The sequence below is a fragment of the Rhododendron vialii genome, chromosome 8a (assembly GCF_030253575.1).
Source record: "Rhododendron vialii isolate Sample 1 chromosome 8a, ASM3025357v1".
NCBI classification, from domain to species: Eukaryota; Viridiplantae; Streptophyta; class Magnoliopsida; order Ericales; family Ericaceae; genus Rhododendron; species Rhododendron vialii.
Window position 1 is genome coordinate 34,365,479 of NC_080564.1, and position 131,896 is coordinate 34,497,374.

Genomic DNA, 131,896 nt, shown 5'->3' on the forward strand with positions numbered 1-131,896 from the left:
ATCAAAAAAAAAAAACTATTTTCATCCAGTAGGAATACCACCATTGCTTCCTAGCTTGAGATTTACTGTAGTTCATTGCGGTTTTAGCTCTACAAATTTGGGGGTTCGGTGCTTAATCGTTGGATTTTCAAATTATAGTGATCCCTTCTCTCTCCTTGTTTTAGGGCGTTTATCTTGTACTCTGCATACGCTTTCAGCTAGATTTCAACTTTGCAATGAAATTAAATTCCGCTCTCAATAAAATTTTTAAGTGAATAGGAGGAAAAATTACTATAATTACACGTATTACATGTATATTCGTACTATTTGGGTAATCTTAGGAGTCAAAAACAGTAAGGCCTGTTCTAGAACACTTTCTTAAAAAATAAGTACTTATTTCATATTTTCAAATTCAAAATTAATGCAAATGAAAATTAATTTTTCAATTTTTTTTGCACTGTATTAAAGATCTCAATGAGATCTATTAAGCAAGATCTATACTGATAGGAAAATTATTTGCGTAAGCACATAATTTTTGAGCTTGAAATTACCTTCTTAAAAAATAAGTACTTAGGTGGTGTTCCAACTAAACAAATAGAAGGTTTTGGAAAAAAGAAGGTAATTTCAAGCCCAAAAATCATCTGTTTACGCAAATAATTTTTCTACTAATATAGATCTTGTTTGATAGATTTCATTGAGATCTTTTATAGAGTGCAAGAAAAATCAAAAAATTATTTTTTATTTTCATTATATTTGAGTTTAAAAATTAAAGAAAATGAAGTTTAAAAAAATGAAGGTTACCTGGAACGGACCCGGGGACCCTGCCGAGCGGCACCCCTGCCGAGCGGGTGCCGAGCGGCCAATCCGGCCGTTCATCTCGGAATCAACGGCCCGAATCGAAACATCTTTTTCCTTTTCTTTTTCTTTTTTTTTAAATCCGTTCGGTACCTTTACATCCGGGCCATCCAAAACACTTTTGGACGGCCGAGATGCGCTCGGCACCGCTGCCAAGCACCTCTGCTTGGCAGCATCTCCCAATCCTACCTGGAACACCCCCTTCTTCTCCTCTCTGGAACGGAGCCTAAATTTTCCCCAATCAAAATTCCTGATGGAGAAAGAAAGTGAGTTGAGAACAGTCAGAGTTGACCATATGGGTCCATATCAAATTGGCATGAAGTAACCTTGATTTCCATAGAAAACTTTCCCCTCCTCTAAACTTTTCTTTCTGCTAGGTTATCCCAAAAGCCACGGCTGCCCTCCCCTTCCCCACCTCCCCAATGGGTTTTACACTCATTTTTTGTGGCAGGAGGGGAGGGATTTCTCTCTCCGTGGGGTTTTTCTCTTCCATTCTTTTAATTTGAAGCTTTTTTGGGTGTTTTTATGCACAGATTCTTCCTACCTCTTCTGTTCTGGTTATTCAAAGCTTGTTCTTTCCACTTTTTTCCTTGATCCGAAGTTCCTGCTATGCGTGTGGTGGTGGATGGGTTCGATAGCGGCCATGCTGGTGAGGCTACGGCGGTCTTTGGTCGGGGCAGAGGCAGACGTTTTTGGGTTCTCTGGTTCCGTTTGGAGCTCAATCTGGCGTTAACAGGGTGCAAGGCACGTTGATCCAGAGTCGGTTCGGTTCCTTTGGTGTTTCTCATATTTCGGCGCTGGGGGGCAAAGCGTCTGCTGACAGCATCGATGTTGCTCGGCGTTTCTGTGGAGTGGTTCTTTTCTTTGGTGTCCTCAGATTTCTCTCCGTTTGTGGGGCTTCTCTCACCCCTGAGTAGGTGGTTCTTTTAGTTTATGCTGTGCTCCGCCAGTTTAGAGTTGAGAGTTTAGTTAGAGTTGGGTATAGTCTTTAGATGGAGTCTCCTCCTTTTGATTTATTGATCCTTGTATAGGGATTGAGTTTTCTCTCGATGTTTTGTTCTCTTGATTTATAATATTACTTGTTATCATTGGGGGGGTGGGGGAAAAAAACCTTGATTTCCATCACTATGTACCGTTGTATTTCATTGCATAACAAAAAAAAAAATTTGACAATGTCAATGTGTAGTCTTTAATTTATTAATATGTATTTTTTTAACACAATACTTAACAAGACAGTGTTACATCGAATAATGAACTAGTTCCTCTTTACATCGAATAATGAAATAGTTTCTCTTTACGTGGTGCCTTAACGTATCCGATACTGGCATTTCAAACAAGTTGTTTTAGAAGATGGTGATTCCACACGTTGTGGGAGACTGTCACTATTGCCCTTTTGATACTTCTATATGAGTAAGAAAAGTTTATATTCGTTGGATAACGCAATTAAATTAATTCTATTGGTCGAATGACGCGACACTTTCTGATTCGTCGGATGACACAATTTTTTCCTAAACTAATAGGCAATCCACAATAGTAGACTGAAATTTCTATTTTTAGTAAGGTCTTATGAGAATTTTCTAATTGTTTAGGGGTCAAACTCCACATAATAATCCATGAAAAAAAAAAACCCTCCACATAATGTTGGAGTTTTAATTCGCGTGAGTAGCGTTGCTTGACCCCGCTTGGCGCTTGCCATACTCACCCTTCGCCCTTCCAAAATTGTCTTTTATCTTTAAGCTCTAAAAAGTCGAGGTTTAGGAGCTTTATTTTGGGTATTACAAAAAATGTTAGGGTAAAAGTTTTTTTTTTTTTTTTTCGATTCATCTCCTAAACGAACAACAAACGCGAAAAAAAATTGAATAAGAGAAAAACGAAAAAAAGCCCAAAAAAATCCTTAGCGGAACTCAACCTAAGCTTAAAATATGTTAGATCTCATTTAATTTATCAAAGATTTGCGATTATTGACAATGTGAGAGTTGTATCATCATCGCAAAATATACATTTAAAAAAACAGAAAAGCTATGAGTACCGACCATGGGGGAGGAAAAACATATATACGAAAAATGAAAGATCGGATCAAGCACCCTACACACCTCGGATGCCGTTGATTCCCGCGTAGGCCCCATCGGTTTTTTTTTTATAGAATTTTTGGACTGCTCGGATCGGCCATCCGGTGGCCAGAGACGGCCCGCCGGCGGCCAGCGGTACGTTTTCCCTCCCCCATGGTCGGTACATATAGCAACTCTCTATTAACACCGTGTACAGAGGAGCTAGTTTATTCATTTTGGGTTTCAAAATTCAATTATTTTAGGACCACTCCTAAACACATACTCAAATATACACCCACATACACAAGTACGTGGGCCTCACACACACTGCACACTCTAGTATGTGTGGGGCCCACACACTTGTGTATGTGGGTGTGTATATGGGTGTGTGTTTTGGGTGTGGAGGTAGAATTACTCTTCAAAATTTCTGCGTACGGATCTCAATAAAGTTTTTTATCTATCTCTCACCACTCATTAGTCATTACTCTAAAAAATCTTCCGAAAAATCCAAACCGAATAGAGTATTAATCTTTGCGCATAAAATGGCGCGGACACTCATCCTTGACTTTCCCATTGAAAACGTTAATGAGGTTAGATAATCTTGCTCATTCCCCAACAAATCCTATATTAGATTATACTTAGTAATAATTTGGGGGTCAATGGTGGGGTAACACCCGCAGTCCTTGCCGACAATTAAGGAGGCAAGAAAACTCATTTGTACGTGTGATGTTGGGGTTTCAATGAACATATTTGTTTTGAACATATCTAGACGGAAAAAAATCTCTCTCCCTTTTAGGTGTCCCTCAGTTATGCTTCTGGATAATTAATATTATGTTTCCGAGTGATTAATGTTATGCCATTTTTGAAAAAATATTATGGCATAATATAATAATAATAACGATGATGATAAATGTTATGCCATTTTGAAAAAGATTATGCTTTCGACTAGTTAATGTTATGTCTTTGAATGATTATGTTATAGGGAAATACCGTTTCCCCCGACAAAGAAGGAGACACTATAGCGTCATCCCTGACGCCATCTAAATTCAACTTCCATTGTTCTTGTTTTCCTTTTTCCATCTGTTTTACGTTCTGTTGAAAGATGACTTGGAAGTAGTATTTGTTTTAGGAGTATTTCATTCTTGTTTGTTTTTAGGATATTTTAATTCTCACACCCTGTCACTTTCCCTCTCCCTCTTTCAACACGTCCCCTCCCCAGGTAAATATCCAACTCTTTCTCAATTTGTGAAAATTTAAGGGGGGAAAAGAGCAAAATTCCAAAAAATTAGGATTGAGAGTTGAGACCCACCACATTTGCCCATAGTATATATTTATAGATAGTTGTTTATTCGTTTTGTTTAGAAATTTATAGCTAAGTCCAAAATGCTGTTGAGGTGGATACAAAGTTTCTACACAGTATCACAGTGGTCATCCTGCATATTAGAAATCACATTATTCACGTTCTATGATGATATATATATATTGCACGATGCTACACCCATTAAAAAGTTTCAAGTGATGGATTCTAAATGTGAGGAAATGTTAAAGAATATATAATCTCACATTATTTAAATACGAAATGAATGATCACTTAAACTTAATGAGATATTAATACATCTCCCTCTAATAGCATGCATAATTTTATAAGGTTTGATGAATTCCGGCAACAATAGACTTCAACTCTTTTAGCTCATGTTTGAAAACACGAGTTTGAGTCGTACTGATTGCATATGTTATATTCACCCTTTCACCTATTTTCCGACCTACCGTAGAATATTGAAATCTAACCCATGATCCTTTTTTCTTTTTCTTTTTTTGTCATCATATATAGAAGAAGCTATTAGCCTAACCCCAACCTAAACCATCAACAAAATTAAAAAAGAAAAAGAAAAAAAGGAATTGAACTCCACAGCCTGACCTCATTGCACTTTAAGTACAACTACACAATCGCTGGGCCATTTGCTCCAGTTATCTAATCTACCACCGGTGCTAAAATCTAATTGAATCGCTTGTAGGAGTAATTTCTTGTCTACATATATTGTGTTAGTTGTTTTTAGCTTGGTTTTACCTAAGAGAGTGTTGATTTTAACTTGATTTACTTTGCGAGGTTGAGCATACTGTTCTCAAAGAAAGTATATTATTCTGTCCGAGCTTGTGACTTGCGCGCCATTTTTTTTCAAAAAAAATTGTGGACAACAAGGTTATGTTTGAATTGTTGGAATCTTGAGGAGGATTGAAAATACAATTCTTAAGAATCAAATTCCTTGTAAGTCAATACGTGAAATAATTTTATTTCACTGTTTGGATTAGTTCTCTAATCTTATGCATAAAATTTATATTTTGGAACTTTATTGCAGTCAATAATTTTTTCAAGGATTGAACTATTAATCTAAGATTAAAGGGCAGGATTAAATTCTCAGTTACCCTGAGAATGTGTTTTTTAATTGAATTTGTCATCAGGAGTCACATTCTCACTAATCATTAGATTTATGTCATCCAAACCGAACCTATAGAGGTCGCTCTTAGAGCGTCATTGTAATCAACTTCTTTTTTTAATTAAGAATGCTAGAGACCCAACACTCCACCTCTCGAAGATCATTATGGGCTAAATACCACTCCAATTCAAAGCTGGGCCTTGGCCCATTACTCCCATTCTAAGCCCACTCAATGTTCTTCTCAACTAACCGAAGGAAGAAAAAACAAGAAAAGTAGAATCCTACCAAAATCAAGAAACTAGAAAACCCGTCCAGGGTAGGCGTTTAGCCAACGAGATAACCGAATCCGAAATTCTAGGCGTCTGAATCTCTCCCAAAATTCCCAAATGGCAGAGACTAATCCTGAGCCCTCGAATCATTCTTCAGGTACTAAATTTCTTCTCATATGTATTCATTGGGTTCTTCTTTCTTCTTGTTATGAGAAAGATGTTCAAAGCTAATGATTCTTTGGTCTTTCTCGACTTGATGGGCTTTTGGGGTCGAATTGTATGCATAGTTGGAAGCCGCATGTTTTAATTCCGAGGATTGAAACTGAATCTTTAGTTTTGAGCAAAACTGACGAGCATTTTAGGGTTTTTTTTTTCTCCTGCTAAGCACGATCTCCCTCAAGTATTTGTATTCTAATTTCTAAATTGATGTCCAAGATTCTATCTTGCTGGTATCTGAAAAATAATCTGAATTGTGGGTTTTGTGGTTTCACGTCTTAATTATCCTCCCCTCTTTTCAATTCATGGTTTTTGCACCACTTCGGATGGCAATTAGTTAGGGCTGATAAACAAACCGAACAATTGATTGTTCAAGCATGGTTTGTTTATGAGACGAACCGATCCCAAACGAGTTTTAATTGAGCTGGTCACAAAGCGATTTCGAGGAGCTTGGATTTTTTAAACTTCAGCCAAGCAGTAGTTTGTTCGATATTGGTTTAAAAGCTGAACGAGCATAAAAAGATGTCCAAACTTGGTTTGGTTATGTAACAAAACGATCTCAAATGAGCCTTTTAACGAGCTAACACGAGCTCAAACTCGAGTGGTTTGGTTCATTTATCAACCTTAAAATTAGTACACTCTAAAGTCTAAACTAAACTATAAAACCCTCTGTACTACTAAATGGAGTACCTGATTATGCAAATAATGATGGAAGAAAGTAGATTCAATGTTTACCCATTTTTCAGATGTTTTGTTGATTAAAAAGATTTTAATGTGTTTATCTTCCTTTTGTTTGAAGAGAAAGATGTAAAGGCACCAAATTTACTTGAAGGAGCAAAGGAAGAGATTGAAGCAGTGACACATTCTGAGAAATCACCTCCGCATCACAAGGAGACTCATGGGAGGAGTGATGACATTGATGAGGACACTCCGGTAGAAAAAGTGAAAGGTCCAAATGTGTTTGAACGAGTGAAGGAAGAGGTTGAGGCTGTGTTTCAGGCAATCCTCCCGAAGAAATAATTCAATTGTAAGCTGCATCGTGTCATTGAAATGTGGTTGTTGTTAAGGGTGTGCTAATGACGTAGTCTTGAAATGGGTAGTTGTTTGAAACGAGGTTGTTGTATCTTGACATGGGATTGTTTGAAATGAGCTTGTGCGTTGTTGTGTACCTATTTCCCGTCTCTTTTTTCAGCAATACGATGATAACGTAGTCTTGAGGAGCCTACGCTTGCTATTTCCATTCGTGCATCTGCTGCTTGTCATTGTCTTTGTAATTGCTCCATTCCAGAGAACCGCTATCTAGCCAAGGTAACTCAAGTTAGGAATAGTACTATGCGGACCTTTGACAGTTGTTAGTCGCATATATAGTGCAAATGAGCAATACAATTAGTGGAGGCAGGAAATGGAGTTGGATATAGGAATGCTTGATCAATCAATTCTACGCTTCAGATATGGCAGTCATTTTCATCAATTTTATTGTAACGGGGGTTTCTTCAGTTTGATCGAACTTTAAGGTTGGAAGTGGAACCAGCAGTTTTATTGTCCATGCCAGATGCTAATATCAGTGCGACGGTGTGTGTATCCTTCTTTACGGATTGAAGGAGTAGTACTTGCTTTGAGAGCAGTAAGTTAAGGGAGGCAATCAACGCTTCTTTTTGTCTTACTTGGTCCCTTTCTTCTTTTTTTCTTGTTTCTCATATTCAACTGAGGACATGAGGCTAGCGCAGGGGGTGGTGCTCACCGCCCAAACGCCTGGGCAACATGCGGTGGTGCCCTAATCTCTCTTCCTCGGGTTGCTGTTGTATTTGCTATTGTTGTAAATTGCAAACTGGGTAACGACCTATAGCTTCGAGTGTGTAAATCAGGATACAAAATAAACATAAGGTAACGGGATCTAAACATTACTCCTCCATTATGCAGACTTGTTGGGCCCGGAGTGCTCCCATAGATTTAGTTACACAATATCACTCCCTGCGACCGCTCTAAAAACAGACTTGTAGGTGCGATGTTGAATGCCATAAAAGAATTAAATGAAGCCTTCGCTAATACCATTTGATTTTAGGAGAGATAGTGAAAAAACGGTCTGGTAACATAGATCAAGAAATTGACTTTAAGGAGCCCATTTTGTGGACGACCTATAATGTTGATCTCCGCTGTCTTCGTTTTCTTATCTCTTGAAGAATGTGTAAAAGCTGAGAGATTGCCCCCTGAGCGTAATCATATTTATCCTTGAGGTTGGCATTTTCCCGTCTTTTTTTTTTTCATAACTGCCTGAAAATTATCATCCTAATCAATCTTTTCCTTTGCAGTATCCTGAATGGTCTTTCAGTCTTGAAAATGAATCTCCAGTCTTTTTAACATCGTTCCACCAGAATCCTGAATGACCATAAGTCCATGACTAGGGGGTAATCAATTGTGAAACAAACCTATCTAGACTAGAATGGATGTGAGAAACCAAGCTTGTCAAGTTGGTTGTCTCATTTCTCTTCCCAGTGGTGACCTGAGTTCGAGTCTTACGAAAAGCAGGTTTGAGGTTTAGGACTATGAATAGCTTTTAAACCCTCCGTTGATTAATATATTAACATCCCACTAACTTTCGCTAGTGACAAAAAAAGAGAGAGACTAGAATGGATGTCTCATATTCATTACTCCACTATCCTTTTTTTTTTTGGGTCAAGCGGAATATCTCCACTATTCCTTAAGGCATGGACAAAGTGGTGTTTTGACCAAAGAAACCGAGAAAATAAACCTGTCTATAGCAAAAATGTCAAAGAGATGTATCCACAGAGAGGAAAGCAATCCACCCTCTCTTCCCCCTCCCTTCCCAAGACCCGCTACCCAGCCTGTTGAAAAATGGGAGCAGACTGAGTTTGTGGTACACAGTGAATGATCAAATCAATCAGTAATCTGAATAGTACTAAAAACCAGCTCACTGAAAGACATATGAGGTGCTAAATCTTACCCTTGTTTCTGTCTTATTGGATTGTGACATTGCTGCTTTGACTAATCTTGTTTTACTTGTTAGTTTTAACATCCCTTAACCCAGAAAATTTCCTGATTTTAGCATAAAGTTATTCAGCACACATACCAAATTGACTACTAAACTGTACCAGTTTCCCCCGCTGCCTAGATTTACCAGCTAAGGGAAGGAGAGAGAGAGTGAGGCATTGATTAGTGCAATCAGGTTCAGGTTTCCTTTTACCAAGGTTTGCTTTCCTGGGTTTGGCTTCCTAAGTCCCAGGTTGACAACATAAATGTGTATATTACTTCATAATTAGCTCATCACTTCCCTCGGTTTTTTCCCCCCCTATCCATTAAAAAGGTTAACCATTGATCCATTTCCACTTAACACAATCCATGCAAAAGCTCAAGGAGGGACCTCAGGTCCCATATTTAAACCAACTTCTAAATAGTTTGTCACATCTCACAACATATAATTTAATGAGATGGGAGATGCCGCCAAGCCTCTCCTAATAAAGCGGTGCATAGTGGCTGAATTTCGACAATCGACGGCTCAGATCTTAATCGAGCAATAAACCACCCTGTAGAGCAGTCATCCTGGCAATCGACGGCTTGAATTTTAACCGAGCCATGGGTGGTTCAGATTTATATGCGCTCGGATTCGATCTGAGCCGTTTGCACCAAGATGAACGACTGAATTGGCCACTCTGCACCCGCTCGGCATCATCCCCGGGTCCTAATTTAATATGCTTTCAAAACACATCTATATTGCAAAATTGTTGATGTGGCAGGATTCGAACATTCAATAAAAAGAGTTCTAATTACAGAGAAATCCAACCCTTTTCTTTTTGAAAGGAACTTTGCTTTATCTGATTAACTAACTCATTGATGTTGTTCCAGTACTGAGATTGTTTCAGACATTGATTCTTTGTATTGATGAAGACAAAAGTGGGCTCCTGCATCTGGATTACTTTTCTTCCTCTAAATGGTTAATAAAACCATCAGCAAAATAAAAAGCAACTCTGCAGTCTAGAAACCTTCTGTACTCCAGTGATCCATATGGATTTGTACTGGCGGTTCAGACCCAAAAGGGGGCAGTTATTCTTGGTCCAAGGACCACCTATCTACTAGTGTAGAGAGAGAGAGAGAGAGAGAGGGAGAGAGTAAATGAGGACAGGAAGAGGAACAGGGGGGGTGCAGATAAATGATAAGGTTTTCAAGTGAGTTGTCAAAATGTGAAAGCAGGGAAAACTTGTTTGTACCAACTTACAAGAAAGTAGAATCACTTGTCTGTGAAGCAAGATGAATCTACCAATGCAGGATAGAGAAGGTAAGAGAGGATCCCAAGAAATTTCTGAGATTGTAGCCACCTTTTTTTTTTGGGGAAATGGGAGTTAGTATTTTGTGTTTTTGTAGGCTTTTCCCCCCCTTCTTATACCCCTGAAATCATTCGTGGCTTCCTGAAGTCTGAGAAATCTCTCTCTCTCTCTCTCTCTCTCTCTCTCTCTCTCATAATAACTATCATAATCAACATCATTTGAGCTTGAGAGATATGAGAGGAAGAGTAAGATTCTGTTGTTTACTAATGATTTTGCATATAGTGAGTTGGGCTGGGGTTACAAGTAGGCCACTTGCACCTATTGATGGTCATGGTGTTCCTCAACCAGGTTAGCAACTTTTTCTTTTCCAATACTTAACAGTAAAACAGTCCATTTTCCAACCACATTTCGCACGTACCGGTGGTTCGGAGCATTTTCGGCTATTGGTACAAATGAGAATCTCGGGGGCATGAACATTCTTACATTGTTTCAATAGTCGAAAATACGCCAGAACACCACCGATACAAACAATTTTCAGCACAAAAGATTTGAACTCCTTTTATACAACAACTGAACACCACCAGGCCACTAACTTGAACTGCTTGATCAGACAAAGAACAGAGCCCAGAGTCTGTGCAAGTTAGCTTGACAAAGGGAGGAGTCGGAGGAATGAAAGAACAAGAAGAAGAAGGAGGAGAAAAATTCTTTAAAGGGCTGAACAAAATAGGGTCAAGTCCACCAAGCTGTGAGGACAAGTGCTATGGGTGCATGCCCTGCAAAGCCATCCAAGTACCCACCACTACTAGCCCTATTGGTGTCCAGTACACAAATTATGAGCCAGAGGGTTGGAAATGCAAATGTGGCCCTTCTTTCTACACTCCATGAATTGATGCTGTCAACTCCTTTGCTCGAGACGTCCGCAAACAGAACAAAGCCTCTCTCGTCTCTCCCAAAATGGTCGAATCGATCTAATGTATTATACAGTTGCTATGAGTTTTTATTTTCTTTTTATTTTGGACCGGAATATGTGTAGCAAAAGAAAATGTTATTGGAATGTGTTTGGTCCTCACCATTTTGGTTTCTTGTAGTGCATTTCTTAGGGGGTGTTTCTGAAAAAAAAAAAAAAAAACTTCATACCACTGACTGATTCGGCTAAAACAGAAAAGTAAAGAAAATTACTATAAGAGAATAGAAATTAATGCTAAATAAATTCTAAGGAGATTTTCAAAGGGTTTTTTGTCCCTTAAGCAAAAGAAAAGCGGTGCTAAATATACTGACACAAGCATCACAATACTCGACTTCAAGTTCGAGTTAACCTGACCCGACACTCATAAAGTTTTTAAATCAAGTTTGAAAAAATTAATACTCGACTCATTTTATGATGTACAAAATATTCAAGTTGCTCTAGGTCGGCTCATGCTCAACTCGATCGAAACTCATCTAGATTGGCTAAGAGGGTGTTTCCGCTAACAAAAATCACAAAAAACTTAATGCATTTTTTCGTTTCGTTTCTACTAGCAAAAAACTTTAGCATTTTCACTAACAAAAAATTTGTCAACAAAAATTATTTTTGCTACACTAACTCTATTCACAAACCATTAATAACTTATTCACTATCAAAAATAATTTGACATTTTTTAACCAACTTATTCACTACCGAAAACACTTAACAACTTCTCAACCATAAATAAAAATCTACGGACTATAATTTTTCAGCATCGAAAACACCCCTAAGTTTAATTAGCACAACATTTATGCTAGTGGCACTATAAAATGTTGGGGTATTGTTTTACTCTACGTAAACTTTTCCGTATTTGCAATTCTCAGTAAAGTGGAAAAGGACCCAACTCAAACTTTCCATTTAAGCGCACAGTGGATCTCGATCTGCAATTGCCGTGAGAAAAGATTTCGTCGATGGCGAACTTCTACCGTGTAAGCGGCCTCTCTCTCTCTCTCTCTCTCTCTGTGCAATATCTGCAATATCAATTCCAGAAGCAGAAAATCACTTTAATTTCCGACCAAGTGTATTTCTGATCTCCAAATCTCATATCAAACACTTTGCATATGCATTTCCAAATCTCATTTAATTTTCGCATACCTCTTTGCATTCAACGTAGATCTGATTTGTTCTTACTTATGACTATTAGATAGATCTTATCTTAATTGTAAAAAGAACTTGCAAAAGATGAATCTGTGACAGGGATTGAATACCTGTGAATTCATGTACACATTTTACTTTGTATGTCTTTGTATTTTGATGGTCCTGTACATACCCATGTGAAGAATATGATTGTCTAACAAGTGTTATGTGCATACAGAGAATACACCAAATTGTGGATAACCAACTGCTAGCTCTGGTTAGGAAAAGTCTAGTTTTTTTTCATAATTGTATGCGCCAGCTTGTGCGCATCTTACCTAATCCAGGGGATTGGTACCACCCACTTGCAGGGGTCCCAATTAAAACCATAGCAAAACCTTGTATGGGCTGGCCCCAATGGAGTGGATAGCATCTGAGATATTTCAAACTTGAGACTTAAGGAGAGAGTAAACCCCTAAGGTCCTAGGTCTTTGACCATTAGGCCAAGGGGTTGGGGTTGTTACTTGTTAGTAACACTAGAACAAGCCAGGCTAGGAAGGTTGTTACTTTAGTAGTCCTTATACCAATTCACTCTGTTATATAATGAACTTAGGAAAGCATTAAACTCAAAACTAATTGGCCATGGGTGGAAAGCATTCAGAACTAGTTTTGGAGGTTATAATTACCCGATGTAGGACTAGCTTTAACACTCCCTACAAGTGCGACCCCTAATTTGCACGTGGAGAGGTAGACAAGGGATCCATAATTTAGGGATCACTACTTAATAGAATCTACTTATGGCAAAAATAAAAGGACAATCAATCAAGAGTCTTGTCCAAAGCCTCCGTAAGTCTAACTCTGATACCGTATATAAGTTTCATAGTGGGTTGGGGACTTAGGTTTGTGAATTTCAATCTAGCATGAAATAGAATTGCTACATTCCTCAACCACTAAACATGGTTGGGTAGTAATTGTATTAACAGTTATTGATTCGTACAGGAGACATGCCCTACTATAAAAAACATACTCCTCCTGGATTCTGAAGGGAAACGCGTTGCAGTCAAGTATTACTCTGACGATTGGCCGACTACTGGTTTAAAGTTGGGTTTTGAAAAATCGTTATTTTCTAAAACTCAAAAGACAAATGCTCGGACAGAAGGTATGCTTAAACAGAAATATTTATCTGCATGTATAGTTTTGTTACTGGTTGTGTGAAAGAAAGGATTCTGTCAGACAGAGGAGGACCGACGTGTAGTCGTGTACATTTGGTTCTTTCATCTGAGTTGAGGTTTTGGGAACTTCATGTACTTGAATTGATTTCTTTCAAAAAAAAAAAATCAAGGCGATCTATTTAGTACTTAGAAGTCAGACGTATGACACGAGTTTTCCTGTCTTAATTTATCAATGGTGTAGACATGGGTCTTGAGTAAAGAATTAGTCTCCAAGCTTTGGAAGAAAAGTAGGTTTTTCCCAGTTATGTGTAGCTTAATGCAATCTGTAGCATGTATTTTTGCAATATGTTCTCTAATTTAAAAGGTTGTACCCAGCAGGTAGAAGTAGGCAGCCTTACCTAGAACTTTTTGTGATTTCTGCAGGTTTTGTGTTACATAAGTTTCTATCACAATTTCGTGTTCCTGCCAAAACGTAGGAAAACTTAGAGAAAATCTGATGCCAATTTGAACCTTTTTGTGTAGCAAATGAAATGATTCCCTATTCCTTAAGTGTAGCCAACCGGTTGTACATGTTTTTCTTATTCACCTAAAGTGGGAATTTGAGTGGACGTCCTTTTCTTATTTATTGGAAATGTACTGCACGTTTTTGCATTCATGTCTGGTGATACGACTGTATGGTATACAGCGGAGATAACAATGTTTGATAACTATATTGTGGTCTATAAGTTTATCCAAGACCTGCACTTCTTTGTGACTGCTGGCGATGAAGAAAACGAGCTAATATTGGCGACAGTTCTTCAAGGCTTCGTTGATGCGGTTTCCCTTCTCCTCAGGTTTTGTTGGGCATATCTTAACCAGAGTTCCTTAATGTACATTTGATGATATTCCAATTTAATGCTTGTTATTGTCTTATCTAATATGTTCTTCACACAGGAGTAACGTTGAGAAAGCAGAGGCACTAGAGAACTTAGATCTCATTCTTTTAGGCCTTGATGAGATTGTTGATGGAGGGTATGCATTCTGCTTCTTGTTCATATGTTTGAGCCTTTAGCTCTTCCCCTCAATTTTCACTACATTGGCTTGTCAAATACTGATCACTAGGTTTTAGTGTAATTAGGTAGTATTGTTTGACAAATAAGCTGCTGCCGAAGTGATTGGTTGGTCTAAGATATGTGATTGTTCTGAATGGCCCTCTGTACCAATTCGTTTTACACATAATAAATTGTCAGTGAATGTCAAGCTTCAACATTAGATTTCAACAATGCCTCCTTGATGATGTTCATAGCTAGCAAAGGTTATTTGCCTCGGTCTAGTTTCCGTGGCAGGCTTAGGGAAAATGCTTTGTGGTTTTCTATTTACAAATGTGTTATTTCTCCTTTCTTTTCTGCTCTTGCTAAATGGATAATTTTCACCAAACTTCTGCATCCTTTGCATAGAACAGTTGTTTCTTTTCTCTTTCTCCACAGAGTAGTTATGGATGGTTCTGCCATGTGCATGCAAAATTCCCTCCGTTTTCTGAGGGCTTTTTACCTTTTACCAAATTATGTCACTGTTCCTTGTGCTTGACTTGATTCATTCAGTTCCTCAACCATGCATTGGCCTGTTGTTTTCTTGCGTGTTCCCACCTCCCTATCAGTTTTTCACTCTCTTTTTTTTCTCAGAAAACAAATAGTTACAAGTTTGTTTATTTATTTTGGTGTGGGAAATGGAAGTGCAGGTATGGTACCCTGTTACCTCCGCCAGGGAATTTTGCCCCATCACACCACACCATTATTTGTAGAGGACCCCACCGCACCTACGTCGGGGCCAAAGCTAAGGTCCCACCATGCGTGGGTGGTGTTAGGAGTATGTTTAGCCCCAATGAGGGGCTATGGGGACTTGAACCTGGGCCTAGTCCAACCAAGTCCAAGTTCCTAACCACTAAACCAACCTCTCATTGGTAGTTACAAGTTTATAACTCTTTCAAAATCTGTCTTGATTGCCATTGGTGGTTTTTTTGCTAGTCAATCAGTTATGGGTAGCTTTAGAATTACTTTTGGGGAGTACTTTGATGTTCTCTCCTGACTCCTCCATGTTTTTAAGAAACTTGTTGCTATCGCTAAACTTCCCCCAACCTACATGTAGGCCGTCGCATTTTAGAAATAGAAGTATCCCTTCGAAGTTCCAGCCTTATAATATTTATCTACAGTGAAGTCAATGCTGGCTATGACATTAGGTAGCCCTGGTTTTTTTTAGGTGCACTTTTTTAGCAGTTGAAGTTTGTGGAGGCCATTTTAGCAGTTGAAGTTTGTTGAAGCCAAAATGCCCCCAACCATGCATGATGCTTGGGTCAATTTTCAATAACTGAGATGTGATTAGAACACGAAACAGTGGTACTTAGCATCACAATAGACAAGTCGCATGCGCTTCCTTAATAGGTGGGTCATGTCTTGGAGGATTCTTTCTTAGTATGCTGCCTTTTAACTTGTTCTGCACTGAATACTCTTTGAACTTTGTCCAATGGGTTACTATAGTTGAGGAAAAATCCATGTTTTATTTCATTTTCCGCAGGATGATCCTCGAAACGGATGGCAATGTTATTGCCGGAAAAGTGGCAACCCACAGCGTGGATGACGGTGCACCCTTGTCTGAGCAGGTAACCTGTGCTTTCCTCCTTTATCTTTATTAGGTAAATAATCAACAAAATGTAGGGCGGACAAATTTACCTTAAATTGTTATCACCTAATTAGATTGAGTTCCAAATCCACGATGATAGCATTTCCGGAAGTTGGATGCAACAATTAGTAGAATAATTGCATTTCTGTTGGACAGTAAATTGCATGATCATGTACTCCATATTTGGAGATGCGGTATTAATAATCTCATCACTCGGTGGAATCGTGTGGTATATGACCGTATGTTCCCTGTTAGAACAATCGTAACCCTAACTTGTGTGTTCAACATCTGCAGACTATAAGTCAAGCTTTGGCTACCGCACGTGACCACTTGGCAAGATCTCTTCTGAGATGAAGCATCTTGAGGATAACTAGAGAAAACAAATTGGCTTTCATTCTTTGAGTAAATTCACAAATAAGACAGCAGCTTGTAAGTTGTTTCATTGATACTCTGACGGTGAAACATCACAGCAGTCAGCTGCTTATTGTTAGCATCTTTACATTCCCAAGTCGATAAGTAATTCGGCGAGTCGGATAAATTGCTTTCTGGGTGAACGAATAATCTCACCTTTATGCTCTTACAAGGTGCACTTATATTTTGTGGTTGATTTCCCAGTTGAGCTATATAAACCTCTCTTTTTTACTGCAACATTTCATAATGCTTTTCTCTCATTCACGCGACCCTGAATTATGAGAAATTATTCATTGGACTTGGGCATTGCCACGTATTGCCTTAACACGTTTATAACCACACATTTACGTGAAGCCTAAGTACTTGGCTCTGGACTCTGGTCGGACACCAATGCCCAAGAGGACTTGCTAATTTTGCCTGAATTATCCCCACCAATTATGGAAACTTTGTCCCTGCCAATGAATAAACTTGGTTGAATTTCCGTTTGACCCAAAAAAAAAAGAAAAAGAATAAACTTGGTCAATTTTGTTGATATGTCCACTTCGGTTATCCATATCAGCTTTGGCTGTTAGATTTCATTGCAATCACATTAGCATTAGATTTTTGTTAGCATGCATCAATCTTATTTGTTGAAGGTGGCTGTAGAGGAATCGAAGGAGGGCTTGTTGTGGCGTGGGGGTTACGGGAAGCTGCATCGTCTCAAGTTCAAACAAGTACGTAATTCACATCGTTCAATTCGTAGACCTCAACTCGTAGAGCATTCTTGCAAAAGATCAATGTGATCGGACATGAATAATCTAATTTTGAGGGCAATTAGCCTGATGGGCCTCGGGTACAACACAGGCCCCTGTTTTCCGCTCTTAGAGCTCGATACGACATTAACTCTAAAATGTAGAATTAAATAAGGGCTATGCTAATCAAAGCTCCTGAGGCACAAGTTTGAGTCTATTAATTATTGAGGTTAGAACTTAGCAAATGAGTTAGTTCATATGCAATTAGTTAGTTATTACCCCCACTGACTTCCATTAACTACCACAATAGGAATAATTTAAATACCAACTACACTTTCCCCTTACGAAATTGAATGCTCCACATTTTCATTTCAAATAAAATGCCAACAACATCACATATTGCTGTAACAACATCACATATTGCAGTAACAATAAACGTAGACCTTTTTTCAGAAAATAAACCTAACCCTTCTCCTAAGTTGGGAGGAAAAAAGAAGAGAAGAGAAGGACTGGTCTTGACGTGTAACTCATATACCACCCCTATTCTCTACATCTTATATATATCAGATTTTGGAAGAAAAGTGTTGATTTTGGCAGAAAATTTTTAAAATTAATTTTTTGCAAGGGATCCTAAATTAATTTTGAAAAGTTAATTTTTTTCCCCAGCTCTAATACCATTCAATCTGTTGCCATTGGAAAGGGATCCTTGTTCAAACTAAGAAACCCTTGTTTAATTTTTAGGTCCAGCTGTGTAACTAATTCATGTGAAGAATTGTCGGATATCGGTAGGCATTTGAACAAATTACAATGGTGTACTGTCAAAATTCTTGTTGTTCAATTTTTTTCACAACTTTAATTTGACAGAGTAGTTATCGGCATTCAATCAACCTAATTTTCTCTTTGCATGAATGATTTACACATTGAAGTCTACAAAATTAACGGTTTAAATTATCAACATGGGACCCATGGTGGGTCTTGCTTTGCATTAGAGAGAGGGAATTCTCGTTCGAAGTATATATTGACCACTGTATAGGATTAAAAAGCAAAGTTTTATGGTTACATAATATCATGCATGTATATCAATCGAATGAAAAGGATGAATATGTGGAGAAGAGAGATGATGATATTTACCAAAAAGAAGAAGAAGAGAGATGATGATTTAGGCTGTTTTGATTCCTTACTAGGTGCAAATTTGGCGCCCTTTTAATTCTTCGTATAAGTGAAAGCACATCTACCGGCGGCAGGTAGAGACAACACTACCGCAACCCTCTTTGTTCTTTGCAATCGTATTCACAGCTATTACCACATCCATATGGGTCAATAATACGAATGCATTTGAAAAAACATTTCACTCCACATGATATTGCATGAACCTCCCCCACAACTAGGCATAGTATCATCAATGCCATCCAAATTCCAACAACAGTTGTTTTACCATTTCCTGACATCTCTCTGTGTGTGAAGATTATTGGTGTTTGAGATAATTTTTTTGCATAGATTGATATCCTTATTTATAGGCTCTATGCCCTTGTCTAAGCAAATAAGTATTAATTATTGACAATTTTGGAACATTACATGAATGGATTAATTGAGCTAAGAACTTAGCAACCACCCTTCTAACTTCAAAGGTTAATTAATACTATTGGTAAACGATGGGCTCTCAATTACTGCTATTAATTGTACTAGTACCAAATATTTATTGTGTCAAATCTGCCCTTGTTCTTTGCTAGTATTTGTTTGGTTTTAAAAATTTTAAAGTCAAGGCTCGTGTCTGCTTTACACGAGATATATATAATGAATAAATTTATCATGCCAAATTTCTAAAACTTGGTACTTTTTGTTTTGGTTTTTTTTGTTCGCATTGTTCGAATTTTTATTACATTCATGTCTTATTTTTTGGATTAACATTCGTCTTAATAAGAGGAGTCTAATGAGTAAAAAATTATTATAAAAACAAAATAATTGCAATAAAGACTAACAAACAGGTGGTTTATTTAGCTATACTATTGTCTTACATCAACTTTTATCCAAATTTCTATATGTTATTTATTTTTCTCGTTGAGACAAATGAATTCCACAAATTACAACGAAAAGCTAAATAATTTTTTTTTGAAAATAAAAAATATCAAAAAAAATACCAGTTAAAAATTTGGGGAGAATGACTAAGAACAAGTCTATACTATAGGACGCCAATTGCGTGAAACGATAGCTTGTCTAAAGAACATAAATTTGTGTAGAGGGATACTATTGGAAAATATCAAATCATCAATCATTGATGCATTTAATGTTGTTGACCTCCCCGAAACTAATGGTTTTTGTTGGTTACAAAATAATTAATGGGGGCTATAGTAAATATAAATTTACTGCATTTATTATGGTTATACTAATGTCCAGGGGCACTTACTAGCATGACCGTTTTTCAAATGTATTCGTACTGTCGACCCATATGGATGCAATGAAAGCTGTTACTATTATTGCAAAGAACAAAGATGGTGGCGGTAGTGTTGTCTCTACGAAAGCTATTTCAAACGCATTCGTTTTTCAAATACAGCAGATACAACACTACTACCAGTAAATATGCTTTCACTTATACAAAAGAATTAAACAAGGATCCCTTTCAAATGAGCAACAGATTGAATAATATTAATATTGGGGGAAAAAATTAACTTTTCAAAATTAATTTAGGATCCCTTTCAAAAAATTAATTTTCAAAATTTTCAAAAAATTAATTTTCAAAATTTTCTTCCAAAACCAACACTTTTCTTCCTAAATTTTTCTTCCAAAACTAACACTTTTGTTCCAAATTTTGATATATAAGATGCATGGAATAGGGGTGGTATATGAGTTATACGTCAAGACCAGTTCTATCTCTTCTCTTCTTTTTTCCTCCCAACTTAGGCGAAGGGTTAGGTTTATTTTTTGAAAAAAGGTCTAGGTTTATTGTTACTGCAATATGTGATGTTGTTGGCATTTTATTTGAAATGAAAATGTGGAGCATTCAGTTTCATAAAGGAAAAACAAAAAAACTTTAAGTGATGGTGTAGTTTGGTATTTAAATTATTCCTAGTGTGGTAGTTAACGGAAGTCAGTGGGGCTAATTTGCATGGGAACTAACTCATTTGCTAAATTCTAAACTCAATTAATACACTCATACTTGTGTCCAAGGGGCATCGATTAGCATTTGCCTTAGTTAAAAAACTCTTCTCTCACACAATAATATATCTGATCATTCGAAGGATTCGACATCATTGCTTTGATAGTTGGACTATTGCAAATTATCGTCAAAGGTTTGGGAACAAAAATTATTGGGCACAACAGGCTCTCAGATACCAATGGAGCACAATCTTAAGCATTCGTAATGGAATAAGCAAAGGTTAATAATCAAAACTTGTCACACTATATTTTGATTATTTATTTAGAGATTGCTAAAGTTAGTAATGTCAAATTCTATATTAGTTTTTTTTTTTTGCCCATAATCAAAATAAGTTGGTAAAAATTCAAATCTAATGGTCAATTTTTTTTTTGTCAATCTAATGGTCTACATTGAATGACATTTTACTGGTAAAATAAGTGACAGTTGAGAGTGTTTGTTAAAATCCATAAAGTGATCAATATTGTTAAATGCACAACGACTTGCCAAAGTGGAGAGTGAGTTTCACTTTTCCATGATGGTTGTACTTGATTGAGAAGATGTGAGGTCCAATAAATTTGATTATTGGCAAAAAGTTGCTAGTTTTGATTATTCAATGACCAAAATTTGATGAGTTGCTAAGAGGTTGCTAAAGTTATTCTAATGTGAGCTCTTTTTTGAGCAAATGTTGCTAACCTTAGCAATCTTTTGATTTTGATTATTCCACTACGGATGCTCTTAGAGCACCACATAACGTTACTTTAGGAGCATTGAATAACTTATTCTCTCCTTTCTCTCTTGCATAACAATGGAAAGGAAAATTCTAAAATCTGCTCAATGGACTAACAATATTAAATGTGTGAATTTGTATTAAAAGGTATAAAAAGTACACATGAATACGTGTTTTTCTTGTCTACTTGTGTGCAATGGGCTGACAATAGAAAGACCGGTAGTATTCTTACTCCAATTCAGTGGCAAGATCGTAGGCTCCCCGACCGAAACTCGGGAGTCACTATCCAGATTTTAGAAATGGATGATCCGAGAAACCGAGAGTTTGTTTAGAAAAAGGCTTTTGATCTAGCGAGAAATGGCAAGACTATGAGTTCGGGAGCCACGTTACGAATGAGAAAGGTTCTGTTGAAAAAACACCCCATTCTCTCAGTAAAAACCAGTCTCCACTAAACATTTTAAATTAGGGATTTAATATCGTTTGAAAAACTTAACTTTTGAAAAAAAGTATGGGGAAAGGGACATAGGATTTTATACAGCATCTTGGCGTGTCAGGTGTGCTCACTGTTCAGTATGAAATGGACGTTCAATGCATAAGAATGAAATAACAGTATAACAGCAAACTGCTAATGTTACATGAAACACCGCACGGTTTACTGAAAAAACCGTGCGATATATCTGCTTACACATTTCAGAACAGTTCATATTTATATGATAAAACGAACCTGGGGTCAGTAAAAATGGTTTATTTATTCTGAGTATCTGAAAAGTTGTTCATGGGACTCATTGATTCATTTTACCATGTAAAATCATGTTAAAAATCATTTAAAATGGTTAAAAGACGCAATGGAGTCCGCAAATGACTTTTAAACACGACAGTCGATCCTGGAATGTACTTGCATAATCTTCAGATAACAATAGTTGATGTTGATATAAGAAAAACACCGAATAAACTGAACAAAATGACGAAAACAGAAAGAATATATATATGCTAAGCAAAACACCGCACGATAGATCTCATTACGCCATGCGGTGTATTAGAACACCGCACAGTGTAATCCTTCCAGTGCAGTCACTGATTTTTGTTACTTTTTGCTTTTGAAAAACGTCTTTAGGTCGACACATAGTACAAAGAGACTGAGAGTGACTGCAGAGAGCCCCCCTCAAGGCCAAGACCGAGCTTGCCCAATGAACTTTCTTTATAGTACCTTTTTAAAGCTTGAATATGGATGAGGGTGAGTTGAGCTGATCGGTGGACCAAAAATCAGTAAGGTTACTGAGTTTTGGAAGGGATTTTCAGAGGACTTTTGATAGAAGAGTGGGGTTTTAGCTATAGAGAATGCTCTTGAGAAGAAAGAGGATTTTTCTGTGAACTCAAAAGCTTTTTCCAGAGTTCAAAGGGTTGCTTTACAACAGAATATGGGGCTGTATATATAGGCAAGTGAGTCAAAAATCATTATTGCAAGGTCTAGAGGTGGCTCTAGGCAGATTATCATTATGGGTATTCTCTAGCCAAGCCGTTTTTCAGTTATTGCACCTATAAGTGTGGCCGACAACTTTATGCACTTGTCAACTTTTCCCGAAACATTGTGCGGCATAATACAAAATACCGTGTGGTGTTATAAACAAATTACACCGTGCGGTATAATGGTAATGTCGTGCTATGTTAGGGTCCAGTCAGGAGGATTTTTGGATTTTTGGGTTTCGAGGTTCCACATTTCAAGCTTTTCGAGGTATTTATTCCTTTATTACATTGAGGAATTTAAAGATTATTTGGAGGTTCAAATTGGGATGTCTACAAAGATAAATTCTCAAATCTCGTTTTCCATTTGCCAGGCCATTACCCTCTTGCTCTTCATTGATTGAAGTGTTAAAAGAACTCGAGGAATAAAGTATAAAGATAAGCGTAATTATACGCAATAAAAAGTGGATTACTATTATCTGTTGGAGTACTATTATTGTAGGAGATTGAAAGAAAATCAAGTGGTACTAAAAAAAATGTGTTTAATTTAGTTGCTGGCTAGCCCCAATGTGGAGTGGAGCGGGAGGTCTTGAAGTGGGCTCCACATCAATCCAATGAATTATACCCCTTTTTTTATAACACAGAATCACAAATGTTCGGACCGATTTACGCGCACATTAATTAATGGCTCAATTCCGCCACCCGTTTGTCAAGAGCCTAATTAAGTTGAAGTAAAGCTCTCTGATCTTAAAGAAATTGATACTTTGGCACTCACAAAGTTTCGAATCCAAAATTTGAAAAACGAGCAACCCCTAAGTTTCATGTATTAATCTCTTAACCACCCCTCGGGGTTAATGAATCGCATCCCTTTGTCTGATTAATGAGAAAAACCTTTTAACGGAGGGAGCCATGAATAACTATTTATGGAGGTGAATCGCGCGCATTCAAAATGTATTAGGCGGTCTGGATTTTAAACAATTTTTCCGGTGAAGAGTTAAAACTCTTCCTCGAATTGTTTTTATTAAAATTCGGACCATCCTATGCCGAAACGGATGGCTGAGATCGTTTAGCTCATCAAATAGCTTGTTCATGGCTCCTCTGTGAATAAGCCAATCTCCTAACTAATACCCCAAATAAGGAAGACAACCCGTGTAATTGTACATATGTGTTTTAAGTGTCAACACGGTAACAAAGGGCTTCACAAAAAATTGGGATCACATTCTCTCACTATAATCGGAATAGTTGATTGGAAAATGATTTTGACACTTCATTTTTTTATGATGACACTCTAAAACTTGTCTTTTAGTATAAAAATTAAGTAGTACACACCAAAGCACTCTAAAAGACAAATTTTGAAGTGTCATCATAAAAAATTGGAGTGCCAAAATTGTTTTCCTAGTTATTCATGGCTCCCTCCAAGTGTTTATTTTATTGGGAGAAGTGCTAGCCGTACCGACCAATTTCAAACCGAAATCGTACCGACGGCCGCTCCGGGCTGTCTCCGGCCACCGGACGGCCGATCCGAGCCGTTCAAAAATTCTATAAAAAAAAACCGAGGGGCCCTACGCGAGAATAAACGGCATCCGATATGTGTAGGGTGGTTAGATCGAGTACCCTAGTTTTCGCGTATACATATATACACGAGTATACACGAAAAATAGGGTACTCGATCTAACCACTCTACATACATCGGATGCCGTTTATTCCCGCGTAAGGCCACTCGGTTTTTTTTTTTAGAATTTTTGAACGGCTCGGATCGGCCGTCCGGTGGCCGGAGACAGCCCGAAGCGGCCGTCGGTACGGTTTCGGTTTGAAATTGGTCGGTACGGCTAGGATTTCTGGTTTATTTTATTGATATGCGGTAAACTAATTTTCTGTAAATATATTTTTCCCAAGTTATACGAAATAAACGATTTGAAGTAAGAATTATTTATTTATTTATTTTGGAAAAGTGATGCTACGAATACCAAAGTATGTATCGCAAAATTTTACTTTCATATTCACAATAAATACGAGTTCCACATGAACAAGATGAGGATCGTAACTATAAGCCTGGGCGGAGGCACTAAGGCCCCACGCACTTTGATTTTCCACCAGAACGTTCGATAGTTTGCAATCAAATTTTGCTTTTTTAACTCCACAAAAAATCTTCAAATTGCCCCAACTTGTTTTAAATGCATAAAAATTCCAATCGTTCTCTTCTTTTCGAAAGTTGATGGTGCTAGAAATGAGATTATCATGCATTATTTTACAATTATAACAAGTATTTTGGGGCCAATTATGAGGCAAAATGAATTATTTGTGCATATCGATCTTATACGTAACCTCTTAATTTAGTTAATTTTGGACTTATGCGTAGAAAAAATATAGTTGCGTATTAATCTAATTTTTTACCCTACTAACTAAAATTCATGGCTCTGGCCCCTAAGTATCTAGTATAATTTTCTCAGTATACTTTTTGAGTATCCAATGAAAGGTACGAGGAATATAAAAGTTGCAAAATTATTTGGTGCTTTTAGAGTACCAGCACGAGATGCTACGAGCTCCACCACTATCATACATTGATGTGAAATCCGAAATCACCTCATTTTAATTTAGGAAATTGATTTCACACTCACCAAGTTAAATTACTAATCAGGAAGTACGGTTAGTAATTTGAGAAGTGAAAAATATGAAAATGGACACTCCACAAATAATCTCTCTTATAAAGTGTAAAGGACTGGAGTAAGGAGGGAGCTTGTCCCCACAAAAATAGCAAAAGTGTTACATAGACAACAATTCAAACACTACATCAAAGATAATCTCTCACATACATGTGATGCCCACACATACAAGTGTGTGTGGGTTTCACATACATATGAGAAGTTGTATTTGAATTGTTGTTTTCCTAGCATTTTTTGCAAAAATAGTCCACCCAACCGTCCAGGACGGATAGTAGTAACCATGAAGTGAAGTGGGTTAGTTTTAAAAAAAAATAAAAAATCAGAAGGTAAATTTGACTGACACCTCCTCGGGTTTGTTTTAATAACGGATATTCCCCTCATGTACAAGAAAAAAACAATAAATTTCATGTGATTTCTATGTGCATTTCATCGACAACCCCAATCCCAATCAACAACAATTTGTCCAAACATATGATGAAATAAGCCAAAAGTGACATATATTAACAAATCCACCCTTTTCTAAAAAAATGGTAATAAAAAATTATTATTTTTCATTTAGTATTTTGAATCAAAATGACTTTTTTATTCATTGGAGGAGCTGTTTTGATCAAAAGGATAAAACTTGTGAATAACAATTGTTTTTTTTTACTTCTCGGAAAAACTATTTTGTCAGAAATTACAAATTTATTACATTTGGATAAAAAAATTTTGAAGAATTTAGAGTTTTTTTATTGTTTATTCTAATTATTAAAAAGGGTGAAGTCGTCAATATAAGACACTTTTGACTGATTCTATCACATATTTGGTCGAACAATTAGTTATTGGTTGTCGGTGAAATGAACATAAAATTCAAAAGAATTTTTATAGTTATTTCTCATACGTAAGAATTTAGAGTTTTTTTCTGTGGAAATGCATTTTTACTTCACATTTTTTATAACTGTGAGTCGCAAAAAATGAGGCTGCAAGATTTTGATTGAACGTTGAATATTTGGAAACCCCACAAAACTAATGCCGCACCATATAGCTGGAATCAGTAAAATTTGGCCTAGAAATTTTATAACATGTCCACTAAAAGCCCTAGATGATAGCCTCCCCTGTGATGAATTTTTTTTCTTCTTAATTGAAGATGACCATGTGATGAAAACAAAACTAGACTACCGGTTCTCCGCTCAGCTAGCTATTTCTGGCCATGTCATTTTCCTTGCATGATAGTACTATTGTTCTTTTCTTAAAAAAGAGAAAATTTGCAATAAATTCAAAGATTCACCAAAGAGAAAAAAATACAGGGAGAGAGAGAGAGAGAAAGGGCCCCCGTAAATTCCTATCCTTGGTTTTGAATGGAGAGAGGGCTTTCTTCTTGGCCTTGACCCACCTCTCTCTTCCCTCCCACTTCCCTCTCTCTCATTGAGATCTTTGCAACTTCTCTCTCTGATCCCATTGTTTTCTTGATGGGTTTGTCTTGTGTTTTTTCCATTTAGAAATAGATTTATGAGGCTCGTGTTTCCAGGTAACCTCCTTTTCTCTCTCCTCATTTTTGTTTATTGTCGTCAATTATAGACCGCGGCCAGATTCGATTTTTTCTTTTTCTTTTTGGTTTTATTAATTGTGATGCTGCACATTGTTAGAAATTCTTTTTATAATGGGTTCAGTTGGGAATGTTGTGGTGGAGTTTTCTTTCTTTTATTTATATCTCTTTCTCTTATATTTTCTATATGATTTTGGGTAATTTGATTATAGCTTTTGGTGCATATTCTTTAAATAGCAATTCTTTACCGTGGGTTTAGCTGGGAAACATCTGGTGATCTTTTTCTGTTCTTTTGTTGATGACATTGTTTTTCTCCAATTTATTTTTCTATTGTTTATCATTCGGAATAGGGTCATTGTTTCTTAGTTGCCATTTTGTCTTTGTTAATCTTGTTCCCAAAATCTAGGAAACAAGAATAGGGTTGAAATCCTGAATTTGAATTTAGGAATGGTGATTTGTAGGTTTTCCTTAGTTACCCATATTATTGATCATCTTCTAGTGTTCTTGTTGGCAATCTATAAATGCAGATGTGATTATTTTATTAAGTCTTACTGACATATGAATGTCAGAATGTCATGTACTGTACTGGCAGAAAATTTTATTTGTATCTATTTATGGGTTTGATGTTATGTCAGGTCAGGCGTTCTTGCAAAATTGTGAATTCTTTTGTGATCAAATATTCTTCTGGGCTTACTGAATTCTTGGAGGAGGATACATTGCACAAAAAGCTCCTTCAGCTACAAGGGTGCATGAAGGCAAGAGTTTTGGGGTTTTTGTTATTATTTCCTGAGAGGTGGTTATGTGGTAATACAATTATAACGAGCTGACAAATGACACGAGGAAGGATAAGGGCAAGGCTCCGCCGGAGCAATTTGTACACATTTGCATGCATTCGTCCACGAGACGGTGAAAGAGATGAGCCGCATCAATTCCAAGGCCCCGGATTCTCACGAATTGTATTATGCAATGAACCATATCGCCATGTACAGAAACCTCTTAAATATTGCTCTAACTACATTTCAACCACGAAGTACAATGTCATCACGTTCTTACCCAAGGCTATTTTTGAGCAATTCCGTCGTGTTGCCAACTTATATTTCCTACTAGCTGCATGTCTGTCGATCACAAGGGTTGCTCCGTTCTCAGCTGTGAGTATGATTGCTCCTCTAGCCTTCGTGATTGGTCTTAGTATGGCAAAGGAGGCTATGGAAGATTGGCGAAGGTTTATTCAGGATATGAAAGTAAATATGCGAAAAGCTAGGGTGCATAAAGGGGATGGAGTATTTGGTCCTAAGCCATGGATGAAACTTCGAGTTGGAGATGTGGTGAAAGTGGAGAAGGACAAATTTTTCCCTGCGGATTTACTACTTGTGTCGTCTAGTTATGAGGACGGAATTTGCTATGTGGAAACTATGAACTTAGATGGAGAGACAAACTTGAAAGTCAAGAGAGCTTTGGAGGTAACTTTGCCATTGGACAACGACATGACTTTCAAAGATTTTACGGGAAAAATTTCATGCGAAGACCCAAATCCCAACCTTTACACTTTTGTGGGTAATCTCGAGTATGATCGTCAGGTTTATCCGTTAGATCCTAGCCAGATTCTCCTCAGAGATTCAAAGCTTAGGAATACGGCTTATGTTTATGGAGTAGTGATATTCACTGGTCATGATAGCAAAGTCATGCAAAATGGAACACGATCTCCTTCGAAAAGGAGTAGGGTTGAAAAACAGATGGACAAAATCATTTACATTCTTTTTAGCCTCCTTGTATTGATCTCCTTGATCAGCTCACTTGGATTTGGTGTGAAGACAAAGTTCCAAATGCCACAATGGTGGTATATGCAACCAGATGAAACAGTAGATCTCTATAATCCTAGAATACCTCTCTGGTCAGCCTTTTTGCATTTGATTACTGCCCTTATTCTGTATGGGTATTTGATACCCATCTCTCTCTATGTTTCTATCGAAGTGGTTAAGGTCCTCCAAGCAATGTTCATTAATAAGGACATCCATATGTATGACGAAGAAAGCGGAACTCCTGCTCAAGCAAGGACATCAAATCTAAATGAGGAGTTGGGTCAGGTTGACACGATTCTTTCTGATAAAACTGGCACTTTGACATGCAACCAAATGGATTTCCTCAAGTGTTCCATTGCTGGTAAGGCTTATGGGACTCGTTCTAGTGAAGTTGAACTTGCTGTTGTAAGGGAGATGGCTTTAAATGTTGACGGTCAAGTCTCAGAATCAACCCCTAAAAGTGGTGTGCATGTGTCAGAAATTGAGTTAGAGACTGTTGTTACTTGTAAAGACGAGAAGTATCATAAACCTCCAATAAAGGGATTTAGCTTTGAGGACAGCCGCCTCATGCATGGAAATTGGTCGAAAGAACCAAATGCAGATGTCATCTTGTTGTTTTTCCGTATACTTGCTATTTGTCACACTGCAATTCCAGAAGCAAATGAAGAGACTGGTGGATTTACTTATGAAGCAGAATCCCCGGATGAAGGTGCTTTTCTTGTTGCAGCAAGAGAATTTGGGTTTGAGTTCTGTAAAAGAACTCAATCCAGCGTATTTGTTCGTGAAAGATATCATTCTTCTAAAGAGCCAATTGAAAGGTTAGATGATCAAATGAATAATTTGCTTTTATGGATCGGATATTCTTGATTAGCCGGGCTTTTTTCTTTTCGCATCTAATGTGTCATCTGGAGAATTTTCAGGGGGTACAAAATTCTCAATTTGTTGGACTTTACTAGCAAAAGAAAGAGAATGTCTGTTATTGCTCAGGACGATGATGGTCAGCTTTTTCTCTTTTGTAAAGGTGCAGACAGGTTGGCTCATGAAATCCTTTCCTTAACTTTCAATTTTTTCCTCAACATCCGTTATTGGAGGAAGTTAAAGCTGTATGATGATGTCATTTGGATAAAATTTGAGCTTTTCTTATCGCTTTTGACGTTTTAAGGCCATCCTTTTGCTTAACTGACTTTAAGCTATGTTGACATGGTAATTTGATGCATTGTTCCACTATGCTTGGGTTATGTAGCATCATCTTTGATCGGTTATCAAAGAATGGAAGAATGTACGAGGAAGCTACTACAAAACACCTAAAGGACTATGGGGAAGGTGGTTTGCGCACATTAGCTCTTGCTTACCGAAAACTTGAAGGGGCAGAGTATTCTGTTTGGAACAATGAGTTTATCAAAGCGAAGACTTCCATTGGTGGTGATCGGGAGGCAATGCTTGAAAGGGTATCTGAACTGATGGAAAAAGATTTAATCCTTGTCGGTGCAACTGCTGTTGAAGACAAACTACAAAAAGGGGTACTTATATGTCATTGCTAGAAAGGAATAATATTTTTTTGCATTCTTATGTTCCTCTCCAAACTTAACACTGCATTTTCAATAGGTGCCTCAATGTATTGATAAGCTGGCTCAAGCAGGTCTCAAAATCTGGGTTCTGACAGGAGATAAGTTGGAAACAGCAATCAACATAGGGTCAGTATTCTAGTAACCAAACTATTAAGAGATAGAGAACTCTGCATAATCCATCATAACTTGCAACTAAATTAAAACTATTGTTTGCATTATGCAGATTTTCCTGTAGTCTGCTTCGACAGGGCATGAAGCAGATTTGCATAACAAGCCTGAATACAAACACATCAGCACAAGATTCCAGAAAGGTATATTTAATTAAGGGATATGGATAATATTCAGAATTTTATACACTTTCATTTTAGAATTTGTTGCTCTTTGCAACCCATCAGGCCGTGAAAGATAACATAGAGATGCAAATTACAAACGCCTCTCAAATGATCAAGCTTGAAAAGGATCCTTATGCTGCATTTGCATTAATTATCGATGGGAAGACCCTTTCATATGCTTTAGACGATGATCTGAAGCATCAATTCTTAAACTTAGCGGTTGATTGTGCATCTGTCATATGCTGCCGTGTCTCTCCTAAGCAGAAAGCTCTGGTACTATTTTTTTCTCTTATCAACAAATTTGCTTGTCCACTGGACTTTCTATTTCCTACTAGTTGACTTCCATCTCTTCGTTATATGTTCTTAGTGCTTGCCTGTTTTAATTTGTTTGGTCCCATTACCAGGTGACAAGATTGGTAAAACAAGGAACCGGCAAAATCACCTTAGCAATTGGGGATGGTGCAAATGATGTTGGAATGATTCAAGAAGCAGATATTGGTGTTGGCATCAGTGGCGTCGAAGGAATGCAGGTCCGTAGCATCTCATAGACTCTTCTTGGATAATGTATCTGTGAAATGGCTGGTAAAATGAGTCCTGCATTGTTTTAATGTTGTTGGTGCTTTTGTAACGGTTTTGTTTTATGAAGGCAAGAGATAGTATGTCATTTAGTCCCACTTGGAATAGATTTTATCTGGGACTAGTCCTGTGGCTTGGTCTAAGGCGTGGGCATCAAGAAGTATTTTTGTTTTGTGCCTTAGAAATGTCATCTATTTTATATGAGAAAATGGTGTGAAAAGAGAAAGGTAAGAAATGTATTAGCTTTGTACGTTGCTTATCATGTCTAAAGATTCCAAACTCAACCTGGACTTTTCCGGAGGACTTTTCAATGGGGTACCTCTAAATCACTCATAGCGAAAATAGCTCCACCTACAACTACCATGGGAACATTTGTTGTTTTCAATCAAGTAGTTCTTTTTTCCATTATTCAACTTCTTTGTTATGGTCTGGCACTGTCATTTATTCTCTACTACGTAAAAAAATTAGTAGTTGTTTAGTCCTGTAAACCACTAATTTTGCCATTTGCTGAGATCAATGGTTATAAATCTTGATCATATCTTAACCATACTGCCACATGAAACTGTTAGCGGACATTACCACATATTTTTTCAATGGACCACTTTAGTCTTCCATTAGCTTTCCACGATATCAAACTTCTTTGTTTTTTCAGATAGTATGAATAATGAATTGGACCATTAACCATATTTGGGTGATTACTTTTTGTGCTTTGTTTTCCTCTTTATAGTCAGCCTTACAAAATTATCAGCTCGTTTGCAGGCAGTGATGGCTAGTGACTTTGCTATTGCTCAGTTTCGATTTCTGGAAAGACTTCTGGTTGTCCATGGACATTGGTGTTACAAGAGAATTGCTCAGATGGTAATAATTCAAGAGAATGATATTGGTGTGACAAGAATGATTCTTTTTCTTCCCAATTCAATTCTGACATTGGATAGGAAATAAGAAAAACAAATCGACTTTATAATGGGATCATATGACTTCTTGGTTAATTTTTTGTAAGCACTGAAACTCGTAGAGAAGCAAAACCAATACAAAAGACTTTTGTTAATTGAACGGAGAAATTACATTGTTAAATGTTTGGGGACTATTGTCTCCATTTTTTTCTATTCAATGGCTCGGTAGGGAAAAACCTAATGCTATTCTGTTTTTGTTTTTATGTAATGCTATTCTATTAATGTTTCCTAAAAAGTTTTACAACATAACCACTCCAATAAAGTTCCTTGTTTCTGCTCTTGCATGTTCAACATGCATTGCATAGTTAGGTGCCTTGATGCTACTATTTTTTCTGCATCTAATACAAACTTTAATCCTTTGCATTCAGATCTGTTATTTCTTTTACAAGAACATAGCCTTCGGCCTCACACTGTTCTACTTCGAGGCATTCGCCAGCTTTTCTGGGCAATCAGTTTATGACGATTGGTACATGTTGCTATTCAATGTTATTCTCACCTCACTACCTGTCATTTCACTTGGCGTGTTTGAACAAGATGTTTCGTCTGAAATCTGCTTACAGGTAGTTCAACAAGAACACCCTCATTTTAAACATTTGTTGTCTTGTTTTCAAATATTATCCCACGAACACATTCCCTCTACATTTTTGTAGTTCCCAGCCCTTTATCAACAAGGCCCAAAAAACTTGTTCTTCAACTGGTACCGAATATTTGGGTGGATGGGGAATGGACTCTATTCTTCCGTCATGATATTCTTCCTCAACTTAATCATCTTCTATGACCAACCCTTCCAATCCGAAGGCCAAACTACTGACATGTCAGCCGTAGGGACCACCATGTTTACGTGCATCATTTGGGCAGTCAATTGCCAGATTGCACTTACCATGAGTCACTTCACTTGGATCCAACACCTCTTAATATGGGGCAGCATCGCCACATGGTACCTATTCCTCTTAGGCTATGGAATGATGCCACCGGTCTATTCTGGGAAGGCCTTCCAACTCCTTCTTGAAGCCCTCGCTCCTGCTCCTTTGTACTGGTGTGCCACTCTTTTAGTAACCATTGCTTGCAACCTCCCATATTTGGCTCATATATCATTCCAAAGGTGTTTCCATCCAATGGATCATCACATCATCCAAGAAATAAAGTACCTCAAGAAAGATGTTGAGGATCAACATATGTGGACTAGAGAGCGGTCTAAAGCAAGACAGGAGACAAAGATTGGGTTTACTGCGAGGGTAGATGCAAAGATCAGGCAATTGAAAGGGAAACTAACAAAGAAGCATTCATCACTACCTCCACAAGTCATAATGCCTCCATCGTAACATTTTCTGGGATTTTTTTTTCTTTTTGGCCCTGTTCTCGTTTATAAATTCAGGTTTTCTGGCCGTTTCTAGATTTATTTGCTGTCCTTTTTTGAGCTTAATTTGTTTTCATATGGGTTGTGTTATTCATTTTAGTGGGGTGTGTTGAGGTCTCATTCATTATACAAGAGGTGTAATGCTATTGTATGTAATTAATTTTATTTACCAAAAAAAAAAAAATACTCCTATATAGCATGATCTCATTATAGCTTGTGGAAATTGTTCATTTTGATTAACCTACTTTATTTCCTTGTACAATATGTTTTCCGGAATTCTGCAACCCTTGCAAAGCTTCTTATGTTTATATGCCCATGAAATTTGATTGACACACTTGCTACATCTCCTTCTTGTATGAGTTGAACAGCTTAACTTACAGTGTAAAAAAAATAAAAATAACATGGTACTTACGTATGTGTTCATGACCACGCCACATGCCGATTCGTCCATTGAGAAAAACAACCCTTCGATTAGAACAAGATCAAAAACAAATATCGGAGTTGATTAGATTGTTTCATGATCATAAAATTCCTTCACGCGCACAAGTTTTCAGCATAACGTTGTTTCAACCAATCTTTTTTTTTTTTTAATGTTGTTTCAACTAATCTAAGTAAGAGTAAATCAAAATAGGAGAGGATAACAAAAGGTTAAATTAGACAAAGGATTCCTCACTTTAAGTGCCTAACTTGTTTCGGTTGATGTATGGGCTGTTTTGTGAGAAAAAGTTCTATCCAGATGAGCCGGAGAACCTCTAGTGTCCGGATCACCAATGGAGTAAAGCCACGTCACCCACTAATAATTGTTGCAGCTTTGACCGGGAAAACAAATCCTTCCCTCCTGATTTGTAAGAGTCTAAGAGATTTGGTGGGTCCCCACAATTAAATACAGTTTCTCCACCCGGCAAACCCAACTACGCCTTTTGAGGTTTTTTTTGGAGTTTCAGTACACGGTCTTTTTATTGTCAGCTCAGTGGGTTGACAATAAGCACACAAGAGAATAAGAAAAACACATATTTTTATATATTTTTTTACACTTTTTAATATATATTCACACTTCTTATTGTCAGCCCAGTGGGCTGATTTTAGATTTTTCCTTCAATAAAAGCTTGTTTCGCTAAGTAAAAAGTAAATTTTGTCTTTATTTAATTTTTTTTGTGTTTATTAATTTTACGTTAAATTTTTGTGAATTATTAATTCATTTCTACGAGAGAATCGAAAAATCCAATTTTTTTTTACTTTTATCCAAAATATTTGAAAAATATCCACTTTTAAGCTAGGCGACAACTCACAATTGCCTTTGATTGCCTTGGAAAAACACGTGCTTTTTGGTTGCCTTAAAAAAACACGTGCACAGCTATGTGGTTAAAAGCAAAAAAAGGATCACATAACTATGGTTGGTTTGGTAGGTTTTGATTAAAAAGTTAGGACTGATTTTTTTTTTAATTCAATTTTTTTTTAAGTTTTGCGTCAAATTTTTGTAACTTATTAATTCATCTCAATGAGAGAAATCGAAAAAGTAAAAAAATAATTGATCGAAATTCATTTTTTTAAAGATAAAAATAAGTAAAAAATATAGCTTTTTGACTTATATTTTTGTATTTTTTAAAAAATTATGAGTTTCGATCAAACTTTTTTGACTTATTGATTTGTTTCGACTAAAAAAAATTAAATGATGACCAAAAAAAAGTCATCCTTACATTTTAATAATCCCACCATCCCAGAGGTATATTGTTCTGACAAAATTGATATGGGTACACCACTTGTACACCTCCTTGTGTGAGATTCACTTTGAGGGCTCACACAAATATTGTGAGCCTTGCAATTTGTTTAGAACATTTTTTGAAGGATTCCTATAAAAAAATCAGTTCAGTCAGATATCGACAGGTGCTTGATCCATACAATTTTTTTTTTGGTCTATATGAGTAGAAACCGTAAGGATCAAATACTTACTGATATCCGGCTGAAATGATTTTTCATGGGAACCCGCCAAAAATTTTTTTGAACAAATTAAACAATTTAGATCATTTGTATGGGATCTTGAAATAATCTCACACAAAGGTGGTGTACAAGTGTTGTACGCTAAAATATTGTACCCATAGAAAGGTTGTTATTCTGAAGAACCCTGCTACACACAAATAATCTGTGCACAAATTTCGTTCTGGAGCCCATCACGGGTCCTACACAAATAATCCGAGCCGTTCATTAAATGTGAAACACTTTTTCAAGGGTCTCTACCAAAATCAGCTCAATCCGATACATATAGATGTTCAATCCAATCGTCTAACTTTTCATTATCCTAAAATTTGAATGAAAAGTTAGATGATTAAATCGAACATCTATGATATCGGATTGAGTTTATTTTTTGTGTAGACCCTTAAAAAAATATTTTACATTTAATGAACGGCTCGAATCATTTGCATAAAACTCGTGGTGGACCCATAACAAAATCTATGCACTAATAGTCTGTGTGAACAAACTTTCGGTATTTTGAAGCATTGAATAACCAATCATAGTTAAAGTAACCACATTAGTTTTCTTTTTTCTCTGTTAACCACAGTAGTAATAGCTGTGCATGTGTCTTTCCAAGGCAACTAAAGGCCATTGCTGAGCTGTCGCCTATTGATTGGTGAGTCGGAAACGATGAGTTTTCCATGTGAGCCGGTCATAATTTATTCTCATCTCTCTATAATATATTTGGGATGATTTTATTTGTCAAAAAAAAATGTCATTCAAAATTTGTTTACTTTGTCACTCAATATTTAGTTGTACATATTTTGTCTTTCATTGTTAGATTTAAATCTATCAAGTCCAATCAATCACGTGCTTTCTAATTTTAAAGAAAAATATATATTCAACTTGTTGTGCCCTGTCAAATTTGATTAAAATAATCAAATTTGCTATTTCTTCATCCAACTCAGTACAAAAGTCTCTAGTATGTCTTCTACGGTGACACTTTTTAATAATACGGAGAATTTTGTAGGCCTCCAATAATCTATGATCCTCAAATTTAGAGAGTTATTGAAGTCTTGTGCTCATCATGTGGAACCATGTTGGACCATAAACGGATTTGGAAATCCTGTGGTGCAGCCCGCATTACAGGAGCTGTAAATTCAAGCTGGCAGCATCAAAATAAATGATCGGATCGACCGTCCTACAGCTCCTATAAAGGCAGCCCATCCTTCAGAATTCCCTTGTCACCCCAATAGGTCAAAACTAACGTTTCAGGGATGGAATAAAAAAGAATTGAAATTTGAGAAAAGGTAAACAAAGCTGAATAATCCCAGGGAGTAAAAATGCAATTAATCCGAAATTAAAGGTGGAAACTTTTTGCCTTTGTTCTTTTTACAATTCAAAAACATATTTTCAAAAAATTCTCCCTAAATTCTCTCTACTTCTAACATTTCTCTCTCTATCTCTCCACTTATTACGCCTACTATTTTAAAAAAAAAAATTCAAATACCAATCCAAACATAACAATTTTGTTGCTTCGATTGGATCAAAGTCTCTTCGGGGAGCGTCTCAATACCACGATGCCTCTCTCTCTCTCTCTCTCTCTCTCTCTCTCTCTCTCTAATCTCGCATGGATCTCCTCCAAAATTCTTCATCCGATCCACCAAATCTCTCTTATTCGCTTTTTTTACTGGCCGTCGATCTCTGACCGTTGGCTTATTCTATTTTTTTATTTATTTGTTACATAAAGGTTTTTTGTTAGGGTTTGAATTGGTAGATAGGATTCGTCTTTTTGCGTTGATTTCGATTTCGACTCCTTTTTTATCATGGAGCCTCGCGTCGGTAATAAGTTCCGGCTCTGCCGGAAGATCGGTAGCGGCTCATTTGGAGAGATCTATCTCGGTTTGTAATTTTTTTTACTGCTGGTTTTTTTGGTGAAAAGGTTGTTTATTTATTGTAATTGTGTTTTAAAATTGTGTCTTTGCTACACTTTTGTAGGTACTAATATCCAGACGAATGAAGAAGTTGCTATTAAGCTCGTGAGTGATCCTAATTCACTCTTGAACCGATACATTTCTCTTTTCTTCACACGCTGAATGATTTTCTCCATTGCCATCGACTGTGTTTGTTGTCAATTTCCTTTTTTGGTAGCTGGAATTATGTGCTTATGGCATTTTTTGTCTCGTCTATACCCGCACAAACATAGAATAATCACGGAAAATGCCAACATCCGCCCTAAAGCCGGTGCATAATAGGTAAAACTAAAACGTGCATTGGTATCCGAGAAAAGTGGATTGATATCTGTAAAAGGTAGTTTTTTTGCTAGTCTATCAGTTTTGGGTAGCTTTAATTACTTTGATGTTCTCTTCTGACTCCTCAATGTATTTAAGAAACTAGTTGCTATTGCTAATGATCTCGTAGTAAATAAAAAGGTAGGTGTTCTAAACTTCTCCCAATCTACGTGTAGGCCGTCGCGTTTTAGAAATAGAAGTATCCCTTCGAAGTTCCAGCCTTATCATATTTATCTACGGTGAAGTCAATGCTGGCTATGACATTAGGTAGCCCTGGTTTTTTTTAGGTGCACTTTTTTAGCAGTTGAAGTTTGTGGAAGACTGGAAGCCATTTTAGCAGTTGAAGTTTGTTGAAGCCAAAATGCCCACAACCATGCATGATACATGGGTCAATTTTCAATAACTGAAATGTGATTAGAACACGAAACAGTGGTCCTTAGTATCACAATAGACAAGTCGCATACCCTTCCTTAATAGGTGGGTCATGTCTTGGAGGATTCTTTCTTAGTATGCTGCCTTTTAACTTGTTCTGCACCGAATCCTCTTTGAACTTTGTCCAATGGGTTACTATAGTTGAGGAAAAATCCATGTTTTACTTCATTTTCCGCAGGATGATCCTCGAAACGGATGGCAATGCTATTGCTGAAAAAGTGGCAACCCACAGCGTGGATGACGGTGCACCCTTGTCTGAGCAGGTAACCTGTGCTTTCCTCCTTTACCTTTATTTTAGGTAAATAATAAACAAAATGTAGGGCGGACAAATTTACCTTAAATTGTTATCACCTAATTAGATTGAGCTTCCAAATCCACGAAGATTGCATTTCCGGCAGTTGAATGCAACAATTAGTAGAATAATTGCATTTCTGTTGGACAGTAAATTGCATGATCATGTACTCCATATTTGGAGATGTGGTATTAATAATCTCATCACTCGGTGGAATCGTGTGGTATGACCGTATGCTCCCTGTTAGAATAATCGTAACCCTAACTTGTGTATTCGTCATCTGCAGACTATAAGTCAAGCTTTGGCTAAGTCAAGCTTTGGCTACCGCACGTGACCACTTGGCAAGATCTCTTCTGAGATGAAGCATCTGGGAGGGTAACTAGAGAAAACAAATTGGCCTTCATTCTTTGAGTAAATTCACAAATAAGACAGCAATTTGGAAGCTGTTTCGTTGATACTCGGACAGTGAAACATCACGGCAGTCAGCTGCTTATTGTTAGCATCTTTACATTCCCAAGTCAATAAGTAATTCGGCAAGTCGGATAAATTGCTTTCTGGGTGAACGAATAATCTCACCTTTATGCTCTTACAAGGTGCACTTATATTTTGTGGTTGATTTCCCAGTTGAGCTATATAAACCTCTCTTTTCTACTGTAACATTTGGTAATGCTTTTCTCTAGTTCACACGACCCTGAATTATGAGAAATTATTCATTGGACTTGGGTCACCGCTATGTATTGTCTTAACACATTTATAACCACACATTCATGTAAAGTCTAGGAGCATCCACAATGTAATAATCAAAAGTAAATAATTAAAATTTGCCACATCAAATTTTGATTATCCATTTAGAGGTTGTTAAAACTAGCAATGTCAAGTCCAACATTGTTTATTTTTAGCCCATAATCAAAATGAGTTGGGAAAATTTCTAATCTAACGGTCAATTTTTTTCCCCTCAATCTAATGGTCTAAGTAGAATGGCATTCTAGTAAAATAAGTAAAAGTGGAGAACATTTGTTAAAATTCATAAAGTGATGAATATTGTTAAATGCACAATCACTTGCCAAAGTGGAGAGTGAGTTTCACCTACCAATAAAACATTTGCTTTATGAAGAGTGAGTTTTATTTTTCCATGATGGTGTACTTGATTGAGAAGATGTGGAGACCATTAAATTTGTGGTGTACTAGATTGAGAAGATGTGTGAACCATTAAATTTGGTTATTGGCAAAATGTTGTTAGTTTTGATTATCCAAATGCCAAAATTTGATGAGTTGCTAAGAGGTTACTAAGTTTGGTTACTACAATGTAAGCACTTTTTTTAGGGAATTCAGAATGCTGTAGTCAAAAATGTTGGTTTAATTTAATATTTTGCTTTAATGTTAATATTAATTTTGTGGATTTATTTTAAAGAGGTAATATATGCAATTAGAGATAAAGGAGTGTAAATATCTTTGAAGAGGTCTCCTTGTTTTACTCCTAATTATTAGTAGCATGTGTTGCATACTAACGGCAGGATAAACCCTATGCTTGATAATCTCCTAATTCTTTTCCTAAAAATCTACCACTTTTCACTTGCACAACAAACTATTGTTTACTATAAAACAGTGTTTATTGTTTCGGCTGTAGAAGGAGGAAAAAAACTCTATCTACATCTTATTCTCTCTCCTGCTTTAGAAATCATAAACAGTGACTGATCATATTCGGTTCATATATACATATTTGGTTCGGTATTATATTTGGATTTCGAGTGTCGGGAAACTATACGGTTCGTGAGTTCAATTCGCTGCACAGAAAAGAACTTGAAGGTCGTTGTATCTTAGGGAAAGAACGCCATCCAACCCCGTGTAGAAGGGGGTGTATCATTCCTTAGGAGGGCGCCATCACGTGCCTCGACCACCCCACAGGCTATTCTTATCTTTTCTCTAATAATATTGAATTGCCTTTCTTGGTTGATTATTTGTTCTTGTTTAGGCATTTAATTCTAGCAGAAATATCCTAATCATATAATTTTCCCAACAAAAAATTGATAACCAAAAGTTTCCACATCAGCTTTTGATTATTCATTTAAGATATTGCTAAAGTTAACAATGTAAATGTCTACAATGACATAATCAAAATTAGATAGCCAAAACTTGTCACATTATTTTTTCAAACTAAAAAAAAAAACTAAAAACTGTGAACTGTAGAAAATAGTTTTTCTAAAAATAGTTTTGAAACTAATAAAAACTATTTACTAGAAATAGAAAATAGTTTAAAAAACTATTTTCTAAAAAAACAAACAAATTTTAAGTAAAATATATATATTTTTGAAAATATTGTTCAGAGAGAGAGAGAGAGAGGAAAAGGGAACAGAGATAGAACATTTTTGTATAATGATTAATGTATTTGATTGAGAATATGTAGGATCTATTAAATTTGATTATTGTCAAAAGGTTGCTAGTTTTGATTATCCAAAGTCCATAATTTGATTATTTCTAAGGAGGTTATTAAGTGTGATTATAGTATTGTGAGCCATATTTTGCACCAACATTGTTAATTTTAAAAACCTTTTTACTTTTTATTATAGCATTGTGGATACTCTTAGCACACATTACTAACTTTAACAACCTTTTTATTTTGATTATTTCATTGTGGATGCTCTAAGTACTTAGCTCTGGACTCCGGTCGGACACCAATGCCCAAGAGGACTTAATAATTTTGCCAGAATTACCCCCACCAATTATGGAAACTTTGTCTCTGCCAATAAATAAACTTGGTGAATGTTGTTGAGATGTTCACTTCGGTTATCAATATCAGCTTTGGCTGTTTGATTTCATTGCAATCACATTAGCATTAGATTTTGTTGGCGTGCATCAATCTTATTTGTTGAAGGTGGCCGTAAACCCTTGCTTAAAGTTTTTTTTCCCCCCTTCTGAAACTGAATGCTCCACAATTTCATTTCAAATAAAATGCCAACATCACATATTGCAGACTTTGCAGTAATAATAAACCTAGACCTTTTTTCAGAAAATAAACCTAACCCTTCGCCTAAGTTGGGAGGAAAAAAGAAGAGAAGAGATAGAACTGGTCTTGACATGCAACTCATATACCACCTCTAATATTCCATACATCTTATATATCAAATTTTGGAAAAAAAAGTTTTAGTTTTGGAAGAAATTTTTTTAATTTTTTGGAAGAAAAGTGTTGATTTTGAAAGAAAATTTTAAAAATTAATTTTTTGAAAGGAGTCCTAATTAATTAATTTTGAAAAGTTAACCACAAAATTGAAGGAAAATTTTTATAGAATTGCCATAAAACCAAAGATGCTTTACATGATAGAATGTTGGCATATGAAGAAATAATAGATGAGCAAGATGAGTGTAGCAGAAATAAGAATGTTGAGGTTGCATGATGTGTGGTAAGTCTAGACTAGATAGGATAAGAAATGTAACGGTTCGTGAGATGGTAGGTGTAGTACCTATAGAGGAGAAGTTACGGGAAAATAGGCTAAAGTGGTTTGGACATATCTACCGTAAACCTGAAGATGTAGTAGTTAAGAGAACGGATAGAATAACTTTGGGTAGCAACTCTACGGGAGGAAAAGACCTAAATTGACATTAGATATTGTTGTGCGCAAAGATATGAGTCTAATACGTTTGAGTGAATAAATGGCCCTTGGCAAAGCTCAATGGAGAAAAAAGATTCATGTAGCCTACCCCAATTGATTAGAACATAAGGCTCAATTTGGTTTGGTACATAATACTAATATTATTCAATCTCTTGCCCATTTGAAGGGGATCCTTGTTTTTCCGTGAAAAAAAGAAAAGAAAAGAAAGGGATCCTTGTTCAAACTAAGAAACCCTTGTTTAATTTTTAGGCCCAATTGTGTAACTCATTCATGCAAAGAATTGTCGGATATTGGTATGCATTTGAACAAATTACATTGATCTATGATCAAAATTCTTATTGTCGAATTTTTTTTCACAAATTTAATTCGACCAAGAAGTTATCGGCATTCAATCAACCTAATTTTCTCTTCGCATTAATGATTTATGCATTGAAGACTACAAAATTAACAGTTCAAATTATCAACATGAGACCCATGATGGGCCTCGTTTTGCATTAAAGAGAGGGAATTCTCGTTCGAAGTCACACTATATAGGATTCAAAAGCAAAATTTTATGGTAACATAATATCAATCGAATGAAAAAGATGAATCTGTGGATATGAGAGATGATGATTTAGGTTGTTTCCGTTCCTTACCAGGTGCAAATTTGGCACACTTTTAATTCTTTCGTATAAGTGAAAACACATCTACCAGCGGCAGCAAAGACAACACTGTCATCACCCTCCATGTCTGCAATCGTGGTCACAACTTTGGCCACATCCATATGAGTCGATAAGACGAAGGCATTTGAAAAAACATTTCCATTCACATGACATTGCATGTACCTCCCCCACAACTATGCAGAGTATCATCAATGTCATCCAAATTCCAACAACAAATGTTTTACAATTTCCTGACATCTCTCTTTGTGTGAAAATTATTGGTATTTGAGATAATTTCTTTGCATAGATTGATATCCTTATTTAAAGGCTCTATGCCCTTGTCTAAGCAAATGAGCATTAATTATTAATAATTTTGGAACATTACATGAATGAATTAATTGAGTTAAGAACTTAGCAACCACCCATTTAACTTCGAAGGTTAATTAATACTATTGGTAAACGAGGGGCTCTCAATTACTGCTATTAATTGTACTAGTACCAAATATTTATTGTGTCAAATCTACCCTTGTTCTTTGTGAGTATTTGTCTGGTTTTAAAAAAATTGAAGTCAAGGCTTGTGTCTGCTTTACACGAGATATAATGAATAAATTTATCATGCCAAATTCCTAAAACTTTTTACCTCTTTGTTTTGTTTTTTTTTTGGTTTTTTGTTCGCATTGTTTGGATTTTTATTACATTCATGTTATATTTTCTGGATTAATGTTCGTCTTAATAAGAGGAGTCTAATAAGTAAAAAAATTATTATAAAAGCAAAATAATTGCAATAAAGACTAACAAAAAGGTGGGTTTTTTTTAGCTATACTGTTGTCTTACATCAACTTTTATCCACATTTCTATATGTTATTTATTTTTCTCGTTGAGATAAATGAATTTCACAAATTACACCGAAAAGCAAAATAAATAATTTTAAAAAATAAAAAATATATAAAAAAATACTCTAAAATTTTGGAGAGAATGACTAAGAACAAGGCTATACTATAAGCCGCCAATTGCATGAAACGATAGCTTAATAAATTTTATTTGTGTAGAGGGATACTATTGAAAATTATCAAATCATCAATCACAGATGCATTTAATGTTGTTTACCTCCCCGAAACTAATGGTTTTTATTGGTTACAAAATAATTAATGGGGGCCATAGTAAATATAAATTTACTACATTTATTATGGTTAAACTAATGCCCTAGGGGCACTTATTAGCATGACCGTTTTTGAAATGCATTCATATTGTCAACCCATATGGATGCAACGATAGCTGTTACTATGATTGCGAAGAACAAAGAGGGTGGTGGTAGTGTTGTCTCTGCCACCATCGGTACATGTGCTTTCACTTATACGAAAGAATTAAAAGTGCGCCAAATTTGCACCCGGTAAGGGATGAAAACAACCTAAATCATCATCTCTCTTATTCACATATTCATCCTTTTCATTCGATTGATATACATGTATGATATTATGTTACCATAAAACTTTGCTTCTGAATACTACATAGAGTGACTTTGAACAAGAATTCCGTCTCTAATGCAAAATGAGGCCCACCATGGTCCCATGAATGTTGATAATTCGAACCGTTAATTTTGTAGACTTCAATGTGTAAATCATTAATCCAACGAGAAAATTAGGTTGATTGAATGCCGATAACTGTTTGGTCGAATTAAATTTGTGAAAAAAAATTGAACAATAAGAATTTTGATCACACTCCAATGTAATTTGTTCAACTGCCTACCGATATCCGACTTTTCTTTTCATGAATGAGTTACACAGTTGGCAGGGGCGGAACTAGGATTCGGATACGAGGGTGGCACCGTAATTTATACATACATGTATGGAAATCGACATATTTGTGAATTCAATTTTTATGTCAACACACTCACTATAATCAGTAAGAAATATGCAACAAAAATACTCAAACTTGTGGAGGAAAAAATTAATGTCCAAATATGCTACGTTCCTTTCCAATTAGTGGGAAAAAATACAAACCATGTGGGGATTTTTAATAGAACACTAAAACTTGTGAAAACAAAGCTAATGTCTAAATATGTTAAGTTCCTCTCCAATTTTACTGAAAAGAATACAAACTATGTGAGAAGTTATGAAAAAGAAGCATGCAATAAAAATCCTCTCAAATTATTGGAAAAAAAATACAAAATATGTAAGAGTTTATGACAAAACTTAAAATGAGAGAGAGGGAGAGAGAGAGGAAGAGAGAGCTGATAAGTCTTGAAAAGAGGAATCTCAAAACGAGGCGCTGGGATTTGGACTCCTGCGCTAGATTTGCGAAGGCACATGGCTTAACCACGCAGCCAAAGTGAAATTTGTGTACATTCTTTGTAACTTTTAATTTAAAGCTTTCGGAGTAAATTTATTTTTGGGAAATTCTTAGCTAGTCCCATCTTTTGCCTGCTATCCCATCCAAACCCCTTTTTAAAGTACTATTACATCCAAACCCTTTTTAAAGATGTCCTTATTATTTTGCCCTTCTAACTATTTATACCATCAGATTTCACACCCATTGCAGAATTCACACATTTTTTCAAAATTCATACCACCTTCAAAATTCACACCTTTTTTTAGAATTCACACCTCCAAAATTCTTAAGATATAAAGTTTGGATAAATTCTGGGTGAATCATTGGCGTAAATTGTTGGCGTGAATTGTGGGTGAATTCTGAATTCTTGGTGTGAATCCCCCAAAAATCCAAGAATTCACGCCACAAAAAAAAAAAAAAGAGGAGGTCATCATCTACCCATAATAGATTAAAATAATAAGTTCTCATCACTATTTCTCATAAAAAGAAGATTTAGCATACAGAGAGAAAGTGAGAGAGGGTAAGGGAGAGAGAGAGAGAGAGAGAGAGAGAGAGAGAGGGGGGCCATCATCTTCTTTCTTTTTCCTTTTCTGCAACGCAACTCTGCTGCTACTTCTTCTTCTTCGTCAAAGACACGCTAATTTCACGTACTAGTGTCGAACTACCCGTGTGGTGGTTACACAGCTTCATTTTTGACGGGTCCAGTATCAATCTATTCGTATCGTCGAGATGCACGAGACTCATGTATCAATTTGAGTCTTGGATCAGATTTTCGTTTCTTCAGTTTTGGAAAGCAGCTCTTCGAGCAGCATGTGAGGGCCACACCGGGATCTTTCCAGCGATGGAAAGGCTTCTCAAGAATCTTCTTGATGAGACGATGTTATTTTCTGGTGTCGAAGTTGATTTTCGATCACTTCTCCACGCCGACGAAAAACAACTCTACTTCGACGCCGAGTCGTCGACGCCCGCAACGAAGAACAACTCTCCTTCGTTCCTTACAGGTATACCCGCACGTCGACGACCAAGTGCGAAGTGAGGCGAACTCCGGCGACCACGTTGTACAGCGGCAGAAGGTCTGAACTCCAGCGATTAAGGAGACGAATGGATACTAGGGATTCTCTACTTCGTTCCATGTTGTACGACGAAGGATTTGAGCTGGTGAAGATGAAAACGGGGGTAATTTGGACAGATCACTTAAAACAGGGCTTATGCGGAAAGAGTGCGACGCGGGGTGGGGCTGGACGGGCAAGCGGGGACAAAACACGGCCGGTGGGTAAGAACTCCATTTATTTTTATGTTTTTTTTTTGACATTTTTGAAACTAGGGTGGCACGTGCTACCTCCATCTCATACTAGCTCCGCCTTGACAGTTGAGCCTAAAAATTAAACAAGGGTTTCTTAGTTTGAACTAGGATTCCTTTCAAACGGGCAACAAATTGAATAATATTAGTATTGCGGAAAAAATTAACTTTTCAAAATTAATTTAGGATCCCTTTCATAAAATTAATTTTAAAAATTTTCTTCCAAAATCAACACTTCTCTTCCTAAAATTTTTCTTCCAAAACTAACACTTTTGTTCCAAAATTTGATGTGTGTGTACAGAATAGGGGTGGTATATGAGTTACATGTCAAGACCAATCTTATCTCTTCTCTTCTTTTTTCCTCCCAACTTAGGTGAAGGGTTAGGTTTATTTTCTGAAAAAAGGTCTAGATTTATTGTTACTGCAATACGTGATGTTATTGGCATTTTATTTGAAATGAAAATGTGGAGCATTAAGTTTCATAAAGGAAAAAAATATTTAAACAAGGGTGTAGTTGGTATTTAAATTATTCCTACTGTGGTAGTTAATGGAAGTCGGTGGGGCTAATAACTCATTGCATGGGAACTAACTCATTTGCTAAGTTCCAAACTCAATTAATACACTCAAATTTATGCTCCGGGACATCGATTAGCATTTGCCATAGTCGGTTAAAAAACACTTCTCTCACATAATAATATATATGATCATTCGAAGGATTCAACATCATTGCTTCGATAGTTGGACTATCGAAAATCATCCTCAAAGGTTTGGGAACAAAAATTATCGGGCACAACAGGCTCCCCGTTACCAATGGAGCACAATCTTAAGCATCCGTAGTGGAATAAATAAAAGTAAATAATCAAAATTTGTCATATCAAATTTTGATTATTTATTTAGAGGTTGCTAAAGTTAACAATGTCAAGTTCCATGCACATTAGTTCTTTTTTGCCCATAATCAAAATGAGTTGGTAAAAATTCAAATCTAACGGTTAATTTTTTTTCTTTTCAATCTAATGATCTACATTGAATGATATTTTAGTAAAATAACTGAAAGTTGAGAGTATTTGTTAAAATTTATAAAGTGATCAATATTGTTAAATACACAATCACTTGCCAAAGTGGAGAGTGATTTTTATCTACCAATAAAGCATTTGCTTTGTAGACAGTAATGAGTTTTACTTTCCCATGATGCAACTACTTGATTGAGAAGATGTGAGGTCCAACAAATTTGGTTATTAGCAAAAGGTTCTTAGTTTTGATTATTCAATGGCCAAAATTTGATGAGTTGCTAAGAAGCTGCTAAATTTGAATATTTCCATATGAGCTATTTTTTGAGCAAATGTTGCTAATCTTAGTAATTTTTTAATTTTGATTATTCCACAACGAATGCTCTTAGAACACCACATAACATTACTTTGTGAGCATTGAATAACTTATTCTCTCCTTCATCTCTTGCGTAACAATGGATTCAATAGTTGAAAGGAAAATTCTAAAATCAGTTCAATAGGCTGACAATAATAAGTGTGTGAATGTGTATTAAAATGTGTAAAAAAAGAAACAGAAATGTGTATTTTTCTTGTCTTCTTGTGTATTTATTGGCAGCCTAGTGAGCTAACAAGTATTCTTACTACAATTCAGTGGCATGATAATTTCTCAAATCTCGTTTTCCATTTGCCATGCCGTAACCCTCTTGCTCTTCATGGATTGAAGTGTTAAAAGAACTCAAGAGGAATAAAGTACAGAAGATAAGCTTAATTATACGCAATAAAAAGTGGATTACTATTTTCCATTATCTATTGGAGTACTATTATTGTAGGAGATCGAAAGAAAATAAAGTGGCACTAAAAAAAATGTGTTTAATTTAGTTGCTGGCTAGCCCCAATGTGGAGTGGAGTGGGAGGTCTTAAAGTGGGCTCCACATCAATCCAATGAATCATATCCCTTTTTTATTATACAGATGTCCAGACCGATTTACGCGCACATCGATTAGTGGCTCAATCTCGCCACCCGCTTGCCAAGAGCCTAATTAAAGTCGCAGCAAAACTCTTTGATCTTAAAGAAATTGATACTTTAGCACTTAGGAAGTTTTCAATCCAAAATTTGAAAACAGAGCAACCCCGAAGTTCCATACATTAATCTCTGAACCACCCCTCGGGGTTAATGATTCGCATCCCTTGGTCTAATTAATGAGAAAAACTTTTTAAAGAGGGAGCCATGAATAACTATTTACGGAGGTAAATCGCGCGCGTTCAAAGTGTATTGGATGGTCTGGATTTGAAACAACTTTTCCGGAAAAGAGTTAAACTCTTTCACGGAATTTTTTTATTAAAATCCGGACCATCTAAGGCCGAAACAAACAACTGAGATCATTCAGCTCATCAACTAGCTTGTTCACGGCTCCTTTGTGAAGAAAGTCAATCTCCTAACTAATACCCCAAATGAGAAAGACAAACCGTAGTGTCAACACGGTAACAAAGGGCTTCACAAAAAATTGGGATCACATTCTCTCACTATAATCGGAATAGTTGATTGAAAAATGATTTTGGCACTTTACTTTTTTTTATGACACCCTAAAACTTATCTTTTAATATAAAAATTATACATAGCAAAGCACACTAAAAGACAAATTATGTAGTGCTATCATAAAAAATTGGAGTGCCAAAATTATTTTCCTAATTGATTTCGTAAACTTGAAACAAAGTAAATAAATGTGATTGAATATCGACAACCACATGGACACATGGACAAATTAATATCACAAGTGTTTATTGATATGCGGTAAACTAATTTTCTGTAAATATTTTTTCCCACGTTATACGAAATAAACGATTTGAAGTATGATTTATTTTTATTTTCTTTTGGAAAAGTGATGCTACAAATACCAAAGTATGTATCGAAAAGTTTTACTTTCATATTCACAATAAATACGAGTTCCACAAGAACATGATGAGGATCGTAACTACTATAAGTATCTCGTATAATTTTTTCAGTATACATTTTAAACAGTACCCGTAATATGTTGGTTTTGTGAAATGAATCCATCCAATGAAAGGTAGGAAGAATATAAAAGTCGCAAAATTATTTGGCGATTTTAGAGTACCGACACGGGATGCTACAAGCTCCACCATACATAAATGTGAAATCCGAAATCACCTCATTTTAATTTGGGAAATTGATTTTGCACTCACCAAATTAAATTAATAATCAGAAAGTACAGTTAGTAATTTGAGAAGTGAAAAAAAATGAAAAATGGACACTCCACGAATAATATCTCTTATAAAGTGTAAAGTAATGGAGTAGGGAGGGAGCTTGTCCCCACAAAAATAGTCCACCCAACTCTCCAGGACGGATAGAAGTAATCATGAGGTGAAGTGGGTCAGTTTAAAAAAAAAAAAAAAAAAAACGAAGGTAAATGAAGTAAATCAATGAGATTTGTTTTAATGACGAATATTTCCTAAATTTCATGTGATTTCGATGTGCGTTTCACCGAGACCCCAGTTCCAATCAACAACAATTTGTCTAAACATGTGATGAAATAAGTCAAAAGTGATTTCTATTGACAAATTCACCCTTTCTAATAAAAAGGATAGCAAAAATTTATTAATTTTCATTTAGTATTTTGAATCAAAATGATTTTTTATTCGTTGGAGGAGCTGTTTTGATCAAAAGGGTAAAACTTGTGAATAACAAATGTTTTTGTTACTTCTCAAAAAAACTATTTTGTCTGAAATTACAATATTATTACTTTTGGATCAAAAAATGAAGAATTTAGAGTTTTTATTTATTTATTCTATTATTAAAAAGGGTGAATTTGTCAATGTAAGACACTTTTGACAGATTCTATCACGTATTTGGTCGAACCGTTAATTGTTGATTGTCGGTGAAATGAACATTAAATTTAAAGGGATTTTATAGTCACTTTTCATACATAAGGGAAGTATCTATCATTAAGAACAAACCCTCAAGGGATGTTAGTGAAATTTACCAAAAAACAAGGGCGTTGCTATTCGCAGCCTTCTATTTTCTCTTATAGCCCGTTAAAATTTTTCAATTATACTCGACAGTTAGTTACCGAAATTGAGATATATTTTCAGCATCCAATTACCGAAATATAATATTTTTTTCAACAGCTATTTTACCGAAAATGTATGTTCGACAGTTGTTTACCGAAAGTTGAAAATATTTTCGATATGTAGTTACCGAAATATAATCTTGTTTTCAACAGCAATTTATCAAAATGTTATTTATGATTTTCAACAACCATTTACCGAAATGTAGTGGATTATGGGAGAAAATAAAGGGCTGCAAATAGCAGCGCCCAAAAACAAAGAAAGAAATGAAGTGGATCCACCATTTCAACAACAAAAATCATCCTATTTGTACCTTAGCATGCCCACGTAGATAAAGGGTATCACACTCACATCAGGTGATGAACAGGGCCGACTCTACATCTTGTGAGGCCAAGGCCAATCTATAATAGGGGCTTTATTTATTGTTAGCAAACAATTACTAAGTCATGTTTCGTTAAAGTTCTTATTTTTTAAGTACTTATTTTTCGTTTTACGAGATAGATTATTCTTTCATAATACATCACATTTAATTCAAAAAATAAATATTTATTTAAAAATAAATAATTATATTAATTAGTGGAACACACCCTAAAATACTGTTATTTGTTGTGAAAATAATGTGTGTAAAAATATCTTCATAAAAACTTAGAAATACGAGAACAAATTTATGTGAATGCATTTTTACTTCACGTTTTCTATAATTGTGAGTAGCAAAAAACGAGCCTGCAAGATTTTGATCCTGCATTGAATATTTGGAAGCCCCACAAAACTAATGTTGCACCATATAGCTGGAATCAGTGAAATTTGACCTAGAAATTTTACAACACGTCCACTGAAAATGGGACCCCTATTTTGGTCCACAAATTAGAAGCCTTAGGCGATAGCCTGGAGGGATCTTGCCCAAAGGCCGGCCCAGTGATGGAATTTTTTCCTTCTTGAAGATGACTAGGTGATGAAATTAGTACTTACTAAAATCAAAACTAGACTATCGGTTCTCCGCTCAGATCGCTGTTTTTAGTACCAGCTTTTCTAGCCATGTCATTTTCCTTGCATGATACTATTTTTCTTTTCTTAAAAAAGAGACCAAAATTTCAATAAATTCACAGATTCACCAGAGAGAAATAAATACAGAGAGAGAGGGCCCCCGTAAATCCTTGTCATTGGTTTGACGAGAGAGAGAGGGCTTTCTTCTTTGGCCTAGACCCACCTCTCTCTCTCTTTTATCTCTCCCTCATTGCGATCTCTGCAACTTCTCTCTCCGATCCCATTATTTTCTTGATTGGTTTGTCTTATTTTTTTCCGTTTGAAATGGATTTATGGGGCTCGTCTTTCCAGGTAACCTCCTTTTCTCTCTCCTCATTTTTGTTTATTGGGGTCAATTGTAAACTGTAGCCAAATTCGATTTTTTCTTTTTCTTTTTTGTTTTATTAATTGTTTTGGGTAATTTGATCTTAGCTTCAAGTGCAGCACATTCTTTAAATTATTGGAAATTCATTTTATAATGGGTGCAGCTACGAATGTTTTGGTGGTTTTTTTTAATTTTATTTTATCTCTCTCTTTTTTCCCTATATGATTTTGAGTAATTTGATTATAGCTTTTGGTGCACATTCTTTAAATTGTCAGCAATTCTTAACCATGTGTTCAACTGGTAAAGGTCTGGTGATCTTTTTTTGTTTTTGTTTTTTTTTGATGACATTGTTTTTTTCCAATTTTTTTTTATTATTTTAGTTTTGGACAGCCTATCAATCAGAATACAATCATTGTTTCTTGGTTGCCGTTTTGTCTTTGTTAATCTTCTTCCCAAAATCTCGGAATCAAGAAGAGGGTTGAAATTTTGAATTGGAAATTAGGAATGGTTATTGGTAGGTTTTTCTTAGTTACCCATATTGTTGTTAATCTTCTAGTGTCATGGTTGGCAATCTATAAATGCAAATGTCATGATTATTTTATTATGTCTTACTTATATATGAATGTCAGAATGTCATGTACTGGCAGAAAATCTAATTTGTATCTATTTATGGGTTTGATGTTCTGTCAGGTAAGGCATTCTTGAAAAATTGTGAATTCTCTTGTGACCAAATATTCCTCTGGGCGTGTTGAATGCTTGGAAGGATACGTTGCATACGAGGCTCCTTCAGTTACAAGGGTGAAGGCAAGAACTTTGGGGCTTTTATTTTCTTTCTTGGGAGGTGGTTATGTGGTTATAGAATTTTATCGAGCTGAGCCATAAAACCAATGACACGAGGAAGGATAAGGGCAAGGCTCCGCCGGAGCAATCTGTACACATTTGCATGCATTCGTCCAAGAGACGGTGAAAGAGAGGAGCCGCATCAATTCAAAGGCCCCGGATTCTCGCGAATTGTATTCTGCAACGAACCATGTCACCATGTAAAGAAACCTCTTAAATATTGCTCTAACTACATTTCAACCACAAAGTACAATGTCATCACGTTTCTACCCAAGGCCATCTTTGAACAATTCCGTCGCGTTGCCAACTTGTATTTCCTACTAGCTGCATGTTTGTCGATCACAAACGTTGCTCCGTTCTCAGCTGTCAGTATGATTGCTCCTCTTGCCTTTGTGATTGGTCTTAGTATGGCGAAGGAAGCTCTAGAAGATTGGCGAAGGTTTATTCAGGATATGAAAGTGAATATGCGAAAAGCTAGGGTGCATAAAGGGGATGGAGTATTTGGTCCTAAGCCATGGATGAAACTTCGAGTTGGAGATGTGGTGAAGGTGGAGAAGGACAAATTTTTCCCTGCAGATTTACTACTTGTGTCGTCCAGTTATGAGGATGGAATCTGTTACGTGGAAACTATGAACTTAGATGGTGAGACAAACTTGAAAGTCAAGAGAGCTTTGGAGGTAACCTTGACATTGGATGACGACATGACTTTCAAGGATTTTACGGGAAAAATTTCATGTGAAGACCCAAATCCCAACCTTTACACTTTTATGGGTAATCTCGAGTATGATCGTCAGGTTTATCCTTTAGATCCTAGTCAGATTCTCCTCAGAGATTCAAAGCTTAGGAATACGGCTTATGTTTATGGAGTGGTGATATTCACTGGTCATGATAGTAAAGTCATGCAAAATGGAACTCAATCTCCTTCAAAAAGGAGCAGAGTTGAAAAACAGATGGACAAAATCATTTACATTCTTTTCAGCCTCCTTGTATTCATCTCCTTGATCAGCTCATTAGGTTTTGCTGTGAAGACATATTTCCAAATGCCAATTTGGTGGTATTTGCGACCAGATGACACATCAAATCTCTACAATCCTCGTACACCTATCTGGTCAGGTTTTTTGCATTTGGTTACTGCCCTAATTCTATATGGGTATTTGATACCCATCTCTCTTTATGTTTCTATCGAAGTGGTGAAGGTACTCCAAGCAATGTTCATTAATAAGGACATCCATATGTATGATGAAGAAAGCGGAACTCCTGCTCAAGCAAGGACATCGAATCTAAATGAGGAGTTGGGTCAGGTTGACACGATCCTTTCTGATAAAACTGGCACTTTGACATGCAACCAAATGGATTTCCTCAAGTGTTCCATTGCTGGTATGGCTTATGGGACTCGTTCTAGTGAAGTTGAACTTGCTGCTACAAGGCAGATGGCTTTAAATGTTGACGATCAAGTCTCCGAATCAACCCCTAAAAGTGATGTGCATGTATCAGAAATTGAGCTGGAGACTGTTTTTACTTGTAAAGACGAGAAGTATCAGAAACCTCCAATAAAGGGATTTAGCTTTGAGGACAGTCGCCTTATGCATGGAAATTGGTCGAAAGAGTCAAATGCAGATGTCATCTTGTTGTTTTTTCGTATACTTGCTATTTGTCACACTGCAATTCCAGAAGCAAATGAAGAGGCTGGTGGATTTATTTATGAAGCAGAATCCCCAGATGAAGGTGCTTTTCTTGTTGCAGCAAGAGAATTTGGGTTTGAGTTCTGTAAAAGAACTCAATCTAGCGTATTTGTTCGTGAAAGATATCCTTCTTCTACAGAATCAATTGAAAGGTTAGATCATCAAACGAATAATTTGCTTTCATGGATCAAAGATTGTTAATTAGCCGGGTATTTTTCTTTTCGCATCTTATGTGTCATCTGGAGAATTTGCAGGGGGTACAAAATTCTTAATTTGTTGGACTTTACTAGCAAAAGGAAGAGAATGTCTGTTATCACTCAGGACGAGGATGGCCAACGTTTTCTCTTTTGTAAAGGTGCAGACAGGTTTGGCTCATGAAATCCTTTTCTTGACTTCCAATTTTTCCCTCGATATTCGTTATTGGAGGAAGTTAGTGTTGTATAACAATGTCATTTGGATAAACTTTGTGCTTTTCTGATCTCCTTTAACGTTTCAAGGTCATCCTTTTGCTTAACTGACATTAAACTATGTTTACATGGTAATTTGATGCATTGTCCCTCTATGCTTGGGTTATGCAGCATCATCTTTGATCGGTTATCAAAGAATGGAAGAATGTATGAGGAAGCTACTACAAAACACCTAAAGGACTATGGGGAAGGTGGTTTGCGCACATTAGCTCTTGCTTACCGAAAACTTGAAGAGGCAGAGTATTCTGCTTGGAACAATGAGTTTATCAAAGCGAAGACTTCCATTGGTGGTGATCGAGAGGCAATGCTTGAAAGGGTATCTGATCTGATGGAAAGGGATTTAATCCTTGTCGGTGCAACTGCTGTTGAAGACAAACTGCAGAAAGGGGTATTTCTAAGTCATTGCTAGAGAGAAATAATATTTTTTGCATTCTTGTGTTCCTCGCCGAACTTAACAACACATTTTCAATAGGTGCCTCAATGTATTGATAAACTGGCTCAAGCAGGTCTCAAAATCTGGGTTCTAACAGGAGATAAGTTGGAAACAGCAATCAACATAGGGTCAGTATTCTATTAATCAAACTCATAACCAAACTATTAAGAGACAAAGAACTCCATATAATCCATCGTAACTTGCAACTAAATTAAAACTACTATTTGCATTATGCAGATTTTCCTGTAGTCTGCTTCGACAGGGCATGAAGCAGATTTGCATAACAAGCCTGAATACAGACACGTCAGCACAAGATTCCAGAAAGGTATATTTAATTAAGGAATGTGGATAATATTCAGAATTTTATACACTTTCATTTTAGAATTTGTTGCTCTTTGTAACGCATCAGGCTGTGAAAGATAACATTGTGATGCAAATTACAAATGCCTCTCAAATGATCAAGCTCGAAAAGGATCCTCATGCCGCATTTGCATTAATTATCGATGGGAAGACCCTTTCATATGCTTTAGAGGATGATCTGAAGCATCAATTCTTAAACTTAGCGGTTGATTGTGCATCTGTCATATGTTGTCGCGTCTCTCCTAAGCAGAAAGCTCTGGTACTATTTTTTTCTCTTATCAACAGATTTGCTTGCCGACTAGACTTTCTATTTCCTGCTAGTTGACTTCTATATCTTCATTATGCTTGCCTTGTTTTAATTTGTTTGGTCACATCACTAGGTGACAAGATTGGTAAAACAAGGAACCGGCAAAATCACTTTAGCAATTGGGGATGGTGCAAATGATGTTGGAATGATTCAAGAAGCAGATATTGGCATTGGCATCAGTGGCGTCGAAGGAATGCAGGTTCGTAGCATCTATTAAACTTTTCTTGGATAATGTATCTGTGAAATGGTTGATAAAATGAGTCCTGTAGAGTTTTAATGTTGCTCGTGCTTTTGAAACGATTTTGTTTTATGAAGGCACGAGATAGTATGTCATTTAGTCCCACTTGGAGTAGATTTTGTCTAGGACTAGTCGTGTGGCTTGGTCTGAGGCGTGGGCATCAAGAAGTTTTTTTGTTGGTGCCTTAGAAATGTCATCTATTTAATATGAGCAAATGGTGTGAAAGGTAAGCAATGTACTAGCTTCGTAGGTTGCTTATCATGTCTAAAGATTCTAAACTCAACCTGAACTTTTCTAGAGGACTTTTCAATGGGGTACCTCTAAATCACTCATAGCGAAATAGCTCCACCTACAACTACCATGGGAACATTTATTATTTTCAATCAAGTAGTTCTTTTTTTTATCATTCAACTTCTTTGTTATGGTCCGGCACTGTCATTTATTCTTTACTACATAAAAAAATTAGTAGTTGTTTAGTCCTATAAACCCCTGATGTTGCCATGTGCTGATATCAATGGTTATAAATCTTGACCATATATTAACCATACTGCCCACATGAAACTATTAGCGGACATTACCCCATATTTTTTCAATGGACCACTTTAGTCTTCCGTTAGCTTTCTACGATAGCACGTTTCTTTGTTTTCTTGAACAGTATGAATAATGAATTGGACCATTAACCATGTTTGGATGATTACTTTTTGCGCTTTATTTTCCTCTTTATAGCCAGCCTTACAAAATTCTCAACTCGTTTTGCAGGCTGTGATGGCTAGTGACTTTGCTATTGCTCAGTTTCGATTTCTGGAAAGACTTCTAGTTGTCCATGGACACTGGTGTTACAAGAGAATTGCTCAGATGGTAATAATTCAAGAGAATGAGATTGTTGTGACATGTTAAGAATGATTCTTTTTCTTCCCAATTCAATTCTGACATTGGATAGGAAATAAGAAAAACAAATCAACTTTATAATGAGATCATATTACTTGTTTAATTTCCGTAAGCACTAAAACTTATAGAGAAGCAAAACCGACCAATACAATAGACTTTTGTTAATTGAACGGAGAAATTACGTTGGTAAATGTTTAAGGACTATTGTCTCCATTTTTTTTCTTTTCAATGGCATGGTAGGGAAAAACATAATGCTATTTTGTTTTTGTTTTTATGATCGGCTACAAAATGCTATTCTATTAATGTTTCCGAATAAGTTTTACAATATAACCACTCCAATAAAAGTTTCATGCTTCTGCCCTTGCATTTTGAACATGCATTGCATAGTTAGGTGCCTTTATACTACTGTTTTTTTCCACATTTGATACAAACTTTAATCCTTTACATTCAGATCTGTTATTTCTTCTACAAGAACATAGCCTTCGGCCTCACACTCTTCTACTTCGAGGCATTTGCCAGCTTTTCTGGGCAATCAGTTTATGAAGATTGGTACATGTTGCTATTTAATGTTATTCTAACCTCACTACCTGTCATTTCACTTGGAGTATTTGAACAAGATGTTTCATCTGAAATTTGCTTACAGGTAGTTCAACAAGAACACCCTCAATTTAAATACTCTTTGTCTTGTTTTCAAATATTATCCCATGAACACATTCCCCCTACATATTTGTAGTTCCCAGCCCTTTATCAACAAGGCCCAAAAAACTTGTTCTTCGACTGGTACCGAATATTTGGGTGGATGGGGAATGGACTCTATTCTTCCGTCATGATATTATTCCTCAACTTAATCATCTTCTATGACCAACCCTTCCGATCTGGAGGCCAAACTGCCGACATGTCGGCCGTAGGGACCACCATGTTTACGTGTATCGTTTGGGCAGTCAACTGTCAGATTGCACTCACTATGAGTCACTTCACTTGGATCCAACACCTCTTAATATGGGGCAGCGTTGCCACATGGTACCTATTCCTCTTAGGCTACGGAATGATGCCACCGGACTATTCTGGGAATGCCTTCCAACTCCTCGTTGAAGCCCTCGCTCCTGCTCCTATGTATTGGTGCACCACTCTTTTAGTAACCATCGCTTGCAACCTCCCATATCTGGCTCATATATCATTCCAAAGGTGTTTTCATCCAATGGATCATCACATCATCCAAGAAATAAAGTACCTCAAGAAAGATGTTGAGGATCAACATATGTGGACTAGAGAGCGGTCTAAAGCAAGACAGGAGACGAAGATTGGGTTTACTGCGAGGGTAGATGCAAAGATCAGGCAACTGAAAGTGAGACTGACAAAGAAGCATTCATCACTACCTCCACAAGTCATAATGCCTACATTGTAACATTTCCTGGGATTTTTTTTCCCTTTTTACCCCTGTTCTCGTTTATAAATTTAGGTTTCCTTGCCATTTCATTTTAGTGGGGGTGTGTTGAGGTCCCATTCATTATACAAGAGGTGTGATGCTGTTGTATGTAATTAATTCTATATACCAAAACAAATACTCCTATATAGCATGATCTCATTACAGTTTGTGGAAATTGTTCATATTGATTAACCTACTTTTTCTCCTTATACAGTATGTTTTCTGGAATTCTGAACCCCTGCAAAGCTTCTAATGTTTATATGCCCATGAAATTTGATTGACACACTTGCTACATCTGCTTCTTGTATGCGTTGAACAGCTTAACTTATAGCGTAAAAAATAAAAACAATGTGGTATGTACACGTTCATGACCACGCCAATGGCTGATTCATCCATTGAGAAAAAACAACCCTTCGATTGGAACAAGATTAAAAACAAATGTCGTAGTTGATTAGATTGTTCCATGAGCATAAAATTCCTTCACGCATGCAAGTGTTCAGCATAACGTTGTTTCAACCAATATATATATATATATATATATATATATTTTTTTTGAAATGTTGTTTCAACCAATCTAATTAAATCTAAACAGGAGAGGATAACAAAATGTTCAATTAGACAAAGGATTCCTCACTTTAAATGCTAACTTGTTTTGGTTGATGTTTGGGGTTGTTTTGTATGGTGTATAATCCACTTTACTATTTTATTTGGTATCTATAATATATCTGAGATGATTTTGTTTGTAAAAAAAAAAATGCCTAACTATTCAAAATGTTTACTTCTTCACTCAATATTTAGTTGTACATATTTTATCTTTCATTGTTAGATTTAAATCTATCAAGTCCAATCAATCACGTGTTTTCTAATTTTGAAAAAAAGTATTCAACGTGTTGTGCCCTATCAAATTTGATTAAAATTCGATATTTCTTCATTTAACTCAGTACAAAAGTCTCTAGTATGTCTTCTACGGTGACACTTTTTTATAATACGAAGGATTTTGTAGGCTCCCTATAATCTATGATCCTCAAATTTATTGTGTTATTGAAGTACCGTGCTCATCATGTGGAACAATGTTGGACCTTGGATATACATATACGAATTTGGAAATCTTGTAGTGCAGCCCGCACTATAGGAGCTATAGTGCGGTCGATTCATCCGCTCATTTCGACGATTCAGCCACTCATTTTGACGCCGACGGCTTGAATTTAATCAGAGCTTCAACTGATCTATTGCTAAAATAGATGGCTGGATCGGCCGCCTTTCATGATCCCCTGGTCGCCCATCAGGTTAAAACCATAACGTTTCAAGGATGGAATAAAAAAGAATTGAAACGGAGTAAACAAACAGAAATGCTAGGGGTACAACAAACCCCGTATAGTAACTGTGCATAGATTTATTTTGCGCCCGTCTCGGGTCTCAAAAAAATGATCGGAGCTGCTCATTTTGTTTAAAATATATTGTTTAGGGTCTCTGTAAAAAAATTATCTCAATCCAATATCAGTACAGGCATTTACGAATCATACAACTTTTCTTCAAAATTTGGCCTGAATTTCTGAAGCGAAAATGAATGATTCATAAACACTCTAACCGGCATCAGATTGAGATGATTTTTTACAAAAATCCTAAAAAATATATTTTGAACAAAATTAGTGGATCTGATTTTTTTTGTAAGACCCGATAAGGGCACAAAATAGATCTGTACGCGGCTGCTTTACGTGGTTTGCTGTACCTATAGCACAACTCCTAAACAAAATCTGAATAATCCCAGGGAGTAAAAATGCAATTAATCCGAAATTAAAGGTGGAAACTTCTGTTGCTTCGATTGGATCAAAGTCTCTTCGGAGAGTGTCTCGATACTAGGATGCCTCCTCTTTCTCCGTCGTCTCTCCTCCCTTCTCTCTCTCTCTCCTCCCCTTTCTCTCTCTACTCCCCCATGGATCTCCTCCAAAATTCTTCATCTGATCCACCAAATCTCTCTTGTTCGCTTTTAACTCGCCGTCGATCTCTGACCGTTGGATTGCCCCCTTCGATCAAGGCTTTGGGCCGTGGAATAACTTTCTTGCCTGATTCTATTTTTTTATTTATTTGTTACATAAAGTTTTTTGTTAGGGTTTGAATTGGTAGATAGGATTCATCTTTTGCGTTGATTTCGATTTCGACTACTTTTTTATGATGGAGCCTCGCGTCGGTAGGAGCATCTCCAATCCATTCAAAATAGAGGATGGATGTAACACATTAAGGGGAGATTTTGTAATTTATTCTATTTTTTCTTCACTTTTTGTACTTTTTGGGAGAATCTTTGAGGGACCCATCCATCGTCCTTTTTAGAGTTTTGGAGAAATTTTGTACTCCAAATTTACTTTTGATCCTCCTTTTTTAGAAGACCAAATTTACTTTTAGAGGACCAAACTCTAAAAAAGACGGTGGGTCCCTCAAAAATTCTCCCAAAAATTACAAAAAGTGAAGAAAAAGAGAATAAATTATAAAACCTCCCCTCAATGTGTCCCATCCATCCTCTATTTTGGAGAAATAGAGGTGGATTGGAGATGTTCTAATAAGTTCCTGCTCGGCCGGAAGATCGGTAGCGGCTCGTTTGGAGAGATCTATCTCGGTTTGTACATTTTTTTACTGCTGGTTTTTTCTTGGTAAAAAGGTTGTTTATTTGTTGTAATTGTGTTTCAAAATTGTGTCTTTGCTACACTTTTGTAGGTACTAATATCCAGACGAATGAAGAAGTTGCTATTAAGCTCGTGAGTGATCCTAATTCACTCTTGAACTCATACATTTCTCTTTTCTTCACACGCTGAATGATTTTCTCCATTGCCATCGACTGTGTTTGTTGTCAATTTCCTTTTTTGGTAGCTGGAATTATGTGCTTATGGCATTTTTTGTCTCGTCTATACCCGCACAAACATAGAATAATCACGGAAAATGCCAACATCCGCCCTAAAGCCGGTGCATAATAGGTAAAACTAAAACGTGCATTGATATCCGAGAAAAGTGGATTGATATCTGTGAAAGGTAGTTTGTTTGCTAGTCAATCAGTTTTGGGTAGCTTTTACTTTGGGGGAGTGCTTTGATGTTCTCTTCTGACTCCTCAATGTATTTAAGAAACTAGTTGCTATTGCTAATGATCTCGTAGTAAAGAAAAATGTAGGTGTTCTAAACTTCTCCCAATCTATGTGTAGGCCGTCGCGTTTTAGAAATAGGAGTATCCCTTCGAAGTTCCAGCCTTATCATATTTATCTACGGTGAAGTCAATGCTGGCTATGACATTAGGTAGCCCTGGTTTTTTTTAGGTGCACTTTTTTAGCAGTTGAAGTTTGTGGAAGACTGGAAGCCATTTTAGCAGTTGAAGTTTGTTGAAGCCAAAATGCCCACAACCATGCATGATACATGGGTCAATTTTCAATAACTGAGATGTGATTAGAACACGAAACAGTGGTCCTTAGCACCACAATAGACAAGTCGCATACCCTTCCTTAATAGGTGGGTCATGTCTTGGAGGATTCTTTCTTAGCATGCTGCCTTTTAACTTGTTCTGCACCGAATACTCTTTGAACTTTGTCCAATGGGTTACTATAGTTGAGGAAAAATCCATGTTTTACTTCATTTTCCGCAGGATGATCCTCGAAACGGATGGCAATGTTATTGCTGGAAAAGTGGCAACCCACACTCCACAGTGTGGATGACGGTGCACCCTTGTCTGAGCAGGTAACCTTACCTTTCCTCCCTTATCTTTATTATGTAAATCATCAACAAAATGTAGGGCGGACAAATTTGCCTTAAATTGTTATGCCTTTTGCTTTTCTTTTCTTTTCTTTTTTTTCCACCTAATTAGATTGAGATTCCAAATCCGCAAAGATTGCATTTAGTACAATAACTGCATTTCAGTTGGACAGTAAATTGCATGATCATGTACTCAATATTTGGAGATGTGGTATTAATAATCTCATCACTCGGTAGAATCGTGTGGTATGACCGTATGCTCCCTGTTAGAATAATCGTAACCCTAACTTGTGTATTCGTCATCTGCAGACTATAAGTCAAGCTTTGGCTACCGCACGTGACCACTTGGCAAGATCTCTTCAATGATGAAGCATCTGGGAGTGTAACTAGAGAAAACAAATTGGCCTTCATTCTTTGAGTAATTCACAAATAATACAGCAGTTTGGGAGCTGTTTCGTTGATACTCGGACGGTGAAACATCACGGCAGTCAGCTGCATATTGTTAGCATCTTTACATTCCCAAGTCGATAAGTAATTCGGCTAGTCGGATAAATTGCTTTCTGAGTGAACGAATAATCTCGCCTTTATGCTCTTACAAGGTGCACTTATATTTTGTGGTTGATTTCCCAGTTGAGCTATATAAACCTCTCTTTTTTACAGCAACATTTCGTAATGTTTTTCTCTCGTTCACGCAATCCTGAATTTTGAGAAATTATTCATTGGACTTGGGTCACCGCCACGTATTGTTTTAATACGTTTATAACCACACATTCACGTGAAGCCTATGTACTTAGTTCTGGACTCTGGTCGGACACCAATGCCCAAGAGGACTTACTAATTTTGCCTGAATTACCCCCGCCAATTATGGAATCTTTGTCCCTGCCAATGAATAAACTTGGTCAATGTTGTTGAGATGTCCACTTCGGTTATCAATATCAGCTTTGGCTGTTAGATTTCATTGCAATCACATTAGCATTAGATTTTGTTAGCGTGCATCAATCTTATTTGTTGAAGGTGGCCATGGAGGAGGGCTTGTTGTGGCTTGGGGGGCACAGCTAGCTGCTTCGTGTCGAGTTCAAACAAGTAATTCACATCGTTCATTTCGTAGACCTCACTTCGTAGAGCATCCTTGCAAAAGATCAAGGTGATCGGACATGGATAATCTAATTTTGAGAGCAATCATCCTGATGGGCCACGGGTACAACACAAGCCCCCGTTTTCCACTCTTAGAGCTCGATACGACATTAACTCTAAAATGTAGTATTAGACAAGGGCAAAAGCTAATCGATGCTCTTGGGCACAAGTTTGAGTTAATTTAACTACCACGGTAGGAATAATTTAAATACCAAGTACACTCTCGCTTAAAGGTCCCCCCTTTATGAAACTGAATGCCCCCCATTTTCATTTCAAATAAAAGGCCAACATCACATATTGCAGTAACAATAAACCTAGACTTTTAAAAAAAATAAACCTAACCCTTCGCTTAAGTTAGGAGGAAAAAAGAAGAGAAGAGATTGGACTGGTCTTGACGTGTAACTCATATACCACCCCTATTCCATACATCTACAACTTATATGTCAAAATTTGGAACAAAAGTGTTAGTTTTGGAAGAAAAAATTTTAAAATTTTTGGAAGAAAAGTGTTGATTTGGGAATAAAAATTTTAAAAATTAATTTTTTGAAAGGGATCCTAAATTAATTTTGAAAAGTTAATTTTTTTCCCCAATACCAATATTATTCAATCGGGTGCCCATTTGAAAGGGATCATTGTTCAAACTAAAAATCCCTTGTTTAATTTTTTAAGCCCAATTGTGTAACACATTCATGCAAAGAATTGTCAGATATCTGTAGGAATTTGAACAAATTATATAGGTGTACGGTCAAAATTCTTATTGTTCAACTTTTTTTCAGAAATTTACTTCGACCAAACAGTTATCTGCATTCAATCAACCTAATTTTCTCTTTGCATGAATGATTTACACATTGAAGTCTACAAAATTAACGATTCGAATTATCAACATGGGATCCATGGTGGGCCTCGTTTTGCATTAGAGAGAGGGAAATTCTCGTTCGAAGTCACACTATATTGGATTCAGAAGCAAAGTTTTATGATAACATAATATCATGCACGTATATCAATCGGATGAAAAGGATGAATATATATATGTGGATAAGAGAGATGATAATTTAGGATATTTCCATTCCTAATTACCAGGCAAATTTGACAAACCTTTAATTCTAAATGAAAGCACATATACCGGTGGCAGCAGAGACAACACTGCCATCACCCTCTTTGTTCTTTGCAATCATAGTAACAGTTTTGGTTGCATCCATATGGGTTGACAATACGAAGGCATTTGTAAAAACATTTCAAACTACATTTCATTTCACGTGACATTGCATGTACCTCCCCCACAACTAGACATAGTATCATCAATCCAATCCAAATTCCAACAACAAATATTTTACCATTTTTTGACATCTCTCTTTTGTGTGAAGATTATTGGTGTTTGAGATAATTTTTTGCATAGATTGATATCATTATTTATAGGCTCTGTGCCCTTGTCTAAGCAAATGAGCATTAATTATTGACAATTTTTGGAACATTACATGAATGGATTAATTGAGTTAAGAAAAATTAATACTATTAGTAACGAGAGGCTCTCAATTACTGCTATTAATTGTATTAGTACCAAATATTCCTTGTGTCAAATCTGCCCTTGTTCTTTATTAGTTTTTGTTTGGTTTTAAAAATTTTGAAGTCAAGGGCGCTTGTGTCTGCTTTACACGAGATATAATGAATAATTTATTATGTCAAATTCCTAAAACTTTGTACTTTTGTTTTGGTTTTTTTTGTTCTCATTGTTTGGATTTTTATTACATTCATGTTATATTTTCTGAATTAATATTCGTCTTAATAAGTATAAAAATTATTATAAAAGCAAAAAAATTGCAATAAAGACTAAAAAACAGGTGGTTTTTTTAGCTATACTATTATCTTACATCAACTTTTATCCACATTTCTATATGTTATTTATTTTTCTCATCGAGACAAATAAATTCCACAAATTACACAAAAAAGATAAATAAACAATTTTAAAAAATCAAAAAAATATCAAAAAAATACCAATTAAAAATTTGGTGAGAATGACTAAGAACAAGTACTATTGGAAAATATCAGCATAAAATTTCTTCATGCACACAAGTATTCAGCATAACGTTGTATCAACCAATCTAATAAATCAAAACAGGAGAAGATAACGAATAAATTAGACAAAGGATTCCTCACTTTGATTGATTTGCTTGACTATTCAAATATTGTTTACTTCGTCACTCAATATTCAGTTGTACATATTTTGTCTTTTTAGATAACCACATTTTTTGTCTTTCATTGTTAGATTCAAATCTATCGAGTCAATCACGTGTTTTTTCCCCCAATTCTGAAGAAAAGTATTCTAACGTGTTTTGTCCTATCAAATTTGATTAAAAATTGATATTACTTCATCCAACTCAGTACAAAAATCTCTAGTATGTCTTCTACGATGACCCTTTTTTCTAATATGGAGATTTTGTAGGCTCGCAATTATTTGTGATCCTCAAATTTAGCAAATTATTGAAGTCTCGTGCTCATCGTGTGGAACCATGTTGGACCATAACTTGGATACACACATCGACTTCACCCCAACATGTCAAAACTAAAACGTTTCACGGATGAAATAAATAGGAGGAAAGTGATTTTGACATTCCACATTTAGCCATTAGCACTCGGCTATTTTTCTTTATCATGTATAAAATTATCAAATTATTCTTTATTTTGTTTGTATTCATCCACTTAAAAAGGTAATTTGATAATTTCAAATAAAATAAAATAAAAAGTGAAGTGAAGTGCTCAAATCAATTCCCTAATTAAAATTTGAGAGACGAAGTAAACAAAATGTGAATAATCTCAGGAAGTAAAAATGCAATTAATCCTAAATTAAAGGTGTAACCAACAAATTAATCCTAAATTAAAGGTGTAAACTTGTGTTGCTTCGATTGGATCGAAGTCTCTTCGGGAGTGTCTCGATACCAGGATGCCTCCTCTTTCTCCGTCGTCTCTCCTCCCTTCTCTCTCTCTCCCCTCCCCTTTCTCTCTCTAATCCCCCATGGATCTCCTCCAAAATTCTTCATCTGATCCACCAAATCTCTCTTATTCGCTTTTCTTACTCGACGTCGATCTCGACCGTTGGATTGCCCCCGTCGATCGTTGAATAGCTTTCTAGGCATATTCTATTTTTTATTTATTTGTTACATAAAAGTTTTTTGTTAGGGTTTGAATTGGTAGATAGGATTCGTCTTTTGCGTTGATTTCGATTTCGACTCCTTTTTTTATGATGGAGCCTCGCGTCGGTAATAAGTTCCGGCTTGGCCGGAAGATCGGTAGCGGCTCGTTTGGAGAGATCTATCTCGGTTTGTACATTTTTTTTTACAGCTGGTTTTTTGGTGAAAAGGCTGTTTATTTATTGTAATTGTGTCTTTGCTACACTTTTGTAGGTACTAATATCCAGACGAATGAAGAAGTTGCTATTAAGCTCGTGAGTGATCCGAATTCACTCTTGAACTGATACATTTCTCTGTTTCTTCACATGTTTAATGATTTCTCTATTGCCATCTACTGTGTTTGTTGTGAGTTTCCTTTTTTGGTAGCTGGAATTATGTCCTTATTGCATTTTTGTATCGTCTATACCCGCACAACCATAAAATAGTCACAGAAAATGCTAACATCCGCCTTTAGGGCTGACGATAATAGGTAAAACTGAAAGGTGCATTGATATCCGAGAAAAGTGGATCGATATCTGTGAAAGTGTATTGATATCCGTGAGATATGTATTGATAGCCGAACTTGTTTGGAATTATTGTCATATTATCCTCCGCCTAGGGCGTGGAGGTTAGCAGGACTGAATAATCACTCGATAATGAGTTTTGAGAATGTTATTAGGCAAATTGGAATATCCGTTGAAAATTTAGCCCTAAGTTCTGACTTACGAAGCTAAGGTGAACTTCATTTGTGTTTTTGCTCATCATCTAGCGCAATTAAGTATTCTCTTAAGAGGTTTACTTTTGTGCTTTGGCTTATGGTACATGCACATTCTTTTGTTCTTAGAAAAGATTTATGTTGACTACTTCACTTAAGGAGCACTTTTTTCACAGCACTTGTCAATTTTGTTTATTTTCGATGGAATCCATGATTGGCACTTAGGAACGACATTAAGAAACAAAGGTATCAATTGGTCAGATGCCTCACACATCCATTCCTTCAGTTGAACGGTTGAACCTCTCGAAAAGATAGAATTGTTTGCATTGTTGGTCCTTTTTCTGGATAGAAATTGCCTTTTATGGCTGCTAAAACCATTGCCTTCAAAAGCTGGCTTGAGTTCACGCTATATCTTTTGTCTTCAGGCTAATGCCAAAATACCATTTGTTTTCACTAAAAATTTCCAAAAATACCATCTAGTCCATTTAGATAAGGGAAATGAGCTGTCTTGAATTGTGGGTTTTTTGGACTAAGTAATGAAAACTCTGTTTAGTCAATAGCGTGAACTCATGGTTTATCTGAGGACCTACCTGATGAAAGAAGTTCTTCCTTCAAAAATTGATAACGGAGATCTCAATAGGTATAACCGTATAATGTTAAAACTCACCCTTGGCACTGCGGGGGCGGGGTGATAATGTTGAAAAATTGGAGCCCTTGCCTTTAAATATGTGTTATTATCTTGTGCAGTTTTTCTGATCATGATTGATACCTCTAGTTGATGGATTTTTGTGTTTATTTTCTCAGGAAAACGTCAAGACAAAGCATCCTCAGTTGTTGTACGAGTCAAAGTTGTATAAAATACTACAGGGAGGAAGTAATGAACTTTCCTATTCTCCAGATCCACCTCCACACTCACCCGCACACCCACACAAAGATAGAGTACAGTTTGACATATAGATCCTCATTTGTTGGTAATTTTTCGCCCTATTTTGGCAGCTGGGATTCCAAATGTGAGATGGTTTGGGGTTGAAGGAGACTATAATGTCCTTGTGATGGATTTACTGGGGCCTAGTCTTGAAGACTTATTTAACTTTTGCAGTAGGAAGCTGTCCTTAAAGACTGTTCTCATGCTTGCAGATCAGATGGTAAGATTTCTTTTTGTTGTTTAATGATTTATAGCGATCAAAAAAGAACTTGATTTAATTTTTTTCTGGAACTATATTTCTTTTCCAGATCAATCGGGTTGAGTTTTTTCATTGCAAGTCATTCCTGCATCGAGATATTAAGCCAGACAATTTCCTTATGGGTTTAGGGCGGCGTGCAAATCAGGTCTTTGGTGTTGTAGTATATTTCCCATGTCATTTATTTGGTACCATTATGTATGTTTAGTTGAGTTGATTGTGATTTAATCTATGTAGGTTTATGTAATTGATTTTGGTCTGGCTAAGAAGTTCAGAGACTCCACAACTCATCAGCACATACCTTATAGGTACGCTTTTTTTAGACTGTTTCGTGGTTGAAATTTTTGTGTCTTTCCTGTGGGTTAAGTTTTGATGTCACTTTGACCCTTTGTATCAGAGCCTCTCTGGAATGTTTAGATTAGTTATCTTAAAGGGAGATTTAGTGATAGGTCCACTATAGATATTTCATAAGTCCACAAGTCCACCTAATAGTTTTGTAAAGCCACAAGTTAACACAACTTAAACCCTAGGGTATCCTATGAAAGTGCCTAAAATCCTAAACCCTATGTGCCTAAACCACTAAAACCCTATAATAGCAAAATGCACCCTAAAACCCTATAAAAGTGCCTAAACCCTAGGGTACCCTACGCTAGGGTAACCTACCCTACCCTAGAGTGTACCATATCCTATAATAAAAAAGTGCACCCTAAAATCTTATGAAAGTGCCTAAACCCTAGGGTACCCTACCCTACTCTAGGGTACCCTAAAATGGACTTGAGACCTTACAAAATTAATAGGTGGACTTGTGGGCTTATGAAATTCACATAATGGACCTAAGACTAATTTTCTATATCTTTTTTTAAATTACCTGACTTTCTTGTTCAACTCACCAGGGCTTCTTATATGCTAACCCTTGTTGGATTTAATTTAGCTACAATTTATTTGTTGCTCTCTTTTGTTTTAAATATGATGTCATCATATGAAATGCAGAGAAAATAAGAATTTGACGGGTACTGCAAGATATGCGAGCATGAACACTCACCTTGGCATTGGTATGCTTATGGCTATTTGATTTTGAGTTGATTTTCTGTGCAAAAAAGGAAAAATAAAAAAACCTTTTATGTAGCATTGATCTAGAGGATGGGTGTTTCCCCTCTCCATGTTGCTTTACTGTGCAGAACAAAGCAGGAGGGACGATTTAGAATCACTTGGATATGTCCTTATGTATTTCTTAAGGGGAAGGTAAAGATTCCTGCCCATTTTTGTATTGGTCCTTTTCTCTCTATTGTATCGTACTAATCAAAACATATTTTTGTTAGTCTCCCTTGGCAGGGACTGAAAGCAGGCACAAAGAAACAGAAGTATGAGAGAATCAGTGAAAAGAAAGTTTCTACCTCCATTGAGGTAATCCATGTTTTCTTGATTTTTGTTATGCTGATTATATATGTCGTCTTTGAAATTAATGGAAAATCCTCTGATATTTTCTTAGGTCTTGTGTCGGGGTTATCCTACAGAATTCGCCTCATACTTCCACTATTGTCGTTCACTGAGGTTTGACGATAAACCGGACTATGCTTATCTGAAGAGAATCTTTCGTGATCTTTTCATTCGTGAAGGTGTGAATATTGTTGTTTGTTATGTACGTCTCTAAGGGGCTAAATGTCAATTGTTATGTTCTTGGTTTGAAAGTTTTAAGTGTGCATACAGTCTAAGTGTGTTTTTCTTCTTGCTTCAGGCTTCCAGTTTGATTATGTGTTTGACTGGACTATTTTGAAATATCAGCAATCGCAGCTTGCCAATCCTCCTTCTCGTGCTCTTGTAAGCTGCATAGTACAATTATGCAACCCCCCACCCCTCTTCCCCTTCCTCTTCTTGATTTTTCTTTTATATTCAGTTGTGTTTGCCTCCTTGAGAGCAAGTGTTTTGTAAGGTTTGCAAGTGTTTGCCTCGTTTGTTGGATGTTGTCATCATGAGCTTAAAATTTCCAACCGTTGTATTGGCTTTATACGTTAACCTATAATTTTGCACAGGCTGCTGGGACCAGCTCTGGGATGCCTCACGCAGTCGCCAACATTGATAGACAATCAGGTAGTTCTCCACTTCCTGTCCCACTTTTAAGTTATTCTTAGGCCAACTCCAATTGCATGGGAAAACTCATTTGTTTGGAGATATTACCTTTCTCGGTCTTTGACCAACTCTTTAAGTTTAACATTTACTGTACTAAATACTGTTTATGTTCATACCATTGATCTTGTAACAGATCAGCTAAAGTAATTTGGAGTCTTTGTAGTGATTACCTGATCTTATTCCGGTGACATGCTTTGTTCATGTCAGCAGTTAATATGGTTATATTACAAATGTGTTGTAGGTGGCGAGGATGGTAGGGTTGGTGGTTGGACTTCAGCAATTCCCTCTCGTGGTAGGAACACTGGACTACCTGCAGATGTTGGAGGCTTGTATAAACAAAAAAGTCCAGTTGCAAATGATTCACAGACAATCAAAGACCCTATGGTTAGTTCCAAAGTCTTTGTTATTTTAATTTTTCTGAAGCCAATATCAATGAAATTACCTGTTCTGGGGCGTGCGTGCTTATGGTTTGACTTGCATCAGATATAGTGTTAAGTGCTAACAAACCTGTTCAAGCCGTGAAACGTGGTCAGGCCCATAAAATAGTTTTGGAATTAATAAATAATCAATGCGGAACATGCTCTAGAATCCCCCTCGTTTGTAGACCAGATTTAAAACTTGACGAGGTAATCAAGGGATTGTTCTTTTCCAAAAGCCTTAGCTCTGATACCAGTTAAAGCATCTTACTCAAAAACAATAGGCAATGAGGGAAGAGGCCGCCCAGATTCGTATACTAGTTTTGGAGTTATTAATTAACCAATGCGGGATAAACTCTAACAGCCCTATGTTCATCTACTGAGGAGTTTGCATAATTTCTGGTTTTGTCCTGTGTTCTACATTCCTTTCTGTGCTGACTAGATGCCTTGTCCACTTTTTCTCCTCCACTCTGTTGGAACAGGGATACCGAATTCCTTCCTTGTGGGGGGGGGGGGGGGGTGGGGGGGGTGGGGTTATGTGTGTTCCATTGTGCTCACCATGATGATGCCAGGTTATTTTTGAAGCAAATGGATGCCCCTTCTCTGCAGCCTCATTTATGGTCTTTCCATTGGGTGTGATTACATAGGACTCTAGGTTACGCACATTGCCCAGAGTATGCGCAATGGGGTTCTACACTTTCGAAATTGTATTTATAGCTCAACAAGTGGAGTTTCACTCATGGACCGGGATGCCAACAATCCAGTATAACAAATTACCCCTATGCAAATGAGCTGTTTCTTTTCTGGTGATCAGCCCAAGTAAACTGCTTTAACTAGACACGGTTTGAAGTAGAACTGGTTCAGATTTCTCCAGTCTTTATACCATACTAATGCAATTGTCCTGGATTTTTGAAATAATGGTTGGGCTTGTGCAGTTATCCAATTCTAACTTTTTGCGGTCGAGTGGATCTTCAAGGCGACCAGCTGTTTCCAGTATTCGTGACCCAGTGATAACTGGAAGTGATTCTGACCTCTCCCGCGTCCGCACTGCAGATGTGAGCCCACAAGCGCTACAGAAAATCTCCAGTGCAGCACAAAGAAGCTCAGTTCTATCATCTGATCCCAAGCACAATGCTTCTGGTAGAATCACCTCTAACATAAAGAACTTGGAGTCAGCTCTCAAGGGTATTGAAGGCCTGCATTTTAATGGCGACGAGAGGACCCATTATTAGCTGCTGATTTGCGGACGCTCCTCTTTCTCTATGGTGTAAATGTTGAAATATTTTTGCTTTGTCATGCAATTGAGTGGAATGTATTGTGTATTTTAGGATGTGTATTTTAGGAAAAGCTGCCGAGCTGAAATTTACAGTAGCCTAAGCCAAGTTGAGAGCAACCAAAACATAACTGTAATTAGGCCATTCCTGTGAATTTACTTGCTGGCTTATTTTGGTTACTGAAGGACCCTTGGCCCATGATTACTACATATGGTCGAAGTTTACGAGCTCCCTGGTACCTGAACTTTGTCATTTTGCATCTCTTTAGCTCCAGCATATATAAGTTGATAAACGACCAAATGAATTGACTTAATGAAAATTTCAAGCTTTGTTTGAAGTTAATCTGGGCTAAACTTAGATTTGAGCTGAGCTTCTTTATCAGGCGAGTTGATCTTGAATGAGCTAAAGACACCTTAACAATTTATCAGGAGAGTCGATCTTGAATGAGCTAGAAACACCTTAACATCTAACAGTTCAATTAGATATTTGAACATGCGTTACATTTGAGCTGATTTTCTTTATCACGCGAGTCGTTCTATTTCTTGTAGTGTATGGAAGAGTTAGTGTGTTCTTACTTGCTTTTTAGGAGTTACGTAGTTTTGTTCCTCTTCTTTGCTCTGTTGGGCACTCTTTTCTCTGTATCTTTCTTCGAAAGGATAGAAACTTGACGTAGTTGGAAACTGAAATCAGCATGAAGAAAGGCAATATTGAGAGTTTATGATCTTTAGGACTGTAACCCATAGCATTAGTCTTCTTTTTGCTCAACTTGATTACAAGTTGGATAATAGTGTTCTTTGTGTGAAGTCAGTTGCATACCTTATTCTGTGTCCTACTCTGATTTTATTAGCCTGTAAATTGCTGGTTTTATATGACCACGACGGAACCTCATTTCCATTTCTTTCTTCAATTTTTGGTTCATTTAAAACAGTGGTTTAAAACGAGAAGATTTGACCCCTTTTTTAAAAAAAAAGAAAAGAAGAGCTAGTTCATGAGTAGATGCCAAAATAACTTTGTCAAAGTCATTTTAACTTGCAACGTGGTCAAAAGAGTTACTAAATGGTAACATCGTTTTGGTCTATTTTGACACAATCCCAAATTCAAACTATTCTCGTTTTTTTGGGTACAGATCAATTGGCTTATGTGGGAGATTTGGTACCAAAGGTGGCTTTGCCATTTTTTGGCGGCAACAAAGCAATGTTAGACGAAGATAAAAAAAGAAAAAAACAATGTTACATACTTACATCTGTACCAATAGCAATTAGAAGGGCTCTTTTAACAAAAATAAAAAATAAAAAATCTTACAGAAACAATTGCAAACAGGTGCACGCTTCTGAAATAGTATTGGGCTGGCTACAACTTGGGGAAGCCAAATTTGACGTTAAAGTATAATAGTCAGTAATTTAAGACATGCTTATTCATCAACTTCCACTTTAGACAATTTTTATAAGGTACCTTTCTTTGACAAAACTAGTGGTAAAAACACGTATTATTATTATTATTACTATAGGATAGGATATGTAATCGTGTGAGATTAATAGTGCTTAGATTAACAAAAAAAAAATCCCTACTATTGGTACCCGTGGTGCGTCCCACACGGCGACGTACACCACTCCATCGATATCAAGGTTGTAAACGAGCCGAGTCGAGCCTAACTTTGTCGAGCTCAGCTCGTTTATTTAATGAACTGAGTTTAATTATTTACTAAACGAGTCTCTTTAATCAAACCGAGCCTCCTTTAATGAGCTGAGTTTTTGTTGAACAAACCGAGCTCCATGAGACTCAAGCTTGAGCTCAACTCGTTTAGAAAATGAGCTGAGATTTAACGAACCGAGCTCACGAGCTGCTCAGTTCGTTTACAGCCTTAATTGGTATAGCATAATGCAGATTAACACTACAACATCTGAAAAGTTATTAAAAATGAAATTGGCTTTGAAATCTAAACGTCGAACGTGCCCATGCATTTCGTTCATAACTACAGATGGGTGGCGCCTCCATTGATCTTTTCACTCTCTCTCTCTCTCTCTCCTCCCGCACCTGTGTCTCCTCTCTGAAACCCTAGATCTCCATTGCCGAGCTGTACAGGATCGCAGGTAAGTCTATTCCTTTTAAGTTTCAATTTCTAAGTGTTATCCGAATTACGCGCCCGCAATATTCTTTCATTAGACTTGTACGCTCGTAATATGTTCTTCTATTCCCCTTTTACTAGCCGAGAAAACGAAGAAAATTAACAGATAAAAGAATATAATTTTTTAATCTGTTTAACCATTCGATTTGGTCTAGGAATATCGATCGAAAGGTAATTGATTTGGTACTAGAACGGTACTTATCTCCAAACGATTTAGTAGGCTCAGTTGAATTGATAATCTGAGCTTGGATCCAACAAGTGCGCATCGCATGCAAGTTTAGAGTCCAGCTCCTTTCCGATTCATATGGAATTGGAGGATCCTCCAATTTCAATTCAATGGTCAGGATTACCCTAGTAACTTCAGCCCCAAAAATCATCTCGTATTCTACGGACATCCAATTACTTCCTAAATATTCTCCAATTACATAGGCGTCTTCCCTTCCCATTAAACCTGCCTCTTAAGGATTATTTTTACATAGCTCATGAGAATTTTTTTTTCCACTGATATTATATTATTCATGAGAATTTTTTTTACTGATATTATATCATTTTTTTTTCTTTCAGCATGGTTTCTTTGCGGCTATTATGTAGCTCATGAGAATTCTTTTTTACTGGTACTAGTGTTTCCACATCCTTTGCATGGTGTTGCGTGCTCATTGGTGTAATTATTCTTGTATGTAACAAAGTTGAAATTTAGATTCAATTATTGAAAGAAAGAAATCGTAAAAATAAGTAACTGAACAAAAGATAATTTATAAAAAATATATATTTCTTATAAGCAATGATTAACTCTGTGAAATTTAATATTTTAAAATATTTTATTGAAGTTACGATATGAAAGGTTATTATATAATGTTTGGAATTGGGTAAATTGGTGCCCGGAATGTGTATATATGTTTACGGAAATCCTATAGGTACCGACCGGTACCGTAGGGAAATCGTAGGGACGGCCGCGCCGGGCCGTTCCTGGCTACCAGACGGCCGATCCGAGCCGTCCAAAAATTCTATAAAAAAAAACGAGAGGGTCCACGTGATATTCAATGGCATCCGAAGTGTGTAGGATGCTCGATCCAAACACTCCATTTTCGTATACACATGCACACATGCATATATATATGAAAATGGAGTATTTGGATCAAGCATCCTACACGTATCGGATGCCATCGAATCTCGCGGGGACCCCCTCGTTTTTTTTTTTAGAATTTTTGGACGGATTGGATCGGCCGTTCGGTGGCCGGAGACGGCCCGACGGGGCCGTCCCTACGATTTTCCTGCGGTACCGGTCAGTACCTGTAGCAATACTCGTTTGTTTAGGATGTTCTTGGGGTTGGTTGTCCTTAAGAGGCAGGTTTAATTAGGGAATATTTGGATAATGATTGGGTGCTCATAGAATGTCCTATGAGCTTTGGGGCTGGAGTTACTAGATAATCTTGACCATTGAATTGAAATTTGGTGGCTCCTCCAATTCCCTATGGATTGGAGAGGAGCCGGACTCGCAAGTTTAAGCATGCTTTGTGTTTCGATATCTTCTTATGTTCCTGCTTTCCTTAGTAGGAGATGAAATTTGATGGGATCAATTAGTGCCGATTTGTTTGGAGGATATAAAATAAAACACGGCGCAAGAACATCTACAACGATTCTTGGCTGCCAAAGCCATCACTTAAGCATATTTTTTTGGCAAAATCCATGGCTGAGCCAGTGGGAAAGAAGATACTTTTTACCCAATGTTTTATTTCTGTCCTAGTTAATCCAAGGCAATGTCTGTATAGCTCAAGATACTCGATTTAGAGAATATGAATATAGGAACCATCTATAATTTTACAGTAAATTAATGGCAAATCCATCTTTGTTGCCACGGTCAAATAAAAAATGGCAAATTTCTTTTTGACAGCATAGTAAGCCAAAAATAGCTTTGGCAAAGTCAGTTGGGTATAGCGTCAAAATGCCCTTATTTGGCAATGATGTGAAAGAGAGACTGCGAGAGGAAATTTTGGCTTGAGACATTTCTATGGAACCAACAGGAGACGGAGAAACCGAAGAATTGGGCTCTAATTTGGCTTAGGGTTGGAGATAGTCTGTTGTGACGTTGTGCCTCTTGAGCCTATTTTTTGGGTACCATCAGGAGGCAGAGAGACATAAAAATTGGGCTTGAATTTGTCTTAGGGTGGAGATAATAGTATTTTAAGAGGCTGTGTCAAACTATGGCTTTGGCAATGGCAATGGAAATGGCTTAGGGTTGGTAATGCTCCAACTTTGTGCTTGGTCTACTTTTTAAATTCGACTTGATCTTTAGCATTGTTGATACTCTGACGGTGAAATGTCACGGCCGTCAGTTGCTTATTGTTAGCATGTTTACATTCCCAAGTCAACAAGTAATTCGACGAATCGGATAAATTGCTTTCTGGGTGAACGAATAATCTCACCTTGTGCTCTTACAAGGTGCACTTATATTTTGTGGTTGATTTCCTAGTTGAGCTATATAAACCTCTCTTTTTTACTGTAACATCTAGCAATGCTTTTCTCTCATTCATGCGGCCCTGAATTATGAGAAATTATTCATTGGACTTGGGTCACCACCATGTATTGTCTTAACACGTTTATAACCACACATTCACATGAAGTCTAAGTACTTAGCTCAGGACTCTGGTCAGACACCAATGCCCAAGAGGACTTAATAATTTTGCCTGAATTACCCCCACCAATTATGGAAACTTTGTCCCTGCCAATGAATAAACTTGGTCAATGTTGTTGAGATGTTCACTTCGGTTATCAATATCAGCTTTGACTGTTAGATTTCATTGTAATCACATTAGCATTAGATTTTGTTAGCGTGCATCAATCTTATTTGTTGAAGGTGCCGTAGAGGAATCGGAGAAGGGCTCGTTGTGGCTTGGGGGCACGGGAAGTTGCATCGTCTCGAGTTCAAACAAGTACGTAATTCACATCGTTTGAATTCGTAGATCTCAGCTTTTAGAGCATCCTTGCAAAAGGTCAAGGTGATCGGACCTGGATAATCCAATTTTGAGGGCAATCAGCCTGATGGGCCTCGGGTACAACACAAGCCCCCGTTTTCCGCTCTTAGAGCTCGATACGACATTAACTCTAAAATGTAGTATTTGATAAGTGCAAATGCTAATCGATGCCCCTAGGCAAAAGTTTGAGTGTATTAATTGAGTTTATAACTTAGCAAATAAGCTGGTTCCCATGCAATGAGTTATTAGCCCCACCGACTTCCACTAACTACCACAGTAGGAATAATTTAAATACCAACTACACCCTTGCTTAAAGGTTTTTTTTTTCCTTTTATGAAACTGAATGCTCCACATTTTCATTTCAAATAAAATGCCAACAACATCACATATTGCCATAACAATAAATCTAGACCTTTTTTCATAAAATAAACCTAACCCTTCACCTAAGTTGGGAAGAAAAAAGAAGAAAAGAGATCAGACTGGTCTTGACGTGTAACTCATACACCACCCTTATTCCATACATCCTATATATCAAATTTTGGAACAAAGAAAATTTTAATTTTTTTTTCCCCCAATACTAATATTATTCAATTTGTTGCCCTTTTGAAAGGGATCCTTATTCAAACTAAGAAACCCTTGTTTAATTTTTAGGCCCAACTGTGTAACTCATTCATGCAAAGAATTGTCGGATATCGGTAGGCATTTGATCAAATTACATTGGTGTACGGTCAAAATTCTTATTGTTCAATTTTTTTTCACAAATTTAATTCGACAAAGCAGTTATTGACATTCATTCAACCTAATTTTCTCTTTGCATGAATGATTTACACATTGAAGTCTACAAAATTAACGGTTTGAATTATCAACATGGGACCCATGGTGGGCCTCGTTTTTCATTAGAGAGAGGAAATTCTCGTTCGAAGTCACACTATATAGGATTCATAAGCAAAGTTTTATGGTAACATAATATCATGCATGTATATCAATCGAATGAAAATGATGAATTTGTGAATAATAAAAATGATGATTTAGTTTGTTTCCATTCCTTACTAGGTGCAAATTTGGCGCACATTTTAATTCTTTCGTATAAGTGAAAGCACATCTACTTGGGGTAGCAGTTACAGCGCATGTTGCATCCCCATGGGTCGATAATACTAATGCATTTGAAAAAACATTTCAAACTACATGACATTGCATGTACCTCCCCCACAACTAGGCATAGTATCATCAATCCCATCCAAATTCCAACAACAAATGTTTTACGATTTCCTAACATCTTTCTCTATGTGAAGATTATTGATGTTTGATATAATTTTTTTTGCATAGATTGATATCCTTATTTATAGGCACTATGCCCTTTGTCTAAGCAAATGAGCATTACTGACAATTTTTGGAACATTACATGAATGGATTAATTGAGTTATGAACTTAGTAACCCCCCTTTTAACTTCGAAGGTTAGTTAATACTATTGGTAAACGAGGGGCTCTCAATTACTGCTATTAATTGTACTAGTACCAAATATTTATTGTGTCAAATTTACCCTTGTTTTTTATTAGTGTTTGTTTGGTTTTAAAAATTTTAAAGTCAAGGCTTGTGCTTGCTTTACATGAGATATAATGAATAATTTATCATCATCATGATGTCAAATTCCTAAAGCATTGTACTTTTTGTTTTGGTTTTTTATTTTTTGTTCGCATTGTTTGAATAATTGAATTTTTAATACATTCATGTTATATTTTCTGGATTAATATTCGTCTTGATAAGAGGAGTCTAATAAGTAAAAAAAATTGCAATAAAGGCTAACAAACAGGTTATTTTTTAGCTATACTATTGTCTTACATCAACTTTTATCCACATTTCGATATGTTATTTATTTTTCTCGTCGAGACAAATGAATTGCACAAATTACATCGAAAACTAAATAAACAATTTTAAAAAATAAAAAATATCAGTTAAAAATTTAGGAAGAATGACTAAGAACAAGTCTATACTATTGGAAAATATCAAATACTCAATCACTGATGCATTTAATGCATGTTGTTGACCTCCCCGAAACTAATGGTTTTTGTTTTGGTTGCAAAACAATTAATGGGGGCTATAGTAAATATAAATTTACTGCATTTATTATAGTTAAACTAATGTCCCAGGGGCACTTATTAGCATGACCGTTTATTGATGAAGAGGCCTCGTGCTCTTCAAGAAATGAAGGCAAAGGCCCCCCTAGCCTGCGCACACCGGGGATCGGTTCTAGTAGAGAGAGGGGAGAGAAAGGAGGCAAGAAGTTATTCAAGACTAATCGCGTGAGGTATGTGGTGATTTTAGACCGGGAACGGGGTGGGGTGCTTGTTGTGCTTAATAACGTTTTCTTTGTATATTTTGAGAAATATTTTCAATAGTCCAAACGCCAAAAGCAACGCTTTCGAATTACTCCATTTGAATCGTTGAATCAAATAAAAAGAAGACAAGAACTTTGAAATGTTTTTTCAAATGCATTCATCTTATCGACCATTAAATAAGTTCTTGTCTTATTTCTATTTGAGGAGAGGTACATGCAATGTCATGTAGTTTGAAATGTTTTTTCAAATGCATTCATCTTATCAACCCATATGGATGCAACATGGACTGTAACTGCTACCCCAGTAGATGTGCTTTCACTTATACGAAAGAATAAAAAGTGCGCCAAATTTGCACCCAGTAAGGAATGGAACGCCAGAAAAAATATTGTGAAATCCCCCCAGAATCAAAGAATAAATAGTGGTAAGTGATGAGGGGGCGGGTTTTTTTTGGTAATTGCTAGAGGTGGCAAATGGACGGGTTTAGGCGGATTGAAACAGGTCACCGGTCAAATATGGGTCAGATAGTAAACAGGTTGAAACGGGTCGGCTCGAATATGGGCCAAGCCAAACCCAAACCCACCCGACCCGTTTTCTTCTTCTTCTTCTTCTTTTTTTTCCCTCCCCCCTCCCCCCTTTTCTTCTCCTCTGTCTTCCCTCGGTATGGATTGTTGAATAGGAGCCATGTTTGCCGTTTTCATCATGTCGCCTAAAGCTAATTAACAGCCGTGTTTGATGTTTTGCCCGATCTTCTTTCATTATTTGCAATAATGAAATATTCTACTTGGCTATAATTATAGTATTATTCTAAGGGTGAGTTTGGATTAAAAAGTAGGAAGTAACTTTGTCTTTATTCAAAAAAATTGCATTTGTTAGTTTTGTATCAAATTTTTGTGACTTATTGGTTCGTCTAGACAAGAGAAATCGAAAAAGTAATTTTTTTTTTATCAAAATCATAAAAGATAGCTTATTGGCATTTTTTTTTGTCTCTTTCAAAGAAATTATAGCAAGTGCCATCGACACGTCATTTGGTCCTATTTTCCATTTCCCCTCTCTCTCTCTCTCTCTCTCTCTCTCTCTCTCTCTCTCTCTCTCTCTCTCTCTCTCTCAAATTGAAGCTTCTGCCATCGAAAACCAAAGAATTAATTAAATGGCCTGATTTAATTAAGAATCAGGCACTACATCGCCCGATCCACACGTGTAGATTTCATAGTCCGACACACTACATTTGGATGGGAATGGGTCTTTTACTTTCAGCCTATATTAAACCAATTTTAACCCATCTAAACTCATATAAATATGGGTTAATATAGATTCAACCCATATCAATCCATTATGTAATATGGGCGAGTTGGGTTGGGTTATAACTGGGCGGATTGAGCAAATTAAAAAAATATAAGTTGGAACTGCCACCTCTAATAATTGCTAACTCATTTCATTTTTTGAGAAGCCTCGAGCATGCGATGAACCGAACGTATGCTTCTCTCGGACATTACAACTGGAAGGATTGGCTGGCAGGAATATTGCTTATGGAGTTTGACAATTATCCTCAAAGTTTAGGGAAAAAAATATCATCGGGAATAGGAGGCCTCCGTTTTAGGCAAAAAGCACTCAACAAACCGACTCCTTACCAAAAAACGGACACCTGGAGTTTACGTGATAGAAAATGGCTGAAAAGCTTGAACTTGCTAGAAAATCTGAAGATCTCGAAATTTGGAAAACAGTGGAACTAGGGTTCAACCTCGGAGCTTCAACCTCGTTTGGCGGTTATTTAATTAATATTATTTTTTAACAAAAATAGTAGTTGAATTAATTTGGGAAAAAATAATTAAGGTGGAGGGAAAGTAAGTTGACTGTATGACTTTTTGGTTCTATTATAAAACTCACCATTGGAGAGGGTGAGTCATATTATCCATCCAACTAATTTTTAACCACTTTTTCAAACTAAAATACGTAACTATCAATCCCCTCGTTTTTCATCCAACCATTGGACTTGCTCTTTAGACTGTTAATTAAAGAACACTTTTCTCACATAATAATACTATATCTGATCATTTGAAGGATTCAACATCATTGCTTCGATAGTTGGAATATTGCAAATTATCCTCAAAGGTTTGGGAACAAAAATTATTGGGCACAGTGTGAGTGTTTTCATGGCTTGGTAGCAGCAAGTTCAAAGGTGCAGGGCGGCGACATCTGATGGTGGGGTCTGGTTGGGTTGCAAGGTGTTTGAGGCTAAGTCTCTCGGGGCGTTTTTGGGATTGGCGACATACGGCGGGTTTACGGCGATCCTCGCAGCGTAGGCAGCGGCATTTCATATTCAATCAAGTGTAGGGTTTTCTGGTTGGCAATTAAGTGGCTGTGGGGTTGTTTTTTAGTTTTGTTGGTCTTTGACCAATTGAGTCTCGGGTAGCTGTGAGGATCAAGTTGTAGACACCCCATTCTGGACTGTCCAGATAACGTTATTTGTCGATCTTTTATTTCCCCGATGATGATTTTGGTCGAGAACAGTCTGAGGATAATGGTGTGTTTGAGCTTTGAGCGTCCCGAACCTCTTTCAAACCCCTTTCAAACCCTTCAAATCAGAGCCAAACAGCCCCAGCAAAACCCAACTGGCTTACGCCAGTACCCCGATGACGTACGCCAGTTAGTTGCCACGTGTCAGTCATCGACCGTTGACTCAGCTATCACTGGCGCACGCCGGTCCATATGTGGCGCACGCCAGTCAAATCCAGTCAAATCAACTTTATTCAGCCACATGGACGAGACTTTTGTGCCACCCTAACGTCGGCCACAGTCTCCCTGATGATTACTCCCGGCAGAGGCGTTCCCTCTCTCTCCTACATCCCCCATCAAGGCAAGTCCCATGCATTTAATGCATGGGAGGCTCCATCCTTGTGCCAACCAGCCAAACAAGGCCCTAGATCAAACTGATCTCAGTCACTCCCCCTCTATAAATACCCCCCTTGCACTCATTTGCAAGGGGTTAGCCTCATTAAGAAGAAAAATCTCTCTTCCTCCTTTCTTCTTGCTCTTCATCTCCTTTTCTTCCATTGAAAGAGGAAAGCAAGCAATCCACTTCCATACACCCTACTGATATCCAGTCACCTTCTAAGCCTCCATCCCTAAGCTTTAAGCTCAATACCACCTTCAATCCTCAAACAAAAAGGTATACCACCTTTGTGTTCTTTACTGTTTTCAACCCCTGAGGGGAACCAGTAAGGCCCAGGCTGGTAAACAATACTAGTCCTGGCCTTAAACTGGTAAAATACAACAATCGTATGAGATGTAATATGGCGCACGCCAGTACTCCTATGCCGTACGCCAGTCATGGCAGTATGAGCACTACTGGCGTGGGGATCATAGATCATCATTTCTGTCATTTTATCATTCTGTCAATCACACTTGCATGCTAAACAACCAGTTTACCCCTTTCTGTATATTTAGAGCTGTTTAGATGTAGTAGTTATTGCTTACTTTTTATCTGTTTAAAAGGGCCTCTGGGATCCTTCTGGTCATGTTTCAGAGCCCAGATGATGCAAAGCCATGCACTGGATAATGGCCACACCTGCGTACAGCATCGTATGACTGGCGTGCGGCAGTTGTCCCACAACCTAGTGGCTGGCCCTTGCATCTTAGTGTGATCTTGGCCTGCTTCATGTCCCCACTCTGTTTAGGGGGTTTCTTGCCTATTTTTATGGCTTCAAGCCATTTCATCTGTCTGTAACTATGTATATTCTGCCCTATTAACTGTGTGGTTTGTCCTGGGTGTGCGCTGGTCCCTTTCCAGAGCCCAGAGGATTGCAAATAAGGACTGTGGAGCGTAATGAGTGGAGTACGCCAGTCTAGTAATGGCGTGCGCAGGTCGTGCCTGCGTGCACTGATTGGATCAGTGCACGCTGGTACGGGGTCTATTCACGACCCTCCGGGGCAGCGTACCCCAACTTATTCAGACTGCTCTCTGTGCTTGTTCTCAATCTATATTTAGCATTGCAATCAAATCATCCATAAACATTTTGTCACATGACTACAACTTGTCACGGTTTTAATCCCCATTAACTGCTCCCCCGCCCTAACTGGCTAAAAATGATCAAATGAGAGAAAAAGTGCAAATGTTTTACAAAATGCCCCAGTAGAGACCGATCTCCTGATTGGGCGAGAGGGGTGCCATAAAACCCTTCCCCTCTCGTAACCTGGCTCCCGAACCTCAGATATCGAAGGTAACGACGGTCCAGTCTACAAAGCCTTTTCAAAATCAAACAAACGTGACAAACGTTTTCGAGTTCGGTTCCTTGAGTGTTTTCACCGCTAAAACCCGAGTGGCGACTCTGAATCGAGGCGTTTCGCCATGCCTTTCCAAAAAGGGGCCGCACCCGATTTTTATTAAATCGAGCATTTCCGGGTAGCGTGCCCACACAAGTAATTTTCATTTTCAATCTCATTTGCCCTTATCCTTTTAATCTTTGTAGTTTTCGAATTCGGAGATTAATAAAATCTTTTTGCTAATAAAAAAAAAATAAGGCTCCCCGTTACCAATGGAGCACAATCTTAGGGAGTTGGGGGAGCTCTTGTCCCGGCCGAGGGGTCCCGCTCCGGTCTTGCTCCAATTATTGGAAACGTTCACTTCGTAGAGCTCATTGAGTTAAACAAGTATGCCAAATCAGCTCAATCGGATATCATTAAGTGTCTAATTGAAACCTTTTTGTCTTGAAAAGAATGGATCCGAAACACTGGATCAAATTCACTAGAACCCATTATTAGCAAGTTATATGTGTTCCGATCAGACACTTAATGATATCCGATCGAGCTGATTTTTCACTTAATTGTTCAACTCGACGAGCTCTACAAAGTGAACGTTTCCAATCATTGGAGTGAGACCGGAGCGGGGTCCCCTCAGCCGGGACAACACTCTGCAGCTCCCTCAGTCCCAATCTTAGTGCCCGTTCCCCTTAACTTTTAGGGAAAAAAAAGATTGTTGTTTTTATTTGAATTTTTTTCCGCATTTAGTTTTGCGCCAAATTTTTGTAACTTATTGATTTGTCTCGATGAAAGAGATCGAAAAAGTAAAAAAAATTACTTTTACTCAAATATTTTGAGAAATAACCACTTTTACGTTAAAAAAAGTCAAAAAAAGTTTTTTTTTTCTAAAAATTGATTATTTCCCAAAATATTTGGGTAAAAGTAGATTTTTTTTACATTTTCAATTTCTCTCGTCGAGACGAATCAATAAGTCACAAAAGTTTAGCACAAAACTAACAAACGCGAAAAAAAATTTGAATAAAAACAAAAGTGCCTAAAGTTAAGCGGAACGGAGCTTACAGCACCACATAATGTTACTCTATGAGCATTCTCCTTCCTCTCTTGCATAACAACGGATCCCATAGTTGAGAGGAAAATTCTAAAATCAACGCAATGGGTTGACAATAATAAATGTGTGAATATATATTAAAAGGTGTAAAAAGTACACAAGAATACATGTTTTTCTTCTTTTTTTTTTGTGTTTATTGTAAGCCCACCAACCGATTAGTAGCATTCTTAGTAGAATTCCAATGTGAAAAATGAACACTCCCCGAACCAGGGATGGAACCAAGATTTCTTTAATGCAGGGGCCGAACTACGAACCACAAGATTTTAAAATTTCAAGGTTCAAAAATCTAAAGGATTTAAACGTCTAAATAACGCCAAATACAAAACACAATATCTAAGTGCTCTTAACAAACAAAAAACAACTAGAAGGTGAAAAAATAAAAGTTTCTCAATGCGTTACCTCAACCATGTATCAGAATGGAATGGGACGCTCCTTTAGATCCTTAAAGTCGTCGACGGAACCAGGATTTCTGTTAGTATTTTTGTGGTGGGGACTATCCATGTGTTTTGTTTTATTGAGTCACATGAGATTGAAGACAATGAATGTTTCTGCCACAACTTGGGGGGCCGCCATCTTGTCCTATATATTAAAAAAAATAAAAAAAAAAGAAACAACGGGGTGACCATGGCCCCCATATGACCATTGGTAGATCCATCCCCGAACAATCTCTCTTATAAAGTGTTAATAAGTAATGGAGTAGTGAGGGAGCAATCCCTGCAAAAATAGTCCATCCAACCTTCCAGGACGGAAACCTGACGGATTATTAGTACTCCCTTCGTTCCTTTTTAAGTGTCCTGCTTCGTAATTTCAACTTATTAAAAAGACATCATCATTAAACCTTTCAGATCAACTTTTTCCTCCACTTTTCCTACTTACCCATCATCATTACACTTTTACTCACTTACTTTTTAAAATGGAATCTACTTTTAAGGACAAAATAGACAATTCACCAACTTTTACCTACTAACTTTACAAAATAGACACTTATTAATGGACAGCCCAAAATAGAATACCGGACTATAAATAAGGGACGGAGGGAGTAGTAATCATGAAGTGGGGCGGGTCAATTTAAAAATAAATAAAAAATTGAACGTGGATTTCATTAACATCTCTCAGGTTTGTTTTGATGACGGATATTCCCTTTCTGAATGAGAAATAACAATAAATTTTTAAACCTCCTTGTGTTAACTCTAATATCATCCACTATCCCCGCTAAAGTATACAATATTGGCAAAAAAAAAATATCCAACAATTTGTCCAAACATGTTAGTATGAAATAAGCCAAAAGTAACTTGTATTGACAAATTCACCCTTTCTAATATAAAAAAAAAGACAATAAAAAACAATTAACTCTCATTTAGTATTTTCAAATCAAGATAACCTATTTATCCACCAGAGGAGCTGCTTTGATCAAAAGGGTAAAACTTGTGAACAACTATTATTTTTGGGAAATTTTTATAAATGGTCCCTCTAGTTTGCATGAATTTTCATTTTCGTCCCTCTAGTATCAATTGTGTTACTTTTAGTCCTATAATTTGCATTTTGTCTCAATTTCGTCCCTCTCGCTTACGGCGTTAATGAAACAAACGGAATTGGAGGACAAAATTGTCATTTCTCCTCACAGAGGGACTAAATTGAGATTTTATGCAAACTAGAGGGACTATTTCTATATTTTTTTTTTTACTTTTGTTTTTGTAAATAAATTTAAAATACATCATATATAATATATTTCTCATATCATTTTATATTGAATAATAAAAAATATGTTGAAATTTTGTAAAGTTTTTATTATATACATCACAAAAATATGAGAAAATTCGAAAAACAACCCTTATGTTAATTGTCTTGGTCTTGTATTTTTTTTTTCAATTGAATTTTCACTATCGTTATTTTTTTTGTCACCAGATTAAAAAAAAAAGTTGTTCAGTAGTATTTAGAAATCTTGTAATTGTGTTTAATTAAGCAATGAAACACTATTAAATATTAAGAGATCAAATATGTTAAAATATGGGTATAAGTGTATTTATTTTGGGACTTACTCATAAGATCACTCATATAACAAATAAACACGGATTTTAAACATTTTTTTTATTGGGTGAAAAAATAAGAAGATTATAAGAACATGATACAAAGACATTAGCTAAGGGGTTGATTTGTGCATTTTCTAATATTTTTGTAATGTGTAATGAAATATAAATTTTTCAATATAGTTTGATTACCCAATAAAAAATAATTCAGTTGTCAAATACATTACTTATGGTCTTTTTTATTTTATTTGCAAAAAACGAAAGTAAAATGTAAAATTTTAAAAATAATCCCTCTGGTTTGCATAAAATTTCAATTTGGTCCCTCTGTGAGAGAAAATGACAATTTTGCCTTTCAATTCCGTTTGTTTCATGGACGGCGTCAAGGAGAAGGACGAAATTGAGATGGAATGAAAACTATAGGGTTAAAATTGATACAATTAATAGTAGAGGGACGAAAATGAGAACTCGTGCAAACTAGAGGGACCATTTTTAAAAATTTCCCATTATTTTTCAACTACTTGAAAAGAACTATTTTGTCATAAATTAATATATATATATATATAGACACACACACTTTTGGATCAAAAAATGGAGAATTCAGAGCTTTTTATTTGTTTATATTTGTTTATTCTATTATAAAAAGGGGTGAAGTTGTCAATATAAGACACATTCAGCTTATTCTATCAGGTATTTGGTCGAACAATTGGTTGTTGGTTGTCAGTAAAATGAACATTGAATTCAAAAGAGATTTTATAGTCATTTCTCTTACGTAAGGGAAGCATCTGTCATTAAGACAAACCTCAAGGGGTGTCTGAGAAATTTTTCAAAAAAACAAAGAGAAAGAAATGAAGTGGGTCCACCATTTCAACAACAAGAATCCTATTTGTCCCTTACCGTGCCCACGTAGGGACACTCACACTCTCACACCAGGTGATGAACAAGTCCGACCCTACATATTGTGGGGCCCGGGGCCCAAGGCCAATATATAATGGGGGTCCTATTTATTTTTTTCGATGAGCAAAATTATCCCAGATACATTAACTAAAACCAAAACAGTCAAACAATTACAAAGCATACAATTATACAAACAGCAACCAAATGACAACTAAACCCAGCAAACAAAACAAAACCCAACGAAGTAAACGAAATAAACAAGGCCAACCAAAACATTCTCACAAAATCAAAAAAAATGCAAACGCACCCTCAACGCCAATCACACAAACTACAAAATTTGCAAAACAAAGATAAGGAACAAGAGAAAGTAAAAAACAATATAAAGTTCGGCGTCGTGGGATACGAAAAGTGTGAGGGTTAGCACAAGTGTCTTCAATGACCCTTTCATGTTTATGCTTCCTCTGAGTTGGAGATTGCAATGCCTTGTCACCAACTTTTACGATGTCTGGCTTGACACTATCGCAATTAGCCTTGACGTTGGCTTTGGTCTTCCGTTTTCGATTGTTGGGTCGCAGAGCAGACGAAGGGCTAAAATTATCTAATCAGTCCCTCCAGATGGCCGTGATCCTCTTAGCCCACAAATTCCTAGGCCCCATAGTAATCTCCTCCAAACTGTCTTCCATTCTATTTATTGTTAACAAACAATGGTAATTAGGAATATTAACAATATAAGGCCTCATTCCGCTAATGTTCTTATTTTTTAAGTACTTATTTCTCATTTTACGAGACAGATCATTCTCTCATAATACATCACATTTAATTCAAAAAATAAGTACTTGTTTGAAAAATAAAATACTTATTTTAGTTTATGAAATAAACCCTAAAATACTGTTTTTATTGTGACAATCATGTGTGTAAAAATATCTTCATAAAATTTAAACTTACAAATACGAGAACAAATTTATGTGGAAATGCATTTTTACTCCACGTTTTTTTATAACTGTGAGTAGCAAAAAAGGAGGCTGCAAGATTTTGATCCTGCCTTGAACATGCTCCACCATGTTGCTGGAATCAGTAAAATTTGGCCTAGAAATTCTATAACACGTCCACTGAAAATGGGGCCCCTAGTTTGAGCCACAAATTGGAAGCCCTGGGCGATAGCCTCTGGGATTTTACCTTAGGGCCGGCTCTATAATGACCAGGTGATGAAATTAGTACTTATTAAAAACAAAACTAGACTACTGGTTGGCTCTCCGCTCAGCTGGCTGTTTTTAGTACCAGATTTTCTGGCCATGTCATTTTCCCTGCATGATAGTACTAATTTTCTTTTCTTTTCTTAAAAAAGAGACAAAAATTGCAATAAATTCACAGATTCACCAGAGAGAAATAAATACAAAGAGAGAGAGAGGCCCCGTAAATTCCTGTCATCGGTTTGAACGGAGAGAGAGGGCTTTCTTCTTTGGCCTAGACCCCTCTCTCTCTCTCTCTCTCTCTCTCTCTCTCTCCCCTTCATTGTGATCTTTGCAACTTCTCTCTTCGATCCCATTATTTTCTTGATGGGTTTGTCTTGTTTTTTTTCATTTGAAATGGATTTATGAGGCTCGTCTTTTCGAGTAACCTCCTTTTCTCTCTCCTCATTTTTTATTATTGTGGTCAATTCAATTGTAGACTGCGACCAGATTTGATTTTCTCCTCTCTTTTTTGTTTTATTAATTGTTTTAGGTAATTTGATTTTAACTTCAGGTGCAACACATTGTTGGAAATTCATTTTATAATGGGTTCAGCTAGGAATGTTATTGTGGTGTTTCCTTTCTTTTATTTGAATCTCTTTCTTTTCTTTTCTTTTTTCTATATGATTTTGGGTAATTTGATTATAGCTTTTGGTGCACATTCTTTAAATTGTCACAATTCTTTACCGTGGGTTCAGCTAGGAAAGGTCTGGTGATCTTTTTCTGTTCTTTTTTTGATGACATTGTTTTTCTCCCATTTGTTTTTCTGTTGTTTTGGACAGCTTATCAATCGGAATACGGTCATTATTTCTTGGTTGCCGTTTTCTCTTTATTAATTTTATGTTCCCATAATCTAGGAATTAAGAATAGGGTTGAAATCCAGAATTTGAATTTAGGAATGGTGATTGGTAGCGTTTTCCTTTAGTAACCCATATTGTTGTTAATCTTCTAATGTCATTGTAGGTAATCTATAAATGCAAATGTCATGTTTATTTTATTATGTCTTATTGACATATGAATGTCATGTACAGGCAGAAAATTTAACTTGTATCTATTTGTGGGTTTGATGTTCTGACAGGTTAGGCATTCTTGAAAAATTGTGAATTCTCTTGTGACCTAATATTCCTCTGGGCATGTTGAATGCTTGGAAGGATACGTTGCACAAGAGGCTCCTTCAGTTACAAGGGTGAAGGCAAGAACTTTGGGGCTTTTATTTTCTTTCCTGAGAAGTGGTTATGTGGTAATACAATTTTATAGAGCTGAGCCATAAAACAAATGACACGAGGAAGGATAAGGACGAGGCTCCGCCGGAGCAATCTGTACACATTTGCATGCATTCGTCCACGAAACGGTGAAAGAGAGGAGCCGCATCAATTCAAAGGCCCTGGATTCTCACGAATTGTATTCTGCAACGAACCACGTCGCCATGTAAAGAAACCTCTTAAATATTGCTCTAACTACATTTCAACCACAAAGTACAACGTAATCATATTCCTCCCCAAGGCCATCTTCGAGCAATTCCGTCGCGTTGCCAACTTGTATTTCCTACTAGCTGCATGTCTGTCGCTCACAATTGTTTCTCCGTTCTCACCTGTGAGTATGATTGCTCCTCTAGCCTTTGTGATTGGTCTTAGTATGGCAAAGGAGGCTATGGAAGATTGGCGAAGGTTTATTCAGGATATGAAAGTAAATATGCGAAAAGCTAGGGTGCATAAAGGGGATGGAGTATTTGGTCCTAAGCCATGGATGAAACTTCGAGTTGGAGATGTGGTGAAAGTGGAAAAGGACAAATTTTTCCCTGCGGATTTACTACTTATGTCGTCTAGTTATGAGGATGGAATTTGTTACGTGGAAACTATGAACTTAGATGGAGAGACAAACTTGAAAGTCAAGAGAGCTTTGGAGGTAACTTTGCCATTGGACAACAACACGACTTTCAAGGATTTTACAGGAAAAATTTCATGCGAAGACCCAAATCCCAACCTTTACACTTTTGTGGGTAATCTCGAGTATGATCGTCAAGTTTATCCTTTAGATCCTAGTCAAATTCTCCTCAGAGATTCAAAACTTAGGAATACGGCTTATGTTTATGGAGTAGTGATATTCACTGGTCATGATAGCAAAGTCATGCAAAATGGAACACGATCCCCTTCGAAAAGGAGCAGGGTTGAAAAACCGATGGACAAAATCATTTACATTCTTTTCAGCCTCCTTGTATTGATCTCCTTGATCAGCTCATTTGGATTTAGTGTGATGATAGTGTTCCAAATGCCACAATGGTGGTATATGCGACCGGATGTGACAACAGACCTAACAAATCTCTATGATCCTAGTAATGCTTTCAAGTCAGGCTTACTCCATTGTGTTACTGCCCTTATTCTGTATGGGTATTTGATACCCATCTCTCTCTATGTTTCTATTGAAGTGGTGAAGGTCCTCCAAGCAATGTTCATTAATAAGGACATACAAATGTATGACGAAGAAAGCGGAACTCCTGCTCAAGCAAGGACATCGAATCTAAATGAGGAGTTAGGTCAAGTTGACACGATCCTTTCTGATAAAACTGGCACTTTGACATGCAACCAAATGGATTTCCTCAAGTGTTCCATTGCTGGTATGGCTTATGGGACTCGTTCTAGTGAAGTTGAACTTGCTGCTGCAAGGCAGGTGGCTTTAAATGTTGACGATCAAGTCTCCGAATCAACCCCTAAAAGTGGTGTGCATGTATCAGAAATTGAGCTGGAGACTGTTGTTACTTATAAAGACAAAAAGTATCAGAAACCTCCAATAAAGGGATTTAGCTTTGAGGACAACCGCCTCGTGCATGGAAATTGGTCGAAAGAGCCAAATGCAGATGTCATCTTGTTATTTTTCCGTATACTTGCTATTTGTCACACTGCAATTCCAGAAGCAAATGAAGAGACTGGTGGATTTACTTATGAAGCAGAATCCCCGGATGAAGGTGCTTTTCTTGTTGCAGCAAGAGAATTTGGGTTTGAGTTCTGTAAAAGAACTCAATCCAACGTATTTGTTCGTGAAAGATATCCTTCTTCTAAAAAGCCAATTGAAAGGTTAGATGATCAAATGAATAATTCGCTTTCATGGATTGGAGATTCTTGATTAGTCGGGCTTTTTTTTTTCCGCATCTAATGTGTTATCCGGAGAATTTTCAGGGGGTATAAAATTCTCAATTTGTTGGACTTTACTAGCAAAAGGAAGAGGATGTCTGTTATTACTCAAGACGAGGATGGCCAACTTCTTCTCTTTTGTAAAGGTGCAGACAGGTTTGGCTCATGAAATCCTTTCCTTAACTTCCAATTTTCCCTTGACATCCGTTATTGAAGGACGTTAGAGCTGTATAATGATGTCATTTGGATAAAATTTGAGCTTTTCTTATCGCCTTTGATGTTTCAAGGCCATCATTTTGCTTAACTGACTTTAAGCTATGTTGACATGGTAATTTGATGCATTGTTCTGCTATGCTTGGGTTATGCGGCATCATCTTTGATCGGTTATCAAAGAATGGAAGAATGTATGAGGAAGCTACTACAAAACACCTAAAGGACTATGGCGAAGGTGGTTTGCGCACATTAGCTCTTGCTTATCGAAAACTTGAAAAGGCAGAGTATTCTGCTTGGAACAATGAGTTTATCAAAGCGAAGACTTCCATTGGTGGTGATCAGGAAGCAATGCTTGAAAAGGTATCTGATCTGATGGAAAGGGATTTAATCCTTGTCGGTGCAACTGCTGTTGAAGACAAACTACAAAAAGGGGTACTTCTATGTCATTGCTAGAGAGGAATAATATTTTTTGCATTCTTGTGTTCCTCTCCAAACTTAACACCACATTTTCACTAGGTGCCTCAATGTATTGATAAACTGGCTCAAGCAGGTCTCAAAATCTGGGTTCTGACAGGAGATAAGTTGGAAACTGCAATCAACATAGGGTTAGTATTCAATTAATCAAACTCATAACCAAACTATTAAGAGACAGAGAACTCCACATAATCCATCGTAACTTGCAACTAAATTAAAACTACTGTTTGCGTTATGCAGATTTTCCTGTAGTCTACTTCGACAGGGCATGAAGCAGATTTGCATACCAAGCCTGAATACAGACACGTCAACACAAGATTCCAGAAAGGTATATTTAATAAGGGATGTGGATACTATTCCGAATTTTATACACTTTTATTTTAGAATTTGTAGCTTTTTGTAACGCATCAGGCCGTGAAAGATAACATAGAGATGCAAATTACAAATGCCTATCAAATGATCAAGCTCGAAAAAGATCCTCATGCCGCATTTGCATTAATTATCGATGGGAAGACCCTTTCATATGCTTTAGAGGATGATCTGAAGCATCAATTCTTGAACTTAGCAGTTGATTGCGCATCTGTCATATGCTGTCGTGTCTCTCCTAAGCAGAAAGCTCTGGTACTATTTTTTTCTCTTATCAACAGATTTGCTTGCCCACTGGACTTTCTATTTCCTGCTAGTTGACTTTTATCTCTTCGTTATATGTTCTTAGTGCTTGCCTTGTTTTAATTTGTTTGGTCACGTCACCAGGTGACAAGATTGGTAAAACAAGGAACCGGCAAAATCACCTTAGCAATTGGGGATGGTGCAAATGATGTTGGAATGATTCAAGAAGCAGATATTGGCGTTGGCATCAGTGGCGTCGAAGGAATGCAGGTCTGTAGCATCTCTTAGACTCTTCTTGGATAATGTATCTGTGAAATGGTTGTCAATGGACCACTTTAGTTTTCCATTAGCTTTCTACAATAGCAAATTTCTTTGTTTTCTCGGACAGTATGAATAGTGAATTAGACCATTAACCATGTTTGGGTGATTACTTTTTGCACTTTGTTTTCCTTTTATAGTCAGCCTTACAAAATTCTTAACTCGTTTGCAGGCTGTGATGGCTAGTGACTTTGCTATTGCTCAGTTTCGATTTCTGGAAAGACTTCTAGTTGTCCATGGACACTTGTGTTACAAAAGAATTGCTCAGATGGTAATAATTCAAGAGAATAATATTGGTGTGACATGTTAAGAATGATTCTTTTTCTTCCCAATTCAATTCTGATATTGGATAGAAAATAAGAAAAATGAATCAACTTTATAATGGGATCATATTACTTCTTGGTTAATTTCCATAAGCACTAAAACTCGTAGAGAAGCAAAACCAACACAATAGACTTTTGTTAATTGAACGGAGAAATTACATTGGTAAATGTTTGGAGACTATTGTCTCCGTTTTTTCTTTTCAATGGCTCGGTAGGAAAAAACGTAATGCTATTCTGTTTTTGTTTTTATAATCGGCTACATAATGCTATTCTGTTAATGTTTCCTAAGAAGTTTTACGACATAACCACTCCAATAAAAGTTCCTTGTTTCTGCCCTTACATGTTCAACATGCATTGCATAGTTAGATACCTTGATGCTACTGTTTTTTTCCACATCTGATACAAACTTTAATCCTTTGCATTTAGATCTGTTATTTCTTCTACAAGAACATAGCCTTCGGCCTCACACTCTTCTACTTCGAGGCATTCGCCAGCTTTTCTGGGCAATCAATTTATGATGATTGGTACATGTTGCTATTCAATGTTATTCTCACCTCACTACCTGTCATTTCACTTGGAGTATTTGAACAAGATGTTTCGTCTGAGATCTGCTTACAGGTAGTTCAACAAGAACACTCTCATTTTAAACACTAGTGTTTGTACCCGTTCTATGTACGGGATAAAAAAAAAACATTAGTTTTTTTTAGCTCTGTGCATTGAAGGGGCACAACGCTAGTAGATATAAAGATAGTTTAAAATTTTTCTTCGGTTTTGTGTTCGATGCACGCTAGCGTTGGTCTTATTATATGCACCGAAAGACATAAATGTATGAAAAATAAATTTGGAATATCACATGACGATATCCCATGGGCATAGGATAATTTTTCCTACATATTAAACCCCCCCCCCCCCCCCCCACATCTCTCTCTCTCTCTCTCTCTCTCTCTCTCTCTCTCTTAAAAAAATATAAAAAAAAATCTTGAAAATTAGGAAAGAAGGTTTGGATGGATTTAAAGGAAAAACACATTTGCTTAATATATAGTATAAATTTGTTGTCTTGTTTTCAAATATTATCCCATGAACACATTACCCCTACATTTTTGTAGTTCCCTGCCCTTTATCAACAAGGCCCAAAAAACTTGTTCTTCAACTGGTACCGAATATTTGGGTGGATGGGGAATGGACTCTATTCCTCCGTCATGATATTATTCCTCAACTTAATCATCTTCTATGACCAACCATTCCGATCTGGAGGCCAAACTGCTGACATGTCAGCCGTAGGGACCACCATGTTTACGTGTATCGTTTGGGCAGTCAACTGCCAGATTGCACTCACTATGAGTCACTTCACTTGGATCCAACACCTCTTAATATGGGGCAGCGTTGCCACATGGTACCTATTCCTCTTAGGTTACGGAATGATGCCACCGGTCTATTCTAGGAATGCCTTCCAACTCCTCGTTGAAGCCATCGCTCCTGCTCCTATGTACTGGTGCACCACTCTTTTAGTAACCATCGCTTGCAACCTCCCATATCTGGCTCATATATCATTCCAAAGGTGTTTCCATCCAATGGATCATCACATCATCCAAGAAATAAAGTACCTCAAGAAAGATGTTGAGGATCACCATATGTGGACTAGAGAGCAGTCTAGAGCAAGACAGGAGACGAAGATTGGGTTTACTGCGAGAGTAGATGCAAAGATCAGGCAGCTGAAAAGGAAACTAACAAAGAAGCATTCATCACTACCTCCACAAGTCGTAATGCCTCCATCGTAACATTTCCTGGGATGTTTTTTTTTTTTTGGCCCTGTTCTCTTTTATAAATTTTGGTTTTCTGGCCATTTCTAGATTAATTTGCTGCCCCTTTTTTTAGCTTAATTCGTTTTCTTACAAGTTATGTTATTCTTTTCAGTGGGTGTGTGTTGAGGTTCCATTCATTATACAAAAGGTGTGATGCTGTTGTATGTAATTAAACCTATATACGAAAAAAAATACTTACTCCTATATAGCATGATCTCATTACAGCTTGTGGAAAATTTTCATATTGATTAACCTACTTTCTCTCCTTGTACAATATGTTTTGTAGAATTCTGAACCCCTGCAAAGCTTTTTATGTTTTTAGTTTTTATGCCCATGAAATTTGATTGACACACTTGCTACATCTCCTTCTTCTATGAGTTGAACAACTTAACTTACAGTGTAGAAAATAAAAATAATGTGGTATGTACACGTTCATGACCACGCCGATGGCCGATTCGTCCATTGAGAAAAACAACCCTTCGATTGGAACAAGATCAAAAACAAATGTTGGAGTTGATTAGATTGTTCCAAGAGCATAAAATTCCTTCACGCGTGCAAGTCTTCAGCATAACGTTGTTCCAACCCATCTTTTTTTTTTTTTTTTGAAATGTTGTTTCAACCAATCTAATTAAATCAAAACAGGAGAGGATATAACAAAATGTTAAATTAGACAAAGGATTCCTCACTTTAAATGCCTAACTTGTTTTGGTTGATGTATGGGGTTGTTTTTTTGCTTTATAATCAATTGTACTGTTTTATTTGGTATCTATAAAATATCTGGGATGATTTTGTTTGTCAAAAAAAAATGCATAACTATTCAAAATTTGTTTACTTCGTCACTCAATATTTAGTTGTACATAATTTGTCTTTCATTGTTAGATTTAAATCTATTGAGTTCAATCAGTCACGTGTTCTCTAATTCTGAAGAAAGTATTCAACGTGTTGTGCCCTGTCAAATTTGATTAAAATTCGATACACACCCCTTTAACTCAGTACAAAAGTCTCTAGTATGACTTCTACAGTGACACTTTTTTATAATACGGAGGATTTTGTAGGCTCCCAATAATCTATGATCTTCAAATTTAGCAAGTTATTGAACACTGGACTACCTGCAGATGTTGGAGGCTTGTATAAACAAAAAAGTCCAGTTGAAAAATGGTTCGCAGACAACCAAAGACCCTATGGTTAGTTCCAAATTCTCTGTTATTTTAATTTTTGTGAAGCCAATATCAATGAAATTACCTGTTCTGGGGCGTGCTTAAGGTTTGACTTGCAGTAGATCAGAAATGCTAGAGACAAAGAAAATTTACCCCGAAAGTACCCCGAAAAGATCAACTAGTGGTTGAGCTTCACTTTGATGTGTGTGACATAATTATCAAAGTGATTCTCAACCATTGATTGCTGTTTTCGGAGTATTTTCGGGGTAAGTTTTCTTTGTACCTAGCATCCCCCGCAGCAGATATAGTGTTAACAAACCTGTTCAAGCCGCCAAACTGCCAAATTAAATAAGCTATGTATGGCTTTATACAAAATGAGTTGTTATGGGTGTTCTGAGTAACTATTTAGAAAGATTGTTTGACTTGGACCTTAAAACAGTGAAACGTGGTCAGGCCCATAAAATAGTTTTGGAATTAATAAATAATCAACGCGGGACATGCTCTAGACTCCCCCTCGTATGCGGACCAGATTTAAAACTTGAAGAGGTAATCAAGGGATTCTACTTTTCCACAAGCCTCTGAAAAGCCTTAGCTCTAGTACCAGTTAAAGCATCTTACTCAAAAACAATAGGCAATGAGGGAAGGGGCCGCCAGATTCGTATACTAGTTTTGGAGTTATTAAATAATCAGTGCGGGATAAACTCTAACAGCCCTATGTTCATCTACTGAGGAGTCTGCATTATTTCTGGTTGTGTCCCGTGTTCTACATTCCTTTCTGTGCTGACTAGATGCCTCGTCCACTCTGTTGGAACAGAGATACTGAATTCCCTTATCTACTGAGGAGTTTGCAGTATTAGCCCACTGATTCGCGCACGCTCCTCTTTCTCTATAGTGTAAATGTTGAAATGTTTTTGCTTTGTCATGCATTTGAGTGGAATGTATTGTGTATTTTAGGAAAAGCTGCCGGGCTGAAATTTACAGTAGCCTAAGCCAAGTTGAGAGCAACCAAAAACACCATAACTGTAATAAGGCCATTACTGTGAATTTACTAGCTGACTTATTTTGGTTACTGAAGGACCCTTGGCCCATGATTACTACATATGGTTGAAGTTTACGACCACCCCGGTACCTGAACTTTGTCATTTTGCATCTCTTTATCTCCAGCAAAATGAATTGACCTAATGAAAATTTCGAGATTAGTTTGAAGTTTATCTGGGCTACACTTACATTTGAGCTGAGCTTCTTTATCAGGTGAGTCGATGTTGAATGAGCTAAGGACACCTTAACATCTAACAATTTATCAGGCGAGTCGATCGTGGATGAGCTAAAAACATCTTAACATCTAACAATTCAATTAGACATTTGAACATGCGTTACATTTGAGCTGAGCTTCTTTATCAGGTGAATCGTTCAATTCCTTGTAGTGTATGGAAGCAATAAGGCTGAAATACTTAAATGGTCCTTACAAAATAGTGTCGGTTTCAATTTCATCCTTGTAAAAATTTTAGTTTCAATTTTACCCTTCCAGTTTGTGACGGATTTCAATGTTATCCTTCCGTCAACTAGCGGACGGAAGCAGCCTAGGTGGATAACCGAAGGCTTATGTGGGACCATTTTGGACGCCAGGGCAATTAATACGTCTTCCCCTCCCCCAATTCATTTCCCCCACCTGTTGTATGGGAAAAGGAGGAAAAAGGAAGAAAGTTGAAAAAAATTCCGCTTTGAGAGAAAGAGAAGAAAAAATGGCGAAATAGAGTTATGGGAATATGGAGTAGTAAAATTTTCTCCTTCCTTTCCTCTCATTTTTCTTCTTAATTATTTTCCCTCCTCTTTCTTTTCTTTCCACAATTTCCAAACAGAGCCTAAATTTCCAAAATCCCTATCAGCGGTGGCGTTTCATTCAAGAATAAAACGAAGTCACGTAAGTTAAACAAACTCTTGAGATTTTTAAGGGAAAAAGAGAGGAAGTGATGAAATTATCCTACCAACAGTGGCATCAAAGGTCCAATTGCTAAAAAGGATGAACTAAAAAAGTCATTTTTGTGATTCCATTGCAAGAAAGGGAAAGAAACCGATTAATTTGACAAAACAGTACAAACCCATATGCTAAAAGTAGAAGAAAAAAAAAAGAGCATTAAACAAAGAAGTTTTCTCGCAGCAGCTGAACAAGCCCAAACACAGAACAGAGAAACTGAAAAAATGAGAGAAAAATGAGGGAAGAAAATAAATGAGAGATAAAACAGTAAAATAAGCCTGCCATGATACGCCTGTGAATTGATAAGTTCTGTCAAACATCAATTATATGATAGTATCAAAGGCCAATGTTGCAAAGTAAATTGGCTTCTACAATGTCAACCATAACCATTGATCGACCCATTCATAAATATAAGTTCGAAGGAAATATAAGTTCGTTCTTTCGAATAAATAAATGAACTAACTCAATGAAAATTTGTTTCATGAAAAATCGTAAGAAAAAGGATTTTGAAACCGAGAACCTCATAACCAATCTCTTTAGATTGAGAAACATTGAAGGTAATGATAGATCAACGATAGACCTCGAGGGAGAAGGTGTCCTTAAGCCACTCGAAGCTTTTCCTCAGAGAGCCCTTTATCTTGCCTTCAGCAGATAGCTAGCAACCCTTTTTTTCCTCTGTTAGTCTGGATGATCAGTGATCAAATTACTCCACTTTTTCAAAAGTAGACCCCGCACCAACGGCGGAATCGCTCCTCTCTAATTTCTGGATCTTGATCACTTGATTGCCCATTTGGTGTCGTGGCGGTGGTGGTTGTACAGATGAGACATGTGAGCCATGAAAAGTAGTGTAACTCCTCAGACCATTCATGTTATTTGGACCTCCAGGCTTATAATTAGTTCCATTGTAGCACTCTAGCTGCTTCTTTTCATGCCTACTTGACTTGGATCTTTAAGTGTCCATTGCAAGTATTGAGAGAGAGAGAGAGAGAGAGATAAAGAAGAAGAAGAAGAGTGGGTTGGCTGTGTGTTATAGGTGAGGAGTTCTTAAGGAATTGGATGTTACTCAAGAAAGATATTGGTACAGATTTAACAGATCTCAAAAACATTATCGGAATCGCTCATTTTGTTGAAAATATTTCGTTTTAAAATCTGTGCAAAAATTCAGCTAAATCCGATATCGGTACAGACGTTTACGAAATATCCAATTTTGTCCCAGAATTCAGGTCTAAAACCGGAAAACAGGCCCAAAACGAATCTGTCTGGCTGTTACATCCATACCAATAGCAATTAGCAGGGCTCTTTTAACAAAAAGAAATCCTACAGAAACAATTGCGAACAGCTGCTACAACTTGGGGAAGCCAAATTTGACGTTAAAGAAGAATAGTCAGTAATTTAAGACATGCTTATTCATCAACTTCCACTTTAGACAATTTTTACAAGGTACCTTTCTTTGACAAAACTAGTAGTAAAAACACGTACTATTATTATTATTTCATAGGATAGGTTATGTAATCGTGTGAGATTAATAGTGCTTAGATTAACAAAAAATCCCAAATATTGGTACCCGTGGTGGGTCCCACACGGCAATGTACACTACTCTATCAGTATCAGGGCTGTAAATGAGCCGAGGTTTTTCGAGCTCGGCTCGTTTACTGAACGAGCCTAAAATTCGAGTTTGATCCTTAACGAGCCGAACTTAGTCATTTACTAAACAAACCTCTTTAATCGAATCGGATCTCCTTTAACGAATGGAGCTTTTGTTAAACGACCGAGCTTAACTCAGCTCGTTTTGTGAACGGGCCGAAAACTCGAGTTCGGCTCATTTACTAAACGAGCCAAGCCGAACTTTAACGAGCCGAACCGAACTTGCGAGCTGCTTGGTTCGTTTACGGCGCCAATCGGTATAGCATAATGCAGATTAACAATAGTACAACATCTGAAGTTACAGTATTAAAAATGAAATTGGCTTTGAAATCTAAATGTCGAACGTGCCCATGCATTTCGTTCATAACTACAGATGGGTAGCGCCTCCATTGGTCCTTTCACTTGACTTTCCTTTATTCCCACCCAAGGCTTATTATTTCCCGATGCCCTTCTCTCATTCTCTTTCTCTCTCTCACACTCTCTGTCCTCCCGCACCTGTGTCTCCTCTCTGAAACCCTAGATCTCCATTGCCGAGCTATACGGAATCGCATGTAAGTCTATTCCTTTTAAGTTTCAATTTCTAAGTTTTATCTGAACCGCAATATTCTTTCATTATTAGACTTATACGCTCGTAATATGTTCTTCTATTCCCCTTTTACTAGCCAAGAAAACGAAGAAAATTAACAGATAAAAGAATATAATTTTTGAATCTGTTGAACCATTTGATTTGGTCTAGGAATATCGATCGAAAGGTAATTGATTTGGTACTGGAATTGTACTTATCTCCAAACGATTTAGTTGGCTCAGTTGAATTGATAATCTGAGCTTGGATCCAACATGTGCGCATCATATGCAAGTTTAAGCATGCTTTGTGTTTCGATATCTTCTTATTTTCCTGCTTTCCTCAGTAGGAGATGAAATTTGATGGGATCAATTAGTGCCAATTTGTAGCATATAATTTTTTGGCAAAATTCATGTCTGAGCCAGTGGGAAAGAAGATACTTTTAACGCAATGCTTTATTTCTGTTCCAGTTAATCCAAGGCAATGTCTGCATAGCTCAAGATAATGATGATAATCGATGTAGAGAATATGAATATAGGAACCATCGATAATTTTACAGTAAAAATAAAGTCAAAATCCATCTTTGTTGCCACGGTCAAATAAAAAAATGGCAAATTGCTTTTTGACAGTATAGTAAGACAAAAATAGCTTTGGCAAAGTCAGTTGGACACTAACCGGCGGACTTGCTCTTATAGCGTCAAAATGCCCTTATTTGGCAATGATGTGAAAGAGAGATTGCGAGAGGAAATTTTGGCTTGAGCCATTTTTATGGAACCAACAGGAGATGGAGAGACCGAAGAGTTGGGCTCTAATTTGGAATAGGGTTGGAAATAGTCTGTTGTGAAGAAGGGCCTCTTGAGCCTTTTTTTTTTTTGGTACCATAAGGAGACAGAGAGACATAAAAATTGGGCTTGAATTTTGCTTAGGGTTGGAGACTAGTATTTTAAGAGGCTGTGCCAAACTATGGCTTTGGCAATGGAAATGGCTTCGGGTTGGTAATGCTCCAACTTTGTTCTTGGTCTACTTTTTTAATTCGACTTGATCTTTAGCATTGTTATTTTGCAGACATTTTGCATTGAAACAGTTGGTATTTGGAAATGGAAGATAACAATCCTATTTCACCGTCTGGAAGCCAAACCCAGAATGCAGATGGGAATTTACCTTCTGAGAGTGATGTTTCAGTTGACGCACTAGCACGAAAGGTTCAAGAGTCACTCTCACTTGCAAAAAGGCACAAGTTTTGGGAAACCCAGCCTGTTGGGCAGTTCAAAGATCTAGGAGACTCAAGTTTGCCCGAAGGACCAATTGAACCCCCAACACCCTTGTCTGAAGTCAAGCAAGAACCTTATAATCTTCCAAATCTTTATGAATGGATAACTTGTGACATGGACTCTGATGAGATGTGCAGCGAGGTTTATAACCTCCTGAGCAACAACTATGTTGAGGATGATGAAAACATGTTCAGGTTTAACTATTCGAAGGAATTCCTGAGGTGGGCCCTTCGTCCTCCTGGTTATTTCAAGAGCTGGCACATAGGAGTTCGTGCGAAAAGCTCAAAGAAGTTGGTTGCTTTCATTACTGGGGTTCCTGCAAGAATCCGGGCCCGCAATTCCGTTGTTAACATGGCTGAGATCAATTTCCTCTGTGTTCATAAGAAGCTTAGGTCGAAGCGGCTTGCTCCTGTCATGATTAAAGAGGTGACTAGGAGGGTTCATTTGGAGAATATTTGGCAAGCAGCGTATACTGCTGGTGTGGTTCTTCCTACACCCATATCAACTTGCCAATATTGGCATAGGTCTTTAAATCCAAAGAAGCTTATTGATGTTGGGTTTTCTAGGCTTGGTGCAAGAATGACGATGAGCCGTACTATAAAGCTGTACAAGTTACCAGATTCCACTGCTACCCCCGGGTTTAGGAAGATGGAGCCCCATGATGTTCCCGCAGTTACAAGATTGCTGAGGAAATACTTGAGTCAGTTTCTTGTTGCACCTGATTTTGATGAAGATGATGTAGAGCACTGGCTTCTTCCAAAGGTGGATGTGGTGGATAGTTATCTAGTTGAAAGCCCCGAGACTCATGAGATCACTGATTTCTGCAGTTTTTACACACTTCCGTCTTCCATCCTTGGAAACCAGAATTACTCAACTCTGAAGGCTGCTTATTCTTACTACAACGTGTCTACGACTACTCCATTGCTTCAGCTCATGAATGATGCTCTCATCGTGGCTAAACAGAAGGATTACGATGTCTTCAATGCATTGGATGTTATGCAAAATGAGTCTTTCTTGAAGGAACTGAAGTTTGGACCAGGTGATGGGAAACTCCACTATTACCTCTACAACTATCGAATAAATCACATCATGAGACCATCAGAACTTGGGCTTGTGCTTTTGTAGTCTGAGCTCTCGTATACAATTATGCCATGCCTATCTGATGTAGTTTTGGTAAACTATGCTGATTATCTTATTCTCAAGGTTGCAACAATTGTCTTGTCATAATTAGTTGGCAATCCATGATTAGGTTCTGTGGCATGCTTTCTTGTGGAAGATAAATTTTATGATCTCTTCTTCTCTAAACTTTCTTTGCCCAAGTTTCATGGGCATTTTACTCTTGTTGGGCTTGTTATATGTTTTGGAACTGCTAGAAGGTTGCCTTTTCAAACTTGTTTTGCCTCCTGATATCAGATCTCTGCTGCTATAACACATTAGTTGCCCTCCGTTGTTTTGGTACTCGGTGTCCCAAGCTGTAGTTAGGAATACGTAGTTTTGGGAATATTTGAAACTTTATTTTCTTTGGATCATGGCTTGTGGAAAGAACGTCTTCGATTCTGCTTCGTGGTCCTCAACTCGTCATCATTTTGTTCTCTCTTGTGTGTAAATGTTCAGTCCATTATGTTTTACATGTTATATACGTGGCTATTGACCCTGGAACTAGTGTTCTGAATGATTGTAGTAGTAGTATTTACTTGGGCCCTAGATTATTTTCCATATATATGGCATTTAGAACCGAGTCGCTTTCAATTGTCCCATGTCAATAGTTATCTTGTGCTTGAGGCGTTGTTACTTTCTCTTAATTTTCCTCACAGAGAGCGTAAAAGACCCGTCATCGGTGGAACTTGTTTCACTGGTTCATTCCAGAGCATCTAAAAGAAGGAAATGTTTTTTGACTTTTTCCATTGTTTGTGAAAGAGGTTGATGATGGGCATGCTTGTAGTTTCCCTGCAATAGTTCACTTGAATTTTCACTGTGCTGTTTTTTTCCAAGAAAAAAACAACTTTGAGTCTTTTTCTTTTTGAAAAAAGACAACTTCAGAGTGCTATTTGTTCCCAATCAATCTCTGGGTCAAATTTACATGCCATTGTTTGTGTTTCTTACAATTGGTAGCGAGGGTGATGGGGTAAAGAAGCAGTTGAATTTCGCTGTGATGAAATATGGAGTGTCTCAATTACCGGGAGTGGCTTCTTGCTCCTTAATTCTACTGAAGAAAATTTTCAATTCTAAAATATCAAAGCTATTCTCAACTAGTAACCTGAAAAAAGCCCTAGACTTCGATTTGCAGAAATCATGATATTAGTAGGATTCTCGTTAGGAGATCCTGGATTAGTAAAGGCGTTAAATGGCAAACCCTGGAGGCATCCAACGTAATTGAGTCTTTAGTGCGACTTATCAGAGTCATTTTAGACTGTAATTCCAACAAATTTCGGTTTTGAAGATCCTCACTTGCAAGCCATTTCCACTAAATGAAACATCCAAAGTGGTCCAATCCATGTCCACTAAATGAAACATCCAAAGTAGTCCAATCCATGTTCATAGTCTCCCTCCCATAAGAGGAATAATTGCAGGGTTTCTGTGTAACATTTTTCTCCCATGGAGATCAAGAATAATAATCATTCCTGGTTCAATAAAATGCACATAATAAGGTCATTTGTTGCTGCATCAAGCCTAGCAAGCAAAACCACAAAACCACCCTATCGAAGTTTCATTAGCACGTTGGCCGGTTGCATAAAACCTTGAAGTACATAAACACATTTTCCTAAATATATAAACAAATAACAATTAAAACTCCAACACCTTCAACTTAATTGGCAATCAAAGGATGCTACAGTCAAAAACAACAAAAGGTTTATTAATATCGAGATGAAGCTGAAACACACGAGCATGATATCGAAACATCAATTGTGATAATGCAAAATAGTCTTCATATATCAGCAGACTTCATGCCATAGTCTTTTCTAGCAGAAAGAAAACATTCTTCTTCCCTTGCCATCGAGGAGGAGTCAAGACAGAGAGACAACCGTGTAAAACCAAGGGGATCAGGTCTTTCGTTTTCCTGTCTGAACATCACAAACAAAGCGCCTACCTTATAGTGATAAGAAGTGTTCCAACAGAAATAAAATTTGCCCTCACTTCAATCTTCCTGTGCTTTAAATATTCTAGCCTTCACCCTTTCCTCCTTTCTTCAAAACATTTGGGTGGTGGTTTAGGCAGATGGCAAGAATGAGAACGAACAAAGAGGATAGGGTCACTAGGATAGACCTAGGATCCTCTAGCCCCCAATGGGCGCTAAGAAGGTTGAAAGGAACCCAACCACTAGGTGAGGGGGTGGTTATGCTAACTATCAACAAGACATGCCACAACCTATCGGATATGGAAACAAGGCAATGTCTCCCCTATGGAAACAATCACATAGGCCTCAAGAGGCGGTGATGATTTAATTTCCTCCAGTATCTCATTATTTACTTAAGATCAAACAAGTATCTCATTATTTACTTAAGATCAAACAACTAAAGTAACAAATGACTAATATTTCTCAATCATCATTATACGTGAGAAAATACATTAGATACTGCCAACAATATTCTTCCACTTCCAAAACAAGATAATACAAGTGAAGATTTTAAGAGATAAGATCACACACAACGTATCGTTCATGAATACAGAGTGTATATAGCATAGGGTCTTCATGCTAAATGTGTTTTTGCATTCAAGAATCAACAAACAAACACCAATTACATGTATCATTTATCGCAATTCGCAACTAACAGTGAGGTATATCAAGGTTATCAACTTTCATGATAGCCTGAAAATGCATATTTCATTATGCAAAGACAAACCAAACCCTGATCAAAACGGAACTTCATGGACTAATTGATCTGGTACGTTTACTCACACCCCAAAATAACAACAGAATAGGCTCCCAAAATATCTACTTTGTGGCGGAGACGCTTTTGCAGTATACAAACAACTACCTTTCCCTGTATCACTATTTCTGAACCAACTTCACAAAGAAAACACCTGCTCAGAGATATAGATCACATTCATACGACTAGTATCAACCAGGAAACGAATAACAATAAGTCTTGAGACTTGTAAGAAATTTCAGATTCGTTTACACAATGAGCTACTCGAAATTCAAGAACAATATAGGCAGATAAGATAGCACAATAAATGCCTTAATTCCAACAAGAAAATATTGTCACTTGAAGATGCATACGAATCAAACTAAAAACAATGTAACCCAATTTCCATGTCAAAACGCATCAAAATTACTCATCACCACATCTTAGCTAAAGCACTCTAAGTGACAATATAATCAGATGCACTGGAGCAAGAATCCTCGACGCTCTCAGTATATTGGTCAAACGTAATCACAGACAAACTTCTGACATATAAAAATTTCGAAAAAACAAATCTAGAAAAAGTCTAAGAACACAACGATATGAACAACATTCACAAATAACATGTTTTTGTGGCACTGCTTCATTGGCAACAGGATACTTTCGCTACTTTTCAACTACAAATTTCGCAATGCCACATCAACATGCTGTGCAAAATGTCGTGCATGTTGTTGCTTTACACGCACACTCAAATCGGAAGATTTGGAACGTATCTCTTCACCACCTGCTTCGCCGCCACGGCAAGCCCAACCACCACGGCAAGCCCAACCACCACTCCACCAACAGCTCCCGCTACCGCCGCCGACCTCACCCCCGCCGCCGCCCTGTAAACCGCCCCCGTCCCCAGGCCCGCCACCACGCTATTCACGATATCATCCGTATCCCTAATCTTCTCCACACCGCTCTCCATCCCCGAATACAACAACCCGATCACCCCGGCCCGGTTCCCAAACTTCCGCCCCTCGTGACCCGACCCGTTGAGGATCCTATTCACGCGTAACTTCATCGTGTCGCCGGGCTCCGACGCCCTGACACCGTCGACGAGGCCCTTGGCGGCTCCGGCTAGGGATCCGGCCAGGTAGCAGGCGCCGGTGTAGTACACTAGGTTTTCGCTCCAGGAGCGGCGTTTCTTTATGGAGTGTTCGCTGAAGAGGTATTCAGGCGAGGTTGGAAGCTGGTAGAGGGTTTGGATAGGGATTTGGAGGTCTTGGTACGGGTTGTATAGTCGACGATTGTGGTCGTCGTTGTCGTGTTTTGGTTGGTACGCCATGGTCTAGGGTTATTAGGGTTCGGTTGTGTGTGTTTTTGGTGCAGCTGCTAAGTGGCGGAATCGAGAGAGAGAGAGAGAGAGAGAGAGAGAGAGAGAGAGAAGGAAAGCTCTCTGGTGTCCCAACCCCCAAGTTTCTCCACCGACTCAGCGAGGAGTTTTTACGTCGGTGAGGCGGACGGCTTCTAAACAAGAGTAGCGAATAAAAAGGAGGAGCTAATTCCAAATTTCAATGATTTGTTGAGTACTACGTGGACTATTATATAGAGAGAGGGGACACTATCGGTCCGATATATTAAAATAAAAACAAAAAAACAAAAAAGCCGTTTTTAAGGCCTAGTTTCCGAAATCTTTAGATTTTGTTATTTAAAATTTTACCGAATTTGTTAGTTTTGCTTTAAATTGCTGCATTTTTTTATGAACTTAACTTAAATCTGAAAATTTTATTCTTATTTGAATTTTGGTCACATTTGTTAGTTTTTAGCCAAACTTTTGTGGATTATTGTTTCGTCTCGACGAGAGGAATCGAAAAAGTAAAAAAAAAATACTTTTACCTAAGTATTTTAAGAAATAACTATTTTTTAGCAAAAAAAAGTAAAAAAAAAATGATTTCTATCATCAAGACGAATCAATAAATTAAACCAAACCAAACCGAGCCTTACGTCCCAATCACTTGGGGTCGGCTACATGAATCTGTCAAGACAAATCAATAACCTACCGAAATTTGGCTCAAAACTAACAAATGCAAAAAAAATTCAAATAATGACAAAATTCTCAGATTTATTTTGACCTTTACACAATTTTTTTCGAATATAACCAAAATTTAGTTCTCTTTTTATACCATTTTCGATTTTTTATAACATTTTCGATTCTTTTCGTTGAGACAAACCAACAATTCACAAAAAAATTCAGGTAAAGCTAACAAATGCCAAAAATGTCATGTTTAAAGACCCAAGTCCAACTATGAAGATGGTCATATTTTTTTATCAGCAAAAGTAATATTTTACAAAAATGCTACTGGTACAGCAGCTGCTGTACAGCAGCTGTGTACAGATCCCGTTTGCGCCCGCCTCTAGTCCCGCAAAGATGATCGGAACCGCTCATTTTGTTCAAAATACGTCGTTTAAGGTTTCTGAAAAAAAGCATCTCAATCCGATATCTGGAAGGGTGTTTACGAATCATCCAACTTTGCTTCAAAATTTAGCGCTAAATTTTGAAGCAAAGTTGGATGATTCGTAAACACCCTTCCCGATATCGAATTGAGATGATTTTTTTCAAGGACCTTAAACGACGTATTTTGAACAAAATGAGCGGCTCCGATCATTTTTGCGGGACCCGAAGCGGGCGCAAACAGGATCTGTACACAGCTGCTGTACAGCAGCTGCTATACCAGTAGCACTACTCAATATTTTATTAGGAATAGGAGAATTCCAACCAAAAGTTGAAAAAAACAGCATGAGCGACAAAGCTCAAATACACATTTGAAGGCCTAAAATGCCCAGATAATAACAAATTCAGCTCAAAACACAACCAAAGAGCCTACAAAGCCCAAATCAAACAATGAAGCCTAACCCATAGAAAACCCAAAACCTAGCCCCAACGACATTGTCTCCCGAAATAGACAGAAAACGCTTCACCCCCAATCAGCCACCGACGAAACCTCCAAGCCACCATTGGCTACCCCTTCGAAGATGCCGTCCCGAAACCCAAACAAGTCAGATTTGCCACAGATACAACCCTTGTCGTTTGGCGATTACCGGGCCGTCCAACAACCAAGGCGGGAGCCACACCAATAGGTTTTGCTTTCATTTATCTTGACTAGCAAAAGACTAATATCTTAGAGTATCCACAATACTATAATCAAAAGTGAAAGATTTTTAAAGTTAATAATATTTGTGCAAAATATGGCTCACAATACTATAATCAAACTTAACAACCTTCTTAGAAATAATCAAATTTTAGGATTTGGATAACCAAAACTAGCAACCTTTTGACAATAATCAACTTTAATAGACCCTGCATATTCTCAATCAAATATACCAATAATTATACAAAAATATTCTATCTCTCTTCCCTTTTTCTCTCTCTCTTTAATTTCTTTTCAAACAATATTTTCAAAAAAAAAATATTTTACTAAAAAATACTAGTTTTTTTCCAAAAAAAAGTTTCAAAAACTGTTTTTTATTTCTAGTAAATAGTTTTTATTAGCTTCAAAACTATTTTTAGATAAACTATTTTCTACTGTTCACAGTTTTTAGTTTTTTGTTGTTTGAAAATATGATGTGATAAGTTTTGTTATCTAATTTTAATTATGTCGTTATAGACATCTACATTGCTAACCTTAGCAATCTCTTAAATGAATAATCAAAAGCTTATGTGACAACTTTTGGTTATTAATTTTTGATTATAGCATTGTGGATACCCTTAATCGGTTCTGCTAACAAGTGTCCCCGGGGCACAAGTTAAGGTCCATTATATATGGAATGTTCTCCGATAATAAGATTTCATTACTATTAATGCGATTTTCTAAAAAAGAAAGTCAACAATAATGTAGATACATATACCTACTCCACTATTTTAGCATGTAATTAAATATCTTACTACCATAATGATATGTCTAGTACTTTCTCCAAACAACAAATATTCAACTAAACTGTGCTAACAAAATGTAAACCATAGTTTTGCTTTAGCTCAATACCATACCATGACATAAACTAACTGAGACTTTCAGAATTTAATTTTTTTCGCAAAATTCTATACGAGAAAATAAGTTCCTCTTATAAATCCATAACAAAGTGATCACATGAGTAAAGAAAAAAACCAAAAGAAATGAAATGAAAAGAAAAAAGAAAGAAAGTAGAGAATTTGTAGTTGGCTCTTGTCTCTGCGTCCTGCCACATTACAACAAATCAATGTCATTTAATTTTTAATGCAATAGCTCATAAACAAGGACGTGAATAAATGTTTGAAAAAAATATAATGCTATGAACTGTCATCACCTAGTACTTCAGTACTACAACGATATGGAATATGAAGATATTACAAAAAAAAAAAAAAAATTTTGTAGAACTCAAAAAAATATATCACTCTCCCTCGATTTTATGAAAGGGGAGATATGTAGAAAAAAGATATTGCAAAAAAAAGATATGGAATGCTTGCCCTTGACTTTTTGGAAAGCTTCATAAATGGAAAATGGCAAAAAGGGACTGATTCTTTTTTAAGATCACATTAAAAATGTTGAGAAATATTCCATATATATTACACCTTAACTTGTGTCCGGAGGACATTGGTTAGCATTTGTCAATCTCAATTAATAGTTTTAATGTATAGTTTTTGCTTGAGCAAATCTGCGGACATTAAAGGTGGAGTTCTGCTAAGCAAAAAGCGTAAAAAGTGAGTTTTGTTCTCATTCAAATTTTTTTCGCGTTAGTTTTAATTTTTGTGGATTATTGATTCTTCTCGACGAGAGGAATCGGAAAAGTAATTTTTTTTACTTTTATCCAAATATTCACTTTTAAGCTAAAAAAATGCTGAAACTCGAAGAACTTAGACAACCCTTGAACTTCTTTGAAATAAAGTTAACGACAGGATGAGGCGCGCACTACGTCGGCTAGACGATTTGCGCCCCTATTCTAAGATTAGCATAGGAGGGTCTCCATACGGCCGCCTCTAGGATACAACAGCCCAGCCACAAACTGTAATCTTACTCTAGGTGCACTCTAGAAGAGAAGATTGAAGCTTCTTCCAACACTCTTTCTTTTTCTCACACAATATAGAATAAGGATAGTATAGAAGAGAACAAGAAAAGCACAGAAGAAAAGAATTCTGAATTTCAGTAGCTTGTGTTTCTGAAAATGTGACAATAACCCCCAATTTATAGGACATGATTTTGTAACTCACATATAACTCCAAAGATTTGTAACCCCAAAAATGATTCCATATTTCAGTTTTGATTTTCAGATTAAACCTTTCATTTACATCAGAATTTCTATAGGTGAGTTAAATTGGGTAATCATAATATTAGCTAAAGGTAAAAGGGCAAATTTTCGTAGTCATCCCTGTAGTTTTACGGTTGTCTCACTTTCGTCCCTCTAGTTTCAAAGTGCTCTAATTTCGTCACTGTAGTTTGTTTTACGTTCCAAATTGGTAAAATCGTTAAAACCGTTAACGAAACTAACGGGAAAAAAAAAAAAGTGTTCCGATTTTCAATCCGTTTGAACCGGTGCAAATATCTTATTTTTTTGATAATTTTATCTTAAATGGTCATAATAGATTTTTGGCTCTAAGGCTTTTCAATGAGCACCCTAAGAGAGCCCTGAAACTAAATAAGGAGTCTTCGGGTGCTCGTTGAAAGGCCTTAGAACCAAAATTACATTACGACCATTTAGCATAAAATGATCAAAAAAATAAGATCTTCGCACCGGTTCAAACAGATTGAAAATTGGAATACTTTTTTTTTTCCGTTAGTTTCGTTAACGGTGTTAACGATTTTACCAATTTGGAACGTAAAACAAACTACAGGGACTAAATTAGGACACTTTGAAACTAGAGGGACGAAAGTGAGACAACCGTAAAACTACAGGGACAAGTACGAAAATTTGCCCAAGGTAAAATCCTCTCATTCTTTGCACTTTTTTACCTCATTAAAAGTGGATATTTTCAGAAATATTTGGATAAAAGTAAAAAAAAAGATTACTTTTCCAATTCCGCTCGTCAAGACAAATCAATAATCCACAAAAGTTTGGCGCAAAACTTACGAAAAAAATTTGAATAAGAACAAAACTCACTTTTTGCTTAGTGGAACCCCACCTAATTACCGTATCCTCTCAAAAAGTTTGTGCATTCAAACGATTGTTGTTTAAATAGGTGATAATGGTCTCATATTTATTCCTAAATTGCTCACAAGGAATATTTGTCACCCTATTCATGTAGACAACCTCCTTTAATCTCTAGATTAATTGAAGTGCGCGTAAGTTAACCAAACACCTGACTTATCAAAAAGATTAAGCAGTAAAAAACTACGCAGGAACTCGAATTCATACTTCAACAAAGGACGGTAATGTTTTTAATGTCTACATGAATCTCACTCTCTGCACTAATCTAAATTCCAAGGCATGCATGCAACCTTTGGGGTATTAGTTCCAGTACTCAGACACTCCCAAGAACTTCGACTTTGTTCTAGTCAGTTGCAGGAGCGTCCCTTGTAAGAATTTTGAACTATCAACTTCGAAGACGAGTGTAAAAAATCACTAGAAAAAAAAAAAAGAAAAAAGAAGAAGAGCCTTCCAAAAGCTCGCTTTCAGACTCGTATGGAGGGATCAACTGGCCTTGTCCAAAACTGGTCTTGAAACCTCACTTTCCAGTTCTGGAGTGTATGTGCTACTGCTTTCTTTCAACACTGATCTACCCTGGGTTTCTGTTGGTGTGCCGGGATTCCTTCTCCTTTTTTCCTGATTAAACATAGCATACAATAGGAATGAATGTCAGTACCCGAAAACAGCTCTCCAGCCTCTCCTACTATTGAAACTATTCCTATCTCAACTGCCTAGAAAAAGAAATGACAGTTAAATAAACGATTACTTGAAGCTAAGAGAGAATATATAATCCCATTTTTGTCGGAATTTCTTCGCTTCCTTGCTTTTCATCACACAAATGGAGAGAATATACCATGGTTGAAAGAAGTAATAATAGAGTCTAGAATTGAGACAGAAGAAGCTGACCTGACTGAACGGTGATCTCACTTGAAAATTTGAATTAACAAAAGACGATCCATAGGTGATAGCGCCTCTATTACTGGATCCATTATCAGAACCGAGGTCGCTAAGTCGCTGAAGCTCAGGTAATATGACCGAAGCAAGGTCTGGCCTGTCTTTCCTCCTCAGCTCACAACACTGTATAGACAGTTTAGCAAACGACATCGCCTCTTCAAAAGGCCAATCCGTCACCGTTGGATCAAGCATCTCTGAAAAAGTTCCCTTCTCAATTGCCCTCCCAACATGGTGGGTCAGACCCATAGGAGGTTTTGCTGTAATAATCTGCAATAACATAATTCCCAAAGAGTATATATCTGATTTTACACCCAGCATTCCTGTTTGTTGATACTCTGGGTCAATGTAGCAAAATGTCCCAGCTGCTGCTGTCATTTGATATTGGGTGACGCTATCAGCCACATTCGGTGGCACCAACCGGGCTAAACCAACGTCACTGATCTTGCTCACAAAGTGGCGGCCTAAGAGAATGTTCGCCGGTTTGAGGTCCCTATGCACCAAAGGCTCTGGCTTTGTTTGGTGAAGGAAAAGAAGAGCAGCGGCAATTTCAGCGGCAATTTTGAAACGGGTTCTCCATGGAAGTGGGGGAGTGTTGTTTCTCCGGAAGAGCCTGTCTTCCAAGCTGCCGTTTTCCATGTACTCATAAACAATGCATCCGTACTCAGGGCAGGCGCCCAACAGAAGAACCATGTGTGGGTGTCTCATGTAGCTCAGTACCTCAATCTGGACATAATAAGAGAAAAGAAAGTAGATGATTATGTTTAGTGTTCCGACAGTGACAGACATAAATCCCTCTCAAAGCACACCGAAAGACATGAATACCCTCTCAAAGCTGCAATCTTTGAGTATGATGTTTGTCCAGGATTGTTTTCCACATAATCATCGAACGGGTTGTAAGACTATTACTGCCATGTAGGAGTTGAGTTTTGTTCACCCTCCATTTAAGAGGGTGAACATTACCTTCCTTCCTATTGGTTGAAAGTGTGTGGATCCCACCACAAAGTGATGTCATCCTTACCAAAAAGTGTATTCCACGGATGAGACATACACCATTTCAACCAATAAGAGAGAGGGTATTGTTCACCCTCTTTTAAGAAGGGTGAACAAAATTGCACTCTGCCATGTAGTGGTTACAAGTGTTGTGCTGCACCATTTTTTTCCATTTTGTTATATAAACTTTATTTCTTCCATTTAAAGACTTCCAGTACAGATCCCACCAAGGATGCTTTGCCTATGAAGTTCAGATAATATGTTGGTACGGGTACCAGTGGCGAAGGGTTAGGGCTTTATGGCTTTTGTGAAGGGGTTTTCAGAAGACATGAAATGAGCATGTTTACATTGGGTGCAACTTTGGGCATTTGAAAAGGAGTAACCTGAATCCAGGTCTACCAGAACTACGTTAGTTATGTGTTTTTTGTTCCTCGATGAGATTGAGCCTGAAAATGCTTCTCTTACGCATCTAATAATTCCATTTAGACCCATGATTGCTACTTACAAACAGAAGAACTGCTGTTAGCGAAGAACAATACTTGCCTCCCGTTGAAATTGCTTTTTCCCTTGAGACATCTCGGGCTTTAAAACTTTTATAGCAACAGCTGTATGGTCAAGAAAGGCTTTATAAACAGGACCGTATCCTCCTTCACCAACCTTCAATGAACTGGAGAAGTACTCAGTTGCAATTTCAATCTCTTCAATCGTGTACTTTCTATACCGAATCTCAGTGCGTGCCAATGCCTCCATAGCTTTCTTCCTCTCTTCTGCCTCATGCATGGCCTTCGTCTCTGCATTTTTTCGCTTCTGAACCTCCAATTCTGCTAGTCGTCGTGACGTCTTTGCCGCTTCAAGGGCAACCCTGGTTTTCTGCTTTTCCATCTCAGCCAAAGCCAATGCAGCATCTTGGGCTTGTGTGGCAGCCTGTAACTTGCGTGTCTCCTCTGTTTTCCATTGGTCGATCTCTTTGCCCTAGGAACAAAAAATATAAGAATTTGGGGAGAGTTACAAATATTAAATTACCCTTAAGTTGGGCAACATCCATCTTGTTCATGTCAAGATTGTTTTTCCTTGATTTGATACATCTTGTTGGCACTTGGCACGCATAGCGTGTATCGGGCCGTTTTGTCTAAGGCCTTATTCTTGTACATGGGCGGCATCCCCTTGATGCCTTCTTTCTAATGTATGCTTGCTTTTGCTAAGAAAAAAGAAAAGAAAAGATTGTTTTACCTTCTCTTTGGCATCAATTGCTTCTTTGCAAGCTGAATTGTACATGTCCATGGTTTGCTTCAGCTCAAGCTTTAGTCTCCTCATTTCAGCTTCTACTTCCCTCTGCAATATAGTCATTGAATGAAGGCGAGCAAGTGAGTCGGCTATAATGAACTTCATGAGACTACAGGTCATGAGTCTCATGACCCATCCTTCTTATTTTTTTGGAGAGAGAGAGAAAGAACAAGTGTTTCATATCACCAAATCAATGAAAGAATAGAGTCGAGGAATTTATGGCTAATGCATAAAACCACAGAAACATATAAACTGCCAGGGCAGAAAGAGTACTGGTTTAATCCCTTCAATCAAATGAAGAGAACAAGGTGCCTGTTGAAAATTTTCTAAATGAGGGTTGGTTGCCATGGATTGGATGATACTTTCTGGTTGCTATCAAAATGACACTTTGTAACAGCAAAGTAGTCCTACAAGCACTTAACTTAGAAATACTAAACAGCTATATTCTTGGAATGCACCAAGACATCTAATCAGTCCATTGGGTTTCAAATACCATATGCAATTAGTTTTCCACTTCATCCTTTTGCGCTACCAGCAAAGTAGTCTCTCTCTCTCTCTCTCTCTCTCTCTCTCTCTCTCTCTCTCTCTCTCTCTCTCTCTCTCTCTCTCTCTCTCTCTCTTTAGCTAAGTAGTTCTATATGGACTTAAAGTTAGAAATATAGCAGAACTGCCACTTGCTTGGAATGTACATAGAAATTTAATCAGTCTGTTGTGTTTCAAATACCATATACAATTAGTTTTCCACTTCATCTTTTTGTCCTACTATTTTCTTTCCCTGAAAAAATTGAAAGAAATTCAAATTGGAACTATGAAACAACATACTGCAGAATCTATATCGTACTGAACTTACTGAGGCTTGGGAGGACGAGACAGAGCTCCTGGAAACATCTGATGTGCGAGGCCGGTCTAAATTTTCACTGGACAGATCAATAGACTGAAAACTGGGTGGTCCTGAAAAATCACTTATCTCCATGGTGGAATCTAGGTGAGAGTAAATCCCCTCATTGCGAACCCTAGGATTCAGATTGCTAGCTGGGTGTTTGGGTGAAGCAACAATGCTGGGTGAAGCCATAATACTTCTGGGGATCCTGTCGCGTGGAGTTAAGTCGTGTGGAGTTAAGTCACGTGGAGTTAACTGCATGGAATCACTACTCCTATCCAATGATATCCTCTCGGACCCTCCACTTCTCCAACTGCTTTGGCTAGAACTTCTGTAGTTAGCAGGCATATACCGAATAATGAGAAAAATAAGCATCCAAATCTGGAAGGAGCGCATCGAAAATTTATCTGAAAATGTTTCCTGTAGAGAACTTGGTCTTATAGGAGGATCAGTTTTTCTATTTACCTTGTGCACTTTTTCCAAGTATTAGATCCCACAAACTGTAACCTTGAAGGGTTTTTTTCTAGAAACATCCATCCTGTGGAATGAAACGAGAAACCTAAAAGGCATTGCATTGTAACCCGAATGACATAATTCTTCTGCTATGAGCTGGTAAAGCAGAAGGTATAGTTGGAGGCATATAATAGACTTGGATCATTTTAATGTCAGAGCTATTCAAAAGAAATGCTATAGAATACTGGCCCATCCATCTAATTTTCCAACAACGATCATCTTATTATTTGTTTCAAAAGCTTCACTTCCACATTGACTTGGAATGGATAGCTGGAGTAGCCATTCTCTTGTTAGTTACCAATTTACTGTAGTCCACTTCAAAAGAGTACGCACGTAATTCCATGACTTACCGATACAAATCATCCGATCGTGAAGTCTCGACTGAAAACCTTGGTTGAGATGATCGCTTGGAACCAGTTGCACTAGTAGGTGTAGAAGGTTGGCTGGCTGTCTTGGCATTCTGAACTTTCCCTTTCGATGCAACATACACCGAGCAGAAGTCTGGTGCAGATTTGGACACAGTAGTTGGCACATCTACGTTTCTAAACGCCCTGGGTAACCAAGATATAAACAGTACCATTAGGTGGGGAGAAGAAAGGGAAGCTTCCGCTCAGCCCTCCTCAATAAGTCCCAACGGGTGCCACTAGCCTATAGGCAATCTATAGAGCTATTAACCAGGAGCCAAGTCAGTGTGCAATTCATGATTCAAAGCACAAGATCATCGAGAAATGAAGAGGCATGTACACAATTATTGGACGTGTGTGTGTTTGAGAGAGAGAGAGAGAGAGAGAGACCTAGTTAACGCACTGCGGTTGGAGGCACCAAGGACCAAATTGGTGATGGAGTGGGTACTGATAAAATCAACTAGTGCATTTGAAACATCAATATCGTGGAGGACCACCTCCTTTGCTCGAACCTGATATTATACAGGCAAGAAGTCAGACCTTGTTAATCTGTATTGCATTAGTGCCAAAATTTACAGGTTCCAATAGAAGAGTTGCCCAGCTCTATTGTTCCACTAATCTAAGGCTAACAAAGTGTGTGTCCATTTTTTCAAAACCTGCAGCCTGCTATTTAGTGCACTAACCAAACTAATTGCCGAGAGACCATTTATAGTATGATCCATCAAGTTGTGTTCTAAATGATTGGCAGCTCTTCATACAATTCAAAAAAATAAGGTCAAAAATTAAGGTTAGTCCATCTGGTAAGCATGCAATTTGAGCCACTAGAAATGCCAAACACGTCCTTGGTACTGAATTTTTAGCATCTTGTTGCCATTTTCACTAGAAAAAACATGCCAAGAGATTTGACGGGAAAGGGAAGTAGTTTGCTTCCTATCTATATGACATATATGTTGTGGAGTTTGGTCATATAGTTACCCCTTTGCGAGCACAGAATCCACGATAAGGAAGGAAGAACTCCTTCTCGCTTTCCAATGGCGCATGACCACCCTTAGGAACATCCTCCTCTACAAAACCAAACAAAACATATTGAGACTAGAAAAAACTACATCACGGCTATCTCGACTTGATTTTGGTTATCAAGGAAGATGCACTTGTAACTGATGATGTGAAACCCTTTTTGGCATTTTCTCATACCCCTAATCTGCATGTCATTTTGAGCATTTGACAATTCACAATGCAGTTAAGTAACATTTTAACTCAAAGTGTTTGGAATTTTTCTCAAGCCATGTCAACAATCCATGAATAATTAAGCCAAATAAACCGATTCAAGTTTCCATGCCTTTCCATCATCACACTGATCGTGAAACAAAAAAAAAAACCCAATTCAATATTCCACGCCCTCCCTGCATCACATAGATTGTGATGAAAGGCGCCTTAGAATTTTCTTCACCTCCTCAATTTTCTCATCGTGTTCAACATACAAATTGTTTTCTTTCTTTCTTCCAATTGTAAGGATCCATCGCAATGGATACATTAACAAGCACAAAACCCCTTATCACAAATACCAAATCAAACCAGACTAAACATCTCGTAATCGGATTGCTACGTGTATCCTTTTTCACTATTATGAAAGGCTTTATCATAAATGAATCTTGCTAACCATTATGGGCGGTGGATAACAGACACGTGCAGACAAAACAGCTAAAACTTCAATGCACATCTATAAAATATCACTACATTTTTACGAATATCAATATGTTGTTGCAATCAATATACTTTTTGGGTCATTACCGACCGCCTGGTGGGCGGTAACTAACATTCACCATAATAAATTAACTTGAACAAGATCACCATACCATTCCATGTTAATTTATCCATTTCCCTCCCCATAACAATTCCATTATCATCGCAAATGATATAAAAGGGAGAGGGTACGTACTGGATTGCACACTTTGGGTCTTGACATGGACAAGAATAACATTAGAGCTCTTCTTCAATAGATTATCTACAGCCCATCTGACGGCGAATTCACTGTTCCTGTCTTTATCAATCGCAATGGCTGTGGTGGCAATTTCTTCATCTTTCGAATTGCGCGACGAAGACGATGATATTGACGACGGAGTCATCTCCACCACCACCACCGCCAATGCCACCGCCACGTAATTGCCCTAAAGAAAGAACCACCACCACCACCACCAGAAAAGAAAAAAAAAAGAGAGAAAAAATGGTAGCTTTGTGGTTTTCCTTTTTGGGTTTTTAACCCTAACCTGTGGTTCCTCTCCATTTCTATTTTGGTGCCTTGCTAGTTGCCTTGTCTATGGCTATATTTGGCGGCAATGGGAAACATTGAGATGGGATGGAGGCAACCTACCCAACCAACTTATGAAAATCTTTCCATTTTAGTTGTTTTGTAGTAATGCTCATGTTTAGGTGCCAAGATTTTGATACTTTTACTTAGGCTATCTTTACGGTGAACACAAATGTTTGCAGAATCGTTCGATATATATGAACTCAGTTAAATATTGATATAACTAATAAACTCAAACGTTTTATCATATATGTGTGTTTAGTATAATATTTCATCCGTCTCAAATTGTTTACACTTGCAAAAATCGTGCGTTTTTTGATAAAAATGAAAGTACTTTTGTACATGATCTTTTGAAATTTTTTGCACTCAACTAAAGAACTCATATGTATCTAAATTTTACATTTTTATACACGAATGTATTTTATTTTTTAATGAAAATTAAACAATTTTCGAAAGAGGAATATCTTTTTTCTAATTTTAAAATCTTATTAGGACCCACTTACCCACCCTACCATCTGGACTTTGCTAAAACCATTACCTAATTGGGATTGTGCCTTAAAAAAATAGTTTAATGATGTACGACTACTTTGATTGTGATAGAAAATGAAGTTTACTTGAGAGGATTTTTGGCTAGTGTTTAGATCAGTTTTGCGGGAAAATGTCATGCAGAAAACATACTAAAAACACAAAAAAGAATAAATTTTCATACTTTTAAAAGTAACTTGTAAAAATGTTATAGACGTTAACTACATTTTTCTAGAGTAATTATTCGGTGGCCTTGACTTATAGTATCCAACACCTTTCTTCACTATATATTTATATTAGGTGCATACATTTTAAATTCATATAAATCTATAATGAAGAAAAATGTTGCACACCACATGTCGTGCGCAGAAGGACTCGATATTTTTCAATTTCCCAAGGCTCTTTGGCTTGATTGCCTGCCTATTTTATACTATTACTTGCTCAAATAAACTTATTTCGTGTGATTGGTTCTTTATTTGCTTATCTCATAAAGTTGCAATATATATAATTTTAAAATGAGTAGCTAATCAAAACAAATAGTCTTAGCAAACAATAATATTTCCTATTCTTGTTTGTGTGGACACTTGGAGTTGGGTGAAGGTGAGATGGATTTTTGTATGCCCCTTTTTTCAACAGAAGTGTTATATATACAATAATTCAAATATAACACTAAATACAATATCTCACATATATGTGGGGTCTACACATATTAGTGCGTGTGAACCCCACATGTATATGAGAGATTCTGTTTTGTATTGAGTTTGGATTATTGTGTTCTTAACATTTTTGTTTTTTCAATTAAAAGATTGTACTTTAAGTCCCTACTTTATTTTGTATTTGACACGTATGGTAGATGTGGAATTTGCACAAAATTCAATGGAGTATTAAGAAAGGAAGTTCGTGATAATTGATCATGGGATCAGACAATAAGAAAGTAATTTTAGTTGAATTTTCTAGTCCTAGTATGGATGATTGGTCTTTGACTAGACCGGAGAGTATAAGTTGACCCAAACACTCAGATCGTCGGAAAAAAAAAATTCTCTTCGTCCAGATCAAAAACAGGAGCCTGTCACAGGGGATTGTAATCCAAAATCAATGAGTAAACAATTTCTTTTTAAGGTCTTCCTTTCGAGAACTTCCATCGCAAGAACACGTGTCCCCCATTTTCTTGAATTCTTTGTCTCATGGAAAGTCCATGAGGTCTTTGTTGTGATCTAACCACCCATACTATGGCATTCTCACAGTCCACGGCAATTGATTGAGGTTAGATAATTGAATCAACACGTGTCACAAAAAAAAGGTCTACCCAAATTAGTAAAAGCAATTCCCTCACATCTCTCTCTCCTCTCACACAAATTCACAGCAAAAGCCACCAGGTACCAAGAACACCAAGAAAGTGGAAAATTTTCTTGGAAATAGACATCAGTGGTCCATATTTGGGGGCTTAAGCTGTTGGGTTTTTTCGATTTGGTAAGCAGATTTGAACTATTTCTCCAATTATTTCTAAATTTGTAATCTTTTTGTGAGAATGATTAGATTAGTACCAGACCCATATGCCCTTTTCTTCTCTGCTCCTAAAGTCTGTCAGTAGGGTTATTGATTGTTGGTTGTGTTTGTTGGGAGGTGAAAGAAAAAGTAGGAGGGTGACTCATATTTCAAGAGGCTGAGATGGATTGCCTCAGATCCATGAAACCCATGATTTATGTGACGTGAAAAAGCAGCTCTACCTTTTTAGGGTTTTTTCTTGTGAATCTTGGGGTTAGTCTTCCATCTTCTATGTTCTTTCTCATGAACCCCACTTTTTGTTTCCTTGGTGAGATATGGTTACGGGTTTAGTGTTGTCTGTTTCTTTTGTGTTGTGTTGTATTTAAGGGTTGGTGGTGGGGATGGGATTCAGGTAGTATTTGGTTGGGCTAATCTCTTGAAAAAGGAAAGATTTGGGGATTGCTAGTACTTGGTTTAACTTAGTTCTGTTCAGACTCTTAATTTCTACCTATTGAACAGTAGATCAATTGTTCCCCACCAGATCTGATTACCCACTTCATATTTCGTTGTCCTCTCCTTATTCCTATCTTCAATTTTCCCTCAGTAGTTACTTGTGTTTCTTCTTTATGTGTGTAGAATGTAAAAAGGAAAAGTCAGTGGATCTCTATCTGGCATTTCATCTGCTCATCTTTAGCTTATTCCGACCTCTAATTTTGTCTTTCTGTGCTTTGTTTGTTTGATTCTCTTGAACCAAAAGTGGTGGGTAGTTGACATTGTTTGCGGCAGAAGGATCTTTCAGAAACCTTCTCATGTAACTGTTGGAAGGTGATGAGGGAACTGACAAATATCTTAGGTGAGTTTGGAAGATCGGACTCAATTGTTAAATGTTAGCACTATACAGAGTGGTTGTTGATGGAAGAGATGTCTCCAGCAGTTGCAGTTACACTGAGCTTAAGTAACTCAATCTGTGATAACTCTGGCATCACAAGCCCTTTGGAAATCACGCGGCTCAAGCTGGTCACAGAAACTGCAAACCTGTTAACTATGGCAACACCAGACGGGGGAACAGGAGGGAAATCTGAGTTGGAAGAGACGATACCCAAAAGTGAAAGCGGATGGATTGGTAATGATGTCACTATTCAGGAAAGTGAAGAAGATGGAATTCTTAACGTTGCAGATGACTCAAGTGGAATGGTAGGTGAGGAACTGTTAACTACGGATACAAGTTTGCCGATAGCTGTTGAAATTGAGAAAATTGAAACGGGTGAAATTGTTACAAAGGTTATAAGTTTGGGGGAACCAAGTATTGAGCAGAAGCCTACAATAGATGTCTTGACTTTAGCATCAATCCCGAATGAAATCGAAAAGGGTCAAATTGGCAGATGCGGGAAGAGTGTGTTTGAACTCGAGTATATACCTCTATGGGGTTCCGTGTCTATTTGTGGCAAAAGAGCAGAGATGGAGGATGCTGTTGTAGCTGTTCCTTGGTTTATGAAAATACCAATCAAGATGTTTGTTGGAGATCATGTGATCAACGGACTAAGCCAGAGTTTGAGTCATATAACCACACACTTTTTTGGAGTTTATGATGGTCATGGAGGCTCCCAGGTACATTTGCTTCCGTTGTCCTTTCAGAATGACTTTTTTTTTATGTCCTGTTAGCAATTCATACTATGAGACCAATGAGACACAGCCCGATGTCTTGCGAAGGATTTTGTATCTTACTTCACCACTGAGCATGTGGACTCACAAGATTTGAGCCCTTTACCTTCTAGTGAGGAAGAAAGATTTTGGCCGACCGAGCTTGCCCCAGTTTGTTTGTTGTTTTAGTTTCTTCCCTATAGTTTAATTGAAATTGTAATTGTGATTTATATTAGCATGAATGGGCCTATTTTCTGTACGATTGATTCGAAAGACTATTGTGGTTCAAAAACTGATGTTACATCTCCTTTTATCATCTAGTTTCCATTATTTGATATTATACAAATTCCTTCGAGTACATAGTTTGGTCCCCATGGAAGCAGGTTAGCCAGGACTGTGAGCCTGGTTAGAATCATCCCGATGTTATATACTTATGTTTTGAAGAGTAATTACTGATCCATTATTCTTTATAGAAGTTCCTTAATGTTATGAACTTTTCTTAATGGATTTTAGAGTAGCACCTTCTATCTTTTGAAGAGAAAGATTTCTGAAATTGATTCTTGAACTTTTCTTTAACATATTCGCACAAGTATTCTGTCTGTAGTAGTCTTTTCCTGAGTTGTCGCATGAATTACGGGTGTGTCTCCTCTTTAGGTTGCAAACTATTGCCGTGATCGGATCCACTTTGCTTTAAGTGAGGAGTTAAAAGATATTGAAGCCGATTTTGTGGAAGTAAGTATGAGGGATGCTCAGCAGGTTCAGTGGCAGAAAGTCTTCACCCAGTGCTTTCTCAAGGTAGATGATGAAGTTGGAGGGAAAGTTAGCAGAGGTGTTGCTTGTGACAATGCAGATGCCTGTGGCAGTATTGTTGATCCTGTTGCTCCAGAAACGGTGGGTTCTACTGCTGTAGTTGCATTAATCTGTTCATCCCACATTATAGTTGCGAACTGCGGTGACTCAAGAGCAGTCCTTTATCGTGGCAAAGAACCAATGTCATTGTCGGTAGATCACAAAGTAAGGCCTGTTTTTATTTCCCCTTTGTCCTTCTGTTTGGTATTTTCATAATTTGGAGCTTTGTGAGGAAACAAGAATCCAAATTTATCTCTTTATCAGCCAAACAGAGAGGATGAATATGCAAGGATTGAAGCATCTGGAGGCAAGGTGATACAGTGGAATGGACACCGTGTATTCGGTGTTCTTGCAATGTCAAGGTCCATTGGTATGTGTCCTTATAACCTGCACATAAAGGCCTAGGTTGCTGAATCGCTTGTTTTAAATCAATGCTACTTAGAATAAACCTAAGTTTTCCCTTGTCTAGTAATTTTATGCATCTTCCTGACGTAATTTTGCTGCCGATATCATGTCAAATTATGGCTTGTCCTGGTCAGATGGAAGTGGAATGAAATCCCTAAAGAATGGTCCAGTTACCATAAAACTTATCAAATGGAAATATGAACATTCAAAGACTTATGCAACTTTAATTCTAATTTTTGGGGACTGATCCACACGAACTTCTGAAGTGTAGCTGTGTTGTTTTTGTGGGACAGTGCTAAAAACACTAGTTGAGTGGTCATCAAGGTCCCTTGAACCTATTGAGTGGTCAAGGTCCATGTAAACACCATAGTTGGCTGGTTTATTTTCCAACATGTCTGCTCAAAAGCGCATTATATTACCTAGTATTGAGCTTGTGTTTTAGCGTAGATGGATATTATTTTGCCAAGGATAGATAGAATCTCAAAAGGATATGATATACCGATATACATATAATGTATAATACTAACCATGAGGGATGAGCAAAAAAGTGGAAGAACATTGGAGTAGGAACATATTCTATTCCATTTGTGGAGTGAGAGCCTCATCTATGTGTGTTGGGTATATAGTTCTTTTATGTGATGATAGTTGGTACCTTCATCTAACCTCTACAAAATTGATGTCCGATTTGGCAACTTTTTAAACATCATCTAACCTCTACAAAATTGATGCCCGATTTGGCAACTTTTTAAACACCAAGACAGCATCTATGTGCATGCACTGTAATTCTTATAGTTTGGCTTGTATCTAGAGTAATGCTGAATGATGAGTTCACCAATGACCTTAGATTTACTTTCCTTCAAACTTCTTTGTACAGGTGATAGATATTTGAAACCATGGATTATACCTGAACCAGAAGTCATGTTTATTCCGCGGACAAGAGAAGATGAATGCCTCATTTTAGCCAGTGACGGTTTGTGGGATGTAATGACGAACAACGAAGCATGTGAAATAGCGAGACGACGGATATTGTTGTGGCACAAAAAGAATGGGGATAGTCCTCTTGTGGATAGGGGCCAAGGAACTGACCCTGCGGCACAAGCAGCAGCAGAATACCTTTCAATGAGTGCTCTCCAAAAGGGTAGTAAAGACAATATCTCTGTGATTGTTGTGGATCTAAAAGCTCAAAGGAAGTTCAAGAGCAAATCATGATGTTATTATGTTGTCCCACCATTTTGTCCAATCTTTAGTTCTCTCTACAACATATAGAACTGCATCTCCCTATTAAATAGCTTGGTCCATTTATTTTTCATGTGGACCTAATGTGTATGTTAATATGACAATGTTTTATGTTGGAACCTCTAGTGATGCTCTACCTTGAGTCATGGCTCTGTAAATTGGAGCTGGTGTAGAAAATAGGTAGGGACTTCTACAATCCCTCAATTAAGAAGTTAATTTTCTCCTGTCTTTCTTTGTAAGGAGCTACTAGAGTCAGTTCAAGGAGCTGGGATTGGACAAACTTTATTGAGACTCATAAGCAATCCTCTATGGAATTACCTGTAGAAAATACTTTTAACTAGTCTACGGGCATGACTTTCTCCTCTCCTCTTTTTGATTCACCAAGGGCATGTTAGTAATGGCAATTTGTACTGCTGTGTGTCATTGTTTTGGTATATTAAGTTATTTCTGGTCTCATTTTTGTACCCAACTCTAGGCTTAGTCACATAATCTTTCAAAATGTCATTCGCTTGCACTCTCAATTCTCGCTTTCGCGGATTTTAATAGTTCGTGATGTATTCCGAAAATGTTCACACGCTCACTTTTGCACTCCTCTTAATGAGGAATTATGTGACTTAGAACCAATGGCGTTAATAATCATCTTCCAAGTTGCAACAGACACTGATAATCATCAAACGGAGCATTAACTTTTCCCCCAGAGAGAACTGTCAAATGAAAAGTTGTCCCAAATCTATCTTGTCCTCATTTCAGAGAGAAAAAATTTACTCATTTCAGAGAGAAAAAAATTACTCATCTTAAATAACTCAACCACAAAATCTGAGAATACGTGACTAAATTGGCTGCTTTTTTTTGGTGACTACTTCACTATTGAACTCATGCAACATTCTATGATCTTAGAGCCAAACGAGAATCATAATATAGAGGGTTCAACAGAAATACATTTTTTCTAAAACAGAAGATACCAGCACCTTATCAAATGTCAGTATAGGCAAAATTTATCCCCCAAATACAGAAAGGTTTCACAAATCAGAAAGCAAAAATACCAACCAGATTTCTTGGCTGTAAAACATTTACCAACAGAAGTCCGATAACTCATCAATCTACCTCTACCTTTTCGGCTTATGCTTATACTTGGCCTTCGGAAACACGAGGGGGACAGGAAGTGTAGCCAACAACACCTTGTTCTTGATCATAAGCTTGCAACCAAGATTTTCAAAATGTGATCTCACTTTAACCGAATCCAATCTCAAGTCCTTAGTAATATCTGACACCGCAGTCCTGAAGCTATCAGCAATCAGAGTAAGAACCAAGACATAGCTAATCAGAAGATCCCTCTTCTCATCCTCAAGCCTTTTTTTATCTGAATAGCCAAACATGGTTGAAAACTTTTGAGATAAGATGCTTGGGATTTTATGATGCTTCGCAGAGGAGCAACCTTCCATTGAATTTTTATCCTTGAACTTTACGAGATGGTTGATGTATGAGAACACACAAGCAAGCCTCTTCTTTTCCACCTCATCCTATAATCAACGACACACATGACAGGTTATAGAGACGGTCTCAAACCGAAATGAGAATGAATGGGAGAACAAAGTCGCAAATCTAAGAAGCCACTCTATAGAAAGTTGCAATGGCAATATGAATACAATATCATATAGTACTTACTTCGATTTCACGACCATGCAGAGTTCAAAAAAATATGAAGGCACCAGTGCAGGGTTGATAAATGATACTCCCTTCTTATAAGGGAAAATTTAAAGTATAACATACAAAACCAAAGAACTCAAGTCTATTATCTGTAGGAAAACAGTGGTTGGTAGTAGGAAATGCAGGCGTATATGTCACAATCTGCCTGTGTTAACTTAGATTTCCCATTCGAATGAACTCGCAACCAATCACAGACAAGCAATCACAGAAACCTAGTTCAGTGAATTTACCAACAGACCAAACGAATTATACTAGAAACTCAAACCTAATCACAAATCAGAGACTAACAAAATTTTGAAACCTCTTTCTTACCTCAATAGATTCCAACCTATGAAGTCTGTTGCAAATAAAGCTTGGGTAACCATCAGGTGCTATCTCTGCTCCATCTTGGAAAAGCTTGAGAATGTCAACAAGGTAATCCCACTCTCCCTTCAAAATGATCTTGTCCAACGGATAAGCCATCTGTGGTGTGGTAGCAGAAGAATCATGAGGTGGAGTATTTCGAGAACTGTGCATGCCAGCACTTTCAAGGGCCTCTTTGTTTATCTTGACTCCCTCAAATTTTCTGTCCAAATTCTCCTGCGCTTGAGGATCTACTTCTCGAAATAATGACTTGCGTTTCTTATTCTGCAACACAAATCACTTATTTACTTAAATTGACAAAAACTGCTGGAAAAAATTCTGCTTGTACTGCTAAAAAGAACAGAAGCCACAAAAGACAAACTCCAGAAGACATCCTCCTTTCTCATAGGTTCATAGACTATACTGTCCACCATCTGATGGAGCTTCACATTTAATTTCAGGCTGTACAAGCTTCAGATGGCCATAAAATTAGCAATCTTAAACGACTTTCACAATAAACAACTACCATGCAATGTAATCTTATTGCCAATTTAGATGACCTTGCACTTCGGCAGAGAAATATACACCCCTCAATAACGTAAATGACAGGGTTAGTACCCGTTTTATCGCCTTCTTCGTTCCATAAATGTCATCCAGCGCTTCTCTCTTCTCAAACTTCGTCTGCGTAGAGAGTTCTTCTTCCTTGGAAGGTTCCTTGACAGACAAATCCAGTCCTCCGACCCTCGGTTCCAATCTAAATATCTGCAGAAACATACCCAGCAAGGCCAATTCTCTTAATATTAGTTCTGCGTACACCGCATAGATCATTTATACGTGTTGGAGTTTGTCATGTGTTATGGATCGTTTGTTATCTCTCCATGTGCGAGTTGGGGGTCGCACGTGTGGAGGAGTGCTGAAGTTTGTCCCACATCAGCTAATTATCTCCTCCAAAACTAGTGTACGAGCCAGGGCAGCCTTTCCACGCATTGTCAATTGGTATTGAGTTGGATGCTTTAACAATACGTATGGAAAAAGTACAGGTTGTGTCAAAACAGTCCCTAGAAAGGACCCTAATACGAATATCTGAAGTTTTACAGTTCCCTTTGATTTACTCTGAAACTATAACATCTAAGCAACAGTAACCATCTAAAACACTCCCAACCATCTTGCACAGCAATGAAATCACTAACGAAATCAATTGGCATAAAGGGACATTTTGATTCATGAGGTTTCCATAGCATCAATTACAGGAATAAAAACTTGTTAATCATCCATGTGTTTTACTCTTATTTTTGTGTTGTTATGTGAAAACCAAGAGCATCTAAACTTTACTATAACATAAAGTAGCTTCGTCTCAGCTTTCCTACTAGCAAAAGATACTTTAATCACGAAATAAGTCAAGTCAGGGTATCTCCAGCCCTTACCTTCTTTTTTAAACCCAAAAACCCCCTTACAAAACCACCCCACTCCTTGAGGGGAGTCTGGCTCCTCTCCAATCCATAGAGAATTGGAGGATCCTTCAATTCCAATTCAATGGTCAAGATTACCCTAGTAACTCAAGCCCCAAAGATCATATGGTATTCTACGGGCACCCAATTACTCCCCAAATATTTCTCAATTACATAAGTGTCTTCCCTCTCCCTTTTTTTTGCCCCAAATATTTCTCAATTACATAAGTGTCTTCCCTCTCCCTTTTTTTTGAAAGGCGAAAAAAATTCATTGAAGTTGTTACAAAAAATTCATTAATTTTTTTGAACGGCGCTCATTAAACCTACCTCTGAACAGCTTTTTTATATAGCCCATGAGGATTTTTTTGACCGATATCATATAGCTCATGAGAATTTTTTACTAATATTATATGAGTAATTTTTTTCCTTTCAACATGATTTTTTTTTTCTAATATTATCTTATTATGTAGGTCATTGAGATTTTTTTTACTTGTATTTTCAAGTGTGCTTCGCACTGTGTTGTGTGCTCATTGATGCAGTTGTTCTTGTATGTAAGAAAATTGAAATTTATGGAAATTAGAAAGAAATCGTAGGAGTAAGTGATTTTTAAAGAAAAAATAATTTTAGAAGAAATGCAAAATGAGTTCTTTGATTAACTCTGTGAATCTTATAGCTCTTTGAACTTGCCCCTGTTATAACTTGCCCCTGTTATTAAAGTTACAATATGAAATTTTACTAATGTTTGGAATTTGGCAAATTGGTGCCCCACGGATGTGATAATTGGGGAATATTTGGGGAGTAATTGGGTGCCCGTAGAATACCAAATGACTGGAGATACTAGGATAATCTTGGATTGAAATTAGAAGATCCTCCAATTTCCTAAGGATTGGAAAGGAGCCCACTCCTTTACCCAAAACTATACCAAATTAAGTTTTACTCATTTTTTAACTCAAATCAACGGGGGTATTTTGCAAGGATATTTTTCCTTACCAAATTTACAATCATGCCATGAATGAAGCTTTTGCTCAAATTTGTGCTTAGATTTGGGTTTGCACATTGGAGTGCTGCATCCTACCAAATGAAGCTTTAACTCAAATTTTGCAGAATACTATTTCCTTCAAAATTTACAGTCATGCCACGAATGAAGCTTTAACTCAACTTGGTGCTTAAATTTGGGTTCGCCCACTGGAGCGCTTAAATCCTACCCAAATGAATCTTTCACTCAAATTTTGCAAGGATAATTACCCGCAACGAAATTGACATTCCTATCATGAATGAAAGTTTTACTCAAATTCATACTCGAATTTGCATCGATATATTTTCCTACCATATTTACAAACACGCCATGAACGAAGCTTTTACTCAAATTCGTGCTTAGAAAAACGAAGCTTTTAATCAAATTTTTTAATCGCATTTGACTAATTAGTACTATCAGGGTTGGACAATTACCTTGTTGCCCATTGCAGTGCTCTTGTTTTTTTGCGTCCAACGGTTTGTTAGATTTTTTTCCTTTTCTTTTCTTCTCCATGTACCCTTATCGAATTTATTTAAAAGTAATTCATATCTTTTTGCCGATCAAAAAAGATTTTTACCTTGTTGGAAGCGATAGGAACAATCTTGAGCGTTTGCAACTGCTTATCAAGCACTCCAAGGGCATAAGTACAGAGCTGAGGAGCAGTGGCCTCACCCGAATAGTTAGTACCAACGAAATCGACTTGAAATCCGTTATTAGGGCTCACAACGAGCTGCAACCGATTGGTCCGCTTCTCGTGCCTGAAAACCCTAACCGTGGCTCGTGGCGGTTCACCGGCGGCCGTGGCTTGGTTCTTGAGAGGATCGAAGCCGGAGGGGAAGTACCCGACGAAAGGCGAGACCTTGTTCGGGTTCTCACCTAGGGTTTCGATCTTCACTTGAATTTCCTCCTCCTTGATCTTTTCCTTCGCTTTCTTGTGCTTTTTCTTGTTGTTCTGTTCTTCTTCCACGAGGGTTTCTGATTTCTCTTCGTTCATTCCAGCCATGGTTGCTAGGAGCGGAGCTTTCTGCAGTTTAGGGTTGCATGAGAGCTGTTTATAAGTTGTGACAGAGAAATGGGGCTTTTAGGGCAGACGACGAACAATGGGCCGATCGAAACCCATTAACACGCGGGTTTACAGGTTCGGTTAAGTCGGCCCAAGTCGTTTTGTACAAAGAAGTGCATTTTATTGGGAGCATTTACAATAAATCATGGAACAATTTCTTTACGGCAAAACAAATAGATATGCATATAAGTTTGGGAAATGATATTGGCACTCTAAAAATTAATGCAGGTATTCCCAAAAAATAAAGGATAATGGCTTTGGAGTTATACTGATTTTGGAGTGCTTACATCAATTTTTATAGTGCCAATATCATTTCCGTGTGGGTGCAAGAGCGCGAGCATGAAAACATCTTTCAAAAACCTCTCAAACAACTAAAATTCGTGACCACCAAGATTGAGAGAGTGAACGCCGAGCGTGAATTGAGAGGAAAAGCGAAGACCATGTTTAAGGCTATGTATCGAGTTTTCCAAAATAAGCCTGAAGTTTTGTTTTTTTTTGTTTTGTTCTTATTTAAAAAATTATATTTCTTAGGTTTGCATCAAACTTTTGTTGATTGTTGCTTCGTCTTAACGA

The 131,896-nt window shown here is 37.1% G+C and overlaps 11 protein-coding genes and 2 long non-coding RNA genes across 23 annotated transcripts; 9 read left to right on the forward strand and 4 right to left on the reverse strand.

The window, feature by feature from the left end:
* Window positions 1-5,575: 5,575 nt before the first annotated feature.
* LOC131335766 (uncharacterized) lies at window positions 5,576-7,008 on the forward strand. Of its 2 annotated transcripts, none has more exons than XM_058371268.1 (2): window positions 5,576-5,743; window positions 6,602-7,008. In XM_058371268.1, the coding sequence occupies exons 1-2, from the start codon at window positions 5,704-5,706 to the stop codon at window positions 6,820-6,822; spliced, it is 261 nt and encodes an 86-aa protein (XP_058227251.1). In that variant the 5' UTR covers window positions 5,576-5,703; the 3' UTR covers window positions 6,823-7,008. The 2 variants fall into 2 exon arrangements, with proteins under 2 accessions (XP_058227251.1, XP_058227252.1); XM_058371269.1 differs by having other exon boundaries at window positions 5,584-5,743; window positions 6,608-7,008.
* A 4,867-nt stretch (window positions 7,009-11,875) lies between these two features.
* On the forward strand, window positions 11,876-62,517 carry LOC131335765 (coatomer subunit zeta-2-like). 3 transcript variants are annotated; one of them, XR_009202622.1, is made up of 8 exons: window positions 11,876-12,014; window positions 13,159-13,318; window positions 14,017-14,164; window positions 14,265-14,342; window positions 15,882-15,966; window positions 16,281-16,356; window positions 38,568-38,611; window positions 38,707-38,842. XR_009202622.1 is itself a non-coding variant. In XM_058371267.1 (6 exons), exons 1-5 carry the CDS (start codon window positions 11,997-11,999, stop codon window positions 61,813-61,815), a joined length of 474 nt encoding a protein of 157 aa, XP_058227250.1. In that variant the 5' UTR covers window positions 11,876-11,996; the 3' UTR covers window positions 61,816-61,837; window positions 62,162-62,517. The 3 variants fall into 3 exon arrangements, 2 of the variants coding, with proteins under 2 accessions (XP_058227250.1, XP_058227249.1); XM_058371267.1 differs by lacking the exons at window positions 15,882-15,966; window positions 16,281-16,356; window positions 38,568-38,611; window positions 38,707-38,842 and adding exons at window positions 61,746-61,837; window positions 62,162-62,517; XM_058371266.1 differs by lacking the exons at window positions 38,568-38,611; window positions 38,707-38,842 and having other exon boundaries at window positions 16,281-16,636.
* LOC131335770 (uncharacterized) lies at window positions 16,277-38,717 on the reverse strand. Its single transcript, XR_009202624.1, has 2 exons — window positions 38,568-38,717; window positions 16,277-16,356 (listed from the first exon to the last, which is right to left on the reverse strand). It is a non-coding gene; the product is annotated as an uncharacterized LOC131335770 (long non-coding RNA).
* LOC131335762 (probable phospholipid-transporting ATPase 4) lies at window positions 26,377-33,437 on the forward strand. Of its 4 annotated transcripts, none has more exons than XM_058371258.1 (11): window positions 26,377-26,619; window positions 27,273-29,254; window positions 29,357-29,467; window positions 29,680-29,956; window positions 30,042-30,130; window positions 30,228-30,315; window positions 30,373-30,609; window positions 30,741-30,866; window positions 31,672-31,770; window positions 32,234-32,425; window positions 32,516-33,437. In XM_058371258.1, the coding sequence occupies exons 2-11, from the start codon at window positions 27,468-27,470 to the stop codon at window positions 33,185-33,187; spliced, it is 3,678 nt and encodes a 1,225-aa protein (XP_058227241.1). In that variant the 5' UTR covers window positions 26,377-26,619; window positions 27,273-27,467; the 3' UTR covers window positions 33,188-33,437. The 4 variants fall into 4 exon arrangements, with proteins under 4 accessions (XP_058227241.1, XP_058227243.1, XP_058227242.1 ...); XM_058371260.1 differs by having other exon boundaries at window positions 30,400-30,609; XM_058371259.1 differs by having other exon boundaries at window positions 27,278-29,254.
* LOC131335769 (uncharacterized) lies at window positions 36,871-38,842 on the forward strand. The gene is made up of 5 exons (XR_009202623.1): window positions 36,871-37,074; window positions 37,171-37,211; window positions 38,074-38,158; window positions 38,474-38,496; window positions 38,546-38,842. It is a non-coding gene; the product is annotated as an uncharacterized LOC131335769 (long non-coding RNA).
* On the forward strand, window positions 51,227-58,259 carry LOC131335761 (probable phospholipid-transporting ATPase 4). Of its 3 annotated transcripts, none has more exons than XM_058371255.1 (11): window positions 51,227-51,469; window positions 52,173-54,156; window positions 54,259-54,369; window positions 54,583-54,859; window positions 54,944-55,032; window positions 55,142-55,229; window positions 55,287-55,523; window positions 55,645-55,770; window positions 56,569-56,667; window positions 57,149-57,340; window positions 57,431-58,259. In XM_058371255.1, the coding sequence occupies exons 2-11, from the start codon at window positions 52,370-52,372 to the stop codon at window positions 58,100-58,102; spliced, it is 3,678 nt and encodes a 1,225-aa protein (XP_058227238.1). In that variant the 5' UTR covers window positions 51,227-51,469; window positions 52,173-52,369; the 3' UTR covers window positions 58,103-58,259. The 3 variants fall into 3 exon arrangements, with proteins under 3 accessions (XP_058227238.1, XP_058227240.1, XP_058227239.1); XM_058371256.1 differs by having other exon boundaries at window positions 51,228-51,469; window positions 55,314-55,523; XM_058371257.1 differs by lacking the exon at window positions 55,287-55,523.
* Window positions 62,518-65,878: 3,361 nt separating the features above from the next.
* LOC131335763 (casein kinase 1-like protein 2) lies at window positions 65,879-72,092 on the forward strand. The gene is made up of 14 exons (XM_058371263.1): window positions 65,879-66,300; window positions 66,385-66,425; window positions 67,670-67,739; window positions 67,862-68,010; window positions 68,099-68,194; window positions 68,284-68,354; window positions 69,037-69,098; window positions 69,225-69,288; window positions 69,366-69,450; window positions 69,536-69,662; window positions 69,782-69,864; window positions 70,077-70,134; window positions 70,415-70,557; window positions 71,525-72,092. The coding sequence occupies exons 1-14, from the start codon at window positions 66,222-66,224 to the stop codon at window positions 71,819-71,821; spliced, it is 1,425 nt and encodes a 474-aa protein (XP_058227246.1). The 5' UTR covers window positions 65,879-66,221; the 3' UTR covers window positions 71,822-72,092.
* A 1,774-nt stretch (window positions 72,093-73,866) lies between these two features.
* Window positions 73,867-103,695, forward strand: LOC131335764 (glycylpeptide N-tetradecanoyltransferase 1-like). 2 transcript variants are annotated; one of them, XM_058371265.1, is made up of 2 exons: window positions 73,867-73,953; window positions 102,083-103,695. In XM_058371265.1, exon 2 carries the CDS (start codon window positions 102,115-102,117, stop codon window positions 103,411-103,413), a length of 1,299 nt encoding a protein of 432 aa, XP_058227248.1. In that variant the 5' UTR covers window positions 73,867-73,953; window positions 102,083-102,114; the 3' UTR covers window positions 103,414-103,695. The 2 variants fall into 2 exon arrangements, with proteins under 2 accessions (XP_058227248.1, XP_058227247.1); XM_058371264.1 differs by lacking the exon at window positions 73,867-73,953 and adding an exon at window positions 100,853-101,006.
* On the forward strand, window positions 89,005-95,846 carry LOC131335768 (probable phospholipid-transporting ATPase 4). The gene is made up of 11 exons (XM_058371270.1): window positions 89,005-89,196; window positions 89,891-91,883; window positions 91,986-92,095; window positions 92,308-92,585; window positions 92,670-92,758; window positions 92,868-92,955; window positions 93,039-93,248; window positions 93,381-93,506; window positions 93,727-93,825; window positions 94,304-94,495; window positions 94,984-95,846. Exons 2-11 carry the CDS (start codon window positions 90,088-90,090, stop codon window positions 95,653-95,655), a joined length of 3,660 nt encoding a protein of 1,219 aa, XP_058227253.1. The 5' UTR covers window positions 89,005-89,196; window positions 89,891-90,087; the 3' UTR covers window positions 95,656-95,846.
* Window positions 103,696-106,513: 2,818 nt separating the features above from the next.
* Window positions 106,514-107,688, reverse strand: LOC131335771 (mitochondrial import inner membrane translocase subunit TIM23-1-like). Its single transcript, XM_058371271.1, has one exon. It carries the CDS (start codon window positions 107,461-107,463, stop codon window positions 106,882-106,884), a length of 582 nt encoding a protein of 193 aa, XP_058227254.1. The 5' UTR covers window positions 107,464-107,688; the 3' UTR covers window positions 106,514-106,881.
* Window positions 107,689-112,463: 4,775 nt separating this feature from the next.
* On the reverse strand, window positions 112,464-119,593 carry LOC131335772 (U-box domain-containing protein 35-like). Its single transcript, XM_058371273.1, has 9 exons — window positions 119,239-119,593; window positions 118,275-118,363; window positions 117,690-117,811; window positions 117,246-117,446; window positions 116,353-116,713; window positions 115,449-115,550; window positions 114,762-115,190; window positions 113,181-113,951; window positions 112,464-112,910 (listed from the first exon to the last, which is right to left on the reverse strand). The coding sequence occupies exons 1-9, from the start codon at window positions 119,423-119,425 to the stop codon at window positions 112,779-112,781; spliced, it is 2,394 nt and encodes a 797-aa protein (XP_058227256.1). The 5' UTR covers window positions 119,426-119,593; the 3' UTR covers window positions 112,464-112,778.
* A 1,687-nt stretch (window positions 119,594-121,280) lies between these two features.
* LOC131335773 (protein phosphatase 2C 16-like) lies at window positions 121,281-126,088 on the forward strand. 2 transcript variants are annotated; one of them, XM_058371275.1, is made up of 5 exons: window positions 121,281-121,602; window positions 122,375-123,225; window positions 123,913-124,272; window positions 124,372-124,477; window positions 125,387-126,088. In XM_058371275.1, the coding sequence occupies exons 2-5, from the start codon at window positions 122,530-122,532 to the stop codon at window positions 125,719-125,721; spliced, it is 1,497 nt and encodes a 498-aa protein (XP_058227258.1). In that variant the 5' UTR covers window positions 121,281-121,602; window positions 122,375-122,529; the 3' UTR covers window positions 125,722-126,088. The 2 variants fall into 2 exon arrangements, with proteins under 2 accessions (XP_058227258.1, XP_058227257.1); XM_058371274.1 differs by lacking the exon at window positions 121,281-121,602 and adding an exon at window positions 121,756-121,890.
* A 553-nt stretch (window positions 126,089-126,641) lies between these two features.
* Window positions 126,642-131,401, reverse strand: LOC131335774 (DNA-directed RNA polymerase I subunit rpa49-like). Its single transcript, XM_058371276.1, has 4 exons — window positions 130,838-131,401; window positions 128,416-128,559; window positions 127,768-128,082; window positions 126,642-127,268 (listed from the first exon to the last, which is right to left on the reverse strand). Exons 1-4 carry the CDS (start codon window positions 131,261-131,263, stop codon window positions 126,855-126,857), a joined length of 1,299 nt encoding a protein of 432 aa, XP_058227259.1. The 5' UTR covers window positions 131,264-131,401; the 3' UTR covers window positions 126,642-126,854.
* Between the last annotated feature and the right edge of the window lie 495 nt (window positions 131,402-131,896).

What these genes read in the sequence shown, in the direction of transcription:
- LOC131335764 (XM_058371265.1), top strand. Translation starts at nt 102,115, where the DNA reads ATGGAAGATAACAATCCTATTTCACCGTCTGGAAGCCAAACCCAGAAT.
- LOC131335761 (XM_058371255.1), top strand. Translation starts at nt 52,370, where the DNA reads ATGACACGAGGAAGGATAAGGGCAAGGCTCCGCCGGAGCAATCTGTAC. An exon ending in CTCCTAAGCAGAAAGCTCTG is followed by an intron (nt 55,524 to 55,644) that starts GTACTATTTTTT and finishes TCACATCACTAG; the next exon opens with GTGACAAGATTGGTAAAACA. An exon ending in CATCTGAAATTTGCTTACAG is followed by an intron (nt 57,341 to 57,430) that starts GTAGTTCAACAA and finishes ACATATTTGTAG; the next exon opens with TTCCCAGCCCTTTATCAACA.
- LOC131335762 (XM_058371258.1), top strand. Translation starts at nt 27,468, where the DNA reads ATGACACGAGGAAGGATAAGGGCAAGGCTCCGCCGGAGCAATTTGTAC. An exon ending in CAGCACAAGATTCCAGAAAG is followed by an intron (nt 30,316 to 30,372) that starts GTATATTTAATT and finishes CTTTCATTTTAG; the next exon opens with AATTTGTTGCTCTTTGCAAC. An exon ending in GTGGCGTCGAAGGAATGCAG is followed by an intron (nt 30,867 to 31,671) that starts GTCCGTAGCATC and finishes GCTCGTTTGCAG; the next exon opens with GCAGTGATGGCTAGTGACTT.
- LOC131335771 (XM_058371271.1), bottom strand. Translation starts at nt 107,463, where the DNA reads ATGGCGTACCAACCAAAACACGACAACGACGACCACAATCGTCGACTA.
- LOC131335765 (XM_058371266.1), top strand. An exon ending in GATGAGATTGTTGATGGAGG is followed by an intron (nt 14,343 to 15,881) that starts GTATGCATTCTG and finishes CATTTTCCGCAG; the next exon opens with GATGATCCTCGAAACGGATG. An exon ending in GTGCACCCTTGTCTGAGCAG is followed by an intron (nt 15,967 to 16,280) that starts GTAACCTGTGCT and finishes CAACATCTGCAG; the next exon opens with ACTATAAGTCAAGCTTTGGC.
- LOC131335774 (XM_058371276.1), bottom strand. Translation starts at nt 131,263, where the DNA reads ATGGCTGGAATGAACGAAGAGAAATCAGAAACCCTCGTGGAAGAAGAA. An exon ending in TTCCTATCGCTTCCAACAAG is followed by an intron (nt 128,560 to 130,837) that starts GTAAAAATCTTT and finishes ATGTTTCTGCAG; the next exon opens with ATATTTAGATTGGAACCGAG. An exon ending in CGAAGAAGGCGATAAAACGG is followed by an intron (nt 128,083 to 128,415) that starts GTACTAACCCTG and finishes TTTGTGTTGCAG; the next exon opens with AATAAGAAACGCAAGTCATT.
- LOC131335773 (XM_058371275.1), top strand. Translation starts at nt 122,530, where the DNA reads ATGGAAGAGATGTCTCCAGCAGTTGCAGTTACACTGAGCTTAAGTAAC. An exon ending in ATGGTCATGGAGGCTCCCAG is followed by an intron (nt 123,226 to 123,912) that starts GTACATTTGCTT and finishes TCTCCTCTTTAG; the next exon opens with GTTGCAAACTATTGCCGTGA. An exon ending in TGCAATGTCAAGGTCCATTG is followed by an intron (nt 124,478 to 125,386) that starts GTATGTGTCCTT and finishes TTCTTTGTACAG; the next exon opens with GTGATAGATATTTGAAACCA.
- LOC131335763 (XM_058371263.1), top strand. Translation starts at nt 66,222, where the DNA reads ATGATGGAGCCTCGCGTCGGTAATAAGTTCCGGCTTGGCCGGAAGATC. An exon ending in ATGTATTTCTTAAGGGGAAG is followed by an intron (nt 69,289 to 69,365) that starts GTAAAGATTCCT and finishes TATTTTTGTTAG; the next exon opens with TCTCCCTTGGCAGGGACTGA. An exon ending in AGACAATCAAAGACCCTATG is followed by an intron (nt 70,558 to 71,524) that starts GTTAGTTCCAAA and finishes GGGCTTGTGCAG; the next exon opens with TTATCCAATTCTAACTTTTT.
- LOC131335766 (XM_058371268.1), top strand. Translation starts at nt 5,704, where the DNA reads ATGGCAGAGACTAATCCTGAGCCCTCGAATCATTCTTCAG. An exon ending in GCCCTCGAATCATTCTTCAG is followed by an intron (nt 5,744 to 6,601) that starts GTACTAAATTTC and finishes TTTTGTTTGAAG; the next exon opens with AGAAAGATGTAAAGGCACCA.
- LOC131335768 (XM_058371270.1), top strand. Translation starts at nt 90,088, where the DNA reads ATGACACGAGGAAGGATAAGGACGAGGCTCCGCCGGAGCAATCTGTAC. An exon ending in TCTAAAAAGCCAATTGAAAG is followed by an intron (nt 91,884 to 91,985) that starts GTTAGATGATCA and finishes GAGAATTTTCAG; the next exon opens with GGGGTATAAAATTCTCAATT. An exon ending in CGTCTGAGATCTGCTTACAG is followed by an intron (nt 94,496 to 94,983) that starts GTAGTTCAACAA and finishes ACATTTTTGTAG; the next exon opens with TTCCCTGCCCTTTATCAACA.
- LOC131335772 (XM_058371273.1), bottom strand. Translation starts at nt 119,425, where the DNA reads ATGACTCCGTCGTCAATATCATCGTCTTCGTCGCGCAATTCGAAAGAT. An exon ending in AACCGCAGTGCGTTAACTAG is followed by an intron (nt 117,447 to 117,689) that starts GTCTCTCTCTCT and finishes TTGGTTACCCAG; the next exon opens with GGCGTTTAGAAACGTAGATG. An exon ending in CAATTGATGCCAAAGAGAAG is followed by an intron (nt 115,191 to 115,448) that starts GTAAAACAATCT and finishes TTTTGTTCCTAG; the next exon opens with GGCAAAGAGATCGACCAATG.